Source organism: Somniosus microcephalus, chromosome 1 (genome assembly GCF_052327205.1).
Source record: "Somniosus microcephalus isolate GS21.2 chromosome 1, FLI_Smic_1.0, whole genome shotgun sequence".
In the NCBI taxonomy this organism is placed as follows: Eukaryota; Metazoa; Chordata; class Chondrichthyes; order Squaliformes; family Somniosidae; genus Somniosus; species Somniosus microcephalus.
Window position 1 is genome coordinate 339,519,718 of NC_140987.1, and position 139,074 is coordinate 339,658,791.

The 139,074-nt window shown below is 47.4% G+C and overlaps 1 protein-coding gene and 1 long non-coding RNA gene across 5 annotated transcripts; one reads left to right on the plus strand and one right to left on the minus strand.

Moving 5' to 3' along the window:
* Positions 1-35,277: 35,277 nt before the first annotated feature.
* On the plus strand, positions 35,278-102,644 carry LOC147124932 (sodium- and chloride-dependent neutral and basic amino acid transporter B(0+)-like). 4 transcript variants are annotated; one of them, XM_085994829.1, is made up of 14 exons: positions 35,278-35,501; positions 35,738-35,891; positions 38,985-39,116; positions 48,079-48,246; positions 57,645-57,783; positions 67,520-67,652; positions 68,833-68,973; positions 69,730-69,958; positions 71,084-71,209; positions 80,626-80,744; positions 82,442-82,541; positions 83,468-83,577; positions 83,685-83,855; positions 99,249-102,644. In XM_085994829.1, exons 1-14 carry the CDS (start codon positions 35,430-35,432, stop codon positions 99,372-99,374), a joined length of 1,920 nt encoding a protein of 639 aa, XP_085850955.1. In that variant the 5' UTR covers positions 35,278-35,429; the 3' UTR covers positions 99,375-102,644. The 4 variants fall into 4 exon arrangements, with proteins under 4 accessions (XP_085850955.1, XP_085850973.1, XP_085850969.1 ...); XM_085994847.1 differs by lacking the exon at positions 83,468-83,577 and having other exon boundaries at positions 99,249-99,377; XM_085994843.1 differs by lacking the exons at positions 35,278-35,501; positions 35,738-35,891 and adding an exon at positions 35,906-36,004.
* Positions 102,645-114,929: 12,285 nt separating this feature from the next.
* LOC147124933 (uncharacterized) lies at positions 114,930-117,844 on the minus strand. Its single transcript, XR_015080692.1, has 3 exons — positions 117,676-117,844; positions 115,785-115,936; positions 114,930-115,630 (listed from the first exon to the last, which is right to left on the minus strand). It is a non-coding gene; the product is annotated as an uncharacterized LOC147124933 (long non-coding RNA).
* Positions 117,845-139,074: the final 21,230 nt, after the last annotated feature.

Below are 139,074 nucleotides of genomic sequence, written 5' to 3' on the forward strand. Positions count from 1 at the left end.
ACCCTCACAGACCTGGAGGAGCGAGTCCATCGGATTGTGGCAAGCCGGATGATTGGCCCCGTCGTCTCTGGAGATGCCGACCCCATTGTTGACAGCAATGGTAAGGTCATCACCTTTTTGACCTCTCTCCTTCCACTTGTTCCCCACACCAGCATGCTTTTTCACTCTCGAGCCTACTCAGAGCATTGCAGCACTCATGCATCCTTTGCTGCCACCCTGTCCTATCGCTAGAGCCAGTCTTGAACCTCCCTGTTTTCAGATGCTGCATCACCAGCTCAGGAGGTGGGCCCTCAAGCTGCCAGCGCAAGTGACTCTGGAGGCGACGAGGAGGAGGAAGCCGGACCATCCGTGCCACCCTCAGGCGGGCCAGCCCATGTCCAGACTGGGGAGACGCCTTCCCTGGAGGGGAGCGGGGGGGAATGGTCTGAGGACGATGCAGCTCCAGGACCCAGCGGCCTGCAGCAACGCGAGGGGAGTAGGGAAGCTCGGGCGTCTCCCCAGAGGGCGAGTCGGGCCGCGAGTGCTGCTGCACAGAGCGCAGAAGAGGTGCATGCCCTCGCAGAAATGAGCGCCCAGGCTGGGCTGAGGCACACTGAGCTCATAGCTGCAGTGGCAAGGATGCCCGATTCCATTGAGTCACTGGCAGGGAGTGTCCGGGACTTCAGTGCAGCACAGGCAAGGAGTGTGCAGGACTTCGGCGCAGCACTGGCAAGGATTGTCCAGGACTTCGGCGAAGCACTGGCACCTGCCACGCAAGTGCTGAGTGCTGCCACACAGTCAGTGGCTGGTCTCATGCAGACGCAGACTGAGGCCACGCGAGCACTGACTGCTGCCACCCTCGCTGGATCGGGCAGGATTCCCTGGGGCCCTCGCCGCGCCACAGCAGGCCAGCAATCTGTGCACCAGCCGATTGCTGCACATGCTGCGGTGCTGCCCAGTCAGAGTGCCAGTGTGTCAGCCGACCAGAGAGCTGCTGTCCGCTCTCAGGATGACAGCATTCCTGATGCCACCACTGGCACTTCTCCACTGCAGCTGCCACCACCTGTAGGACAGACTGCTGCCGCCCATGCAGAGTTGGAGCAGTCAGCAGCCGGGCCCTCCAGGCCCAGAGCTGGTCCAGGCCGTACCTCAAGGGCATCTGCGGTCTCAGTTTCGGACAGTTAGCAGGCCTCCCCCAGCCTTGCTGCAGCCACTGGGGTCCCATTACGGAGGAGCTGCAGGGCGGGAAGGGGGCAATTCCGCAAGGGCAGCAGATCACCATCGAGGGGCAAAAAGTAGGAGGTGTTGCTAAATTATGTTATTTCTTTCATTCAAGGCCAAGGATGCTGGTCTGAATGTTGGTTATGTTTTGGACATTGTCTCCAGGGTGTGAGAGCCAGTTATGTTTTGGACATTGTCTCCAGGGTGTGAGAGCCAGTTATGTTTTGGACATTGTCTCCAGGGTGTGAGAGCCAGTTATGTGGCAGTCTATTTGTTTTGGTGTTTGTTTCCATTGCTTTGTCATGCGGGAAGGATACACAGTTTGTTAAATAAAGAAGTTTATTTATTCGCAATGTCCATGTCTGTTCTTTGCACAAATTGTTGCCTTGACCGGCTTAGGGGTAGCAGAACGGTTCCAATCATGTTCTTGGAATGGCAGAAAGCATTCCCTCAGAGGGGCCTAGAAGCAACTTGCTATAAGCCTCTGACAGACGGCCCTTGCAGTTTGTGCCTCCCTCCTGTCTTGGTGCTGCTCCTCCTGCTCCTCCTCCTCTCTGGTGCTTCAATATCTGGTGGCATTGGCTGGGTCCTGAGGGTTGCCAGGTTATGCAGCATGCAACACACAACCACAAAGTGGGAGACTCGCTCAGGTGAGTACTGAAGGGCTCCTCCGAAATGGTCCAGACAGCGGAACCGTTGCTTCAGCATGCCGATTGTGTGCTCAATGATGTTCCTGGTCGCTTGATGGCTCTCATTGTATCATTCTTCAGCAGGGGTGTTGGGCGAACGGAGCGGGGTCAGCAGCCAGGGGCACAGAGGATAGCCCTTGTCCCCGAGAAGCCAGCCTCCTGGGTGAGCCGGGGCTTCAAAAAGGTCTGCCACAGAAGTCTGGCGCAGGATGAAGGCGTCATGGCTGCTGCCTGGAAAGTGGGCATTGACAGCGAATATCAGCTGTCGGTGGTCACAGGCCAGCTGCACATTCAAAGAATGGAACCCCTTTCGGTTGCAGAAATCCTCCGCATTCTCTAGAAGCACCCGCAAAGCCACATGCGTGCAGTCAATGGCGCCCTCTATCCTTGCGAAGCCCTGTGTGTGCTCTCGCTGCTTGTCCGGGGTCATTGGGAAGGAGATGTACTGCCGCCTCCTTTTAAAGAGGGCATTAGTCACTTGACAGATGCAGCAATGCACCGCGAACTGTGAGATGTTGGCAATGTCTCCAGCAGCGGCCTGAAAGGAGCCGCTGGCATAGAAGTTTAGAGCCACAGTGATCTTCACAGCTACCGACAGAGATGTCCTGCGCCTTAGTTGAGGCTGCAGATCAGGCTGAAGCAGGTAGCAGAGCTCAGTGACCAACTCCTTACTGAAGCGCAGCCTTCGGAAACACTGCTCCTCAGACATGTTGATATACGAAAACTGTTGGCGGAAAACCCTGGCAGCGTAAGGTCTCGTGTGCCGACGTCTGTTGGCCCTCCTCCGTCTGGCCCTGCCTGCCACTCTATCCCTGCGTCTCTGTGCCCTGTCAATATGATTGAGAAGGACGACGTTCCCATCCAATGCAGCCCCCATAGTAAGTGCGCACTGAAAGTTATGCCGGTTGAGAAGCTTACCAACTGCAAAGTTATGTTCAGAAGGCTAAAGTTCCTCAGCCAGTGCTGGCTCACTGCAGAAATGGCTCTCCGTTTGTCTCTGGGCAACTCTCTCTCTCTCTCACAGAAGATGTGGTCCAAAAATGGCTACCACTAATAATCCAGGAAGAGTCCCCTTTAAATAGTGCCCCCCCAGCCCAACAGCAACTGGGAAATGTTCAAGGTAACCTGTCCTTGGTAGCGACAGGCAGAACGGAGGGGGGCGTCACTGAAATTCCGGTCTGGGGCGCCCCAAGGGCGTTGCACACTGAAATGACGTCATGATCTGCGTGTGCCGGTGAGCAGGCGCTACGGTTTAGCACCGGCGCTAAATGTCCGCTCAATTTGGGAAGAGGCGCAGGGTTCGCTGCGCCCGGGCGCTAGTTGGTTAGCACCCCACTGTGGAGTTTGCACATTCTCCCCGTGTTTGCGTGGGTTTCCTCCGGGTGCTCCGGTTTCCTCCCACAGTCCAAAGATGTGCGGGTTAGGATGATTGGCTATGATAAATTGACCCTTAGTGTTAGGGGGATTAAATACGTGGGGTTACGGGGATAGGGTGGGATATGTGTTGGTGTAGGGGTTACGGGGATCGGGTGGGATATGTGTCGGTGCAGGCTCGATGGGCCGAAATGGCCTCTATCTGCACTGTGGGGTTTCTGTGGTTTTTCTGTGGTTCTCGACCTCTTTAGGCGCTAATGGGTGGCGCAACCAACCGAATTTTTCCCTCAGAGACTATTCAGCGACTCCCATTACCAGTTTCAAAGACTACATTGCGATCCTTTTTAGGTTTGGTCGGATATCAGCGAAATGTTATTCCGAACTTTGCAGACTTGGCTAAACCTTTGTATGATCTTTTAAAGGGAGATACGGAAGAGATACAACCCGTATGGGGAGACCACCATACTGTTGCGGTTAGTGCTTTGAAACAAGCCACGATACAGGCAACTGCTCTCATCACCCCGGATCACAGTCAGCCCTTTCACCTTGAAGTAGGCTCCACCCCTACCAGCCTAACTGCCGTTTTGAGTCAGAAACAGGCAATCAGCGAGACACTACGCCCTATCGCGTATGCCTCACGTGTACTATGAGGGGTGGAAAGTACATTCTCAGCGTGTGAACGTCATCTGTTGGCCACATTTTGGGCAGGCAATCATTTCACCTACATTACCGGACTGCAGAAGGTAATTTTGCATTCACTACACACGCCCCTTAAGCTGCTGTTAAAACCAAGTGAGACCAAGGTATCCTCTCAGTGAATAAGTGGACACTCGAATTGTTACAGCGTGACCTGGACATTACTCCTAAACGAACCACGCGGTTACCCCTTATCCTTGCCTATGAGGGAAGTCCACACCGGTGTCCATTACCGGTGCTAGATATGGAACCAAATCCAGTAAAGGCTAACGCCATACCCGGGGCTCGAAATGTGTACGTTGACGGGTCATCATACTCTTTTTTATCCAGCACCGACGGGACCAGCGTGGTGCCAGTTGATCAAAAAGTCTGGATGACAGAGAGGTATACTTACCAAGGTACGAGAGCCCCGTACTCGGCCACAGGTGCAGGAGCCCTGGTTACACGGCACTTGTGCAGGAACCCCGGTTACACAGCCACAGATCCAGGAACCCCGGTTACACGGCCACTAATATATAGTAAAACTTACCTGAAGCTATGCCTGAATTTTGCCGGTTAAAAGAGAGTTTCCTGTTATGTAGACGGCCATCCTAGAATTGGATGTGCCCTTATTGATATCGACGCTCACGATTGGTCAGAGGGATTTCAAGTTCCCATCCACTACTCACAACAGGCAGAACTGATTGCTGTTATTCTAGCAGTACATTACACGACTATGGATGAAACCAATATCTGGTCCGACGGCAGTTACGTTTGTAACATAGTTATGGCTCTTTCCCTCTATAATACAAATGAGTTTTGTTCATCAGATGGTAAATCTTTATTACATTCTGGTCTGCTCCGTAAGCTATGAAAAGTGCTCCAGGAATGAGTCGCCCCTTGTCACGTGGGTAAGGTAGCAGCCCATCAGAAAGATCAAATGGCCGATCGCTTTGCTAAGGAGGCGGCCGAGAACGGAAAGTTACTACCTTGATGGGATATAAATGATTCTCAGACACCCGTAGTGGGGACGGTGACTAAGACTAAAACCATTGATCTTTTGGTCCTACAGGATTCATATGCTCCTTATGCACAGGTCGTCGTCGTACGTGTCTTCACACTGTTACCTTTGGGGAACTGTATGAAGTGGTGGAAGGATTTCTGGCCGCGTTAACGCTCCTTCCGTGACCGTAACCATCTTCATACCAGCCATTAGGGTGGTTAGTCCTATGGCGGGAGGGCTTTACGGGCTCCCACAACCCATACGAGGGGAGGGGCCACCAACACCCACGGACGCAAGTATCCCGCTGGATGTCAACCCAGAATTTAGAGCCGGAGCTCTGACTCCACTTGCCGGGACTGTCTGGAGCGGGGTTCGAAACCCTACACCTTCTGGCCCAGCGGCGGGGATGCTACCGCTACACCAAAGGCCCACTCCTTATGCACAGGTAATAGCCTGGCATCAACAGGGATGCCCGCTACCAGCACCCACCCTGTGGGCAGACTCCACTGTCTTCTTCTTCTTCTTAGGCTGTCCCTCGAAACCGAGGATGACTTGCTTCCACATTAAAAATGAGTTCGCAGGTGACTGATGAGATCAATGCGGGACCTACAGTCTCTGTCACAGGTGGGGCAGATGGTGGTTGAAGGGGCGGGTGGGTGGGGTGCTTAGGTTGACATGCGCTCCTTCCGTTGTTTGCGCTTGGCTTCCGTTAGCTCCCGACGAAGGAACTCGAGGTGTTTGGCACCTTCCCGGATGCTTCTCCTCCACTTTGTGCGGTCTTGGGCCAGGGATTCCCAGGTGACGATGGGGATGTTACACTTTTTCAAGGAGGCTTTGAGGGTGCCCTTGAAGCATTTCCTCTGCCCACCTGGGGCTCTCTTGCCATGCCGGAGCTCCGAGTAGAGCGCTTGTTTTGGGAGTCTCGTATCAGACATGCGGACAATGTGACCCATCCATCGGAGCTGATTGAGCGTGGTCAAAGCTTCAATGCTGGGAATGTTGGCCTGAGCAAGAACACTGATGTTAGTGCACCTATCCTGCCAATGGATTTGCAGGATCTTGTGGAGGCAGCGTTGGTGGTACCTCTCCAGTGCTTTGAGGTGCCTGATGTACATGGTCCATGTCTCTGAGGCATACAGCAGGGCGGGTATCACTGCTGCTCTGTAGACCATGAGCTTAGTGCCGGGTTTGAGGTCCTGGTCTTCAAACACTCTCTTCCTCAGGTGACCGAAGGCTGCACTGGCACACTGAAGGCGGTGTTGGACTTCGTCATCGACGTCTGCCCTTGTTGACAGTAAGCTCCAAAGGTATGGAAAGTGGTCCACGTTGTCCAAGGCCTTGTCGTGGATTTTGATAATCGGGGAGCAGTACTGTGTGGCGGGGGCAGGTTGGTAGAGGACCTTTGTCTTACGGATGTTTAGTGTAAGGCCCATGCTCTCGTATGCTTCGGTGAAGGTGTTGATGATGGTTTGGAGTTCGACCTCCGAGTGAGCACAGACGCAAGCGTCGTCTGCATACTGTAATTCGACGACAGAGGATGAGACGACCTTGGATCTGGACTGGAGGTGACGGAGGTTGAACAGTTTCCCGTTTGTTCTGTAAATTAGCTTCACTCCAGTGGGGAGCTTACTGAGGCTGAGATGGACCATTGCAGCAAGGAAGATTGAGAAGAGCGTTGGTGCGATGACACAGCCTTGTTTGACCCCGTTTCGTATGTGAATTGGGTCTGTAGTGGAACCGTTGGTCAGGATCACGGCTTGCATGTCGTCGTGAAGCAGGCGGAGGATGGTGACAAACTTTTGAGGACAGCCGAATTTGAGGAGGACACTCCATAATCCCTCATGGCTGACAGTGTCGAAGGCCTTTGTGAGATCAAAGAAGGCCATGTACAGTGGTTGGTGCTGTTCCCTGCATTTCTCTTGAAATTGACGTGCGGTGAAGAGTATGTCCATTGTGCCCCTTAGTGGGCAGAATCCGCATTGCGACTTTGGGAGGAGCTCTTCGGCCACTGGGAGGAGGCGATTGAGGAGGATTCTTGCGATGACTTTCCCTGTGGCAGACAGCAGGGAAACTCCTCTGTAATTACCGCAATCGGACTTGTCACCTTTCTTGAAGATGGTCACAATTACGGCATCTCTGAGATCCCCTGGCATTATCTCCTCCTTCCAGATAAGAGAAATTAGTTCATGAATTTGCGCCAGTAGTGCTTCTCTGCCATGTTTTAGTGCCTTGGCGGGGATTCCATCTGCTCCTGAGGCCTTGTTGTTCTTCAGTTGTCGGATGGCCTTTTCAACCTCATGCCGGGCTGGGGTTGTGCTGAGATGGTGGCGGGTATCATGCTGTGGGATGGAGTTGAGGACACTCGCGTCGAAGACAGAATCGTGGTTAAGGAGTTCTTCGAAGTGCTCCTTCCAGCGGGCACTGACTGCCTCTCTGTTCTTGATGAGTACCTCTTCGTTCTTGGCCCGCAGTGGGGTAGGGCCTTGGTTGCTTGGGCCGTAGATGGTCTTGACTGCGCTAAAGAATCCACGCATGTCGTGGTTGTCGGCTAGCTGCTGGATCTCCTGCGCTTTCTCCACCCACCATCTGTTCTTTAGGTCGCGAGTTTTTTTTTGGACCTCGGCCTTCAGGCTTCTGTAGAGCTGCTTTCTTGCTCTCGAGTTGTGTTGCTGTTTCCAGATCAGGAATGCCTTGCACTTGCGGCTTATTAGCTCCTGGATCTCCTGGTCGTTCTCGTCGATCCAGTCTTGGTGTTTCCTGGTCGAGTGACTGAGCGTCTCTTCACAGGTGCTGATTATGGAGGCCTTGAGTGCAGACCAGGCGCTGTGGGCACTCTATGTCTCTGCATCACTGGGCGTCGTCAGGTTGTTTGTGAGGCGCAGGCTGAATAGGGCTTTCTTAGCGGGGTCTTTGAGTGCTCCAGCATTAATTTTCCTGCGGCGTTGTTTCTGTTGCCGCCACTGTTTTGGGGCTACATTGATGGAGATGACAGAGCGGATTAGGCAGTCATCAGCTTCTGTCATGGCGCGGGTGATGCGGACGTCCTTGCGGTTCCTCGCTCAGACGATGATGTAGTCCAGCAGGTGCCAGGGCTTGGAGCGAGGGTGCTGCCATGAAGCCTTGTAATTGTCTCTCTGATGGAACAAGGTGTTGGTTATGACAAGGCCATGTTCTAAGCATTTTGACAGGAGGAGAGTATCGTTGGAGTTGGCTTTCCCTACCCCCTCTCTGCCGATCACACCCCCCCAGAGGTCTGTGTCCTTTCCAACTCTGGTGTTAAAGTCGCCAAGGAGGATTAGCTTGTCGCCCATTGGAACTCGCGACAGGGATTGTTCGAGGCTGGAGTAGAATTCCTCTTTGGTCTCGTCTGTGGCTTCCAGTGTTGGGGTGTTCGCACTGATGACCGTAGCGCACTGGTTCCGGGCTAGGGTGAGCCGAAAAGTCATGAGGCGCTCGTTAATACCGCTAGGAGAGTCTCTGAGATGCCCAACCAGTTCATTTTTTATCGCTTTGCTAAGGAGGCGGCCGAGAATAGAAAGTTATTACCTTGATGGGTGATAAATGATACTCAGACACCTGTAGTGGGGATGGTGACTAAGACTAAAACCATTGATCTTTTGGCCCTACAGGATTCATATGCTCCTTATGCACAGGTAACAACCTGGCATCAACTAATGATCAGGAATAAAGAGAGAGACCTAGTAGTTTCTATCCCTCCTCAGTTAAAGGAAGAAATTCTAGCTCTCTTTCATTCTCACCCGACGACGGGACATTATTCAGCGGCCTCTACACTACAAAAGTTATTACCGGTTTGCTGGTGGCCTGGAATGGAACAGTATGTGGAACAATATGTTAATCGTTGCCTGCCATGCCTACAGACCCCCTTCATGTTCAAATCGCACTTTACTTAGGTCACAGCCCCCTCCTGAGGGACCATGGACACACTTACAGATTGACTTTATTGGTTCACTAACAAAATCGAAGGGAAACTATGAGTACGTACTTGTGATAATCGATCAGTTCACTAAATGGATAGAGGCTTTTCCCACGAGAAATAACAGCATGCACCGCAGCTCGAAATCTCCTGAGTGAGGTGTTCTATAGGTGGGGATTGCCATTACAAGTGGATAGCGATCAGGGTTCACACTTTACGGGGCAGTTTTCACAACTCTACAAGAAATGTTACAGATAAAACATAAATTGCACATTGTGCACCATCCACGATCATCAGGGATTGTGGAGAGGGGAAATCAAACTTTAAAGACAATGGGCCCAGAAATACGGGTCGGGGGCTTCCCGCGGGTGTAAGCCCCCGACCTGCACTTACCTTGCATGCTGGCAGTTCAGCTGTAGGGCCCCGTGGAATTCCGCTCCGGGGCCTGGCCCAGCTGCCGGCGCGCTGTGCTTGCGTGTCCCAGGGACGTAGTTAGTGCGATGAGTCCCCTGGGATCACGTGAGCCATGGGCAGCCAATCGGAGGAGGGAAAAGCCCATTCATAAGATTGACAGGAAGACCTGTCCAAACTTATGAATACTACGGGCTTCAAAATAGCATTAAACCTTCAAATACATTTTTTTTTAAATCACACTTTTTCAATAAACTACAAATTACATTAAATAACTATTTTAAACAATAATTAAAATTTTTGAAAAAAATAATTTTATAAAAAAACGGGGCTAAAAATAAACTTACCTTGCTTTAAAGTATTTAAAAATAATAAACCTGTGGAAAAAATGTTTTAATTTTAATTAATTGACCACTTACCTTGTAAAAAGCAGGCCTTACGCTTTATGCCTGCTTTTTAGATGTGTAAATCCTACAGGCTTAACCTCACGTGAAAACCTGCAAAAAAAACCTAAGTTCAAAGCGCACGTGCAGCCTTCCCTGCGCGCATGTTCGACCTCTGAACCCCTTCATTCAGAGGATCGGAAGAGCCGGTTTCCCGCGCATGCGCAGTGCATGCAGGAAACCCGCACTTCCATTCGGCCTACGGGTGAGTACCCCGTGCGTACTCACTCGTGGAGAGCCGAATTTCTGGGCCAATGTTGCAGAAGTTGTGTACAGAACACCCCATTCAGTGGACTGACATGTTGCCTTTATGTCTAATGGCAATACGCTCTACCCCACACGGGACTACGAGGGTAAGTCCATATGAGGCTATGACTGGGAGACAAATGCGGATACCAGGACATGTATAATTGGGAAATAACACACCATTAAAACTACAACCATGTAGCCAAAAATGGTTACAAACCTTGATGGATCATATGGACGAGGTGAACAAGCTGGTAGCCATTAACATAGGCAAATCGCATGAACAAATCAAGTGATATTATGATAAGAGGGTTAAACCATTTGAGTATGATGTTGGAGACCGAGTAATGTTACAAAATTTCTCTCCAAATAACACTAATTCGAGATAAAATGGACGGGCCCTCATACCAGAGAAATTAAATCCAGCTGTGTATCTACTGAATGTCCCATATGGTCCGAAGAGAGAACCTAAACTGAAATGGTTCCATATCAATCAGATGAAAACTGTTAAGAATTAAGCTGTTACATTTTGGTTTACCCACAGGTTAAAAATATGGCTCTGTATGCTGATAATTAGATGTGCGGTGAGCTCTCCGGAGGTAACAAAAACTTTTGACATTACCATTAACATCTGTACACTGGACGAAGGAGGAGAATGCGCCCTACTCCCCATCTATGGAACGGAACATAACCACGAATTGTTGGCAGACATAAACAATCAAAGAACTATAACGGATCATCCGAGACGTATGAGGTGGATTTTCCAGTTTGGATCACAAATAGTACAAAAGATAATGGCCCAGAAATTCGGGTCTCCACGGGTGAGTACGCATGGGGTACTCACCCGTAGGCCCAACGGAAGTGCCGGTTTCGTGCATGCACTGCGCATGCGCGGGAAACCGGAACTTCCGTTCCCTTAAAGGAAGGGGTTCAGCGGTCGAACGCGTACACCGGAGAGGCAGCACGTGCACATGGAACTTACGTTTTTTTTGCCGGTTTCTCCGGGAGGGTAAGTCTCCAGGAGTTACACATGTAAAAAGCAGTCGCAAGGCCTGCTTTTGAAAAGGTAAGTGGTGAATTAATTAAAATTAAAACATTTTTTCCACAGGTTTATTATTTTTAAATACTTTAAAGAAAGGTAAGTTTATTTTAGCCCCATTAGAAAATGTAATTAATTTTTTCAAAAATTTAAATTATTGTTTAACATAGTTATTTTCTGTAATTTATAGTTATTTTTAAAATGTGATTTAAAAAAAAAAATTATTTGAGGTTTTAGTGATGTTTTGGGACTGATAGTATTTATAGTTTTGACAGCTCTTCCTGTCAATTTTATGAATGAAGCATTCCCTGCTGCCATTGGCTCTCCATGGCCCACGTGATCCCAGGGGACGCATCAAACTAACTGCACCCCTGGGATACGCAAGCACTGCGCGCCAGCAGTTGGAGCAGGCCCAGGATCGGAATCCCACGCGGGCCCACAGTACAACGGCCGACGCGCTGGGTAAGTGCAGGTCGGAGGCTTGCACCCGCGGGAAGCCCCCGACCCGAATTTCTGGGCCAATATAACAACACCATACGTAACGGGTTGTGGTACATTACAAGAAAAGGTGTATAATTGGGAAATAAAAGGATATGGTGTGTGCATCAGGTGTGGGATAAGAAACAGGAAAGGCCCAAATCTGTGGAAATTCCTGAAGAAAAAGAATGGAATCTGGGAACAGGTACAAGAACCAAATCAGGGACCAGTAGCTTCGGAAAGTAAGGGATATATACAATTATGCTGGCCTCGGTGGTGGAAGAAACATACCGGCCAGTATTCTTGTATTGGGTCGAATATTATCATGGGCTTTAAAAATCAGGATGATGATTGGCCTTCTATTCCCGAATATGATGTAAAGATTACCTCAGCAGGATATGAGATTCCGAGAGACGATATAGAGATCACCGCGACAGAACATAAACCCTTTATGATTGTAGGGATTTTGAGAATAAATATAACAGCATAATAGAATTCGAAAATGAAATAACTGGATGTGTAAGGGACGATGGGTATGTCTATAGTGTTAAGCTTACACCCTATGAGAAAGCAAGTCATTTAGAACCACGAGAGGGTGTACCCGAGGAACAATGTCCCCAACTAACACCAGGACCTGGGAACGGTCTTGTAATTATACCCACCTATAAAGCAGTGTATCATCAAGTAATACCGGAAGTGGTCCCTGGTATCCTAAATTTAACAGAACTAATACTACCAAAGTGGTGCCCTGACAAAACAGCACAACTAACTCAGAGAATGCTGCAACCAGTTTTTAATCAGTACTGGGAAAAGGCGACCTTATCTATAAGTATAGAGAAAACAGAAGGGACCTTCCGTCACAAGTTTAGTACCACTAAAGAGAGCAGCCAGGGAAAGAGTAGACAGAAAAGAGGATTGATAAATGATGGGCTCACAGGTTTCAACACAGTAACATCGGTAATTAACTCAATGGACTCCGCAGATTTACAAAAACAATTACAAACGGTAAGGGAAAAGTTGAAGAAGATACTTAGTAGGGAAAGCAAGATACTTAGTAGGGAAAGCAACATAGTAAGCGAGGAGCTAAGGGAGGATCAGGTAATGACCATACACCTGTGGGACATCATACATGAAATAGAGGATCATGCCAAAAGAATGATCTGATTAGAGAAAACAGAAATGCCTCTGATCAAGCAGCCCATAATGACGTATGCGTTATGTATGGGAATTGGCTGATTGAACAAACTAGGGAAAACCTTCAGACCATCAATCAGGGACGTCTCTCCACTTGGGTCACTAATAAACACTTATCAGGGCTATCCAGTTATTACGATGATGCAGAACTATGTAAGATCAGGAGTTTGATTAGGATCCACCCTGTCAAACACGAATGCCACGAGGTAGGGAGTCAAAGGTTGATGGGACTGATACTACAAATTCCTAGTCTAATGAATCGAACTAGGCCCAACCCCTTATTTAGGATAGAAAATATAGGAGTAGTACAAGGGAATACTATTACCCGATTTCTCACGGCACCACAGTGGTTAGTACAATTAGGAAAACTAATATGGATTGAACCAAACCTCCAAGGATGCAATACAAATGAAGATGCATTTGTCTGTCCATACAGTTTATATGAATATTCAAAGGATACCTGCGGATATGGTTGGAATGAAGAAAGGTTAAACTGTACCATAGAAGTGACAGGCCCCTCAGATGTAAGAACTAGAACAGCCTACGTATGAGAAGGGAGGTATGTTTCTATATTTCTATTGTTTTACCACTTTAGAAAACTCCTAGTCATGGAACACTTGAATGTTCAGTAACCCCAGGGACCTACTGTATTACCCATATACAAAGACTATGGTAATAGGAGGAAGAATTCTCCTTGTAATAGCCTCACATGGCCAAAAAGTACTACAAGTAGAAGATGATTTAAAAATAAATCTAGAAGATTATGTCATAAGATTCGGATATGACATCCCTGAGTTACCTGAAGCATTAACCAAGCTAATAAGTCAAGTGAGCACCTCTCAACGCCATTATTATACGTTGGTGCAAGGAAATAAAGACATAGCCAAGGAAATTCCAGACATCGAGATTCAGACCCACTGGTGGGATATAGGAACAAATGTGGAAATTTCTCCATGGATTAGGATAATTTCCCATGTACTGGTCATAGCCCAACTCATAGTACTAACATGCTTACTACTATACACCTGCTACCTGAAACACCTGGGGCAGGATTTTCATTGGGCCGTGGAGGCGGGATTGGAGGCGTGCGGGTGGTTAAAATTGCAAAAACTGGTGGGCGGGCCCGACCCTGCCTCCATGCAATTTTCAAAAATTTGTGTCTGATGGTCCCATCTCCGTCCCGCCTCCACGAGGCGGGATTGTCCGTTAAGGCCCTTAACAAACACTAAATTGCCTCTATAATGCCATTTTGAATGGCCATTGTGATTTTAACCCTTTTCCCATGTGAAACACGCCTGTTCTGAAACACGACGGCGAAATCTGTCAGGAGCACAATTGGATTGCTGACTATCAGCTGCAGCTCAACCATTAAAGAGGAGATTTGATCAGCCATCATTTGCAGGTGGCAGGACTTTGTAGTCTCAGGTCTGGGGGAACTTTTAGAAAGCATAACCACAGCTGTGGAAGTTTGGAGCCTGACACCCATCTCCAGTGTGACCTCCTGGGAAAGCCCTGTCGCCACCTTCACTGAGCGCTTCCTCAACTGAGGCATCTACCAGAAGCATGGGAGCCATTTATTTCCTTCCCTTCTGGATATTAGATGAGGCCAAACAGCAGCAGCAACAACAACAGCAACCCCAACAGCAGCAGCTCGCCCACCTGAAGATGCACAGGCCAGAAGGGGCCAGCGCATGGAAGCCCGTCGGCGCAGGAGATACCCTCCAAACAGGGTCTACAGACACAGGGTCAGCTATCTCAACATGTCTAAGCAGCAGTGCCAAAGGCGGCTCCGACTTTTGCGAGAGGTAGTGGGTGACATCTGCGCAATGCTGCAACAAGACCTGCAGGCCAAAGGACCAGGTGGACAACCCTTACCAGTGGCCGTCAAAGTCACCACCGCACTCAATTTTTTTGCCTCAGGCTCATTCCAGGGATCAGCAGCAGACATCAGCGGCATCTCCCAGGTGGCCGCACACACTTGCATCACGCAGGTAACCGATGCCCTCTTTGCCCTCGCATACAATCACATCCATTTCACCAAGGATCGAGCAAGTGTCACGGCGCGTGCGGTTGCATTAGCTCATCTGGCAGGCTTTCCAAGGGTGCAGGGCATCGTTGATTGCACACATGTGGCCCTTAAGGCACCCCATCGCAATCCAGGTATTTTTGTCAATCGCAAGGGCTTCCAATCCCTTAACGTTCAGCTGGTGTGTGACCACAAGAAGGAAATTTTGCAAGTTTGTGCCAAGTACCCTGGCAGTTGCCATGACTCCTTCATACTGCACCAGTCTAGTGTGCCTCCGCTATTCAGTCAACCAGGCCAACTTAAAGGATGGCTACTTGGAGACAAGGGCTATCCCCTGAGGACGTGGCTAATGACGCAGTTGAGGAGACCATCCAACGAAGCTGAGGAGAGCTACAACTCCAGCCACATGTCCATCAGAGCCATAATCGGCTGAAGATGCGCTTCAGATGCCTGGATAGGTCAGGTGGAGCCCTGCAGTACTCAGCAGCCAGGGTCTCCAGAAGCATCGTGGTTTGCTGTGCACTTCACAACATGGCACAGCATCGTGGCTTGCAGATTCCTGAGGACCAAGTGGCTCCTCACATATCCTCCTCAGATGAGGAGGAGGAGGAGGAGGAGGAGGAGGAGGAGGAGAGTGAAAACGAACATCCAGCAGTGGCCCATCAACCAGCGGCAGCAGTACGCGAGAACATAGCTGCCCGGGATGCAAAGAACGCACGCATCTTGGCCAGATGTGCTTAGCCTAGCCACTCAAGCACTTTTGTCTCGCATCTTCTTACCTGAGCATTGACAATGGCCATGAACCAGCTGATTCCTAGCAATTTGACCACCATACTGACAATTGCAAGTAATCCTAAGCCCTCAATGTGGAAGTCCCATTCGCGAAATGACATACGCCACAACTACAGCAGTAGCCATCAGATTTTTTATGTACATGATTCATATGGTGGCTTTTACACATAAAACATCAAATTTCACCCAAGTGACTACCCTTGTGACTATTTGTGCAGTATCTTTCTCTTACGTGTGTTCCTACGTGGTGCTTCCCCTGTGGCTTCAGCAAATGTGGAGGCCCCTTGCTCAGTTTCTTGCTGTTCCTGTCTCGACACCTTTGGCAGGCGTCCTCTGGGGTGGCGAACCTGTGAGGGCTCGTCAACAGTCTGCTGCTCCTGCGGCTGTGCAGGGGTTGAGACGCCGATCTCAGTTGGGTGTGGGCTCTGGTGGGGCTCTGACCAAGGGCTCTGCAGTGGCATGGAAGTGTGAGCGCTTGGAGAGGAGCCCCCACTTCCTTGATGTCTGCCACCAATTTCCCTCTCATGGGTCAGGTCCCCCTCAGCACTTGCAAGTGGCTTGAGAGCACCTTGCTGCACATCAGGGGGGCCATGGAGACCCGTATCTGCACTGGCAGTCCTACTCAGAGGGACCGCCATGAAGGTCTGGTTTCTCTGTTCAATAGCTGCCCATCGCTCCTCCAGAGATGTCAGTGTATTCTGAACACTCACCATGTTTTCAACACTCTGGCAACTTAGCTCCTCCATGGCCGTAGCCATCCTCTCATCTATTGTAGCCATCCTTTCCACGGAGGTTGCCATCCTTTCCATGGTGATGCGTTCATGCGCCAATGACTCCACAAAGGCTCTGGTCATGTTAGCGAGGGACTCCTCCATGCGCTCCACACTCGCAGCGACCCTGGAGACAAAACCTGCCAGAGACTCCTGCATCTTTTCCTGGAGTGTCATCACCGCTGATACTGTGGATGGACCCAGAGGCAGAGGGTTGACATGCAGCTGAGCTGAGCTGGCAGAGTCCTGCACCCTCCGACTAGGACTCTCCACTGCTGTCCCTGTCTCCACAATCTGCTGATGCTCACTTGTGAGCTGTGATACACCAGGTGACAACATTACTCTATGTCCCGAAGGTCCCACCAAGGTGTGAGTGTCTGCGCTGGTGCTGGGTGCACTTAATTCTGCTGACGCTGCGCCCTCAGAGGTTGCAGCTTCCTCTGAGGAGTCTGGAGGCTCAGCCTGTTCCTCCTGGCTAGTGGGGACGGCTGCTTGCGATGGTCCTGTGGGGGAGTAAAGGAAAGAGTCAGAGATGTGATGCCAAGGTTACATGCACATTGCATATTGCAGATGATCATTAGTCCATCTGTTAGAGCTTCCGAAACATTATCAGCGACTTATGCAATGTCAATGAGAGAGATGGAAAACTATTCTGTCACCAGCTTGGTGTGATGCACCCGTCTGTCCGTCCCCCACATGCGCGTCGTCCTCCACTCCTACGATCTCCAGGACCGCCTCCTCCCAGGGGGTGAGGTGGGCTACTGATGGTGGCCCTCCTCCTGTCCTTGCTCGTTCTCTTTTATTGTGAGCTCTCTTTTCCTGCAATGAGGGAGACAAGTGGAGCTTGAGTGAGAATGAAGGAGTGAGTGTAGAGAATCCATAGCATAGATGCTTAGAAGGAGACAAAGATGGAGTGAGGTGGCAAGACCAAGGGCCCTCCCAGTGTGTTGTCAGTTGTTTTCATAGCATCAGAGTGATAGGGAGTGTGAGGGCTGCATAGTCGAATAGTTAGGTGAATGTGACCATAGAGAGAGAGGGAATGGGTAAGGATGCATGGATGTCAGTGTCAAGTGGGATGTGGAGGAAGAGATTGCTAAAGCTGAGTACTGGTGAGGAAAGGCAATGGGGATAAGATTGAGGGTGATGGGAAAGTCATACTCACTTTTCCAGTGCGCTGAAGGTCATGAAATCTCTTCCTGCACTGTATCCAGGTTCTGCGGGTAGCCGATAAGGAGTTGACCTCCTCTGCCACTTGCAGCCACGTAGCCTTTGTCTGCTGGGGAGGCTTCTTCCTCCCTGATGAAGGGAAGAGCACCTCCTTGTGAGCTCTTGTTCCCTCCACTAAAGCCTGCAGGGCAACGTCGTCGAAACGGGGTGCAGGCCTCGGTTTTTCTCTGGCTATTCTGCTTCCCGCTCAGTGTATCAGCAAATGCCAAAAGGTTGGCAGTCTGCAGAAGAAGCAAGGCTTCTTGCAGACCTTAAACGCAGCAGCAATGATGACGTCATCGGAGGCGACTTTCAGATTGTAGAAACTCATTTGCCATGGGTTCCCACATGCTGGAACTCAATTGGGCAATTTAGTTAAAATAGCATCAATCTCCCACATAGAATTAGATTTGTGTGGATAACACGAAATGCGGATTACACGACACCAACCCACACCTGAATGAAAATCCAGCCCCTGACGTCTAATACCCAATCACGTTTAAATATGATCACAGCTCAAAATACCTTAGAGTTACACAAACGAAAGGGAACTAATCCATATGTAAGAGTTTAGTTTTGAGGGGTCGGCAAATGCCTCGCTCTCAAGATAGGGATTTGTAGGATAGGGTGTATTTGTATGATTTAGTAAAACATTTTTGTATAACTGTAATATGTGAAATTGAATGTTAAAAGCCTAAAAGCCTGTATAAAATGGCGAATAGCTGATAGAAAAGCAGGACGGGAAATTGTGCCAACCTGACTGAAACTCGTTCTGTTTGCAATTACTGAAGTAATGGAATGTAATGCTAAGTTTATGGAAACTATCAGGGAGGTGATATTCAGTAATGTGATAGAAAAGAGATAAGAGTTGGAGAAGAGAGAGAGAAAAGAGAAGCACCCCTCAGTGATAACACGACAAAATGGACAGATTATTTAGACAAACATCTTGGGAAATGGTCTTTGGAAAGAGAATATCTAAAGTTAAAAGGGCCATTTGATATGCTCAAAGTGAGTCCGAGTGGGATCAACAAGGTCATAAAACATGTATTGTTGTCGGATAGCTGTTTGTAGTCACGTAGGAAGAGGGAAGAAAGGTGTATAAAGATACAGATTTTGAACACTGAAGGCAGCGCGAACCAGAGTTGAAGAAGCTTCAGTCGACAGAACACAGCAAGAAACCAGAGAAGCGAGCTTCAGTCGAGAGAAAACAGCAAGAGAAGAAAGAGACCACGCCAGTCGCTCGGAAGGAACGTTTAATAAACCTGCTTTACTTATACACAATGGGGGAAAAATTCAGTTGGTTTGCGCCTTCCTTTAGCACCTTAAGAGGGCGCTAATGGGGCACAAAGCAACTAGCGCCCGGGCACGGCGATGTCTGCGCCGCTCGCAAAATTGACCAGACATTTTGCGGCGGCGCTAAACAATACCGCCCCGATCTCCTGCACCCGCAGATCGTGACGTCATTCGAGCGTGCAATGCCCTTGTGGTGCCCCTGACAGGATATTGTGTGGCGCCCCCCTCCTTTCCGCCTGGCGCAAGCAACGACAGGTAGACTGGAACGTTTCCCAGTCGGTGTGGAGCTGGGGGGGGCGCTATTTAAAGGCGGCCTCTTCCTGGCTTTTTCTGTGGTAGACATTTTTGCACAACTCATTCTGACAGAGAGAGAGATTCTGAGAGAGAGAAGGAGAGACTTCTGCATAGAGTCAACGCAGTGTGAAGTAGTTTTGGCTACTGAGCATCACTTTGCAGGTACTTTTGGATTTGACCTTCATCACTTTGATTGCCAAGAGACTATGGGGGCTGCACTGATTCGGGGCGTCGTCCTCCGCCTGCAGAATCGGAGGCAACAGAGACACAGAGAGAGAGTGGCAATCATGGCCAGATGGAGGAGGGCCAACAGGCCTCTGGACAGGAGACCTTACCCTCCCAGGGTATTTCGCCAACAATTCTCCTACATTAATTTGTCTGAGGAGCAGTGTTTGCGCAGGCTGCGCTTCAGAAAGGAGGTGGCCACTGAGCTCTGCCACCTGCTGCAGCCAGATCTGCAGCTTCTACTGAGGACCAGGACGTCTCTGTCGGTGGCAGTGAAGATCACAGTGGCTCTGAACTTTTATGCCACCGGCTCCTTTCAAGCAGCTACTGGGGACATCGCCAATATCTCCAGTTCGCGGTGCATTGCTGCATCCGTCAGGTCACAAATGCCCTCTATAAAAGGAGACACCAGTACATCTCTTCCCCAATGACCCGGGCCAAACAGCATGAACGCGCATTGGGCTTTGCGAGGGTAGCGGGCTTCCCCATGGTGCAGGGCGCCATTGACTGCATGCATGTGGCATTGCATGCACTGCATGAGAATGTAGAGGATTTCCGCAACCGCAAGGGATTCCATTCCTTAAATGTCTAGTTGGTCTGTGACCACAGACAGCTGATACTCACTGTCTATGCCCGCTATCATGGCAGCAGCCACGATGCATTCATCCTGCGCCAGACTGCTGTGTCAGAACTTTTCCAGGCACCGCATCAGCCAAGTGGTTGGCTCCTCGGGGACAAGGGTTATCCACTGTACACCTGGCTGATGACACCACTCCGTAACCCCAACGCCCCTGCTGAGCTGCAGTACAACGAGAGCCATCTCGCCACCAGGAACAACGTTGAGCACACAATCGGCGTGCTCAAGCAACGGTTCCGCTGTCTGGACCACTCATGAGGAGCCCTGCAGTACTCGCCTGAGCGAGTCTCCCTCTTCAAAGTTGTGTGCTGCATGCTGCATAACCTGGCAATCCTCAGGACCCAGCCACTGCCACCAGGCCTTGGAGCATCACCGGAGGAGGAGGATGAAGAGGATGAGGAAGAGGAGGAGGATGATCATCAGCAGAACCAAGGTGGGAGGGAGGCCCACAATGTTGAAACTGGAAGGGCCTTCCGTCAACGGCTGATAACAAGCCGCTTCTAGGCCCCTGCTGAGGAAATGACTTCTGCCATGGAGAACAACATGAATGAAACCAACCCGCAACCCCTAAGCCGGCCAAGGCAACAATGATTCCAATAACCAAACATGTACATTTAGAATACAAAAACTTATTTATTTTACAAACTCTGTGTGTGTCATTTCCGCATGACAAACTAATAGAAAGAAACACAAAAAAACAGTAATTAACATAACTGGTTCTCACAACCTGGAGATAATGTCCAAAACACCAAACAAAAGTTTGAACACCAACCTCGGCCTTTAATAAAAAATTGACAAACATTTTGTCACACCTCCTACTTTTTGCCCTTCGAGGGTGATCTCCTTCCCTTACGCACTTCCCCCCTTCCCACCCTACTGCTCCTCCGTAATGGGGCCCCAGTGGTTGCAGCAAGGCTGCTGGAAGGCTGCTGATTATCAGAACCTGAGACTGTAGATGCCCTTGAAGGACGGCCTCGACCAGCTCTGGGCCTGGAGGACCCAGCTGCAGATTGCACCAACTCTGCATGGGCGGCAGCAGTCTGGCTACAGGCGGTGGCAAGTGCAATGGGGAAGTGACAGTGGTGGCAGCAGGAATGCTGTCATCTTCAGAGAGGACAGCAACTCCCTGCTCAACCGACACATTGGCACTCCCCCAGGGCAGCACATCTGCTGGAGCATAGATTGCTGGCCTGCTGCAGCACGGTGAGAGCCCTGGGGAAATGTGCCCAAACCAGCGACGATGGCAGCAGTCAGTGCTTGCGTGGCCTCAATCTGAGTCTGCATGAGAGCAGTCTGAGATGGGTTCATGTCAGCAAGTGACTGAATTGCAGCACTGAGCTTTAGCGTGGCATCCAACTGTGCTACAGTGAAGTGCTCGACACTCCTTGCCAATGATTCAATGCATTTGGGCACCCTTCCCACTGCACCCATGAGCTCAGTTTGCATGTCCACCGTCTGGGTGTTCATTTCAGTGATGAACCGCTCCTCCTCTGCGTCCAGTGCAGCAGAACTCGCTGGCCTACTCTCCCTCCGGGCAGAAGGCCCCCGAGCTTCCCTACCCCCATCGTGTTACTGCAGCCCGCTGGGTCCTGGAGCTTCACCCTCATCAGACCCTTCCCCCCTGTTCCCCCCCAGGAAAGGTGTGTTCCCAGTGTGGGCATGGGCTTCCTCGGGGGAGGGTGGCGCTGATGCTCCAGCTTCCTCTTCCTCCTCGCCTGCAGCTTCACTCCCACTGGCAGCTTGAGGGCCTGTCTCCTCAGCTGGTGAATCACCATCTGAAAGCAGGGAGGTACAAGAGTGGCTTTAGCGTCAGGACAGGGGGGCAGTAAGGGATGAAGGAGTGCAGCGATTTAGTAAGTTGAATTGAAAGTGCCAAAGGCTGCTGTTGAGTGGGACAAGTGGAAGGAGAGAGGACAAAAAGTTCATGCCCTTACCATTGCTGTCCAGAACAGGGTCGGCCTCTCCAGAGGCGACAGGACCGATCACCTGGCTTACCACAATCCTGTGGACGCGCGCCTCAAGATCGCTGAGGGGTTGGAGCTGAGGCCGCCCTCCACCCGTCCGTTGCTGCTGTCTCCTATTATGAGATAGCTTGGCCTGCAAGAAAAAGGACGGCGTCTGAGTAAGTATACAGCCATGGTCTTGCCTGATGTGCCTCCCATAATTGAATAGCCCTTACCGTATGCAGCCATTGTCTTGCCTGATGTGCATCCCATAGGTGACTATCCCTTACTGTATGCAAAATGTGGAATGTGCATGTGTGTTTCATGGGAGGGCCATAGGTGTTGGATGAGTGTTGGGCATTGGGGTTTTAAGACCCTCTGGCCATTGAGTGAGGTTGAGATGGCGGGATGGAGAGGTATTGAAAAAAAGCCACTCACCCTGACGACCCGAGTGAGGTCATTGAACTTTTTTCGACATTGAGTATGGGTCCTGAGCACCATGCTCCTGGAGGAGACATTCTGAGCCACCTCCCTCCACACTCTTCTGTACTCGCGCGGCAAAGGCCTCCTGCCACTCTCAGGGGCCGCGCCAACCAGAGCCTCCAAGGCCCGCTCGCTGAGGCCTACCACCTGTTTCAGGTGCGGACCCTGGACACTTATACACGAGCCTTTCCCAATATGGCGGGTAACGTCTCCGACTCAGAATGTGCTGCGCGCTGCCAGCCATATTGATTCCTTTTGCGTCTATTTTATACCTGTAATACGGGTGTAAGGTTTCTAGGCTTAAGTGTTCACATGTTCCTCCAATTATCTGTCAAGCCTGTAGATGGCGCTGTGATGTCAAACTTTCTGCGACAGAACCATTTTACAGTGAGAGCATCGTGACAGCATGGTTATGAAAAAATAGGGGGTGAATTTCCACGTGGGTTTCTACCGATCGTCCGATGTAACTTCAGTGGAAGAGCCTTGTACATCATTTATGCAGGGATTTTGTGGCTCTTCTGCCTAACTTACGGTTGGGAGAAATCCCACAAAGATTCACCTGCACGGTGTTCTGAGTCTACATGCAGTTGCAGGTTCTGGCCACATGGATGCACAGTAATTTTCATTAGACTTTCCAGCTCCTGTTGACTTTCAGTTTTCAGGGAGCTCAGTTATCACAGGGAGTTATAGAATCAAAGAGCAGTACCGCACAGATGGAGGCCACTCGGCCCATCGAGTCTGCACTGGCTTTTTCCAAGAGCAATCCAGTTAGTCCCACTCCCCCGCTCTTTCCCCATATCCCTGCAAATTTTTCTCTTCAAGTATTTATCCAATTCCCTTTTGAAGGCTACTATTGAATCAGAATCCACCACCCTATCAGGCAGTGCTTTCCAAATCCTAACCACGCTTTGCATAATAAAGTTTGCCTCATACCACCTCGGGTTCTTTTGCCGATCACCTTAAATCTGTGCCCTTTGGTTATCGATCTTCAGCCACTGGACACAGTTTTTCTTTATTTACTCTATCTAAACCAGTCATGATTTTAAACACTTCTATCAAATTTCCTCTTGGCCTTCACTGCTCTAAGGAGAACAACCCCAGCTTCTTCAGTCTATCCACGTAACTGTAATTCCTCAACCCTGGAACAATTCTAGTAAATCTCTTCTATACCCTCTCCAAAGCCTTCACAATTTTCCTAAGGTGTGGTGCCCAGAATTGGAACATAGGAACATAAGAAATAGGAGTAGGAGTAGGCCATACAGTCCTTCAAGCCTGCTCTGCCATTCAATAAGATCTTGGCTGATCTTCTACCTCAACTCCACTTTCAAGCACTATCCCCATAGGCCTTGCTTCCCTTCGTATTCAAAAACCTATCGATCTATGTCTTCAATATACTCAACGACTGAGCATCCACAGCTCTCTGGGGTAGAGAATTCCAAAGATTCACAATCCTTTGAGTGAAGAAATTTCTCCTCATCTCAGTCCTAAATGGACGCCCCCTTATTCTGAGACTGTGACCCCTGGTTCTAGACTCCCCAGCGAGGGGAAACATCCTTCCAGCATCTACCCTGCCAAGTCCTGTAAGAATTTAGTATGTTTCAATGGGATCACCTCTCATTCTTCTAAACTCTAGAGAATATAGGCTTAGTCTACTCAATCTCTCCTCACTGAACAATCCCCCCATCCCAGGAACCAGTCTGGTGAACCTTTGTTGCACTCCCTCTATGGCAAGTATAACTTTCCTTAGGTAAGGAGACCAAAACTGTACACAATACTCCAGGTGTGGTCTCACCAGGGCCCTATATAATTGCAGTAAGACGTCTTTACTCTTATACTCAAATCCTCTTGTAATAAAGGCCAACATACCATTTGCTTTCCTAATTGCTTGCTGTACCTACATGTTAACTTTCAGTGATTTATGTACAGGGACACCCAGGTCCCTCTGAATTCCAACATTTCCCAATCTCTCATCATTTAAAAAAATACTCTGCTTTTCTATTTTTCCTATTTTGCCCACTCACTTAGCCTGTCTTTATCCCCTTGAAGCCTCCTTGCATCTTCCTCACAACTTACATTTCCACCCAGCTTTGTATCATCAAACTTGGGTATATGGACCCTCATCCAAATCATTGATGTAGATTGTGAATAGCTGAAGCCCAACCACTGATCCTTGCAGTACCCCACTAGTTACTGCCTGCCAACCCGAAAATGACCCGTTTATTCCTACTCTCTGTTTTCTGTCCGTTAGCCAATCCTCAATCCATGCTAGTATATTACCCCCAATCACATGAGTACTAATTTTGTTTAATAACCTCTTGTGTGGCACCTTATCGAATGCCTTCTGAAAATCCAAATACACATCCATTTGTTCCCCCATATCTATTCTGCTAGTTACAACCTCAAAAAACTCTAATAGATTTGTCATAGAAACATAGAAACATAGAAGATAGGAGCAGGAGAAGGCCATTCGGCCCTTCGAGCCTGCTCCGCCATTCAATGAGATCATGGCTGATCATCCAAACTCAGTACGCTGTCCCTGCCTTCTCCCCATATCCCTTGATCCCTTTAGCCTTAAGAAATATATCTAACTCTTTCTTGAATATATTTAATGAATTGACCTCAACTGCCTTCTGTGGTAGAGAATTCCATAGGTTCACCACTCTCTGGGTGAAGAAATTCCTCCTCATCAGTCCTAAATGGCTTACCCCTTATCCTTAGACTGTGACCCCTGGTTCTGGACTCCCCTGCCATCGGGAACATCCTTCCTGCATCTAGTCTGTCTAGTCCTGTTAGAATTTTATAAGTTTCAACGAGATCCCCTCTCATTCTTCTAAACTCCAGCGAGTATAAGCCCAATTGACCCAATCTCTCCTCATACGTCATTCCTGCCATCCCAGGTATCAGTCTGGTGAATCTTCGCTGCACTCCCTCCATGGCAAGAACATCCTTCCTCAGATAAGGTGACCAAAACTGCACACAATACTCAAGGTGTGATCTCACCAAGGCCCTGTAAAACTGCAGCAAGACATCCTTGTTCCTGTACTCGAACCCTCTCGCTACGAAGGCCAACATACCATTTGCTTTCTTAACTGCCTGGAAGGTACAGATAAGGCCTTAGGAGACTGGGAAACCATTGTAAATACCAGGTGCAGTTTGATAGCATCACTCTGTGTAACCATAGGAAAGAGAGAATGGAAAATTACTGAAAGAGGTTATGGTTGTCAGCAAGAATAGTATAAGAGAACCACCAGTGCTCAGTGCACATATCAGACCAGAAGAACTCGACGCAGGAAGTCGGTGAATTATTAACCGCTTATCACGCAGGATGTCGGAAGAGAATGAACCATTCAGTATTCACGAAGCAGGAGAATTGGCCATTCTAAGGTTTGAATTGTACTACTGAATTAAAGGTTGTATGCCTCTCTATCTGTAAACCGATGGGCCTAGAAATTTGTTAGCCCCCGAAAACAGGCGCGGGGATCGCGATTAACGATCAACCCACGCCTGTTAAGAGGAATGCAGGCAGCACGTGAACTTTATGCTACCTGTTCATTTCCATGATTGCAGTATTCAGCCCAGCGGTGAACGCACTGCTAAATGGCTGAACACTCAGCAAGGGGCCCAAGTTCATGCAAGGCTAGCACCAATAAAGCTAGCCTGCACCACTTAAAAGCAATCTGCACCTCTTAAAGGGGAGGGGCATTCTGCCTGCAGCAGCTCATTGAACTGGCTGTGTGCGCAAGAATAACTAATGATGGCACAACAGGGGAGCAAGAGTGCACAAAAGTTCTTGGATGCAGCACTGGAGACCTTGGTGCAGAAGGTGAATAGGAGGAGAGAGGTCCTGTTTTCATATGGAGGCCCTCCAGGCAAAATCGCAAACGGCAATGGGAGCAGATAGCCATAGCTGTCAATGCCAGCAGTGTAGCCCCAAGGACTTGGCTACAGTGCAGGAAGACATTTAATGACCTGACATGAGTGGCCAAGGTCAGTGAATTCATTTTCAAATGCCATATCCTATTATCTGCACCACTAGCCTCACACACTGCTCAGCGCACCACACCCCCATCACTCACCTACCAACAATCTCTACCAAACACTACTCATACCTCACATTCATAGCTTCACTTCACCCTCACACACTTACCACTGCTGCAAGCCTCACACCCACATCTCATAGTTTGCATACACTGTCAGCAATTCAACCATGACAGGCATATCACCCAAACACATTGCACCACACTCACTGACACACTTCCCTTTCTCTTGTAGAACAAGGTGGCTCACAATCGGAGCCAGCAGGGGCTACTTGAAGGGGCACAGGTGTGCCTGCATAATCTTACCACATGGAGAAGACTATGCTGGCCATTCTTATAAGGGCAATCGCTGAGCCCGTGGCCTGCAGCGGGGCTGAAGCAATCCAAGATGGCGGTATCCTCATACCGAATCCTCCTTCTCACATCCCACATTCCCCTCATCCCAGTCTCTTCTGATTTACAAGCTGCACATGGTGTAAGCATGCAACTCTTGCTTTCCGCCATCCCCTCCACAACACTACCCTTGTGCCATTCTCATTTCAGAGACCCAAGAAAGCCAACCTGCTGAGCCAGTGATGCAAGAAAAAGAGGGAAAGAAGAGTGATAATGAAGAAGAAACATCGTCACTCGATCTGACAGCTCAGATAATGGCACTGCACAGACTTTAGAGGGTAGCTTAGAGGCAGGATCTACATGTGGTGAGTCACCAGGCATGAGTGGGCTGCAGCCAGGGCAGGAGAAAAGGAGCATTGAGGAGTCTGGCACCAACCTTGCACAGGGCTTTGCGCGGAGCTTGGAGTCCATGATTTCCAGCATGGAAGTGATAGCCAACGCCATTAACACACTTGTGGACCAATATCGGGCAAAGTCTAATTGCAAGTCATGTTTAGCCTAGGCTTTCTCCACTACTTAAAGGGGAGGTTATTTGATGCCACATTGATGTCATTCTACTTGGAGCTCTGCTTGGAAGCAGACCTGAACTTGCAAGAGATGGCTGGAGCAGTAGCAGAGGGAAAGAGCTCAGATGCGGCTCTGGAGGCACTGGTGGTGGCCATGGAGAGGAAGCAGGCTGTCTTCTTCCTGCAGACCAGTAGGAAACAATTTGCCCATACATCTAGAAGGCTCTGGCAGGAGATATCTGCATACGTGACGACCAACAGCGTGGTCCCCAGATCCTGGATACAAGGGGCTGAAAATTCAGTAGGGTTAGCGCCCCATTTGAGGCGCTAGAGGGCCTAGCGCCGGAGTTATGGCCGGTTTGTAAATTCAGTGGGGCCCTGCCATCGGCGTTAGACCGGTTGCGCTGCGCCGGCACCGATGACGTCATCGGTGTGCGCAGCGTCCCGGTTGCCGTGGTGACGGGCCCCAACGCCGAAATTGAGTTGCGGCCGCCTCGCCCGTGGCAGCCGCAACTAACGATGTTTCAGCAGAGTCCTACGCGAGTTAGCGCCGGCGCATTAAGGTCGCGCGGCGGCCGGCCGCTTTCCCGCACCTCCCTCCCCGGACTCCTCCACCCACCCCCGCGGAACAGATGCGTCTGGCCTGCGAGCCCGGCACTTCTCCGAGGTGCCGGGCTCATTTTTTTCAAGATTTCAACGGCCAGCGGGCGGGTGCAGGCAGCTCCTCCTTAACTGAAGGAGGAGGCCTGCACTTCCCCAGCCTGCCGCACCGCATCGGGTGCCGCAGCGCCGGAATTGCGCCGCAATGTGGCAGTCAGCGCCCATTTCGAGGCGCTGACACCCTCCTGTAGCGCCGGCAGCCGTTTGGGCGCGGCGCTACTGAATTTTTGGCGCGCGCAGGGGGACTTAGCGCCGGCGCTAAATTTCCGGCGCTAAAGCCCTGGCGCGGCGCCAACTGAATTTCTAGGCCAAGAAGTTTAATGACCTCACATGGCAGGTCAAGGTGCATGAATGCTACAGCAAATGCCATATCTCACCATCTGCACCACAAGTCTCATACACTGCTCAATGCACCACACCCCCATCACTCACCTACCAACAATCTCGACCTTTCACCACTCAGAACTCACAATCATAGCTTCACTTCACTCTCACAACCTTACCACTGCTGCAACACTCACATCCACATCTCAGATCTTGCACACACTGACAGCTATTCAACTATGGCAGGCACATCACCCAAACACATTGCACCACACTCACTCACACACTTCCCTTTCTCTTGCAGGATAAGGTTGCTGACAATGGCCAAGAGCAATGGCAGACAGGTGGGAGGGCAAGCAGCCATACAGGCCTTGAGCCAACTGGAGGAGCCGGTGCTCGACATCATTGGAGGGGAAGTCACCGAGGCCTTGCCATGAGCGAAGTTGAAGCCCTTGGGAACAAATAACGGTATGGTCATTCCTAATTGTTCTCACATCCCACTTCCCCCTCATCCCACAAACTCTTCGCACTTACAAGCTGTTAATGCTGTCGGCATGAATATCTTGCTTCCCCCCCGCCTCGACCCACCCCACCACAACCCGACCCTTGTGCCTTTCTGCTTTCAAATATCCAAGAACTGTCACCCGCTGTCCCCAAGGCGATGCAAGAAAACAAAGGAGTAGAAGGCACACTGTCACTGCATCTGACAATCACAGACACCAGCTCAGAAACTGGCACTATATGTATTTAGAAGCTAGTGTAGAAGTGGGAGCTGCACAGGGTGAGGCACTGGGCACAAGTGGGCTGCAGCAAGTCCAGGGGGAAAGGGTGGCTCAGGGACCAGCTCCTCGGAGGGCGAGTTCGCGCGCGAGTTGTACTGCACACGACTCAGGTGAGGACCTCGATGGGGCGGCCTTCAGAAGAAGGGTGATGGGCATGCACACCAAATTGCTAGGCGCAATGGCAAGTTTGCCAGTGAGCCTCTCAACAATGAGCATGGAGGAGTCTGGCTCCAACATTAGCCAGGGCTTTGCACAGAGCTTGGAGCCCCTGATTTCCAGGCTGAAAATGATGGACAAATCCAGGAGAGACCATGTCGACACAGACATGGTGCTGCGTGTGATGAGCGATGTCGTGGCTGCCATTGCAGCACAGGCCAAAGCGACCCAACATCTTAGTGCTGTAGTGGAAGCGCAGACCGCTCACCTGCAGTCTCAGCTTGCTGCCTTGTAAGATCAGACTACTCTCATGAAGTCTCAGCTTGGTGCCATCCAAGCTCAGACTGCTGCCACCATGGCTGGGTTTACCAGTGTCGAAAGGGGTTTGCAGGGTGTTGCAGCTGGCCAGCAATCTGTCCTCCACCAAATTGCTAGGAATGCTGAGGCGCCGTTCTGGAGGAGTGGCAGGGGGTCTGTGGAGCTGGAACCTGCTGTCCTCTCTCAGGATGACAGCACTTCTATTCCCACCACTGCAACTCTGCGATTGCCCTTGCTGCTGCCTGTCAGCCAGCCAGCCAGCCCAGACTGCTGTCACCCATGCCGAGGTGGTGCAGTCTACAACCGGGCCTTCTAGATCCAGAGCTGGTCCAGGTCGTCCTGCAACTCCACCTGAACTCTCCCCCAAGGAAACTCAGCAGCCTTCCACCAGCCATATTGCAACCACTGGGGGAGCACTGTGTAGGAGCACCAGAGCAGGAAAGGGCACCCGAACGATAGGCACTAAGGAATTGCACTAGGGTGATTAATTGATATTGTATTTATGAATTGATTAGTGATAAATTTATTAATTTCTTTTCAAATCTTTCTTTTGTGGTGTCTCACCTTTCAGCTTCGTGCCCAGGAGGACGCTGTGATATTCTGTGACAGAGGGATGGTATGATGGGAATGTGGTTGATGAAGGGGTGGTGAGCAACAGGGATCTGGGGTTTCATTCACTGGAGTGGGAGTCTGAAGAGGCATTCATGGACAGCCCGTGCCGAAGAGGGATTTGCTGGCCACCTCTTCCCTTCCTCCTCGTCCTCCTCCTCTTCCTCCTTGTCCTCCTCCTCTTCCTCTTCCTTCTCCTCCTCCTCTCCCTCGTCCTCTTCCTGGGGTGGTCCTGCAATCCCTGCTGGCAAGGGTTGCACCCTCATGATGCCCAAGTTGTGAAGCATGCAACAGGCACCACAAAATGGGACATCCACTCTGGCAAGTACTCAAAGGCTCCTCCCGAGTGGTCAAGGCAGCGGAACCGTTGCTTCAGCAGCCCAATGGTATGCTCAATGATGTTCCTGGCGGCAGCATGGCTCTCATTATATGAGTGTTGGGCACGAGTGTTGGTGTTGCGGAGGGGATTCATCAGCCAGGTTCAGAGCGGATAGCCCTTGTCTCTGAGCAGGCACCCTCAGGTTTGACGTGGTGCCTGGAAGGTTGCTGGCATACTGGACTGACCAGGATGAAGGCATCATGACTGCTGCCAGCATACCTGACCATCAGGATGCGCTGTGCGTGGTTGCACAACAACTACACATTAAGTGAGTGGTAGCCTTTGCAGTTATGGAACATCTCAGGCTTGTTATGCAGCACCCACAAAGCCACGTGGCTGCAGCCGATGGCGCCCTGCACCATGGAGAAGCCCGCTATCCTGGCAAAGCCACATGCATGATCCTCCTGCTTCTCTCTGCTCAGATAGAAGAAAACGTAGTCTCTCCTGGTGTAGAGAGCTTCTGTGACCTCCCGGATGCAGTGATGGATGACAAATTGTAAGATGTTAGCTATGTCTCCTGCTGCAGACTGGAAGGATCCGCTGGTGAAGAAATTGAGGGCCACGGGTCCTTGAAAGTCACTGGGAGAGCCGTATTTGCTCTGCTCTGAGGCTGCAGGTCTGTTTGCAGAAGATGGCAGAGTTCTGTGACCACCTCCTTGCTGAAGTGGAAGCTTCTAATACACTGCTGCTCACTTAAGTGTTAAGAGAAGTGCTCTTGGAAGACCCTAGGTGTGTAAGGCCTGCTGTTGAGACCCCTCCTGGCCCTCCTCTTCCCTCTGCGAGCATCTTCTCCTCTTCAACGCTGCCTCCGCTCCCACTCCAGAAGATATTCGTGCATGAGAGGACCTGCCTGTAGAGCCCCCTTGACTGTGAGCAAGTGTTGTGAGCAGAAGCCTTTAAATAAGGATTCTCCACTTGTTCCAACACTCCCTGTCACCTTAGGACCTTGCAAGAAGTTTAGAAAGCTGCTAGTATTGCAGAAAGTGCCACAGAGCCAGTCAAAGTAAAGAAACATGTCAGCTGCAAGTTGTTGCTGATGATCCCTTTAAATAACGCTGCTGGAGTCTCATTCCTGCTTGAAATGCTTGGTCAGCTGGTCGCAATTAACACAAGCCGGTAAGTTGAGTGACACACTCCAAAATGGCAGATCAAGCATCAGGAGAGCGTTATACACTCACTGACATCAAATCTGCATAATCTCCATAATGCTAGCGAGCGCGGACTTTGAATTTCTAGGTCATAGAGATTAAAATGAGACAGAAAAAGGAGGCTTATGATGATTGTAAGGTTCATAATAAGGTAGAGGACCAAGCTGAATATAGAAAGTACAGAGGAGATCTAAAAAAGAGAATAAGAGGGGCAAGGAGAGCTTATGAGAATAGGTTAGTGGCTAAAATAAAAGTGAAATGAAAACACATAAATAGTAAAAGGGTAGTCAAAGTAAGAGTGGGGCCGATTAGGGACCAGAAAAGAGACTTTCTTGTGGAGACAGTGGGCCTGGCTGAGGTACTAAATGAGTACTTTGCTGGAGAAGAGGATGCTGCCAATGCAGCAGTAGAGGAGGAGGCAGTAGCAATATTGGATAGGGTAAAAATCGATAAAGAGGATGAACTTCAAATGTTGGCAGTCCTCAAAGTAGAAAAGTCATCTGATTTGGATGGCATGTGTCCTATGTTACTGGGGGAAGACTGGAAAAGCTGGGGTTGTTCTCCTTAGAGCAGAGAAGGTTTAGAAGAGATTTAATAGAGGTCTTCAAAATCATTAATTGTTTTGATAGAGTAAATAAAGAGAAACTGTTTCCAGTGGCAGAAGGGATGGTAATGAAAGGACACAAATTTAAGATGATTGGTAAAAGAACCAGAGGTGAGATGAGGAAACATTTTTTAAACCAGTGAGTTGTTGTTATTTGGAATGCACTGCCTGAAAGGGTGGTGGAAGCAGATTCAGTAGTAACATTCAAATAGAAATTGAATAAATACTTGAAGAGAAAGAAATTTGCAGGGCTATGGGGAAAGAGCAGGGAAGTGGGATTAATTGGATAGCTCTACTAAAGAGCCGGTACAGACAAGATGGACCGAGTGGCCTCCTTCTGTGCTGTATCATTCTATCGTTCTATGATTTTAAGCCTAAAACAACCAGTCAAGGATGGTGGCGGACAATCAGGCAACGAAAGAGAGGAGAAGCATCTATGAGCTTTGCCATCCTCAATCATAATGGAATCCAGTGCGCGTGAAAGAAACAAGGATGGTGCTCCAACCTCAATTCCTTCTGTGTCCATCCCTGGAAACGACTCTGCCCCAAGTCACTCACAACTGAACCTTCAAACTGCCAACTGCCTAGCCTTTCTCCTTCCATTCACCACAATACTTATGCAGCTGTCGATCTGCTTTACCTCTCCTTCACCTCCATCTTTTATGCTTTTGTTCCCAGTAAAACCTTTGCTCTTTCTCATCCTGGTCATTCTCCCAGTATGGCCCCCATCTTTGCTCCCCAAGTCTAAGGGCCACAGATTTGCCCATTTCTGACGCACAACTGGTTTCACCATCAATCACCAGGTCTGGCTGGATCACATCTAGCACTATTGGGCCTCACTCTCTTTTGCCAAAACTGATTAATACTCCAGGATTATCCTGGAGAGCAAAGATAACCTCTATCTTCTTTTGTCCACTACCATCTCGTTAAACCCATCTCTCCTGCCCCCTTCCACACTTACCTCCAACAAGAAGTGTGAGGAGCTCATGGACTTGTCACTATGATTGGAACCATTCGTTAAGCTGCCTCTGCTGCTTTCCCCTCCCCATGGACACAAAGCCAAATCTCCCCCGCCCTAGTGCTCTAGCCTTTATCCTGTGTCCTTCTCTAGTTTTTCTCCTACCTTCCACCATGCCTTTTCCAAGCTCAGCTTGTCCATGAGATCCAGCTTCTGATGTTGAAGTATTTCCAGAAATACAAGGAGTGTTCAACTCTGCATACATTGGGGTTTACGAATCATTTATTTTTATATAAGTGTATAAATACATTGTAGAGCAAGATAACCTTTAGTATTGATGGTTCTTTGATGATGAGAGGGTTGAATGTTAATATTTAGTGATCCCAGCTCCAAGCTTCACACGACTGGAGTCGATATCGAGTGTGAAGGTCAGTGTTCCTGATCTGTGACCTGCATGATTTTCCATCCAACAATTTTAATAAACAGAATATGATTCAGGCATTAGCCTCTGCACCCGAATGTGCTCCAGTCTCGGCAATTTCTGCATCGGAAGTCCTGAATCATAAAACTTACCCAGTGGGTGAAACTATGACTGGAAAATAATCTGTGGCAAGTAATGAGCTGTGAGTAAAACTGACATATTCCAGGATCATATTAGATTCAAGTGCCTTTCCCCTGTGAAGGGTAAAGCTAACTGTGAATACTCCATTTCTCTCTTTTGAAATTCTGCTTATTATGGTCTGTATTTTTTATTAGTTAATAGTGGTTTAAGCATATTAAGGAACAATTCATGGAATTTGGGACGTTCTTCATACCAGCAGCACTACAACGATCTCCTTTTACTAAACACTTCACAAGCATACATATCAAACTCTGCGGCCTCTTATGAAGAGAGGGAAAACATAACCCCTTATTGATCGTCCCATTAAAAACCTGTCACATGGTAAGAAATGTTATTCTGGCACAGATTGTGGGGAATTCCTGCTTCCATGGACATACTGGTTGCAAGTTTACAGCTCAGACACTGTAACAATGACAAAAAAAAATGTTTTTTTTTATTCGTTCATGGGATGTGGGCGTTGCTGGCAAGGCCAGCATTTATTGCCCATCCCTAATTGCCCTTGAGAGTCTGGTGGTGAGCTACTCAAAGCAGGGGATTATCTATTAATATATTGATCCAATATGTAAAAAATATTTTTTTAAGATTAAAATAATGTAGCTTGTTTCTTCATTCATTTTAATCCTGCTGAATGTTTTGGAGGTGGGAGCGACTTTGAAAATATTGTCATTTAAACAGTTAAAAACCAGCTCCAAAGACCAGGTTTTATCTGTTATATCCAATTAAATCTCTTCATTAAACACATGATCCATTGCACAATCAGGTAGTAATACTGTTGATGATATTAGTGACTAAACATTTAAAGTCCTCTGTCCTCTATTTTGTCTGATCATAAATGGGTTAACACCTTCGCTAACTGGGCAGACTAAGGAACCTCATGTAAACTGGTTAATCGTCTGTCTGCTGATATTACCAGCAGTAATTTCTCTCTGATAGTCTTAAGAACAGTTGTTTCCAAGACCCCTTTAGCGCTAATAGTGCAGCGACACTGCACATCCTGTGTGTCTGTGACATAACATAAACCCCACAGGTGCAGCTGAACTGGGATCAGTCTGTGTTGGTTGTGAGACCACTTGGAGGTGGAGCAGATAGTCTCAGAATAACTGGAGCAAAATCAAATATTCAAACTGTAATTTAAAAGTGTAAAATGAACTCAGGCACCAGTGGATTACCTTTAAGTTTCTGACATTAGAAAAGATTGACCCATTTTTAAGCAAACACATTCAGAGTACTGTTTTGCCTGAACACTTGATTGTTGCAGGTGCACTTGGTGCTGGCCCCTTTAAAAATGTTGTGAAACCTGTAGATTTTGGTCTGGCAGATCAACCTATTAACAGTTGAAATACTCTGGGAGCTTGGATGTCATCATGACCTCAGTAAACAGAACTACACCCCTTTTAAATTGCATATAAGGAACTGGGTTCTGACTGCATAAGAGTCATTGCCTGGTGTGGAGCTGATTAATCCTTAACCAGAGTCCCGGAGCAGCACAAAGCGAGAAGATCTTTGGACAAAGGTGTCCTCCTCATGTTTTACATTCCACCCCTCAGTAAACAGAAGAATCATTCATCATTGTCCAAAAATGGACAAGAGAGAATTAGCTTTACCTGGGTTCTCACAGATTGACCACCAAACGCACCCTCCAAAGGACACAGTGAGTAATTTATCAAAACATGACAAACCTCAGAGGTGCTGATGATCTGGTGATTTTGGTTGTTGTGAATTGCAGAGGCTTTCTCTGGGGTTCAGGGTGTTTCCAAACTACCAACCGTATGCTGTTAAATGGAGAAAAACAGTGTTTCTGTAGTAGGTGAAAACTGTAGTTTTTGCTTGAGTTCTAGCCTGCCAAAGTCTAACTTCTGAGTCGGCCATTTCCTGTCTTTCCCCCAGGCTGCCACCAATGAACATGTGGGTGAAAGTGACGAGAATGTGGAGCGAGGCAACTGGTCCTCGAAGACTGACTACTTGCTCTCAATGATCGGCTATGCTGTGGGTCTGGGCAATGTCTGGCGATTCCCTTACCTGGCTTACAAAAATGGAGGAGGTACTGTAGTCAAATCCAAAATACAGGAGAGAACGGAAGAAATTAAAGGGGACATCCATTGACTTGTAAAAAATTATAAATTCAATGAACCAGGGAACCCTTTATTGTACTAGGTAAATAACACAGTGTTGAGCATTGCTGATATAAGGAGCGATTAATTGAAATACAGCTTTAAACTGTTGGCTATTTAGAAAATGTAGTGGGGGGTTAAGAAGCACCCCATGATTAGATAGGAAACAGGAAATTCATGTGGAGGTTACTCCACCAGTTCCTTCCAGAGTAAAACCAACAAGCTCAGTGAATATTTAGGTGTGAGATTTATATTTCTAGAAGGATTGACACTGATTACAAACCCATTAAAAGAAATCTGTTTTAGTTACGAGTGAGATACATCAAATAGATGGTATTTAAAACCAAAATGAATGAGTCTTGGCAGGTGCATAGAACTGATGATTTATTACATTTGAATACTTTTTAAAGTGTTATTGTTTAAAATGCATGAACTGAACACATCAGACACGTTTAGTGCACCTATCTGAAATCCTCGGTTATTAGTCTCCCGGTCAGGCTCTGGGCTCAGGTTTGTAAGTTGGGGTCATACCTGCTCGTATCAGGTGCTCTTCACAACCCCACAAAACTGGATTGATGGAAACCGAGAACAAGAGTGTAAAATTGTCATAACACGGATGCTCAATGTCTTTGTTAAAGAGATGGAAAGCGTTCTGATTCAGTTAAAGAGAGAATTTTAAAGGTGGGAATTTCCCTGGTAATTAAATTTTTCATTGAACTTTCAGAATGGGAGCTGAGAGATGAACATCTCCCATATATTAATGTACATTCACATCATAAAATCTTATAGGAATCACGATATGAACAATGAAATAGGAGAGAATGAAGATAAATTGATTATTCTGTGTAGTGACAGAAGAAAACTATTAATAGATAGATAGATAAACCGAGGGATATATTTCCACAGAGAACAATACCTGTTCCATGCTTTTACAGAGATTAGAGTGCCAACTCTTTGTGGGACTCAAAATAATCCAAAGTGAACTCTTCTTCCCTGAAAACAGTACTTCTATTGAGAATATCTGTTCTCCAGTATTCAACATTCAGCCCTTGAACATCAGGAAGTACTAACTTCTCCTTTTTACCGTCGGTGGGTTTGGTAGAAGGTGGTGAGTCAGTGCACTGTCCTTTCCCGGGACAGTTTAACAAGTATGGAGGTGGCACACAGAAATTTCAGCCGTATATTATCCACTGGATCTTTATAATTGGTTTTAAATGTTCACATTTCCATACTATGTGTAACAAGAAGTAGTTACTGAGCAGCTCCTCCAACATCAGAACCAGGTCCAAGCTCCACCCTTTGGAGTCAGATTACTGGATGTCTGTAAATTACAGGCTGCCTAACCTACATTCCTTCAGATCAGGTTTCTGCATCCAAGTCATTTCTTCTGTTAGCTTCGCTGAAGACCTGAGATGATGGGAAGGTTCCTGTAAGTTAGTTTGAAAATCATTTTCGCAAGCTCTCCTTCCCACACAATACACATACTTCAGGTTACAAGGAAACCTCCCAGAAACGTAAATCACAGCATTTAGTGCCTGACTAATGTTCGACTTCAGATTGGGTTGTACTACATGAAAGCATGCAGGGGTATATATTCTTCTGTTTGCTGATTTAAGTGAAAAATCAGATGTGTGCAAAGTGCATTTTACTCATATCTACTTTGCCACTCAAATTAACAGAGTAAAAAAATCCCGAATGTATTATATTGTAGGAACGTGGGTTCCTAACTAAAAGACTGAGTTCTACTCAGGCGATCAAACAAAATGAACTTTAATGAAACAAACAGGCTTTAACAAGAAACTGCAGGATAACATCGAATGTAGGTCTGCTCTCTCTGGAGGCTCCACGAGGACTGCCCCTGCAGTCCTGTGGCTGACGTCATGACGTCATCACGTTTTCCTGCCAGTGGGGATCACATGATGAACGGCGTGACGTCATCACATTTTAGCCGCGCTGTTAAAGCAACCACACTCTGTACAGTTAAACAGCATAAATAAAGGTACAGACTCAGACTGTAGCTAACATGTTGTTAAAAGAGTTATGTACAAATGATCTGAGTCCTTTGGTGGCTCCGCCACAATATCCCCTACTTTACAATGCTAGAATTTCACTTCCACATTTCACGTGGTAGTTTTATTAAAACTGTAGAGAAACAGCAAAATGTATAAATTGATTTCATAGATAGTATGATTAGCTGCCTTGTTAACTCACTTTGGGAGAAGCTGAAAGTTGTTTATTGTGGTTACTGGCACACATGCCAACTGAAGTGTATCCAAGAATAATAAAGGAAGCCACATCAAGGTAATGCATCTTAAAGGTCAGTTACAACACCAGGGAGGTTAGTGCCTGTAACATTCCAGTCTTTCTTAATAACATCCAAAGGGAAAAAAGAACCTGATCTAGTAAAGTTTTTAATTTTCCACTAAGTATTGCCAAATTGTAGTCATATTTTTTCTTTTTACCATGCTGTTATTCAAACTACCTGGAGATTTGAACTTGCTTGACTGGTTACCTGAAGTAGTGGTGCATTTTGATGTAATAATAATAATCTCTTTACGTACTTTCATATTCTGTAGTTTCAGTAGTAATTATAGATTCTCCATTTCTTGGTGAAGAATCAATGCAAGAAGTTTCTGCTGGGAGCACAGATTGTATTTTCACCTCCTCCAGCACTGACCCCATAATGAATTCCCTGTAAACTACTTGACTGTGCTGAAATAGTGCATTGGCTTTGTGCCCGTTGCCATTTGAGACACTCAATTGCAAGGAAGTGGGGTGTTGGGAGCAATGCAATAGGATAAGAGTCTGAATGTTCATTGTGGCTGTTTTTGTTTGGTATTCAGACGCTGAGTAAACTTGCAATCTGCAGTCAAACTGTTCTGTCAATGACAACATTTAGTTCCTGTGTTAATATGAAATGGACTGTTTAGTTGTTTAACAGTCACTCCAAAACTGCATAAATAAACCTGGTGACTCTAACATCCATACAATCCTTTTCAACTTTCCTTTACTATGTTTTCCAGGTGCATTTCTTATTCCCTACGTAGTCATGTTGGCACTTGCTGGGATGCCCCTGTTTTTCTTGGAATGCTCTTTAGGGCAGTTTGCCAGCCTCGGACCTGTTGCAGTGTGGAAAGCCGTACCAATCTTACAAGGTTAATGTTTATTTAGCAACACAAGCTTAGCAACATTTTAAATGAGGAATAGTATTTAATTCATATTAATATACTGGTTATGTATTCCTTATCAGGTGGTGGTTTAAACGAGGCTTGCTGAAGTACTGTTTACAATCTGATCTGTTGTACACTTTTACAAAGACAGATACAGACAGTGAAGAGACAGACACAACGAGTGAACCGTTTGCTTTCCTCGTTCCAAATTTAGTCAGATATTAGAGCCAATACCTGGAAAACTTTCTATCTGTCATTCAGTTATTAACGCTGATGTTAGTTTCATGTTTCATTTTTCTAAAAGTTGTTGATTAGTTGAGATTATGTTAGTTTCAATCATTCCATTTAGATGCAGCAACTGGGGTTCTACAGGTCATTGACTGGGATTGAATGATTTGGATAAATATTTTCCAGTGATATAAAGTGGAGGAAATTCAGTCTCTGCAAGTGCAGTCGTGTGTCTCTGGAATGAGAAGCACGATGAAAAATGAAAACAAATTAAGAGAGTTTTGAGAGAAAGAATGGGAGATGGTGTGCTGCTTAGAATTAAATAAAAAGTGAATCACGAGTAGCTCAACAGTGCAACTAGTCCCGGGCAACAATGAGGGCTCTAGAGCTAGTCCCTGTATCCGTCTTTCGGATGAGACATTAAACCGAGGTCCCATCTGCTCTCTCAGGTGGACGTAAAAGATCCCCTGGCCCTATTTCGAAGAAGAGCAGGGGAATTTTCCCTGTGTGCTGGACAATATTTATCCCTCAATCAACATCACTAAAACAGATTACTTGGTCATTATCACATTGCTGTTTGTGGGAGCTTGCTGTGCGCAAATTGGCTGCCGCGTTTCCCACATTACAACAGTGACGATCAATGTTTTCTTGTGTGAGCCCTTTAAATTTGCGGCCTGGTATCTCTTCCAGTGGCCGCATCTGGTTGTAATGATATCAGCAAATAGAGATGGTATTTGCCTGTTCAATTATGATGCCTTAATAGCATGTTTGCAGGTATTGATTACTTATGCCTGACCAGCAGAGGTCATGTGACCGAGGCAAGCAAGGCAGTTAGTTTTAGTTTCAGTTTCATTCTAGATGCATCACTAGCAGGGTGTCTCCTGAAAAGCTGTATAAAGAGTTGAACAGACTTTAGATTAAAACTCATTCTCTTTCATAAATGTCTCGTCATTGAACCCACAAAGAAATCAATACATGGTGTCAGAAGTGGTTGAAAGAGATGAAGAGAAAAAATCAGAAGTTAAATCAGCTCTCCACAGATTAGCAAGCCAAAAGAGAACATCGTTGCTTACCATTAGAGAATAGCTAACGAAGTGAAAAATGGAAGGTTTACTCCCACCGGCGACGCTTCAGTTGACAGGTAATGTGGCTGAAAATTGGAGGAGATTCAAACAACGTGTAGAGTTGTATTTAGCGGCAATCGGAGCTGACGAGAAAAGTAATAAAAGGAAATCGTCACTGTTCTTACATGTCGTGGGTGATGAAGCGCTGGAGGTGTATAATAACTTCACATTCGTTGCTAATGGAGACAAAATGAAGCTAGATAAAATAATGGAACAGTTTGAGGCCTACTGCATACCTAAACGTAACGTGACGTTTGAGAGGCACAGATTTTTCACATGTGTACAGAAAACGGGTGAGACTATTGGTCAGTATGTGACTGAACTGAGAAACCGAAGCAAAACATGTGAATTTGGGGGACTGACAGACTCGCTGATAAAAGACAGACTGGTGTGTGGTATTCCAGATAATGGTTTAAGGGAAAGACTGCTAAGAGAGCAAGATCTAGACCTGGGAAAAGCCATAGCACTGTGTAGGGCTACAGAGACTGTGAAGTTGCAGGCAAAGGAGCTGTTCAGTGACAATAGCTGCAACGTGGATGCAGTGAGAATGAACGGATACAAACCGTTTAACAAAAAGAGCGCCAATGTGAAAAAAGAGGCGTGGCCAGCGAACAAAAATGAAAGGGACAATCGAAAGTCATGTAGTCGATGCGGTACACAGCATACACCAAAAAAGTATCCAGCATATGGTAAAAAATGCAATAGTTGCAACAAAAACAACCATTATGCCCGTTGCTGCAAGAACCAAGTGCAACAAAGCAAGGTCCATGCAGGAGATGAAAGCGACATAGAGGAGTTCAATGTAGATGTTGTGTCTGAAAACAAAAAAGAAGAAAGAGACTGGATGTTGACACTAAAAGTGAATGACATACACATTCCATTTAAATTGGATACTGGAGCACAAGTTAATGTGATATCAGAGACTGATTTTAAGAAAATTAGACCCAGACCAAAGATACATGGAATAAAAGTGAAAGTGACAGGATACTCAGGTACTGATATACCAGTGAAAGGAAGATGCATTGTCAAAGTAACACACAAGGACAGAGAGCACATGCTAGCATTAATCGTGGTGCCAAAGGATGTGCAAGCCATGCTAGGTTTAAAAGCCTGTGAGAGACTGAACCTGGTAAAGAGAGTCCTTGTTGATGAACTGAATGTTGCGTACACACCGGGTAAGCTGATGTATACAGCAGACACGTTGTCCAGAGCTGTTGACCCAGGAGAGCCCGCAAACACAGTGAAAAGAGTAATGTACAAGGCAAAAGACAGTGGAACTGACTTCTACCAGAGCATGCTTGTATACCGCACAACGCCGCTCGAGTGTGGTATGTCACCAGCCCAACTCCTGATGGGACGTCGGCTAAGGTCAAACCTACCCATCCCGGAGAACCTCCTGAAAACAAAAGAGGGGGAGAAAGTGAGGAAGTTCAAAGAGCAACAGAAAGAAAAGCAAAAGTACTACTATGACAGAGGAACAGAAAACCTACCTGAACTCCACACTGGTGACCAAGTAAGGTTCAAAGACAAAACAAACACATGGACTCAGAAGGGAACTGTCCTGAGTGAAGTTCAACCAAGATCATACACCATTCAGACAGATGAGGGTGCTGTTCTGAGAAGAAATCGTAGGGATCTTCTCATGGGACCAGCCACAGCAGGTCAAGAGACTGATACTGTTGAACAACCTGATCACACAGCTGAGAACCAATCATCTGAGGCAACAACTCAGATTCAAGGACAATCAATCAGAAAATCCTCAAGACACGTGAAGCCTCCTGAGAGACTCATTGAGCAAATTTAAGGACTATTGTTATAGAAGGAAGTAATGTTATCTTATTCTTTCTTCAAGTTCTGGTGTATTGACACACAAAGCAAGGTTAAAAAACCTTGATCATGATAATGATAATGTAAGTTCATTAAGTGTTACAGTTAAAATGCAGATTAATACAAAGAAAACATGTTTAGTTAAAAGTAAAATACTTTTGTTTTAAGAAAAGGAGATGTAATGATATCAGCAAATAGAGATGGTATTTGCCTGTTCGATTATCATGCCTTAACAGCATGTTTGTATGTATTGATTGCTTGTGCCTGACCAGCAGAGGGCATGTGACCGAGAGAAGCAAGGCAGTTAGTTTTCGTTTCAGTTTCATTCTAGATGCATCACCAGCAGGGTGTCTCCTGAAAAGCTGTATAAAGAGTTGAACAGACTTTAGATTAAAACTCATTCTCTTTCATAAATGTCTCGTCATTGAACCCACAAAGAAATCAATACACTGGTGAGCGGCCTGCACGGGACCTCGCGATGCTGCGCAGCCATGTGGCCGTGCACCTTAGGGGGAACATTGGTGACAATACGTTAAAAGTACTTCATTGGCTGTAAAGCATTTTGGGACATCCTGAGGTCGTAAAAGGCGCTATATAAATGTAGGTCTTTCTTTCTTTCCTTCTTAGACTGAGGAGGAAGACAACAGCCAAGGAGCCTGTCACTGATTGCCAGCTCCTGCTAAAATGTACACGTGTGGGTTATGAACATTGGGTGAGGACAGGACTGGGCCCAGCTGGGATGCCCCTCCCAGTTAATAGTTAATGACGTTCACTGCTTAGGTTCTTGGGAGTGTAGCATATCCACTTGGACAGGAGCAGAGGGTGAGCAGCACCTGCGGGACCAAACCCCAGAATGAGTTGGACCTTCAGGTGATGGGGGAGGAGTTAACACCAAACTTGTATAATTTCGCTAATTCAGGGTTTTAAAAAAAATGTAATTCCAGAATTACAAATGATATAGAAAACAGTTTTACATTTTAAGTATTTAATTATTTTCATTTGAAATTACTAGCCGATCTCTTGTCATTGCTCGCAGTGTCAAATGATCAACTGTCAATGGGCTTATTGTGAATGTTTGCAACATCATGGGCGACGTAAGAAAACTACTAGGCACTTGGTCTAAGCGTTAAACAAAGCTTTAATCAACTGTTTTACAACATGGAGGTCTAGTTGTGTCCTTCACTAGTTCCTGTTAAGAATGTCCTGTGCAAGCTGGGCCCGTGCCCGAGTATTTATACTCTCCCTGGACAGCGCCACCCGCAGACCGCTCAGTGTTATTTCATAAGTCTTTCTTTCATGAATGACTGATTCATGTCAATGGGCATGTCAGAAACTTAGCTGGTGGGTATCATCCAACAGGGTCAGGTTGGCGGTTTTGCAGCCGCGGCGGCGCTACTTAAAGGGCAGTTGTCGGGCGGCTATTTCTCTTTGGCTGACTGCCAGCACCTGCCCCTTTCCCCTTTGTTCTTCGGGGTGCTGGCTGCGATCGCTCAGCCAGGCACTCAATTTCTTGCGTGCCGGGCTGTGTTCCCGGCACCCTGTTCCCTGGTGGTCCAGCAGGGCCCCGGTGCACGCAACGCTAGGCCCCTCCCCTTTATTCAGGGGAGGGAGGTCTGCAATGACATGGCGCTACGTACCGGCACGCGTGGTGCTGTTGCACATGGTGCTGTGAAATTCACTGGTAGCGCCCCAAGGAGGGGGAGCGCTTCCAATAACGCCCCGCCTCCTGCTTGGGGCGCTACTCCTGAATTTACGGCACAAGGGCGCTAATTTTCTCAGGCAACGTTAGTGCCCCAAAGGGGCACCACCGAATTTTTCCTCCCAACTTTCTCACCAACATATTTTCACTGCTTTCCTCCTTTAGCCTCTGTACCGAGCAACTTCTCATCCATAGTGATTTCAATTTCCATCTCAACTCATCATGCCCTCTCGCCTCTGAGTTCACTGCCCTCCTATCCTCCCTTAATCTCTCCTTCCATCTAAAACACTATTCACAGCCACCCGCCTACCCTGATCCCTGGCCGACCCTCCCCCCCTCTGCGATCCCCGGCTCACAGCTAACCCCCGCAATCCCCGGCCCCTGCCGATGCTCTCTCCCCCCCTCCCGATCCCCAACCCCTGCCAATGTTTTTTCCCCCTTCCTGATCCACGACCTCTGCCAATTGCTGATCCTCCTCCCGATCCCCGACCTCTGCCGATTATTGATCCTGCTCCTGATCCCGATCCACAACCCCTGCCGATTGCTGATTGTCCTCCCATGATCCCACCCCTGGACTGGTCCCTTGCTTCTGAAGCCTAGATGCCTGCAGCCAGCCAGCCTCTCAATCTGGCTGGCTATGGGCGGGAATCCAAGGCCTCACATTCAAATCAGGCCCTGCCGTTAAAGTCAGCAGGGCCTGCGGGAAACCCAGCCTCCCGGGTTCCCCGCCAGCCTCGCAGGCGCCCCCGCTCCCAATTCAGCTAGCTGGGGTAAAATCCAGCCAGCTCTCTTGGCTGGCCTCCCACCTTGCACCCTCGTTAAACTTGAGGTCATCCAAAACTCTGCTGCCTGTATCCTAACTTGCACCAAGCCCGTTCACTCATTATTCCTGTGCTTGCTGACCTACTTTGGCTGCTGGTCCCACAACAACTCAATTTTAAAATTCTCATCCTTGTGTTTAAATCTCTCCATGGTCTCACCCCTCCCTTTTACTGTAACCTCGTCCAGCCATATAACCCTCTGAGATCTCTGCTCTCCTCCAATTCTGGCCAATTGAGCATCCCCAATTTTCTTCGTTCCACCATTGGCGGCTGTGCTTTCAGCTGCCGAGGCCCTAAGCTCTGGAAGTGCCTCCATAAACCTCTCTGCCATTCTACCTCTCTTTTCTCCTTTAAGACGCTCCTTAAAACCTACCTCTTTGACCAACCTGTCCTAATCTTTCTTTATGTGTCTCGGTGCCAAATTTTATTAGATAATTGCTCCTGTGTAACGCCTTGGGATGTTTTACTATGTTAAAGGCGCTATATAAATTCAAGTGGCTGTTGTTTTATAAGGACAGAGACATTACACTATGCAACACACAATGTATTATTCTGCTGCTACAATCAAGGTCTAAGTGCAGTAAATAGGCACATCCTGGGGTCAATTACAGGATCACTGTTTCTATTTATATTGACTGCTCCTTGTAAATCTTTGGCTCCTCTCCAAGGTCAGAAAATCGGCAGGAGTGACTGTCCCTCTTCCGCTTATTTTTTATACATAATATTTGTTTGAATTGCTTTGAATTTGTAACAAAATGCAACATCTAAAATGTGATGGATTTTATTTATAGAAAAAGAAAGATTTATATAGCATCTTTCACAACCTCAGGACATCCCAAAGAGCTTTACAACCAATTAAGTACTTTTGAAGTGTAGTCACTGTTGTAATGTCGGAAACGCAGCAGCCAATTTGTGCATAGCAAGCTCCCACACAAACAGTAATGTGATAATGACCAGATAATCTGTTTTTTATAGTGAAGTTGATTGAGCAATAAATATTGGCCAGGACGCCGGGGATAACTCCCCTGCTCTTCTTCAAAACAGTAGCGTGGGATCTTTTACGTCCACCTGAGAGAGCAGACGGGGCCTCAGTTTATCATCTCATCCGAAAGACGGCACCTCCAATAATGCAGCACTGGTGTGTCATCCTAGGTTTTTGTGTTCAAGTCTCTGGAGGGGAACTTGAACCAACAACCTTCTGACTCAGAGGCGAGAGTGCTGCCAACTGGGCCACAGCTAAAATTAAAAGCATTTGCATTAACCTGCTTTGCAATTAAGTCCAGCTATGAGATAATTCTAGAGGATGATGTAAACACAAAAACATAGCAAAAGGACTGTACACCATCCAACTCCCTGCCCCCAATTCACAGAGACTCCATACACCATCCAACTCCCTCCCCCCAATGCACAGAGACTCCATACACCATCCAACTCCCCACTCTTTCACAGAGACTCCATACACCATCCAACTCCCCACTCTTTCACAGAGACTCCATACATCATCCAACTCCCCACTCTTTCACAGAGACTCCATACACCATTCAACTCCCCACTCTTTCACAGAGGCTCCATACATCATCCAACTCCCCACTCTTTCACAGAGACTCCATACACCATTCAACTCCCCACTCTTTCACAGAGGCTCCATACATCATCCAACTCCCCACTCTTTCACAGAGACTCCATACACCATTCAACTCCCCACTCTTTCACAGAGGCTCCATACATCATCCAACTCCCCACTCTTTCACAGAGGCTCCATACACCATTCAACTCCCCACTCTTTCAGAGGCTCCACACACCATCCAACTCCCCACTCTTTCACAGAGGCTCCATACATCATCCAACTCCCCACTCTTTCACAGAGACTCCATACACCATTCAACTCCCCACTCTTTCACAGAGGCTCCATACATCATCCAACTCCCCACTCTTTCACAGAGACTCCATACACCATTCAACTCCCCACTCTTTCACAGAGGCTCCATACATCATCCAACTCCCCACTCTTTCACAGAGGCTCCATACACCATCCAACTCCCCACTCTTTCACAGAGACTCCATACATCATCCAACTCCCCACTCTTTCAGAGGCTCCACACACCATCCAACTCCCCACTCTTTCACAGAGGCTCCATACATCATCCAACTCCCCACTCTTTCACAGAGACTCCATACATCATCCAACTCCCCACTCTTTCACAGAGACTCCATACATCATCCAACTCCCCACTCTTTCACAGAGGCTCCATACATCATCCAACTCCCCACTCTTTCACAGAGGCTCCATACATCATCCAACTCCCCACTCTTTCACAGAGACTCCACACACCATTCAACTCCCCACTCTTTCACAGAGACTCCATACATCATCCAACTCCCCACTCTTTCACAGAGGCTCCATACATCATCCAACTCCCCACTCTTTCACAGAGACTCCATACATCATCCAACTCCCCACTCTTTCACAGAGGCTCCATACATCATCCAACTCCCCACTCTTTCAGAGGCTCCACACACCATCCAACTCCCCACTCTTTCACAGAGACTCCATACACCATTCAACTCCCCACTCTTTCACAGAGGCTCCATACATCATCCAACTCCCCACTCTTTCACAGAGACTCCATACATCATCCAACTCCCCACTCTTTCACAGAGGCTCCATACATCATCCAACTCCCCACTCTTTCACAGAGACTCCATACATCATCCAACTCCCCACTCTTTCACAGAGACACCATACATCATCCAACTCCCCACTCTTTCACAGAGACTCCATACATCATCCAACTCCCCACTCTTTCACAGAGACTCCACACACCATCCAACTCCCCACTCTTTCACAGAGACTCCATACATCATCCAACTCCCCACTCTTTCACAGAGACTCCACACATCATCCAACTCCCCACTCTTTCACAGAGACTCCATACATCATCCAACTCCCCACTCTTTCACAGAGGCTCCAGACACCATCCAACTCCCCACTCTTTCACAGAGGCACTCTCCTCCAGCTCTCTCAGTTCATCCTGGCACTCTTCCCCATCCTCTATTCAATGTGTTACTCTCCTTCTCCTCCCTCAGTTCTAGAGAATTATGGACACACAAATGACAGAAGAACTGACCAAGCAGAACGACTGCAAGAAAACAAAATTGGTTTATCCGACCAGCTGAATACGTGAAAAAACAATTATTTCAAATGAATAGGTTCTAATTTAAATGTCTCTTTCTCGATCTGTTTAAAGGTGTGGGTATCACCATGGTCCTTGTGTCAACATTTGTGACCATTTACTACAACTGTATCATCGGCTACAGCCTGTTCTACTTGTTTGCTTCCTTCCAATCCCCCCTGCCGTGGGCAGACTGCTTCAGTTGGTGGGGAGCAGATGAAACATGCAGCAGGACTCTCAAAGGTACTGTGTTAACTTCTACTGGGTAAAGTACAGACACCGACTGTTCATTTTTCATTCTATCAGTCTGAGTGAATAAGAAAAGTTGACAATAATTTAAGTAGTCATCTTCATTTTGATCGTGTGGAAAGCATCTCAAGGTGTAGAAGATAAGATTTTAAGCAAGTGCAGGAGGCAGGGGAAGGGGGAGGGGAGGAAAGAACAAAAGGGAAGGTCTGTGATAGAGTGGAAGGCAGGAGTGATTCAATGACAAAGGGTATGATAGTACAAATCAAAAGGAGATGGTAATGGGACAAGTAAAGAAACAAAAGATGGGCTAGAAGAGGTGCAAATGGGAATGGCAGAATCATCAACAGCTGCCATGTTAGAAAATGGGGGCAGAGGTTATGGTCTGAAATTGTTGAACTCGATGTTGAGTCCAGAAGGCTGTAAAGTGCCAATCGAAAGAAGAGGTGCTGTTCCTCGAGCTTACGTTGAACTTCATTGGAATAGTGTAGGAGGCCGAGGACAGAGAGGCCAGAGTGGGAGTGGAGCAGTGAATTAAAGTGACAGGCGACCGGAAGCTCGGGGTCACGCTTACGGATTGTACAGAGGTGTTCCGCAAAGTGGTCACCCAATCTCCATTTGGTCTCCCCGATGTTGAGGAGACCGCATCGTGAGCAGTAATCTTTTAAATTTGAGTGCTGAGCTATTTAAAATCTGGAAGTCCTAATAAATATTTTTTGAGCTATCAAAGTGAGCGAATCAATTTGAAAATCTCAGGGAAGTCACTGGTCACTTTGAATTTCTAAGAAACAGCTTATTAATCGACTCAATGCACGGAAAATATGTAAGCATATAATATGGCTATTACTTATTTGTTTGTTATTTCATAAAATACGAACATACGAACATACAAATTAGGAGCAGGAGTAGGCCACTCAGCCCTTCGAGCCTGCGCCGCCATTCAATAAGATCATGGCTGATCTGATTACTCCACATTCCCGCCTACCCCCGATAACTTTTCACCCCCTTGCTTACCAAGAATCTATCTACCTCTGCCTTAAAAATATTCAAAGACTCTGCTTTCACTGCCCTCTGAGGAAGAGAGTTCCAAAGACTCACGACCCTCTGTGAGAAACAATTTCTCCTCTCTGTCTTAAATGGGCGACCCCTTATTTTTAAACAGTGACCCCTAGTTCCAGATTCTCCCACAAGAGGAAACATCTTCTCCACATCCACCCTGTCAGGACCCTCAGGATCTTATATGTTTCAATCAAGTCACCTCTTATTCTTCTAAACTCCAGCGGATACAAGCCTAGCCTGTCCAACCTTTCCTCATAAGACAACCCGCCCATTCCAGGTATTAGTCTAGTAAACCTTCTCTGAACTGCTTCCAATGCATTTAGGTCCTTCCTTAAATAAGGAGACTAATACTGTACACAGTACTGCAGATGTGGTCTCACCAATGCCCTGTATAACTGAAGCATAACCTCCCTACTTTTGCATTCAATTCCCCTCGCAATAAACGATAACCTTCTATTAGCTTTCCTAATTACCTGCTGTACCTGCATAGTAACCTTTTGTGATTCATGCACTAGGACACCCAGATTCCTCTGCATCTCAGAGCTCTGCAATCTCTCACCATTTAGATAATATGCTTCTTTTTTATTCTTCCTGCCAAAATGGACTTCACATTTTCCCACATTATACTCCATTTTTGCCCACTCACTTAACTTACCTATATCCCTTTATAGCCTCCTTATGTCCTCTTCACAATTTACTTTCCTACCTATCTTTGTGTCATCAGCAAATTTAGCAACCATACCTTCAGTCCCTTCATCCAAGTCATTTATATAAATTGTTAAAAAGTTGAGGCCCCAGCACTGATCCCTGTGGCACACCACTCGTTACATCTTGCGAATCAGAAAATGACCCATTTATGTCTACTCTCTGTTTCCTGTTAGCTAGTCAATCTTCTATCCATGCCAATATGTTACCCCCTACACCATGAGCTTTGATTTTCCGCAATAACCTTTAATATGGCACCTTATCAAATGCCTTCTGGAAATCTAAGTACAGTACATCCATTTATATGAGGTCTGATACAATACTTTACTGCTTGCAAAGGCTGGAATGAGATAGCAGGAACGCATAGGATTTGTGCAGGAGCTAAAAGCTATGACCAGATAGGGTTTGCTTCTCATTTCCCACGCACATTACTGAAAGCTTACCTAGATCTCAAGGAAAGGGTAGACACTTGCAAAAATATGGACAGTTGAGAATTGGTCCATAAGATATGAGGGCCAATATAATCTGAAGTCAGAAGGTTAGAATAGACCCAAAATTGTAACAGTCTTAATATCTGTGTGTGAGGGATTGGGTGCAGGGGCCTGGTTTGGAATGGAACAGGGAGCCTGCGGCATCGGCTCATGATTGGAGGGAGCAGGGAGGCAGGGGTTTGGCCCCAGGGCAATAGTTGGGCTGGGAGCTCAATGATTGGTCCCTGCTTACAGTGTGAGCAATAATATATTAGCAATCACATGGTTAGCACAGACCAATCAGATCTGTGGCGCACAATGGACAGTTGTGGGGAAAGCTCTTTTTATATAAATACCAAGTAGATGAATTATTGCAGTATTATAAATTACCTAATTACCCAGTAGACAACCCTTCAACAAGGTTTTCTTCCCTCATCAGCTTTTCTCTTCATACCCAACAACTGGGTTTCTCTGTCTCTCATTTCACCCACACGATCATCTCCAACATCTTTCCCACCCAGAGCATCTCTCTCTATCTCTTTCCCCTCTCCAATCATTATCTGTCTCTCTTCTTTCCCGTCCCACATTGATGCTGAAATAAATAGAAATTCATTCACCCTGATACATATATGAATCGGGTTACATTTATATTCCCCTTACCACTCCCTATGACTCACATCCCGTCCTTAATCTACTATAATTACTGTCAGCAAATTACATGGAACTTTTAACTTATGGTTTTCCCTATTCATTGTTGGAGTATGGCAATAACTTTATCCAGTCAGGCAGACAGGTGAGGGGTGATATCTGACCCTTATTATACAGACTGGGGCTGTGGGGAATGTCTGATCTTATTATACAGACTGGGGCTGTAGGTGATGTCTCACCTTATAATACAAACTGGGACTGTGGGTGATGTCTGACCTTATTATACAGACTGGGGCTATGAAGTTTAACCCTGGCTAGACTAGGAGACTGGCCATTGTCTGACTTTGGTTTTGAAGTTTGTGATTGGAAATCCATTACAATATGGCCATTCAAATAAATGCTGCCATACTGAAATGGTTTACCAATGATGAATCATAGAATCATAGAAGTTTACAGCACAGAAGGAGGCCATTCAGCCCATCATGTCTGTGCTGGCTGAAAAATAGCTATCCAGCCTAATCCCACTTTCTAGCTCTTGGTCTGTAGCCCTGTAGGCCACGGCATTTCAAATGCATATCCAAGTACTTTTTAAATGCAGTGAGGATTTCTGCCTCTACCACCCTTTCAGGCAGTAAGTTCCAGACCTCCACCACCCTCTGGGTGAAAAATTTCTCCTCAACTGATGGAAATTCTGTCATTAACGCTGGGTGTGGGGGATGCCCGTTTGTCCCTGGCATGCAGCATTACAATGTGCGGCAGAACAGCCATTTACATTTCTAAAGAACCAAAAAGTTAAGTAATTGATTGCACGGTGACCAATTTCATTCACTTCTGTGCCCTTTGTTAAAATTTTCATTTCCCCCCCTCCTCCCCCCCGCCGCCAAGAGTTTAATAAATAGCACAGAGACCACCTGCCATACTACGAGGGCTGCTGCAGCCAATCTCCAACTTCTCCAGGTCAATTCCCTGCTGGACACTGCGGAGCCCCTTCCTAAAAAATGCGATTTAGCTCAAAACGCAGAAAATCAGCTTGACCTAATGGGCACAGAGTAGCAGCTCTGCCAAAGATCCATGTTTGTAAATAAACCAAGCTGATGTGTCTACCGGACCTTGCAAGGTGGCTTTGGATATATCAATGTCTACCTCTGCAACCTCCTCCAACCTTATATCCCCCCTGACACCCTTCAGTTCTCCAGCTCTAGCCTTCTCTGTTTTACTCCACCCTTTGCCCCATCATAGCTGATAGAGCTTTACTCTCTGGAACTCTCCCTAAATTCTTCTACCTCCCTACTCATCTCTCTACCATTAAAATGGCCAACTCATATCGATTAATATTATCTGATAACTGATGATTTTATTTTTTAGGCTAGTAAGACGATTCTTCTATAGATAAAGGATATTCTCTATATAACAGAAAATGCTGGAAAAACTCAGCAGGTCAGGCAACATCCGTGGAGAGAAATTTGAGTTGACGTTTCGGGTCGAACCCTTCTTCAAAACTGGAAAGAAAAGAAATTAGATCGAAGGCAGGGCTGCGATCGGACAAAATAAGTGAAAGAAACAAAAGAGCTAGACGTGATGGTAATAGGCTGAGATTAGGTGTAAAGTGTACTGGCAGGGCAAGAGATAGCTGCCAGGTGTGAGAGAGAAACAAAAGGAAAGGGGGGAGGGGGGGAAAGGAGTGGAAAAATTACAAGAAAAAATGTGTAATAGGGGCCGAGGTTATGATCTGAAGTTGTTGAACTCGATATTGAGTCCGGAAGGCTGCAGAGTGCCTAATCGGAAGATGAGGTGCTGTTCCTCGAGTTTACGTTGAGCTTCCGTGGAACAATACAAGAGGCCAAGGATGGTGAGGTCCGAGTGGGAATGGAGCGGTGAATTAAAATGACAGGCGACCGGAAGCTCGGGGTCACCCTTACGGACTGAACGGAGGTGTTCCGCAAAGCGGTCACCCAATCTGCGTTTGGTCTCCCCAATGTAGAGGAGACCGCATTGTGAGCAGCGAATACAGTATACTAGATTGCGAGAAGTACAAGTAAATCGCTGTTTCACCTGGAAGGGGTGTTTGGGGCCCTGGACACCTCCGTTCAGTCCGTAAGGGTGACCCCGAGCTTCCGGTCGCCTGTCATTTTAATTCACCGCTCCATTCCCACTCGGACCTCACCATCCTTGGCCTCTTGTATTGTTCCAAGGAAGCTCAACGTAAACTCGAGGAACAGCACCTCATCTTCCGATTAGGCACTCTGCAGCCTTCCGGACTCAATATCGAGTTCAACAATTTCAGATCATAACCTCGGCCCCTATTACACATTTCTTCTTGTAATTTTTCCACTCCTTTCCCCCCTCCCCCCTTTCCTTTTGTTTCTCTCTCACACCTGGCAGCTATCTCTTGCCCTGCCAGTACACTTTAAACCTAATCTCAGCCTATTACCATCTCATCTAGCTCTTTTGTTTCTTTCACTTCTCTTGTCCGATCGCAGCCCTGCCTTCGATCTAATTTCTTTTCTTTCCAGTTTTGAAGAAGGGTTCGACCTGAAACGTCAACTCAAATTTCTCTCCACGGATGTTGCCTGACCTGCTGAGTTTTTCCAGCATTTTCTGTTGTTATTTCGGATTTCCAACATCTGCAGTATTTTGCTAAGGATATTCTCTAACTTGTTAGTGCTCCACAGTGCTGACCTTTTGTAAGCTCCACACTTGGCCTGTGAGGTACTTTTCCTTAACATGCAAATTCCTGCTGCTATCAAAGTGGCACCTGGGAAAGTTAATGCAGGAAAGAGAGGGTTTCCGTACTGAGAACCTAGGATGTGCAGAGGCCTGGTGGAATGCGTTGTGCTGTTTATGGAGGGGGAAGCTGTGGTAGTCAAGTTTATGGATAAATTGGTGATTCCTTTGTGACGTTTTCTGATATGCCACGGGAGTTATTTTTAGGGTGATATAGTAGGATCGGCGAGGAACTGTTATGGTGATTGTATACTGGATTTTTGTTTTTTGCTGGTATGTGCTTGGGAAGAAATTAATTCTGGTAGAATGGGATTAGAGAGAAAATTTACATTGGGAAACATTTTGTCTAACATGATTGACAATAATGAAAGTGGGAAATAACCAAAATAACTAAATAGAAAGTAGAAAAACACAGGGTTAACGAGTGAGAGAAGAAAAGGCATTTAACCAACAACAGGAAACTTTCGTTTACCGACACCTAAATAACCAGAAATCTTGGTTAACTGGCAAAATTCAGGAGTAGGTTCAGGTAAGTTTTATTACTTGCCTTCCTCGATCTGTTGCTGTGCAAGGGTGTGGCTGCAGCTGTTGCTAAGCTACAGAGACGCTTGGAACTTGTGGCCATTGTTCTGAACCTGTTGCTAAGCAACAGGGTTTGTTGCTTTATACGGAGCTCTCAGCTCCATATCTTTTACTATAGCTTTCGGTTATCCAGAATTTTTGATGAACCGGCACCACGTCGGTCCCGTCGGTGCCGGATAAAAAAAAGTTTCCTGAACAAAGAAAAAAACTGACAAGTAGGGGGTAAAATTGGTCTTTGCCCAGAACACAAAACAAATGATAGTGAATTGGCAGCTCATTTTACACTATGAAGTCAGTGGAAAAGACACCCATTTTGCACTATTGCTGAAAACCAATTTGAACTCCATAGTCTTAACAGTCATGAGCTAGCTGTTGGTCATGGTATGGACCATAACCATGGCAGACCCAAGAAATTTTACTCTAAAGGTAGACATGGGAAGCCGTTAACCTTTACCCATGATCCACAAGGATGTGAGAAAAAGGTTGCCATAAAAATCATCTGTTATCATAGGAAAAGGGTTGCCATGTGTTCCCATGGGATTACCGTGGGGTCAGGTGCTATCTCTCTGTAGGAGTGAGTGAAGGTAAGCATGCAGGTGCAACAGGCGGTTAAGAAGGCAAATGGTATGCTGGCCTTCATAGCGAGAGGATTCGAGTACAGGAGCAAGGATGTCTTGCTGCAGTTGTACAGGGCCTTGGTGAGACCACACCTTGAGTATTGTGTGCAGTTTTGGTCGCCTTATCTGAGGAAGGATGTTCTTGCCATGGAGGGAGTGCAGCGAAGATTCACCAGACTGATACCTGGGATGGCAGGAGTGACGTATGAAGAGAGATTGGGTCGATTGGGCTTATATTCGCTAGAGTTTAGAAGAATGAGAGGGGATCTCATTGAAACTTATAAAATTCTAACAGGACTAGACAGACTAGATGCAGGAAGGCTGTTCCCGATGGCGGGGGAGTCCAGAACCAGTCTAAGGATAAGGGGTAAGCCAGTTAGGACTGAGATGAGGAGGAATTTCTTCACCCAGAGAGTGGTGAACCTGTGGAATTCTCTACAACAGAAGACAGTTGAAGCCAATTCATTAAATATATTCAAGAAGAAGTTAGATATATTTCTTAAGGCTAAGGGGATCAAGGGATATGGGGAGAAAGCAGGGACAGGGTACGGAATTTGGATGATCAGCCATGATCGCACTGAATGGCGGAACAGGCTCAAGGAGCCGAATGGCCTACTCCTGCTTCTATCTTCTATGTTTCTATGTTTCTATGAAAGTGCACTAAACCTGAGCTTTCAGTAGAAACACATTAAAGCCCTAAAGTTGTTTAATATCCTGATGGCCTACTCTGATAATCATGGCTCATTAAAGGAACTTTTTATGCTTTAATGCCTTAATCTAATATTGTGGTTAGTAGCTTTACATAAACTATCAAATAAAATCTACCATTACATGCAGAGTGACCACCATAATACATATGACACACTGTAATAGATATGATGCTCCGTAATACAACAGGGATACTATAATATACGAGGTGCATCATAATATATGGGCTGCACAGTAATACATGGGGTGCACTGTAATACATGGGGTTCACTGTAATACATGGGGTGCACTGTAATACATGGGGTTCACTGTAATACATGGGGTTCACTGTAATACATGGGGTGCACTGTAATACATGGGGTTCACTGTAATACATGGGGTGCACTGTAATACATGGGGTTCACTGTAATACATGGGGTTCACTGTAATACATGGGGTGCACTGTAATACATGGGGTTCACTGTAATACATGGGGTGCACAGTAATACATGGGGCGCACTGTAATAGATGGGGTTCACTGTAATACATGGGGTGCACTGTAATACATGGGGTTCACTGTAATACATGGGGTGCACTGTAATACATGGGGTTCACTGTAATACATGGGGTGCACTGTAATACATGGGGTTCACTGTAATACATGGGGTTCACTGTAATACATGGGGTGCACTGTAATACATGGGGTTCACTGTAATACATGGGGTGCACTGTAAGACATGGGGTGCACTGTAATACATGGGGTTCACTGTAATACATGGGGTGCACTGTAATACATGGGGTGCACTGTAAGACATGGGGTGCACTGTAAGACATGGGGTGCACTGTAAGACATGGGGTTCACTGTAATACATGGGGTGTACTGTAAGACATGGGGTGCACTGTAAGACATGGGGTTCACTGTAATACATGGGCTGCACTGTAAGACATGGGCTGCACTGTAAGACATGGGGTGTACTGTAAGACATGGGGTGCACTGTAATACATGGGGTTCACTGTAAGACATGGGGTGTACTGTAAGACATGGGGTGCACTGTAATACATGGGGTTCACTGTAATACATGGGGTTCACTGTAATACATACTTCTGAATATTTTAAATCCACATATTGTTTATTATAACAAAGCCACTAATTTATGTTTTCACAAAAAACTCACTGGAACTAAAATACTGATTAAAAAATTCATAGGATCCGTTGTGGCAAAAATGAAAGTTGACTTATTCAATCACTGTAAACCGATGGCCGAAATGCAATCAGAATCTGGGAACACCAGCAAAAATCCCATGTAATAAAACAGATCAGACTTCTTCATTCAAAATAAAACAGTGGTCCTGATTATATGACAATAAATGGCAGCATCATTACCAATAAAATGTTCTTTGAAACACATAGGTGTCAGCTGGGGCTCAGCGGTAGCACTCTCACCTCTCAGTCAGAAGGTTGTGGGTTCAAGTCCCGCTCCACAAGATTTGAGCACAAAATCTAGGCTGATACTCCAGTGCAGTGCTGAGGGAGTGCTACACTGTTAGAAGTGCTGTCTTTTGATGAAACATTAAACCGAGGCCCCATCTGCCCCCTCAGGTTTTCATTAAAGGTCTCATGACACTACTTCAAAGACAAGCAGGGGAGTTCTCCCTGGTCCCTTGACCAATATTTTCCCTACAACAACATCACTCATAAAGCTGATTATCTGATCATTTATCACATTGCTGTTTGTGGGACCTTGTTGTGCGCAAATTGGCTGCTGTGTTTCCTACACTACAACAATGACTACACCTCAAAAGTACTTCATTGGCTTTAACGAATTTTGGGAACCTCAGGTTGTGAATGGAGCTATATAAATACAAGTCTTTCTTTCTTTGTTTCACATTCCACATTTTCTAGATCCACTCTGCAATCTCACTCTGGATGATGGATATTTTGAAATAGTTAATACAACATGGCTGCAGGCAAACAATGAAACTTGCACAAATGGATCAGAAATCTACATTCCTCACCAGGGTCCAAGTGAGCAATACTGGGAGTAAGTAAATTGCTACAGATAGTTGCACCTAGAACCTGCACAGTTGTACCAGTAGCTTCCTCTTGGGAAGGTCAGTTGGGTGAATGTCCTGTTTAATGAGTGAAAAGCTGTTTGATTTAGATAGAGGTACTATTTACATTGGGAGATACAGTGACTTACCCAGGGAGTTTTAACAGTGCTTTGTAAGGCAGTCGATGAAGCACTGTCAGGAACTACTTCAAATCAGCTCTCCAGGAAATCTCATCAGCACTCACTGTTTAAATAAAACTTTGCACTGCTATGTTTTCAATTATATGACTTAATTATTTAATTTAATTATTCTGACACAAATAATATTTTGGGATAAAGTATATGAGTAATTTGAGACATGCAACTGGAATTTTCCCAGTCCCGAGCATGCAGGGTTGGGGGTAGGTCAGAAGTAAAATTTGCAGAAATTGCCAGCGTGTCAGGAACCTGCCATCATCCCGCCGACTTCCACATTTAACTAGGGCAGACCCACTTAAGAGAGGTGGGCGACCTCATTGAAATACTTAACTGCTTGTTGAGAGATCCTTAAGAGGCTTTTTAACATCAGGTTTTGATTTAACTTCTTGAGCACGGAATTCACGCACCTCGAGAACCTCGCCTGTGAAGGGGAGGCGGAAGCTCAGTGGTCATTATGCGAGTCCATTAATTGACAGCAAGAAAAACACATAAATGCTCCCACATTACAGCTGCTTCCTTGTCTAATGGAAAGGCTCTTGCTGACTCCATTTTGTGCAGAGATTTAGCTGTCAGGAGTTTGCTTGTCATTTCTGCAACCTCGGAAGTCACTCTCACCACATGGCTAGTCACTATCACAACATTGAGAGATTGGGCCTCTGATCTCCACTTTACACCTGCCATCTATTAGGTCAGCATGGGTGCTGCTTGTGCTGTCTCACCTTGGACCTCAGAATCAGCACCAACAACACCAGCCACACCAGCAACAGCATCCACAACACCAGCAGCAGCAACCGCAACAGCAGCCTTCTCCTCAATGACCTGATGCTCCACAAGAGGGGGTCAGCGCAGGGCTGCACCGTGCTGGAGGCAATACCCCCAACGCAGGGTATACAGGCAGATGGTGAGATTCCTCAACATGACTGAACAGCAGTGCTTCAGGAGGCTCAGGCTTTCGCGCCAGGTCATTGCAGACATTTGCATATTGCTAGAACAAGACCTGCTGCCCAGAGGACCTGGTGGACACTCCTTACCAGTGGCTGTCAAAGTCTTCACCTCAGGCTCCTTCCAGGGATTTGCAGTAGACATTTACAGGATCTCGTAGTCGGCCGCTCACAGATGCATCACACAGGTCACCGATGTCATGTTTGACAGGTCAGCCAATTATGTAAACTTTGCCACTGATGAAGCCAGTGTTACTGAGCGGGCGCTCAGCTTTGCGGCTCTGGCTGGCTTCCCACAGGTGCAGGGCATCATTTACTGCACACGTGTGGCCATCAAGGCACCCCCACATCACCCAGGAGTGTTTGTTAACTGGAAGGGCTTCCACTCCCTCAATGTGCAGCTTGTCTGCAACCATAAAAAGATTATCATGCATGTGTGCACCAGATTCCCTGGCAGCTGTCATGACTTTTTTGAGCTGCGCCAGTCCACCCTTTCTCAGGTCTTCGCACCTCCAAACAGACTTACCGGCTGGCTGCTTGGAAACAAGGACTATCCACTGGCACCCTTGAGCAGGCCAAGTACTGAGGCCGAGGAGCATTATAATGACAGCCACATTGTCCACCAGATGTGTCATAGAGCAAGCAATCGCCATGCTGAAGATGCGCTTCAGATGCCTTGACAGATCTGGAGGAGCCCTTCATTACGCACCAGCCAAGGTCTCCAGAATCATCGTAATCTGCTGCATGCTACATGTGCAGCAGCGAGGATTGGAGCAGCAGGAGGAGCAATGCGCAGAGCACACAGCCTCTTCGGAGGAGGATAAGAAGGAACAGGTGGAAGGAGGAGGATGAACCTGAGGTGGAGATGGCACCAGCAGCAGTGCACATTGCTGCCGGGGAGGCCCGGGATGGCCTCATAATGGCCTGATTTACTTAACTTGCTCCAGTGCTTATGGCTGCCACATGCTGTACTAAGTTCCCCCACCAACAACACCACAAAGCAGCCCTACAATGACCAAGCCATTCCTCTCACCCAAACCCCCATAGCTCAAGGTTAAGTAATGTCTCACCATTCACTCCAAGTGACAAGGCCACTTCCCAGGTAGCAGGCAAAAATGGACAAGACCGGAAAGTGGTGCAGAGAAATAAATTTATGTGCGCCATAAATAGAATTGAAACTTATCACTAATATTTTTTCATACACCCATGTGCATCTAGGATTGTGTCTTTTTTCTTTTCCACGTGCTTCTATGTACAACCCCTATGGCTTCAACAGAGGTCAAGGCAGGCTGCTCACTTCCCTTCTGCGACTGTTTTGGCACTTCTGGCAGACGTCCTTTGGGTTTTGGAGCCTGTGAGGGCCCCGCCAAAGACTGCTCCTCCTGCAGGGATAGACTCAGCCACGGGATCCAAGGAAGCACGTGAGCCTCTGACTGAGGGGGAGGCAACGGGGGAGAAGTATGGGCACTTTGAGAAGAGCCCCCACTTCCATGTCCCCTCTCAACATCATCCCTCTCATGGGCCACCCGCACTTCTCTGCTAGCAAGGAGCCGGAGAGCACCTTGCTGCACATCAGTAGGGCGTTGAAGGCACACGTCTACGTTTACATCCCTCCTCAAGATGAGGTCAATGAGCATCTGCCATCTGTTGTTCACAGCAAGCATGTTCTCATTGGACTGGCACATTTGCTGCTCCATGCAGGTGGACATCCTTTCCATGGAACAGCACATCATCGCCATCGCCTGCAAGATGGTGGTGCTCATGTTGGAGATGGACTCCTCCATTCTCTGCACATTTCCAGACATTGTGGCTGCAAAAGATGCCAGAGTCTTGTGATGAAATATTCCATTCACCACTGCCTGTGACTGAGATCGGTTTCAGTGTCATTTCCCTTCCCCCAGGCCTCATTGTATTGTGTACTGGAATGTGCTGTATTGTATACTGGAATGTGCTGGAATGTGCTGTGTGTAGGGCTCCACCCATACCTGGCCCCGTTTGTAAGCTAGCTTCAGTCTAGCCCCAGTCTCCAGAAGGAAGACATCTCTCTCTTTTACGTGTTACTTTCTAATAATAAAAGCCTTGTTTTTGTTCTGCTAACTTCGAGTCTCGGAATTATTGAGGCACATCAATTTTATTAGCTTATTTTTCAACACTATGGATCAACTCCTGAAACCCGAACGTTTGGATTTGGATCAACATGCTCCGGACGCATCAGCACGCTTCGGACACTGGTTTGAGTGTATGGAATTCTTCCTGGACAATTCCGCAGCCATCAAAGACGCTACGGACGCTGCGAGGATGAGACTCGGAATTCTGCGGAATTGGGTAAGCCACCGGGTTTACCCCCTCATCCAAGACGCCGAGACGTACCTAGCCGCCTGCGACATCTTAAAGGCGCATTACCAGCAGCCTACGAATGAGGTGTATGCTAGGCACCTGCTCGCTACCCGCGCACAGCGACCTGGGGAATCGGTGGAGGAGTTCCTAAGCACCCTGAAAATGCTTGGCAAAGACTGTAAGTGCCGAGATGTAAAAGCCGCAGTGTACACTGACGAGCTTGTTCGCGATGCCTTCATCACAGGTCTCAGCTCCACTTACATCCGGCAAAGACTGCTGGAAAAAACGGGGTTGGACCTGAAACAGGCTGCGGACACCGCGCGATCCCTGGATGTGGCCCAGAGAAACTCGGACGCCTACTCTTCAGCCCGCGCCGTCCACGCCGCCACGTGTGCACCGAGGGCGCCGCCATCTTGGAAGGCATCTTCCCCGCCCGACAGCCCGACACCGGCTGGGCCCCGCTCTCCCCCCAGAAGCCCTACGACAGCCGCGACGCGTCAGGGACCCAACTGCTACTTCTGCGGGCAGCCAAAGCACACCAGAAACCTGTGCCCGGCGAAAGGCACCACCTGCTTTAAGTGCGGTAAGAAGGGGCACTTCGGGAAGGTGTGCAGAGGGAACCCCGCCGGAAAACCCGCCACCGCCGCGTGTGCGCCGTGGGAGCGGCCATTTTGGACGCCATCTTGCCCGACCTCGTGGGGTCCGCCATCTTGTGAGCAGACAGCGTGGACACCATCTTGTATCGATCAGGGCCCTACAGTGGCATCGGTCACAGTGGACCAGACCAGGCCGCACCCGCTATCCAGATCAATGGTGGACATCGAGGTAAACGGGTGCCGGGTTAAATGCTTAATTGACAGTGGAAGCACGGAGAGCTTTATCCACCCAGAACTGGCACAACAACTCTCCCTAAAGGTGGTCCCTACTCAGGGTACCATCTCTATGGCTGATAAAACCCAGACATCGACCATTCTGGGTTACTGCACGGTACAATTGTGCGTTAACGGAACTGTATATGATAATTTTAAAGTATTAATCATGAAGAACCTATGTGCGAGCGTGATCTTGGGCCTGGATTTCCAGTGCAACCACCAAAGCATCACGCTCAAGTACGGTGGGTCCCAGCCGCCCCTCACAGTGTGCGGTCTGGCTACCCTGAAGGTAAAGCCGCCTTCGCTATTCGCGAACCTTACCCCTAACTGCCGGCCAATAGCGACCAAAAGCAGGAGGTACAGCTGGGAGGACAGGCGGTTTATCGCGACCGAGGTAGACAGGCTCCTGAAAGAGCGCATTATTGAACGCAGCAACAGCCCCTGGCGCGCCCAAGTGGTAGTGGTAAGGGGTAGCGAGAAGAAACGGATGGTGATCGACTATAGTCAAACGATCAACAGGTACACCCTACTAGACGCCTACCCGCTACCCCGCATATCAGAAATGGTGAACCAAATCGCCCAATACCGGGTGTTCTCCACCATCGACCTCAAGTCAGCGTACCACCAGCTCCCTATCAGACCAGAGGACCGCCCGTACACCGCCTTCGAGGCGAACGGACGCCTCTACCAATTCCTCAGAGTCCCCTTTGGGGTGACGAATGGGGTCTCGGTCTTCCAGAGGGAGATGGACCGCATGGTCGATGACCACCACTTGCAGGCAACCTTCCCCTACCTCGACAACGTCACCATCTGCGGTCACGACCAGCAGGATCACGACTCGAACCTCGAGAGGTTCCTGGAAACCACACAAAAACTCAACCTCACCTACAACGAGGACAAGTGCGTTTACAACACCACGCGCCTCTGCATACTAGGCAGCGTGGTGGAGAATGGGGAAATCGGACCAGACCCCGACCGATTGCACCCCCTACGGGAGCTGCCCCTGCCCAACACTCCCAAAGCCCTGAAAAGGTGCCTGGGGTTATTTTCTTATTATTCCCAATGGGTCCCCAACTACTCCGACAAAGCCCGCCCCCTCTTGAAAGCATCCTCTTTCCCGCTCTCTGCTGAGGCCCATGCCGCCTTCAAAAGCATTAAGCAGGATATTGAGCGGGCCACGCTACAGGCAGTGGACGAGAACACTCCATTTCAAGTGGAAAGTGATGCGTCTGACTTTGCCTTGGCGGCCACCCTCAACCAGGCGGGGCGGCCCGTAGCTTTCTTCTCGAGGACCCTCCAAGGTCCCGAGATCAGACACTCCTCCGTGGAAAAGGAGGCCCAAGCCATCGTGGAGGCAGTGCGCCACTGGCGCCACTACCTAGCCGGCAAACGCTTCACCCTACTTACCGACCAGCGGTCGGTAGCGTTTATGTTCAATAATAAACAGAGGGGGAAGATTAAAAATGATAAGATTCTTAGGTGGCGGATCGAGCTCTCCACCTTCGAGTACGACATCATTTACCGGCCAGGGGCCCTTAACGAATCCCCTGACGCCCTCTCACGAGGGATGTGTGCCAGCGCCACCGGGGATCGGCTACAGACCCTCCACAACGACCTCTGCCACCCAGGGGTCACGCGGCTGTTCCACTTCATAAAGTCCCGTAACTTACCCTACTCGATTGAGGAAGTTCGGTCCCTGACCAGGAACTGCCGCACTTGCGCTGAGTGCAAGCCTCGGTTCTACCGCCCAGATAGAGCCCACTTAATCAAAGCTACACGGCCCTTTGAGCGGCTCAGCTTAGATTTCAAGGGCCCCCTCCCGTCCGTCGACCGCAATGTTTACTTCCTGAACATTGTGGACGAATACTCCCGGTTCCCATTCGCCTTCCCCTGCCCAGACATGACCAGCGCCACGGTCATTAAATGCCTCAACAGCCTGTTCTGCCTGCCGAGCTACATCCATACGGATAGGGGGGCGTCCTTCATGAGTGAAGAGCTACGCCAGTACATGCTGTCCAAGGGGATCGCCACGAGCCGTACCACCAGCTACAACCCCCGGGGTAACGGCCAAGTGGAGCGAGAGAACGGGACAGTATGGAAAGCAGTCACTCTAGCTCTAAGGACCAAGGGCCTCCCTATCTCCCGCTGGCAGGAAGTCCTCTCGGATGTGCTCCATTCGATACGGTCGCTATTGTGTACGGCCACTAATACCACGCCTCATGAACGAATGTTTGTCTTTGCCCGGAAATCCACCTCAGGCGTATCCATGCCGTCATGGCTCTCCACCCCAGGTCCGGTACTCGTGCGAAGGCATGTGAGGGGCCACAAGACGGACCCTCTCGTGGAGCCAGTACACCTACTCCACGCCAACCCCCAATACGCATATGTCCGGCACGCCGACGGAAGGGAGGACACCGTGTCCATAAAAGACGTCGCCCCAGCCGGCATCGACAATAACCACGGCAATAGCGGCAACTACGATCACAGCAACTCTTACCCACCCACTACTCTTTCATCACCCCCGGAAGAACACCGACCAACGGCACCCCCACCAACTACCCCTCCAACAACCCTGGCGGCACCCCTGGCAGAGACCCAGGGGGCTACCGGGGACACCCAGCCGACACCCGCGGCACCGCAACAGCCACGTCGGTCGCAGAGGACTATCAAACCCCCGAACAGACTAAATCTATAGAAGGGGTGAATGTGATGAAATATTCCATTCACCACTGCCTGTGACTGAGATCGGTTTTAGTGTCATTTCCCTTCCCCCAGACCTCATTGTATTGTGTACTGGAATGTGCTGTATTGTATACTGGAATGTGCTGGAATGTGCTGTGTGTAGAGCTCCACCCATACCTGGCCCCGTTTGTAAGCTAGCTTCAGTCTAGCCCCAGTCTCCAGAAGGAAGACATCTCTCTCTTTTACGTGTTACTTTCTAAGCTAATAAAAGCCTTGTTTTTGTTCTGCTAACTTCGAGTCTCGGAATTATTGAGGCACATCAAGTCTCTCACAATTGTTACTGCTCCTCCAAGATCACCCTCTTTCTCGATGGCCCCTGAAGCTCAGCGTCTGCATGCAGCTCAGCAGAGCTTGGAGCATCCTGCACCCTCCGGCAAGGAGTCTCCACTGCTGTTCCTGTCAACATCACCTACTCTTGCTCACTTGTGATGTGAGAGAAACCAGGTGACAACACTACTCTATCTTGCACAGGACCCACCGAGTATCTGCGCTGATGCTGGCTGCACTTGGGTCTGCTAACAGTGCCCTCTCAGAGGCTGGAGGTTCTTCTGAGGAGTTGTCTTCCTCCTGCAGCTGCACAGTGGGGGTGGCGGGGGCCAATTGATGGACCCCTGGAAAAGTAAAGAACTGAATTACAAGTGTTATAATAAGAATGGGGAACATTACCATTATGCACATGATGACATTTCACTGGCTGCTGACATCAGTCACTATATGAGTGACTGTTGTATACCATGTGGCTGTATGAGATTTAATTCTGTCACCAGCTGGCTGGGAGGTCCCCCTCTCTATGTCTTCCACCGTCAGCAGCTCTGCAACTCCAGAGATCTCTAGGGTCTGCTCCTCTGCTTGAGTCAAATGACTGAAGACTAGAGGACCACCTCCGGTTCTCTGCCTCTCCCTATTGTTGTGCGTTCTCTTTTCCTGCAAGGAGGGAAAGAGAACTTTGAGTGAGAATGATGGAATGAGTGTAAGGAATAGATGTGCTACATCTGTAAAGGGTGACTATAAGGGAGTGGCATGGCATTGCCAAATGGCCTCCTTCTGTGGCGGTACTTGCTATGATTGCATTAGGATGAGGGTAATTGTCAGTGGTAGTTAGTAAGATGAGGATGTGAGTAGGTGCATAGACAGAGAGGGATGGGTGGACCTGCAAAGTAAATTGGTGAGAGGAATGATTTGCAGGAGTAGGCTTTGGAAGGCAGAGTGATAGGGTTGGGGTGACAGGCACATCAGGATGTAGGTGAGTGTGGCATTGCACTCACCTTTCTGACCTCATGAGATCAATTAATCTTTTCCGGCACTGGATCCACATCCTCCTGACAACATCCCTGCTACTGACCTCCTCTGCGATCTCCAGCAATGCCCTTTTTGTGTCTTTGGGTGGTCATTTGCGTCAATCGCCAGGGAAGAGGACCTCCCTGCGTGCTCTTACTATCTGCACCAGAATGTCCAGGGAGGCACTGGTGAATCTTGGTGCTGCACTCTGTCCCACAGTTTTATTACGTTATTGAGACCTCTGGAAACCACCTTATGCACTCCTACATCAACCTTCAACTGAGATGTGTGCAAGGCTGCTTTAAATATCCGCGCTGGAAACGAGTCATCGGTGACGTCCTCAGACCCATTCCATTTAATTGGGCCAGGAAACGCGCATGACTGTCTGGGGCCATTGCGTTAAATGTGCAGAACACACTGTTCAAATCTTCAAGTTCCCGACCCACTACACGGCCCACACGCATGCAACCTGACTCCAAGGTAAAGATTCCAGCTGACATATAGTAAGTGTAGCATGCTTGGGAGGGACAGGTGACTTTGGACCTATGGTTTGCAAAGCTTTCCACCATTGGGGTTTTCCTCGTGTTATGTCTGAGACTGTTGTAAACTAATTGATAGAGATTGATTGCCATTATTAGTCAAACAACTCCATTATCATTGTATCATAAAAGAAAAGAAAGACTTTCATTTATATAGCACCTTTCATGACTACCAGACGTCTCAAAGCGCTTTACAGCCAATGAAGTACTTTTGGAGTGTAGTCACTGGTGTAATGTGGGAAACGCAGCAGCCAATTTGGCACACCAAGCTCCCACAAACAGCAATGTGATAATGACCAGATGATCTGTTTTTGTTATGTTGATGGAGGGATAAATATTGGCCAGGACACCAGGGATAACGCCCCTGCTCTTCTTCAAAATAGTGCCTTGGGATCTTTTATGTCCATGTGAGAGAGCAGACGGGGCCTTAGGTTAATATCTCATCCAAAAGACGGCACATCCAACAGTGCAGCACTCCCTCAGCACTGCACTGGAGTGCCAGCCTAGATTTATGTGCTCAAGTCTTGTGACTACTAGGAAGGTTGAAGGCAAACTAGATGAACATAGGTCTTTTTTCATCTGGCAATTCCTATGGGCTCCCTTTTCCTCTAATGGCAGTAGTAAATAAAAGCTGAACACCACAAATACAAAGAAAAAATAAAATTATATCAAATTTAATCTCAATTCCTTGCAACAATTCACTTCTAAAAGTAGTACTGATTCTCATTATCTGTCAAATCCATGTTTAGTTGACTAAATACCCTAACTGTGTCTAATGAACTGTATCCTTACATGAGGTGTTTTGTGTTATTTTATTTAGTAAAGTGGCTTTACGGCGTACAAGTTCAATGGATGAGACTGGGGAGATAGTCTGGTATTTAGCCCTCTGTCTGCTTCTGGCCTGGCTGATAGTTGGGATAGCACTATCTAAAGGAATCAAATCTGCAGGAAAGGTAAAATGATTAGTGATGAATAGAGTTAAAACTCTGGTGACAAGATACAGATTTCTGCAACAATTAAACTAGAATTTATAAATCATTTGTGAAGTGGGCTGGTTTATCTCACAAGTGATGTTAACAGTGACTCTTTGGGGAGTGTGAGATCCATAATTTATGAGCACTGCAGGCCTGAGTGAGATCTGAAGATCTTTCTTCTGAGTGAAAGAACAGCAGCAATTCCCCCAAACCCCTGAAATGTGCCACTCATAACTGTGCCCTGCTATTTAGACCTTTTTCTGTGTCTTTCTGCGCAAACTTTTTTTGCGCCATTTGCTGGAAGTGCAAGCTGATAATAGCATGGCGAGGGCAAAGGCCATCTGGCAGCTTAGTGAACGGTGGGACCAACACTGTATCTCCTTAACCAATAAGATTTAAGGATTGAGAAAGAAACAGAGGAACGACTGAGATGGAGGGTGAATTAGAGTCAAACCAGGTACAGATAAAGAGAGGGGAAGAAAGGTTGGATTAAGAGAGAGAGGAACAAGGGAGAGAAAGGAAAAGCAAGAAAACAATTTAAAAATTAAAAATTTGACATTTTTGAAATCTCTAAGAACAACTTACCACCTAAAGGAATGAGACTCCACAGTTTAAATTGTTCAATTTCTGGGACAGAGAGGTTGATTGGCATTGTATTGACAATTATCACATCATTAAAAAGGTACTTACCTTTTTAATTACAAGACTTAAATTTCTGTGCTGATTTTAATGGGCTATTAATGTGCAAATCCAGTAAGTTCTTAAAAGTAACGGGGAGGCTAAGGGCACGATGCCATTTGTGCAAAACAAAAGGGGGAGTTGCATAAATCAACCAGCAAGATCTGGAGATACATAACCCATAACCGTATCTCTTAAACCCTGAACTTGCTGGCCGATTTGGACATGAATAAGGGAGCACATCATTAACATATCGTTATTTTTACAGCAAGATCCGGCCCAATATTGTGCTATTTAAATTCAGCTACAATATGCAGCTCAGTGTCAAATATACTCTTCATGTAGTTATTACTCCTCCAATTGTCTTCTGCTTCATTCCCTGCTTTAATTACAATCCTATTAGTTTGTCATTAAATTGGATTTAATACTGTAAATGTACCAGCAATACAGGAAAATCTAACGAGCTACTCTCCATGGTCAGGTGGTGTATTTCACTGCGACATTCCCTTATCTGGTTCTCATCATACTTCTGATCCGAGGAGTTACCCTGGAGGGAGCCTATAAAGGAATTGAATACTACATTGGAAGACAGTCAAACTTCACTAAACTGCGTGATGCTGAGGTAAACACACCAGGATAATCCACAGATCTTCAACTGTATTCTTCAGTCAAACAGTTTCACGTTTCACTTTTATTTATTTTCCTGGTTTATGACAAGTTCGATGTAAAAGCTGTGTTTTTTGATTATTCACTGATGGGAAAACTAATTTTAGTCATTGCATTTTATTTGATAGAATGAGAAGTTAGTTGCAACTGAAACATAGGATGGAATGGGATACGATAGAATTGGATGGGACGGGGCAGGATAGGATGCAATGCAATGACAGCCATATTCCTTCTTGATACATACTTTTTAGTATCTTGTAAACAATTCACTAATAAAATTGTCAGGTAAATATCTTATCAAGCTATGTGTAGGTCACACAGTAACATTTAAGTGGACAATCAATATTATGACATGGTATTTATCGACATTAAGATCTGATTGTTAATTTTAGTGGAATTCTGATGGCTTTTGTTTTGTGCTGCTTTCAACAAGGGTGACAGTAATTAAATTAAACCATCAAGTCATGCACTTGAAAACATAGCAGTACAAAGCATATAAGCTCCTGGAGGAAATTAGACAAGAAGGCAGAATGATGGCCCTACTATTTAAGGGAGACTCTATTAACCAAAGGGATTTTCGTTCAGTCAGCTCACCATCGAGCTGTGGTACTAACCTCCCATGTTCCTCATGGTATGTAGTTTTATCTGCCACATTTCAAAGAGGTCAAGTAAAATCTCCCACTGTTGACTAATTCTTCCTTCTATTTACCAGGTCTGGAAAGATGCTGCAACACAAATTTTCTATTCGTTGTCAGTCGCTTGGGGAGGTTTAACAGCACTGTCATCCTACAACAAATTCCACAACAACTGCTACACAGATACCATCATTGTCTGTGTTATTAATTGTGGTACGAGTGTGTTTGCTGGATTTGCCATCTTCTCCATCCTTGGACACATGGCTCATATACAAAACAAGCTTGTTTCAGAGGTTGCAAAATCAGGTACCTGCAGACTCAAACTTATTATTTTCTGCTAAAATGTTTCGAACTGTAAGATAAAATTGGCCTGGCTCAACAATCTCCGTTGGCAAAACCTGGAGCCAGTAGTTTTGAACTGTAAGTAATTTAACATAAAAGTTTCTGAAGTGTAAACAAAGCAACCACGGCAACAACAACAACTACTTGTATTTATATAGCACCTTTAACAAAGTAAAACGTCCCAAGGAACTTCACGGGAGCGTTATCAAACAAAATTTCACACTGAGCCACATAAAGAGATATTAGGATAGGGAAGAGGTAGGTTTTAAGGAACGTCTTAAAGGAGGAAAGAGAGGTAGAGAGGCGGAGAAGTTTAGGGAGGGAATTCCAGAGCTTAGGGCCTTGGCAGCTGAAGGCACAGCCACCAATGGTGGAGTGATTAAAATCGGGGATGCTCAAGAGGCCAGAATTGGAGCACTAACTGACCAGCTGCTTGTAATTCATAAACAGGAATAACCAGATCTGGTAAAAATATCAACCAGGGTCACACAGCTTTAACCATCTTTTGAAATCTCAGATTCTCTTTGAGGATTGGGTGGTGCAATAGGTTGGACATTGGTCTTACTTCTCGGATCTGGCACCAAATCCGGCCCAGACTGATGGGATTAATGTCTCCAATGACTGCTGAGTGTAAGGGTCCTACATGGAAAGAGTTTGGGCAGTCTCCATCCTGGTGCTAGTGGGCATGGGCCCCAGCACAAAACTGTCACTGAATTAGCCACATCACTCGGAGAGGCCCCAGGGTGGCTGGTGTGTGCAATGGGAAACCTGGTGTAACATCTTCTGAGGGTGGGTCTGAGGCACATTGTTGAGGCAGAGTAGAGGGATCTTTACTCTGAAGATAACTGTGATAAAAATTGGAGGCCTTAAATGGAAACTGCCCCATTCCCCAGCACTGACGTCACTCACCCTAATGGAAAGAAATCACAAAATCTCAGCCCGAATACAGAAGTACTGAGCAAAATGTGATACATTTTGACAGTCTGGATTCTAAACGCATTAATAGGTTTTAAATAAATTGTATCAGTTTACAGTATTTCTCTTTTAAGCGCCATTAATTGCACCATTTCAATTATATCCACTGTTTAGGTTTTGGTTTGGCTTTCATTGCCTACCCAGAGGCTCTTGCACAGTTGCCAGTGGCACCTTTATGGTCCATTTTATTTTTCTTCATGTTGGTCACTCTGGGACTCGACAGTCAATTTGCAAGTATAGGTAAGAATGACATTACTTCATTTAGCATATCTCTTTCTACTTATATAAAAGAAATTATATAACGTATTAAGTTTATATCAGTGGACAAATGTTTAACATGTTTGTGTGTCAATTTTCTGCTTGCTATGTTAATGGAGCATGGACCTGTTTGATTTAAGTGGGTTAACACCTGCATTAAAGTAACGGCCAGAGGAATGCCACTGCAACATTTGGAAGAGTTCATTCACGAATATCAGTAGCAGTAATTCTAGCCCAGAACTTTCACATGATGAATCACTTTCTCTAATTCTAATGTCTGTTTATGATCATACATCTACCAGTGTAAAGGTTCGTGAAGTGAATCCATCTATCTCCACGGATGTTGCCTGACTTGCTGAGTTTTTCCAGCATTTTCTGTTGTTATTTCGGATTTCCAACATCTGCAGTATTTTGCTATCGTACCCATCTATTTCATTGTTGTATTTAGCATGTTATTGAAGTCATTTTAGGCCAGTGTACTGTCAAGGAGTTATTGTGAGATTCTGGAGACACAATGGTATCAGCCATTGGTCACGACCAGATTTCATGAATAAAGATCGAGGCCTAGAAATTTGTCTTGGGCGGTGGCGCAAAATGGGCGGTATCGGATCAGCCGCCCGTTATACACAGTGCCTGACATTCAGTTCCACTGCAGTCAATGCATTGATGCAACCCTAGTTTGTGTAATCTCTCCTCGCAATTTCACTCTTGGAGTCCAGGTATTATTCTGGTTAATCTACGCTGCGCCCCCTCTATGGCCAATATATCCTTCATCCTTCCTAATGTGTGATGCCCAAAACTGAACACAGTACTCCAGATCTGGTCTAACTAGGGCTTTGTATAGCTGTAGCATATCCTCTAACCCTTTGTATTCTAGTCCTCTAGATATAAAGCCCAGCATTCCATTAGCATTAATGATTATTTTCTGTACCTTTCCATGACATTGTATTGATCTATGTACATGAACCCCTAAGTCTGTTTGGACCACCACTGTTTCTAGCTTTTCACCATTTAGAAAGTACATGGTCTATCCTTTTTAGGTCCAAAGTGGATGACATCACACTTGCCTACACTGAAATCAATTTGCCACATTTTTGCCCATTCACTTAATTTATTAATATCGCTTTGTAATTTATGCTTCCATCTACACTGCTTACAATGCCGCATATCTTTGTGTCATCAGCAAACTTGGATATGTGGCTCTCTATCATCTAAGTCGTTAATTAATACGGTGAATAGTTGAGGCCCCAACAAAATCCTTGTGGTACACCACCAGTCACATCCTGCCAATTAGAGTACCTCCTCATTATCCCGACTCTCTGTTTCCTGCCGCTCAACCAATTTCCAAACCAGGTCAATAATTTACCTTCAATTCCATGAGCTTCAACTTTAGCTAACAGTCTCTTATGAGGAACTTCATCAAATGCTTTCTGGAAGTCCATATAAATAACATCCATAGATATTCTCCCCTCCACTACTTTAGTCACCTCTTCAAAAAAATCTCTCAAGTTCGTCAGGCATGACCTAACCTTTACAAATCCATCCTGGCTCTCTTTGATCAGCTGAAAATTTTTGAGGTGTTCAGTCGCTCTAACCTTAATTATAGACTCTAGGAATTTCCAGACAACAGATATTAGGCTAACTGGTCTATAATTCCCTGGTTTCCCTCTCTCACCTTCCTTAAATAGTGGAGCGACATGTGCAATTTTCCAATCTAAAGGAACGGTTTCTGAATCGAGAGAACTTTGGAAGATTATAGTTAGGACATCTGCAATGTTCTCACCTACTTCCTTTAAAACCCTGGGATGAAAACCACCTTGTCCTGGGGATCTGTCACTCTTTAGTGCCATTATTTTCTTCATTATTGTTATTTTGGTTACATTCATTTTGGTGAGTCCCTGTCCCTGATTCAATATTAGTTTCCTTGGGATGGTAGGCAAGTTATCCTCTTCCTTTAATGTAAATACTAACCAAAGTAATTATTCAACGTGTCCTGATTTTCATTTACATATCACCGTAATCAGTTTTCAAGGGGCCCACATTGCTCCCGACCACCCTCGTATACTAATATAATTGTAAAGAAATTTATGTTGATTTTGATATCCCTTGCAAGTTTTTTTCATACTCCCTTTTTGTAGCTCTTACTATCTGTTTTGTCACTGTTTGTTGTTCTTTGTATCTCTCCCAATCAACAGGATCTGTGCTTTCTTTGCATTTTTTGTATGCTTTTTCTTCTAGTTTTATGCTGTCCTCTTTTGTCATCCATGGCTGTTTATTTTGGCAAGTAGAGCTCTTGCCCCTTAGGGGTATAAACTGGTTCTGTATCACGTTAAATTCTTTTTTCAACACCTCCCACTGATCTTCTATCGATTTAACCATTAACAGATCTTCCCACTTTGCTATGGACAGTCTCTGTCTCATCCCATTGAAGTCAGCCTTACCTAAATCTAGAATCTTAGGGCTGGATTTTCTGCCCAGAGGCGGGATGATGGCGGGTCCGCTGTTTGGCGGGTTCCGGTCCCGCTCCCGGTTGCAGCCGCCCTGCAATAATGATTTTCCCCAGATTGGACTCATTAAGGCCACCGTGCACGTTACCCAGCCCAATCGGTGGGTGCGGGTCGGCTGATCGCACTTGATGATTCACTGGGAGCTTCTGTATTTAAGGGGGCCATGTCCACTTTGATTATGACTTTCTTTTTTCTGCACCCGAATGCTGGTTGCTGCAGGCATGGCAGTGCAACGGACCAAGGCTGCTCCCCAGTTTGATCATGACTCCCTCCATGCTCTTGTGGAGGGAGTAAGAGAATGCAAGGAGGTCCTCTTCCCTTCAGATGGAAGGAGGAAGCTTCCTCAGCACGCCAAGGCAGCCTGGCTGCAAATTACTGAAGAGGTCAGTGCAAAGTCGGTCTGTACACGCGCCTGGGTGCAGTGTAGGAAGAGGTTTAATGATCTGGTGCACGCAGCAAAAGTGAGTATAACATTACACTTACCTTCAACCTGCTTCCCATCTCTTCTCATCTCCATCACTCTGTATTGGCAACCTACTCCTGCACATCCCAACTCACCCTAACATCCCTTGCACCCTCACCCATCCCACTCTCTATGTACAGAATCACGTCACCATCTTACTATGCATCCCTCACATGCACTCTCACAACAACTAACAACGCACAGGGAGGGACCTTGGTATTGGCACCTCACTCCATCATAGTCTCCCTCTAAACATGTGTATTATCCATTATTTACACTCACTCCATCAATCTCTCTGAAATTCCACTTGTGTTCCTCATTGCAGGAAAAGAGAGCCCACAATAAGAGGGAGAGGGGGAGGACAGGAAGAAGCCCAACCATCTGTGGCGCATCTAACGCACGCTGAGGAGGCAGCTCTGGAGGTCGTGGGAGGTGCAGAGGAGCTGGAAGTAGGGGACGGAGAGATGGGCACAGTACAGCGAGCTGGTGACAGAATTGATTTCCAACCCTCTGATTTTGCATTCATAACTAACTCATATGAGATCTGATGTCCATAGAAATTGAGTGCTGATTATCTGCACAATGGGATGTGTCTGCAACCTACATATCACAGAATCACAGAATCCCCACAGTGCAGATAGAGGCCATTTCGGCCCATCGAGCCTGCACCGACACATATCCCACCCTATCCCCGTAACCCCACGTATTTAATCCCCTAACACTAAGGGTCAATTTATCATAGCCAAATCAACCTAACCTGCACATCTTTGGACTGTGGGAGGAAACCGGAGCACCCGGAGGAAACCCACGCGGACACGGGGAGAATGTGCAAACTCCACACAGACAGTCGCCCGAGGCCAGATTTGAACCCGGGTCCCTGGCACTATGAGGCAACAGTGCTAACCACTATGCCACCGTGCCTCCCATTATCACGTGTCTAACTCATGCCTTTACTCCCCCACAGGACCATCGAGAGGCCCCTCCCCACTGTCCTGAAGGAAGAGCAGGAGCATTCCTCAGAGGAACCTCCAGCCTCTGAAGGAGCAGTGTCAGCAGAAATGAGCACAGCCAGCACCAGCGCAGAGACGCACACCTTGTTGGGTCGTTTGCGAGATAGAGCAGTGTTGTCCTCTGGTGTATCACAGCTCACAAGTGAGCACGAGCAGATGGTGGAGACAGGGCCAGCAGTGGAGAGTCCTCGTCAGAGGCTGCAGGGTACTCCTAGCTCTGCTCAGCTGCATGTAGATGCTGAACCTCTGGGGCCATCCAGAAAGAGAGCTGTGCTGGAGCTTCAGGAACATGTGCAAGAGGCTCTGGCTGGGTTTGCAACCACGGTAACTGCGAGTGTGCAGAGAATGGAGGAGTCCATCTCAAACATGAGCAATGCCGTGGTGCACACAATGGTGAATGTAGGTGCCGCCATGGAAAGGATGGCAAACTCCATGGAGGGCATAAATCACCAGACACAAACCAACATAGTGACTCTTCTAGGTAGATGGTCAGCTATGGAGGATAGATGGGCATCTATTGTGGAGAAGAACCAGAGGTACATAGACGTCCCCATTATGAGGACAGTCAGTACAGAGACGGGTCCACATGGCCCCACTGATGTGCAGCAAGGTGCTCTCCAGCTACTTGCTAGCAGTGAAGTGCGGGTGACCCATGAGAGGGGGATGGTGGTGGTCGAGAACAAGGAAGTGGGGTCTCCTCTCCAAGCGCTCATAGTCCCATGCCACTGCCGAGCCCTCGGACAGAGCCCCAGATGCCTTACTCAACAGAGATGGCCAACTCTGCCCCTGCACAGCCGCAGGAGGAGCAGACTTTGGTGTGGCCCTCCAAAGCTCCCAAATCCAGAGGACAACCGCCAAAGGTGTCTAAGCAGGTGCAGCAGGGAAGTGAGCAGGATGCCTCTACATCTGCTGAAGCCACAGGGGAAGCACCACATAGAAACACACGCAAGAGAAAGCTAACACACAAATAGGCACAAGGGTAGTCACTTGGGTGTTTTCATATAAACCAAAGTTACGTTTGTGCTGTTTATTTTTATATTATTAATAAAGTAATGCGATGTGAATGTTTCAATTCATTGCCCTGAGTGTGCTCAGAATGGAAGTGGCACAGTGAGGGGTGAGGGTGCCTTTCATCTGCAGTAATGGTGGGGAGAATGAAAGGAATGCACAGTTCATTGTACAGATGCTGTATGTTGTGGATGGGAGGTCCTGCCAACCTTCATGTGCATGTGCCAGCCACATGTCTGTGCTGCGTAAAGTTACGTGAATCTGGCATGGATTAGTCCATCCTTTGCCTCACAGCCAGCAATGTACTCGCATGCTGGTCGGGCTGGGACAGCCACCTCCGCCAGGTCTTCCTCATCTGCAGCCTCATTCAGCTCTTCCTCAAACTCCTCCTCCTCTGCGGAGGAGGCTGTGCGCACTGCCACTTGTTCCTCAGGCAGTGGTAAGCCACACTGCAGTGCGATGTTGTGCAGGGCACAGCAGACCATGATAATTCTGGAGACCCTGGCTGGTGTGTACTGTAGGGCTCCACCAGATCTGTCCAGGTATCTGAAGCGCATTTTGAGCAACCCTATGGTTTGCTCTATGATGCTTATGGTGAAATGTGGCTCACATTGTAGCACTCCTCAGCTTCGTTTGTTGGCCACCTCATTGGAGTCATTAGCCATGTCTTCAGGAGATAGCTCTTGTCTCCAAGGAGCCATCCAGAAAGTTGGGTTGGCGGATTGAGGAGCTGAGGCACAATGGACTGGTGCAGGATGTAGGTGTCATGGCAGCTGCCAGGGAACTTTGCACACATATGCATAATGTCCTTCTTGTGGTTACACACCAGCTGGATGTTAAGTGAGTGGAATCCCTTGCGGTTCACAAATACAGCTGGGCTGTGATGGGGTGCCCTAATGGCCATATGCATGCAGTTGATGCCCTACACCCTTGGGAAGCCTGCCAGATTGGCAAACCCAACCACCCACGTGGTAACACTTGCTTCAGCCGTTGAGAAGTGTATCTCATTGGCCAACTTGGCAAACAGGGCATCGGTAACCTGCGTGATGCATCTGTGTGTGGCCGACTGGGAGATGCCGCTGATTTCTGCTGTGATCCCTGGAAGGACCCTGATGCAAAGAAGTTGAGAGCGGTGGTGACTTTGACAGCCACTGGTAAGGAGTGTCCACCCGCTTCTCTGGGCTGCAGGTCTTGGTGCAGCATTGTGCAGATGTCTGTGACCTCCTCTCGCATTAGTCTCAGCATCCTTTGGCACTGCTGCTCAGTCATGTTGAGGAAGCTCATCCTCTGCCTATAAAACCTGTGTTGGGGGTATCTCCTGCGGCAAGGTGCAGCCCTGCACTGATGGCCTCTGCCCTGTGCAGCATCAGTTGACTGAGGAGAAGGTTGGTGCTCTTGTTGTTGGTGCTGCTGGTGTGCCTGGTTCTGCAGCTGCGGCTGCTCATCCTCCCAATCTGAGGACCAGGATGAGAGAGTATACATGGTTCCCATTCTGCTGGTATATATGTCAGTTGAGGATGAGACATTATTATCGCTCAATGTGGAGAGCCAAAGTGGTTATTCCAAGGAGGTCATAGTGCATGTAGAGCTCACAACACACACTTACAACCTCAATACACCTGAAATATGTCTTCCAAATCCTGAAATCAGAAAGTTCTGGCATTTGAAATTGAACTGATGTGGCAGGTTAGCTTTTATGCTGCAGTTGCAGCTGTGAACTATTCAGCTTGTTGCAATACCTGACACAATCAGCTGGCATGTTTGCCGAACGACATGGAACACGGTGAAAATGTGGCGAAATTTTAAAACCCTGTCAAAATAGCAGTTAACAAGTAGCTAACAAGCTGTTATCTACCTTAAAAGCCTTTCCCACCGCTTGGTGTTGGGGTCTGATCTGAAGTCACAGACCTGACACTTTGGAAAGTCACGTGGAGGCGGGTTCACCCGGTGTCAATCATTTTGGATTTAACTCCTGACCCGCCTCCAAACCCGCCCTCTGAGCATTGGCAAAATCTTGGCTTTAGAAGCTGTTTCGCGATTCTCCCTTTCAAACACAAGGTTGAACTTGATCATACTGGGCCAAAAATTGCGGGTCGGTGGCTTAGCTCCAGGGAACACTGCCGACCTACGAGAAGAATATGTACTTACCTTGAGCGAGGCTTCAAATGGAGACTTCCTCTTCAGTGCTGCAGAGTTTCTGCACAGTGTATGACATCAGGAAGGCCAGGAGTGCAGCGCACAACCTATGTGTAAAGGAAGACACGCTCAAAACTAAGCCATGCCCACAGAAACTTCTTTCAGGCTCTTCCATTGAAATTACATTTTAAAACCTTCTTTAAAAACATTGTAAAATTTAATTACACTGGTACTTGAACTTATTTCATATATCAGCATTCGGTTTACTTTTTTCATCCAAACTCACAATGTATTAGTCCTTATGTATACAACTTCCTGTGTAGATAGTCAGTAAAGGTCCAACTCTCCTATAAGTAATGTTGTTGAACTTCAGAAAGAGATTTCCAGCCATATATTCAATGTTAATTTTCAGGATTAAAATATATTATTCAAACCTTGTTTAGACTGGTACTAGATAAATCTATTTTCCTTGTTATTGATGCAATATATAGTTTGTTATGTTGTTTATTTTTGAGATGAAAGGACAGAATTGGTCACTGAAACCTTATAGATGTTAGTGATTAAGGATGAAATTAATGATAAGATAGGAAATAATGAGAGGTAAGTAGGCAGTGGAAACTTTATGGGTAGAATTAAGAAATTGTGAAGAATCTAACTGTAGTGGGAATTGTGTATAGGACCCATGATAGCCGCTGTGAAGTGACAAAATATATAGACAAGTATGTAGCAAAGGCAGATAATGGGGAATTTTAGTTTTTATATAGAAAGAAGACTTGCATTTATATAGCACCTTTCACGACCACCAGACGTCTCAAAGCGCTTTAGTCAATGAAGTACTTTTGAAGTGGAGTCACTGATGTAATGTGGGAAAATATAGATTGGGATAAGCAGACTAGCAAAGTAGCAAATTTCTTGAGTGTGTTCAGGATAGCTTTTCTATAACAATATATGTCCTAGAACCAACAATGGGAATAAACCATATTAGATTTAATAATGAGTAATGAGCCAGATTTAGTTAACAGCCTAACACTGCGTAAACATTTATCTAATAATGATCATAATGGCCTGGATTTTGAATTTATGCCTGCAATTCAATGAATTTATTCCTTATACTCCATTTGTATAAAGAATGCTTATTTGGGTCACACACCCGGACTTGTCCTTATGCGGTTATTTTTCTTTCACATTTCTTATTTCTCTCTCCTGGTTTAATTACTTTACATGTTTTAGTTTTCCCTTTACTTGTAGTGCCCACAGCACAATTTCTATTACTCTGCTCTCTTCCCTTTCATTTGTTTTAGAATTATTATTTATACTATCTTATCCATCTGAGCACTCTCCCACCCCCCATTTACTAGTTTAAAGTCCTTGTGACCGCCCTATTCATCCATTTCGCTAGGCCCCTGGTCCCAGCAGTACAGTTCGTTCCTGTCCCAGTAATGGTGCCAGTGTCCCATGAAATGGAACCCCTGCACAAGCACAATAAAGATGAGAGTACTGCTCCATTTCCCCTGGATCGATGTTGTCAATTCCATCCCAGCCCCCCATTTCAGGGCTGAGAACATCTTCAGCTTCTTCTGTACAGAGGCCACCCATGGATGGATTTGCAATGGCTTTAACTCTCCAAGAGCAAAGGCAGGTTTAATGTCCCAGTCAGTACTGTGGGTCAGTACCCCTCTATGGGATCATTGCCTCTCCCTGAAACCTCTTGCTGGGCATGGAGGCAAGATTTTCCCTCCCATTCCCAGCCTCATCATCCTTATTACGCTCCCCCCCCCCACCCCCCCGCAAAAAAACCATCAGAATACTGAAAACATCCACTAGTCTCATTGACACTGGTGTCCTGGAGGGAAGGCTGCAATGCCCTGCACTGAGGGTGCTCTTGAGCTTTTGCCCTTCTCTCCACTATGGTACAGTAGCACCAACCTCTCAGGAGCTCATTGCAAATGGCTTCAAGGCACAGCATGTGAAAGGAAGCACTGAGATTCCCAACCTGCTCCACCAGCATTAGGTCATCAGAATCCTGTGTTCCTGGTGCAAACATGGCTTAAGCACAAGCAAGCCTAGTGGTGATATTCTGCTTATAATCTTGTAAACAGCTGACAGCCTGACCACGTCGCTTCAGTGTTTCAGAAAGCGGACTCATGGATAGAGGAAGCTGTCCTCATCTGCTCCTCTGGGCTGCAGGACTTTGGACTCTCCAGTGGTGGGTTTCTCCAGGACTGTGTAAATTATTAATTAATTACCAATCTCATTTAACTTTTTTTTCATCAGAAACAATTATAACAACCCTGCTGGACCAGTTCCCTAAGTTTCTGCGATCAAAGCGCCTTTATCTGACAGCTGGTGTTTGTTTGATATTTTATTTGCTTGGCCTTGTATGTGTAACACAGGTACGTAGTACTTTAATAGTTTGCTACATTTCCACATGTAGTGCTAGTTATAACTCTATGAAGTCTAAAATTTCACAGGATTAAATAATAAAGAAGGACCTTGTGTGTTGGTCCTGTTGCTTTTCTATTTATTTAATATTGTGCAGTGATGGTGTGGGACTGACTGACCCTTCCCCATCTGCTGTTACTAAATGCAGAGTCTGGTTAAAGAGATGAAACTCATCTCTTTTAACACCCTCTGAATCAGGTTTACATTGTACACATTTTAAAACAGCAGGGTATTGTTTAAAATACTTTCTTTTTGTTTAGGGATGCCCACCTTGATAAGTTTCTCTTAAGTTTCAGCTTGCTTCAGTTGGAAACACTTTCACTGCTGAGTTAGAAGGTGGTAGTTTCAAACCGCAACCGAGAATTGAAGCACATATTCAAGGCTGACACTTCCATGCAGTAGCTGAGGGAGTGCTGTATTGTCAGAGGTGCTGTCCTTTGCAGGAGATATTAAACCAAGGTCCCGTCTACCGTTCAGGTGGATGTTGAAGATTCCATTACATCTTTTGGTTAACTTTCCTGCATCACCCAACTCTACCAGAAACAGATTAACAGGTCATTTTATTGTTGGTTGTGGGATCTTGCTGTATGTAAAGTAGCTGCTACATTTTCTCACATAACCATGGTAACCGCACAAAGTAATTCATTAATGTCCAATTTCAAGACACTGGATAGGCTCCTTGAGATGTATCAGAGTCACTGCATTTGTGGCCATCACAAATATTAACAAGTGCCTGGCTCTTGCATTGTTCCACGGAAACCCAGCGTAAGCTTGAGGAACAGCACCTCATCTTCCGATTAGGCACTTTACAGCCTTCCGGACTCAATATCGAGTTCAACAATTTCAGATCATAACCTCAGCCCCTATTACATTTTTATATATATTTTTATCCACACCTTTTTGTGCCCTTCCCCCTTTTTTTCTCTCCCACATGGCAGCTGTCTCTCATTCTGCCAGTGCATTTCACACCTAATCTAGAGCTGTCTTTTGTCTCGTTACTAGTCCTATCACCATCTCATCTCGTTTTGAATACCTCTTAATGTCTCTTCACTTCTCTTTTGTTCCTTCATCCCCATTTCCCAGCCCCCAAACTGGCCTTTTAATCTGTTTCATTTCCTGTGTTTTTTCAGTCCTGACAAAGGGTTTCAACCTGAAACATTGACTCTATTTCTCACTCCATGGATGTTGCCTGGCCTGCTAAGTTTTTCCAGCATTTTCTGTTATTTTGGATTTCCAGCATCCGCAGTATTTTGCTATCGTGCCTGGGTGTTTCTGATGGTTTCTGAGATTTTTATACTAGCTGTTGCTCTGGTGGAGTGAAGGGACAGGAGCTTAGCTGGAGGTTGTTGCAAATGAGCTCACTGGGTGATAGACATGGGTGTAGATAATGAGGCAGACAGACCAAATGGTTATTTTTGCATTATATATCAGCAGAGATCGGCAACAAAATATTGAGTCCATTTGAACTGTAAGAAAATATGGGACAGTAGTGGATCTGAGAGAATGTATCAGAGAATATAACAATGCAGTCAATTTTGGATTAGCTGGTTTGTAGTTGAGAAAAGTTAATTTTTCATGCTCTTATTTTGAATATCAATATTATAGTTTTCTCATGCAGGACATTTTCTAATATTTCATTTCTATTTAGGCTGGGATTTACTGGATCAATTTAATTGATCATTTCTGTGCTGGATGGGGAATTCTTGTAGCTGCTACCACTGAACTTGTTGGTCTAAGCTGGATCTATGGTAAGTGCAACAGAGAAAGTACTGAAACAAAATTAAATAATTCAATTTTAAAAAAGTACTTGTGTGGGTCTTCATATCTCTTCAGAACAGGACAAATGAGTACGGTGATGTGATGTAGATAGTCCTTCATCTTCAATGATGACTGGGTATTTAAGTGCTTCCCTTAGTTGTCAATGATCTTCCCCCAAGTGGTTCCAAAGGCCAGTATGAGACAGGCAGTGCCTTCTGCATCACTCACCTGTGCTGCCCTGAATTCCTGCACACTCCTTGCCAGTGACTCTATGGAGTCAGGCATCCTTGCCACTGCAGCCATGAGCTCAGTGTGCCTGCGCTCAGCCTGGGCGCCCATTTCCGCTAGGAGCCGCACCTCCACTGCGCTCACCATAGCAGGACTGGAGGCCGCACTCGCCCTCCGGGGAGAAGTTGGAGGTTGTTGTTGGAGTAAATTTTGCTGCAGCCATTTTCCTGCTAATTGTTGATGGGAATGTTGTTCAAACATCTTCACTTCGACTTAACCAGTTGTTTACCACTTGACGCAGTCAGTTGCCAGTTTCTCCCAACTATCAAGGCAAATGGAACAGGACAGGTTCTGCTTCAGTGTCTTCGTGATGTTTCTGGAATCTATTTGCTATTCTTCAGCTCAGGACAGAGCCCTCACTTTGATAGTCCATCCTCCCCCATTCTGATAACAGGGGGCCTGTCCATCTCAGCACAGATCCGATACATGAGTCTTTCCTAGACTGAGTTCTTAACGATTTTACACAAACAATTTTCTCATCCTGTTTGAAATCCTGAGTGATCCCTTCACTGATTTAACCTGTTCATTATTGACACCCAGTACAAGAAGAACTTCTACGGCAAACAAGCTGCCATAAAGACAGGACAAACCAAGTGATTGTGTATCCCTGCTTTCTTGTTGTTCACAGGGATAAACCGATTCATCAAGGACATTGAGATGATGATTGGTGAAAGGAATTGGGTCTTCTGGCTGTGGTGGAGAGTGTGTTGGTTTTTTATCTCTCCGTGCTTGCTGGCAGTAAGGAGATGTTACATCTTTTAGTGATTCAAACTGAAAATAATCAAGCTGCAGATTGTCCATCTCATTCTGTTTCTGATCTTGTTTTGTGCAATCATTTCATACAGGCAATCTTAATCTGGTCCTTAGCAACATTTGCTCCACCAACATACGGACCTGTTGCGTACCCTGTCTGGGCAACAGCACTTGGCTGGTGTATGATCATCTTCTTGATTATGTGGATCCCCATTATAGCCATTGTGAAAATTGCCCAAGCTAAGGGCTCCAACTTATGGCAGGTAAGAATACGCTTTGATATCGTTTAAAGGTGAAGTGAATTTTACACTTAGAGGTGCAGATGTCAGTGCAGTATAATGGAAAATCAAATACATTTACCTCTGTCTATTCAGCTCTAACATTGTGCCTTAGTTACAATCTCTGAAGAGCATCTTCCAACACTCTCTCACTCACACACACACACTACCAGCCATCCTGTGGTTCCAGTTAGAAAAATTTACAATTTAGTGCCAATTATGGGCAATTTTATTGTTGTGAATGGAGTATACTGGTCATTGACATCTAGACTTGCTGTATGGACCCAAATGGAATAAAACCCATGCAGGGAAAAATTGTCTCACGCCCTCTTTGAGGCGCTAACTTCACCGGGGCACTACTTTTAGCGCCCCGAAAAAGTTAGCATCCCTGCAACCGAAATTGTTTTGGTAGCGCCCCAAGCAGGAAGTGAGGTGTTACCGGAAGTGCTCCCCCTCCCTCTTGGGGTGCTCCAGCCCAATATCGCGGCGCTACATGCTGCAGCACCACGCTCTGAGGCACGTAGCGCCACGGTAATGCAGGCCTTCCTCCCTTTATTAAAGGGGAGGGGCCTTTCGCAGTGCGAACCGGGACCCAGCTGGGCCACCAGGGATCTGGGTGTTGGCAAAAGAGCCCGGCACTTAAGAGGAGTGCCGGGCTGCCCGATCGCGGCTGGCACCCTGCAGGGGGAAGGCAGAGGGGGCAGGTGCTGGCAGGCAGCCAGCAAAAAAGAAATGGCCGCCCGGCACCTCCCCTTTAAATATCACTGCCCCGGCCACACATACGCCCCCCTAACCCTGTCGGACATAGCGTCCGGCGGTAGATCAGGGGGAGTGATCCAAGTTTGCAGCTGGGGCACAAGCGGGGCACTAAGCACGGCTACTGCTGCCGCTAACCTCCCGCTGAACTTCGTGGGAGGCGTTAGCGGTGCCACGCCCGGGCACTAGTTGCTTTGCGCCCCCTGTTAGCGCTCCCTTGGGGCACTAACAAGAGGTGCAAAGCAACCGAATTTTGCCCCCATGATGTTCACAGTAGCAAAAGAAAAACACATCAGTGAGAATGGTGATTAAAAACCTCTACCTACCCATAGTGCAAATTTAAAAGTGCAAAGAACATCTTAAAACTATGTACAGCAGCTCGAATGTTATTTCAGTTGTTTCCAATCCATAATTCCACATGCAATAGTAACTGGGTTAAAAATCTACCAGATTTCACCCACTGGTGGTGCTTTAGTGGCGCAATTTTGCATCTCCCAGCTCTTCATTGTGTGTTGCGGAGAAACTCCTATGCTCCACCCCTCTTTTCTTCCCAAGTTACTGTAAATTTTGCTATTTAACTATAAATAATAATACTAATTCAAAGTATTATATAAAATTAGGGACAGAATGTATGGCTTTAAATTGGGGACTGAATCATATCTGTGCACTCCGGTCTAAATATCCCCTGCCCTCTAACCTCGCATCAGCTGAAGACAGCTCTTGGTTTTGACTCCCCATGTGCAATGCCATGGGAGATCAACTAATAGGATTTAAATACTCTCTAAATTTACTGAATATGAAGCGTGTTTAATGCTTTGAAGGACTTTGTGACAAAGTACTGCATTCATGCGACTACCAGGATGGTAGATGGCAAATTAGATAGACCTTGGTATTTTTTCATCTAGCAATTCCTATCTTCTTAAAGTAGTTTTGAAGGGATAATTACAGTCCTAGCCCGTTTGGGCTATTCCAGGTCAAGCGTATTCCCCAGACGTTCACATTCAACTTAAGTTAGAGATAGCCGAATTCCATAAGACGCTTAAATGGGTCTAAAGGTTCAGGCTATCTCTCCCTAAAGGAAAGGAACGACTAAAGATGTTACCGTCCTCCTGATAGTACTTTTACTAAGTTGAACTAGACTGTAACCTTCTAGATATTATGAGGGTCCGGAATAACCCCAGATTTCTGCAACTCCTTACAAAAGAGTGTACAGAATTTGTGGGTTCGCGAGTCTATACAGATTCACTCTTTGAGACAATTCTAGAAATATAGGCCTAGAAATTCAGTATAGCCACGTTTGGGGCGCTACAGCATGGCGTCCGCTAACTTTTGCGCCCGGCGCAACTTAGCGCCACCTTCGCCAATATTCAGTTGCATCGCCCCAAGAGGTTGCTGCTGCGCTAAAGCAGGCGATGCACGACGATCATTAGGCGCTAAGCCGGCGATCCGGGGCGCAAACACCGAAGGCGGGCGCAGCGCAGGTGCGGCGAGTTGCTCATTGAGGGCAGTCAGGCGCCGGTCAGCACTTAAAGGAGGAGGGTGGAAGTGCTTGGCTGCCACACCCTGCACACTGCAGCCCTAAGGCAAGGCCTGAACACTGCTTCTGGAACAGCTCCACGCCCAGAATGGAGAAGGCCAGGGAGAGAGCGCAGCGCTTTGGCGAGGGTGACCTGAGGCTGCTGGTTGGCGCAGTGGACCGCAGGTGCCATATCCTCTTCCCTGAGGGTGGCAGGAGGTCGCTGCCCACCAAATATCGGAAAGCATGGAGGGATGTGGCAAACAGGGTCACGTCCAACAGCATGGTTGGCAGGACACCAACCCAGTGCCAGAAAAAATTCAACAACCTCACTCAGGTTGTCAGGGTGAGTACCCTTTCCAGTATCCTCCTCATCCCTGCATGTGCACCTCACTTTATGGCCAAACAAGTCTGAAAGCCCTAATGGCCAGCCCTCATCCAACAGCTATGGGACTGTCATGAAAAGCACTTGCGCAATCAGGACTTTAGACACGGTCAGGGCTATTCGACCATGGGAGGCAGTGCGGGCAAGATCAGGGCTTGACACTGTACTTAGAGGCGGTCCTTTCTCTTGCAGGCCAAGCTGGCGCATAACAGAAGACAGCAGCGACAGACCGAGGGAGGCCGTCCTGACCTGAAACAGCTGAGCGACCTCGAGCAGCGAGTGGAGCGGATCATGGCAGGCCGGCTGAGTGGCCCCGTCGCCACTGGAGATGCTGACCCTGTTCTGGGCACCAATGGTAAGGTCATCACCTTTTTGACCTCTCCCTTTCCACTTGCGCCTCACACCAGCATCCTTTGCCACTATCGAACCAATGCAGTGCACAGCAGCACTCATGCCTCCCTCGCTGCCACCCTGTCCTCACTCTAAAGCAACTCTTGTGCCTCCCTGCTTTCAGATGGTGACTCGCCAGGTGAGGAGGCAGCCCCTCAAGCTGGCACTGTGTCCGAGTCAGACATAGAGGAGGAGGAAGAGGAAGCCAGCCCATCAGGGACACCCTCAGCCAAGGCAGCCCATGGCCATGATAGTGACACCTCTTCCCTGGAGGGCAGCAGGGGGGAAGGGTCGGAGGATAGAGAACCTCCGGGGACCAGCGGGCTGCAGCAACGCGGGAGGGGTGGGGAAGCTCGGCGGCCTTCTCCCCGGAGGGCGAGTGCGGCCTCCAGTCCTGCTATGGTGAGCGCAGTGGAGGTGCGGCTCCTAGCGGAAATGGGCGCCCAGGCTGAGCGCAGGCACACTGAGCTCATGGCTGCAGTGGCAAGGATGCCTGACTCCATAGAGTCACTGGCAAGGAGTGTGCAGGAATTCAGGGCAGCACAGGCCAGGAGTCTGCAACAATTCAGTGCAGCACAGGCCAGGAGTCTGCAACAATTCAGTGCAGCACAGGCTAGGAGTCAGCAGGACTTCGCTGCTTCACAGGCGGCTTCTAACCAAGTGCTCAGTCGTGCCGTGCATTCACTGGCTGCTGTCATGCAGACACAGACCAGGGCCACACAGGCATTAACTGCTGCCACACTCGCTGGATCGGCCAGGCATCGCCGGGGCACTCGCTGTGCCGCAACAGCCCAGCAGTCTGTGCCTCAGCAGATTGCTGCGCATGCTGCAGTGCTGGCCCGTGCGCGTGCCAATGTATCAGCCGACCAGGGAGTGCCTGTGATCTGTCAGGTTGGCAGCATTCCTGCAGCCAACACTGTCACTCCTCCATTGCAGCTGCCACCAGCTGTTGGACAGACTGCTGCCGCCCAAGCAGAGTTGGAGCAGTCAGCAGCCGGCCCCTCCAGGCCCAGAGCTGGTCCAGGCCGACCCCCAAGGGCATCTGCCGTCTCACCATCTGACCCTCAGCAGCCTTCCCCCAGCCTTGCTGCAGCCACTGGGGTCCCATTGAGGAGGAGCTGCAGGACGGGTAGGGGCCAGTCACGGAAGCGAAATGGATCACCCTCGCAGGGGAAAGGTGTGGCCAAATGTTCTGTTTTACTTATAAAAGCAGAGACTGGTGTATTTGTTTCATATTTAAAGGCCGAGACTGGTGTATTTGTTTCATATTTAAAGGCCGAGACTGGTGTATTTGTTTCATATTTAAAGGCCGAGACTGGTATATTTGTTTTACTTGTAAAGGCCGAGACTGGTGTATTTGTGTTTTTGGGGGGGGTTCTCTCCATTAGTTTGTCATGTGGGAAGGGCACAGAGGTACCATAGTAAAAAAAATTCTTAAATCGCACTGTCCATGCTTTCTTTTGGAAGTCCTGGTTGCCCTGCTCGGCTGAGGGCTTGTGGAGTGGCTACATTCATCTTCTGCCATTGGCACAAGCCATTCCCTGAGAGGGGGCCTAGAACCGACTTGCAATAAGCCGCCGACGGGCGGTCCTTGCACTTTCTGCCTCCCTCCTGTGCTGGTCCTCCTCCTCCTCCTCCTCCTCCTCTGGTGGTCCTCCAATGTCTGCTGGCAGTGGCTGAGTCCTGTGGATAGCTAGGTTGTGCGGCATACGACAACAAAATGGGAGACTCGCTCAGGCGAGTGCTGTAGGGCTCCCCTGGAACGATCCAGACAGCGGAACCGTTGCTTCAGCACGCCGATTGTTTGCTCAATGATGTTCCTGGTTGCTTGATGGCTGTCATTGTATCCCTCTTCAGCAGGGGTGCTGGGCGCACGGAGCGGGGTCATCAGCCAGGTGCACAAAGGATAGCCTTTGTCCCCGAGAAGCCATCCTCGTGGGTGAGGCTAGGCCTCGAACATGTCTGCCACAGAAGTCTGGTGCAGGATGAAGGCATCGTGGCTACTGCCTGGAAAGCGGGCATTGACAGCTAGGATGAGCTGCCTGTGGTCACACGCCAACTGCACGTTGAGCGAATGGTAGCCCTTCCGGTTGCGGTAATCCTCGGCATTCTCTAGAGGTGCCCGCAAAGCCACATGCGTGCAGTCAATGGCGCCCTGCACCATGGGGAAGCCCGCTAATGCTGCAAAGCCCATTGCACGCTGTTGCTGCTTGTCAACGGTCATGGGGAAGGAGATGAACTGACGTCTCCTTCTGAAAAGGGCATTGGTCACCTGGCGGATGCAGCAATGTACCGCAAACTGGGAGATGTTGGAAATGTCCCCAGTAGCGGATTAGAAGGAGCTGGTGGCACAGAAGTTGAGAGCCACCGTCACCTTCACTGCCACCGACAGAGACGTCCTGCTCCTCAGCTGTGGCTGCAGATCTCCGCAAAGCAGGTGGCAGATCTCAGTGACCACCGCCCTTCTGAATCGCAGCCTCCGAACACACTGCTCCTCAGACATGTTCAGATATGAGAACTGCTGGCGGTATACCCTGGGTGGGTAAGGCCTCCTTTGCCGACGCCTGTTGCCCCTTCTCCATCCGGCCATGACTGGCACTCTCTCATGGCGTCTCTGAGCCCTTTGAATGCAATGGAGAAGCCCAACGTTTCCACCCATTGCAGCCCCCATTATATGTTTCCAATCAATGCTATGACTCTGAAGTTAAAGACAAGTGCAAAGCTGTGGCCTGAAGCCACAAGTACCTGTGCGAGTGTTGAGCCAAACCAGAAAGCTCTCTACCTTTGTCTCTCTCCAAAGATCCGTCTCTCACAAAGGAGTGGTGCAAAATGGCTGCCATTTATACTGCAGGAGGAGTCCCCTTTAATTAGCGCCCCCCGCGCCCCGCAGCGACTAGGAACCGTTCCCCTCTACCAGTCGCTAGGGGTGCCAGGCGCACAATAGGCCGGCGCCACTGAATTTCCGGTTTGGGGCGCACAAAGGGCGTTGCACCATGAAATGACGTCAGGATCTGCGCGCGCAGCTGAGCGCGCGAAGGTTTTGCGCCGCCGCTAAATTTTAACTGAAGTTCGCGAGAGGCGCAGATCGCGCTGCGCCCGGGCGCTAGCCGCTTAGCACCCCACTTCTCCTCCTCCTAAGGCGCTAGCGGCTGGCGCAAACAACTGAATTTCTAGGCCATATAGTTTTATTTAAGAGCCGGCATTCAGTTAACATCTGTTGAGTCTGTCGCAATATTAACAATTCAAAGTACAATTAGCTTACATTTCTTATTTCTCAGAGATCCTTATTCTCAAATCTTTACTTCGTTATATTTCTTATTTCTAAATCCAGAACATTTCTTATTTCTAAATCCAGAACATCCACCAAAAATCAATAATTAACTTCCCGAGACTCATAGTTAAAAACTTAGAGATGCCTCTGGAAGGTTGAGAAATGCCCTGCCCGTTCAGCGTGTTCTGACCTTCTGTTAAAAAAGGTCTTGGCCCAGAAATTCGGGTCGGGGGCTTCCCGCGGGAAAAAGCCCCCGACCTGCACTTACCTTGCGCGCCGGCAGTTGAGCAGTAGGGCCCCGTGGTATTCCGATCCGGGGCCTGGCCCAGCTGCCGGCGCGCAGTGCTTGCATACCCCAGGGGTGCAGTTAGTTTGATGCGTCCCCTGGGATCACGTGGGCTATGGGCGGCCAATCGGAGCAGGGAATGCTCCATTCATAAGTATTGACAGGAAGACCTGTCAAGACTTATAAATACTACGGCCCCAAAATAGCAGTAAACCTTCAAATAAAATTTTTTTAAACATCACACGTTTTAAATAAACTATAAATTACATTAAATAACTATTTTAAACAATAATTTAAATTTTTTGAAAAATTTTTTATATTCTAACGGGGCTAAAAATAAACTTACCTTGCTTTAAAGTATTTGAAAATAATAAACCTGTGGAAAAAATGTTTTAATTTTAATTAATTGACCACTTACCTTGTAAAAAGCAGGCCTTACGCCTGCTTTTTATATTTCTAAATCCTACAGGCTTACGATCCCGGGAAAACCTGTAAAAAAAACGTAAGTTTGATGCGCATGCGCAGCCTCTACTGCGCACGCATTCGACTTCTGAACCTCTTCGTTCAGAGGATCGGAAGTGCCGGTTTCCCGCGCATGCGCAGTGCATGCAGAAAACCAGCACATCCATTCGGCCTACGGGTGAGTACCCCGTGCGTACTCACCTGTGGAGACCCGAATTTCTGGGCCAATATTTTTATACCCTTTTGGCTTTGGTTTCTTCTTCTTCGATGTTCTCTGCTGATGTCAGCTAATTGTCTTTATTGATCCCTCTGTTTGAATGCTTTCTATGTTACTATCAATTCAACTATTGCATGCATAATTATTTCTCTACTTTTAGGTGTTCCAAAAACCATCATAAAAACATTGACAGCTATGGTTTCTGTTTGATGTCATTCTTACCAAAGATTCTTCATTCAATTCTTAATTTTGGCTTAACTGCTTTTTTGCAGACATTGTGGCCTAGAAATTCACTATGGCCCCGCCAGCTGGCTAACGGCCAAAAGTTAGCGCTGGGCGCGGAGCCATGTGCGACCGTCAGATATTCACTTTTTGCGCCCCAAGTCGGAACCGGGCGCTATTCCAGGGTGTGCCCGCCCCCGCTTGGGGCGCTGAAACTGAATTTCAGCGCTCTAAGTGCCGCTGCGCCACCCGATGCGGTGCGGCAGGCTGCGGTACTGCAGGCCTCCTCCTTCTCTTAAGGTGGAGGTGCCTGCAACGGGGAGATCGCCGCTGGATTGTGCCGGCAAATGAGCCCGGCACCACGGAGAAGTGCCGGGCTCGCGGAAAGCAGCCGGCAATGCCGCGGGGGGGGGGGGTGGTGGAGGAGGCCGGGGAAGGAGGTGCGGGCAGGCGGCCGCCGAAAAAGCGACCGGCCGCACCTCCACCTTTATGCGCCCCACTAAGGCTGCAGTAAGGCCCTGGTCTCCGGATGTTAGTAGCGGCCGCCACGGAGGAGGCGGCGGCAACTGAATATGGGTGTCGGGCCGGCATCGGGGCGGAAACGGGGCACTGCGCACTCCGATGACGTCATCGGTGCCGGCGCAGCGCTACCGGCGCCATTACCGCCGAGCTCAATATCAGCGCAACCTCCTCTACTGGCGCAGAAGCCCTCTTTAGGCGGTAACTGGGCGCAAAGCTTGCAGCGCCTTACTGAATTTCTAGGCCTGTATCTTTCCTTATTCTCCATGTTCAATACAAACACAATGCAATTGCTTGGTGTCTCTATTGAAGTTATATCTTCAAAGTCTTGTTGGTATGGTTTTTACTATATGTAAATCAAAACCACTTTAACTGTGTGTTTACTTGTTTTCTAGCTATCTCAATTGGTTGCATGTTTAATCTTATGGTTCGTTTTATCGTGTCAGCTCTTCACACTTCATTTGGGTCTTCCATTGTGTTACACCCAAACTCTAAACTCTTCGGAAGCACCAATGGTTTGCTTCAATCTTTCATTGTTTTAGAATATTTAACTAATTCCCATTTCAAAGCTTGTTTACAGCTTTGTTATCAACTGATCTTTTCTCAGAATCCTGTATTTCTGTTTACAGCCTGTCTGCTGAGACTTGTCTTTTAAACCCAGTATGTCTTTTATTATTAGAAATCTGTTCATTGTATCGTGTATTTCTCTGAATCATGGCTATTCCTTCACAGTTTTGTTGATAAATAAAAGGTGGAAATATTAAAATATTGCTGTATACAACAGTGATTAGTGCCATCATCCTGCTTTATGGCAGAATACATGGGTCAAGATGGAGTAATCATTGACACATCAATTATGACCTGAAGTCAAGAGTTTCCAAGTCATGAGAGCTGCTGTAGAGGGACCAAATATTGGGATAGGTGTAAAAGCTGCTGTTAATTACATCAAAATATGTAGTTCTGTTGATGTAATTCTTCAGAGGAGTTCATAGACACTGAGAATAATAGGCACAAAGACATTACCATATGGCACAGCATGTTAGTAGTGTAATGGGATTTGTGCTCTCACGCAGGATTCCTCACAGTGAGTTCCCAATTTCGGCCATACAGACGGAATGGGTGTGAGTCACTTGTCAAGCGGGAAGGAAAGATAAACAAAACAAGTGTTAACCCTCATCCCTGCAATCGACCTCTCAAGGCCAGTTCAGAGCATCATTAACAAGAGAGGCCACCTGGTCACTTCTGTCTCAGTGAATGGGTCCTAGAGCAGGGAGGGCCTAAAACGGGAAATAAATTAATGTAAAAAAATGGAGAGCAAAGGGAGGAAAACATAACATGTTAGAATGTGATCATTTAAGCACACAGACCAAAAAAAAACTGCAGATAATTCTGTTCGTTGATATTTCAACCATTTTGGGTTTTGACTGTAAACTGAAAAAATTGATAAAATGCAAATTAAAACTATAGCTGAGCTATAATCACATGTAGGATGTACACATACTGTCATTGTGAATAGATTTAAATGCTCATTGACACAAGTGTCAGTATAACTTAGGAGTCAGGTCCTGATCTCACTGCCTAGTGTATTAGATTTCCTGGGTACATTCTAATCTACTTTTCATTGTTTTTCACGTTCGGAGAAAGCAGACCTTTAATTAGTAGAGCTCTGCACATGAGCCGAACACGCAATCACACTGCTCCTTAATGGTTGTCTGACATGTGACCTACACTGAAGCACATTCAACAGTATAACTCTGATCTGCTGACGAAGCATTTCCCTTCACAAACACCAGTCTGAGATGGATAGCTGCGGTTTAACTGCAGCCTCACTGTTAGGATATCCATCACAAAGACGGCTTACTTCCACACCCACGTTACTTCCAACATGCTTATCAAAGCCCTTCCACTGCCCAAACCCTTATACTTGCTTTCACCAGCTCCAGAATCAATTACTCCAGTGCTGTCCTTGCTGACCTCCTTTCTTCCGCCATCCATAAACTCCAGCTCATCAAAAACTCTGATGCCCATATCCTATCCCTCACCAATTCCGGTTCATCTATCACTCTTGTCCTCACTGAACTACATTGCCTTCCGGGTCTCCCAATGTCCCAAATTTAAAATTCACATGTATATGTTTAAATCCCTCCATGGTCTCTCCACTCCATGGACTCAATTTTGCCGGCGCTCAGAGGGCGGGTTTGGAGGCGGGTCAGGTGGTAAAATCGGAAATATTGACTGCAGGTTCCGATCTCGCCTCTGTGCAACTTTACCAAAAGCAGCCTCCCATCTCCCGATCGGTCCCGCCACCAAGCGGCGGGATAGGCCCTTAAGGCATTTAACTGCTTGTTAACTACTTGCATAATGCTATTTTGACAGCGATTTTAAAATTTACCACTTTTTCTGTTCCACGCCGTTCCCAAAACACGCCAGCTGATTGTGGCAGGTTCACAAGTGGCTGCCTTCTTCACAGCTGCAGCTCCAGCGTAAAAATGGAGCTCTCAACAAGGCTCAGTTGCAGGTGGCAGAATTTTTTGCATGTCTACTGATCTTGGAAGTGGTGAAGCTGAGATCCATCTCCACTGTGACCTCCTGGGAAAACCCTCTCCCCAAATGACTGAGCGCTTCCTCAACTGAGATATCTACCAGCAGCATGGGAACCATTTATTTCCTTTCATCCTGGTCCTCAGATTCGGAGGAAGAGCAGCCACGATAGCAGCAGAACCAGGCACAACAGCAGCACCAACAGCAGGAGCGCCAACCTCCTCCTCACCCACCTAATGCTGCACAGGGCAGAGGGCGTCAGCGCAGGGCTGCATGTCGCCACAGGAGATACCCCCAACACAGGGTTTACAGGCCGAGGATGGCCTTCCTCAACATGACTGAGCAGCAGTGCCAAAGGAGGCTGAGATTTTCACGAGAGGTAGTCGCTGACATCTGCGCAATGCTGCACCAACACCTGGAGCCCAGAGGAGCAGGTGGACACCCCTTACCAATGGCTGTCAAAGTCACCACCACCTCAATTTTTTTGCATCAGGGTCCTTCCAGGGCTCATCAGCAGACATCAGCGGCATCTCCCAGTCGGCCGCACACACTTGCATCACGCAGGTAACCGATGCCCTCTTTGCAAAGACGCACAATTACATACACTTCTCCGCGGATGAAGCAAGTGTCACCGTGCATGCAGTTGGCTTTGCAAATATGGCAGGCTTGCCAAGGGTGCAGGGCATCGTAGACTGCACACATGCGGCCCTTAGGGCACCCCATCACAACCCAGCTGTTTCTTGTCAACCACAACGGCTTCTACTCCCTTAATGTGCAGCTGGTGTGTAACCACAGGAAGGACATTATACATGTTTGCACGAAGTACCCTGGCAGTTGTCATGAATCATTCATCCTGCGGCAGTCTAGTGTGCCTCCGCTCTTCAATCCGCCAACACAACTTTCCGGATGGCTACTTGGAGACAAGGGCTATCCCCTGAAGACATGGCTGATGATGCTGTTGAGGACACCATCGAACGAAGCTGAGGTGCGCTACAATGCCAGCCACATTTCGACCAGATCCATCATCGCGCAAACCATCGGCTTGCTGAAGATGCAATTCAGATGCCTTGACAGATCAGGTGCAGCCCTACAGTACTCAGCAGCCAGGGTCTCCAGAATCATCGTGGTCTGCTGTGCACTGCACAACAGCGCACAGCATCGTGGCTTGCAGCTGCCTGAGGAACAACTTGCTTAGCGTATAGCCTCCTCAAATGAGGAAGAGGAGGAGTGGAAGACAACCTTGCGGAGGCAGATGAGCCAGCTGCAGCAGCACGCGAGCACATTGCTGCCCGGGATGCAAGGGATGCACTAATCTTTGCCAGATTCGTTTAGGTAGATGAATCAAACACATGTGGCTGGCACCTTCTTATCAAACCATAGACAATGGACAAGAACCTGTGGGTTCCTATCACACTGACCACCATTATTACAAATGCAAATCGCCCTGAGCCCTCAATGTGCAACTTCCATTTCCCAGATCACATAGGCCAGCTCGTCAACGGTTTGCCATCACTTCTGTTTATTCAATGCACAAAAGGATGGCAATGGCAAAATTTAAATACAACAGAACAGAACACCCAAGTGACTAATTGTGTTTTATCTTCCTCTTACGTGTGCTTCGACATGGTACTTCCCCTGTGGCTTCAGCAGATGTGGAGGCACCTTGCACAATTTCATGCTGATCTTGCTTCGACACCTTTGGCAGCCATCCTCTGGGTTTGCGAGCCTGAGGGCTCAGCAACAGTCTGCTCCTCCTGCGTCCATGCAGGGGCCGAGACGCCCATCTCAGTTGGGTGAGGACTCTAATGTGGCTCTGACCGAGGGCTACTCAGTAGCATGGGAGTGTGGGCGCTTGGAGAGTTGCTCCCACTTCCTTGTTGCCTGCCACCAACATCCCTCTCATGGGTCAGCCCCACTTCAGTGCTAGCAAGTGGTTTGACAGCACCTTGCTACACATCAGGGGGGCCAGGAGGACCCATATCTGCACTGGCAGTCCTACTCAAAAGGATATCCATGAAGCTCTGGTTTCTTTGATCAATAGCTGCCCATGGCTCCTCCAGAGATGTCAGTCTATTCTAAACATTCACCATGTTTTCCAGACTCTGGCGGCTTCTTTCCTCCATGGCCGTAGCCATCCTCTCCTCTACCATAGCCACCCTTTCCAGAGAGGTAGCCATCCTTTCCACGGAAGTTGCCATCCTTTCCGTGGTGGTGCGTTCATGCACCATTGCCTCCACAAAGGCACTGCTCATGTTAGAGTGGACTCCTCCATCCTCTCCACACTCGCAGTAACCCTGGAGACAAAACCTGCCAGAGACTCCTGCACTTGTTCCTGTAGTTCCAGCACCGCTCTCTTTCTGGATGGACCTGGAGGCACAGGGTCCACATGCAGCTGAGCAGAGCTGGGAGCGCACTGCGACCTCTGACAAGGACTCGCCACTGCTCTCCCTGTCTCCACCATCTGCTGATGCTCACTTGTGAGCTGTGATGCACCAGGTGACAACACTACTCTATGTCGCGAAGGTTCCACCAAGGTGTGCGTATCTGCGCTGGTGCTGGGTGCATTTAATTCTGCTAACGCTGCGCCCTCAGAAGTTGCAGCTTCCTCTGAGGTGTCTTCCGGCTCAGGCTCTTCCTCCTGGACAGTGGAGGGGCTGTCGATGGTCCTGTGGGGGAGTAAAGGCATGAGTTAGACATGTGATATTAATGTAGCATGCACATGGAATTGTGCAGATGATGTCAATCTCTGAGGATCAGATGCCATATCAGTCACTCATGCAATGTAAATGAGATGCAAATCTATTCTGTCACCAGCTTGCTCTGCTGACCATCTCCCACTTCCACATCCTCATTGCCTCCAATGATCTCCAGAGCCACCGCCTCAGTGTTGGTGATATGGGCTATGAAAGGTGGCCCGCCTCCTGTCTTAGCCCTCTCCCTCTTATTGTGGGCTCTCTTTTCCTGCAATGAGGGACACAAGTGGAGTTTGAGTGAGAATGATGGAGTGAGTGTAGAGAACCCATAGCATAGATGCTTAGAAGGAGACAAAGATGGAGTGAGGTGCCAATACCAAGGGCCCTCCCTGTGCATTGTTAGTTGTTGTCATAGCATCACAGTGATAGCGAGTGTGAGGACAGCATAGTCGAATAGTGAAGTGATTGTGTACATAGAGAGGGATGGTTAAGGGTGGAAGGGATGTGAGGGTACAGTGGGATGTGCAGGATTAGGTTGACAATGTAGAGTGCTGGTAATGAGAGGAGATGGGGAGCAGATTGAGGCCAAGTGTGATGTTATACTCACTTTTCCTAAGCAGACCAGATCATTGAGCCTTTTTCTGCACTGCCCCCAGATTCGCGGGCACATTGATCTGGAGCTGACCTCCTCAGCAATTTGTAGCCAGACTGCTTTTGTTTGCTGTGGTGGCTTCTTCCGGCCAAAGGATGGGAAGAGTACCTCTCTGTGCCCTCTGACTCCCTCCACAAGAGCATGGAGTCATCATCAAATCTGGGAGAGCCCTTGGCCCTTGAGGTAGTCATAGCAGCAGTTGTAACAGGCAAATCCAGCAGCAGCAGCAGTTGTAACAGGCAAATCCAGCAGCAACAGCAGTTGTAACAGGCAAATCCATCAGTAAATAATGAGAAAATGAACCAAGGCTGCATGGGCCCCTTAAATGCAGCTGGCTCACAGACGTCAGCAGAGGCGAGTTCCAGATCCAAAACACTAATTGGCCAGGGGAGCGCACACACAGGGACTCAATTGCCCAATTAATTAGGGCAAAATTGCAAATTTTTACCGGCTGAAAGCAGCGGCAGGATCAGAACCTGCCGACCACCTGATCCGCGCCTAACCCACCACCAATGGGAAAATCGCGGCCCATATCTCTAATCTCCTGCAACCCTAAAACCTCCCCAACTTTCCATTCCTCTGACTCCACTCTCTTGAGCATTCTTCCCATTGTCTGCTCCAATATTGTCAGCAGAGCCTTCCGCCACTTGAACACTGCTTTCTGGCATTCCTTCCCTAAACATTTTTTTAAAACTCCTCAAAGTTCTTTGATCAAGCTTTCAGACAGTTCTTCAAATCTCTCCCTTCCTGCCTCAGCGCCCATCTTCTATAGGCCTTCTACGGATCGTTGTGAAACTTTTTTTTTCTACATTAATGGTACAATATAAATGGAAGTTGTTTAATGGATGAAGGGAGCTGTATGGAGATAAGCAACAGCATGTTAACAGTAAAGACTTTGGGATAATGTGCTGGAATAAATTGCAGTCTAATCTGGGAACATAGAAAGAGGAGTAGGCCATTCAGCCCCTCGATCCTGTTCTGCCATTCAATTGGCTGATCTGTATTTCAACTCCATTTACCTGCTTTGGTTTCATATACCTTACTACCCTTACCTAACAAAAATCTATCAAGCTCAGTTTTGCCATTTTCAATTGACCTAGCCTCAACAGCTTTTTGGTGGAGAGAGTTACAGATTCCCACTACCCTTTGTGAAGAAGTGCTTCCTGACATCGCCCCTGAATGGCCTAGCTCTAATTTTAAGGTTATGTCCCTTTGTCTGGACTCCTCCACCAGAGGAAATATTTCTCCTTTTCAAATCCTTTAATCATCTTAAACACCCGATTCGATCACCCCTTAATCTTCTAAACTCGAGGGAATACAAGGCAAGTCTATTCAACCTGTCGTCATAATTTAACCCCTTTAAACCTGTTATCAGTCTGATTAGGCTCACGGTATTTTTCTAGTAGGGTGTTAATGATGGATAAAATTAAAGCAGAAATTATTAATCATGTAATTTTTCTTTTCACAGAAAATTGTTGCAGCTTGCAAGCCAACTCCAGACTGGGGTCCATACTTGAAACAACACAAAGGGCAAAGATACAACAATAAGCATGATTCTACAGAAGCTGCTATTCATGAGATGGGAAAACATTAGGGAACATTTTCATTTCAATTTGTAACCATTAATTTGAAAGTCGAAGAATTTAAAAAAAGTGTTGTTTCTAAACGAATTATTAGAAATGTTTCTCCTAACACATCTTTCAAAGTACAGGGATAATTTTAAAAATGCATGCTCCACCAGTGGAGGTTTCCTGGCCTGGAGCATTAGTCAAGACTTCAGGCATGTGTTCCCATGGCAGGTCATATAGAGCATATGGCTGAATTCCCAATGGGCAAGGCTCTATGCTGGGAGCATAAAATCACATTGTTCAGTTTCTATTCAAAAAACATCACCTTTCCCGAATGTCCTGCAGTCTTTAACTGCAGCTCATTTTTAAATTTATTTCTGTAGATTTTCTGCCCACAGCTGGTTGCCTATCAGCCGGGAAAACCTGCAGTACAAGGCTGCAGCCAAGCTGAGAGCAAATAGGTCTAGTGGGGGGGCGTGGAAGAGATCGTGGGGATGGTGGTGGTCAGGGGGTCCAATCACGGGGGATGGCGGGGCAGATGATGCTTGGAGGGTCCGATCATGAGGGGGAAGAGATGGTGGTCAGGGAGAGCAGATGGTGGTCGAGGGGATCCTATCGCGGTGATGAGAAGCAGACAGATCATGGTGGGGAAGTTGGGGGAGATGGAGGTTGGACAGATCACCGGGTGGTTTACTGGTAAGCTTGTTGAGCCTGGAGGAAATGCTCCTGCTCCTCTTGGCCCACAACCAGTGCTGTAAAGGCACTTACCTCATGAATTCATCCCTTCTCACCTCCTTTCACCTGCCGGGTTTCCCGGGGCCTGGGAAACCCATGCAACTGTGGTTAAGAATAGAATCACTGGTAAAATGAAGGCATGTAACCTAATTTAAATATTTAAATGACCAACCTGCCTCCAGAGAGCAGATTGATCATTCGCCCCGCCTCCGTTAAAACCGGAAGTGCACAGGTTTGAGTCAGATAGGGTTCCTGTTTCAGATTTTTAGCTCCCACCCAAACCAAACCCACCCGTTTTTGGCGGTTAAAATTACACCCCATTAGTCAGCAATTCTCAGAGTGCTGTTTAAGGGTTTCAAATTGTGTGATCTTCACTACTGTTTGTGACTCAAATAATCACATTTCAAGTTACAGATAAATCACCTCAAAAACTCTTACATAACACACTGGCAATTCTTTGGGGGTGAAAGTGCAAAATCCCCAGATTTATTACACTGTAAATGTAAAAGGATTCACACAATGGAGATACAACAATCCCTAAAGCTGCTAGTATCCCTTCTAATGGAGCTGATTAAGTGACTGCCTGTTAGGCTGAGCAATAACTGTGATTCCCTTCAACATCAATTTTGCTTGAAATTCAGTGAGGACATTGCTCCAGTATCACAATACACCCTCTAATCCTTTGGGGGTGCAACACAGTCAACAAGTTAGGTGCATTCTCCTAGTCCTGGGAGTGACAGTGTCTCAGTGAAGGAGCAACATCCTCCCAATCCTGGGGAGTGACAGATGCCTGTCAGTGCATAAATGCTATTTGTGCAAGCAAGTTCATCAGGTTAGTGGAGAGGGACCAGAAGCACAGTGACAAGTACCCTCACCAACGTTTTATGTGTTTTCCCTCCTTTCTTGTAAATTGACGATTGTATATTTGGGCTGAATTTAACAAAACCAATGAGGTTGATTTTTAAAATGAACAGTTCCTAAGACAGAGATTCATGGGATGCAAATGCATGCTGGGAATTCAAATGCAGAGGTCAGCGTAATTTTCTACCCATTAATATGGGCACTGATTTCTGAGCCCAAATTCTTGGTTATGAGAAGCACTGCACCAAGAGGTCAAGGTAAAATCTTCCCCAGTGTCTCATTTTGTTATTTATCTGTGTTTTGGCTCACTCTAGTGGGGATTGTTGCTGAGCTGAGGTCTCACCCTGGTTGCCTGCTTGTTGTTCCCACAATTTTCCTTTATATCATAAATTATACAAATGCCCGTTTGTGTACCCAATGTTGCTCTCTTCCAAGTTAATTCCCCAAGTATTGGACAGTGTGCTAACTAACAAGTGTTGGGGCAGCAAATGTGGGAGTTACTGCCAGTACAGCTTTGAACTGTTCAACCAATGGACTAATAAATTTAGATTGTGTCTCCACGATTATGCGGGTTATCTTAACCTGCCCTTCCCAGCGGGAAACTGACATGATTGGATGGGCCACACATTTTACACTCCGCCCACTTTTACTTCCCAGTGACGGGCAGCCAATCAGTTCCTGTTGGTTTCCTGCCAGGCTGGATAGGTGAACATTATCCCCATATGAATCAGAAAATGTTCTAAAGGCTTTTTTTATATCTAAAAAATAAATGCATTTTATTCATGTTTGCTCATAAAGTGTTCTCTCTCCTTCCAAGACTGGATCCTTGTAGGAAGCAGCTATTATTATATATTTTTGAACTCCAAATGACGCCATTTGTATGTGTGTATTCATCTCACATCACGGAATAGAATTCTTCATTAGTTGCCTATAGATGTCAAAGGCCGCTGATTCGCAGTTTTCAGGTAAAATTGGACAGAAGCAGACACGGCCCCAAAAATGCTTTAAAAAAGTCCCAATAATTCCCAAGTAATGAAGACAGAATGCAACTGTTTTCAGTCACCATGAACCAGTGAGCCTAAATATAAATGGACGGATTCACAGAATTCAAAGAACCAGGAAATGTCTCAGAATCCCTTGCAGTAGAGGGATTGGTGGAATGCTATCCCAACACGCCAATTAAATCTGTTGTAACTTCTTCAGTCACCGTAAAACAATGCCACTAAGGAATGTAGTGGTGCTTGCTGTGTGGCAATATATCCAAACCACAGTTACAATTCAACTGTGTAAATCATGCAAAGATCGAATTCAGCAAATACACAAAGACGAAATGCAGTACTGTCCTATGTAATTCTAAGTAACAACAATAACCCTGCAAATTTATTTGATAGCACAGGACAAAACAGACCACATAGATATAGGGCTATGGAGAGAGACTGGGGCTGTGGATAAGTTTGGATTTCTCCAGCACAAAGCCAGTACTGAAATGATGGACCAAATGGCTGCCTTTTGTGCTGTAAACTTCTAGAGAGATAAGAGCTGGTAACACAACATTGCTAATGTTGATATCCCAAGATATGTTGATAGAGTGAGACTCAAGCGGAGCATAAACACCAGCTAGACCTGTTGGGCCAAGTGGCCCATTTCTGTGCAGCATTCTACGTAATCAAATATTAAAACATTAAAACAAATTCAAATCAGTTACTGTAGAGTTTTGTTTTTCTGTGCACTTTTTTTCTTGAATTAAATTTTCTGCTTCCTAAAATCCCTGTCCTACCTTTTTATTTTGAAACCAGAAATGAGGCAGTTAAAATCACCCAGGTTACTTACCACTAGGATCCCACTGTCCACAATTTTAACCTGCTCTCCTGAGCAAGTGGCAAGAACATCTGCTCAAAGGCACAGGGAACTTTCCTTACATGTCCAGTCCCGATGACATTATTGGGACCGGACTGCAATTTTAACTCACAACCTGAGCAGGGAGGCCTCCAGGTGAAGGCCAGTCAGGACCTGTCAGGGAGAAGAAGAGGCCACAAACGGTAAGTTGTTTACTCTCCTTTGTGGGGCCTAGAGTGCTCCTCTGGTCCCCACAGGGAAAGCGCAGGCCTCCCTACCACCCCCCTTCCTTCCAAGGGTGCGATCACTTCGAAATGCCCCTTGAACCCAATCCCACCACCTATCTTGCATCAGCAGGCAGCCTTCAGGCCACTCGATTTTCTGTCGCTTGCCACCGACTTCCACCCAGAATGGTGGGGCCGGGGGGGGGGGGGGGAAGTTGGCTGGTGAGTTGCGAATGAATCAAACTCTCATATAACATCGCAACAATAGATGAGGCCTGATCAGGGGGCAATTTTAATCTAACCCACCTGGCGGTAAACTGACGGGATCGGATCGGCCGCCCGTTTTACACCCTGCACAGTTTTATAATAAAATATTGTGGGGTGTAAAACGGTCAGATGATCCAATCCCTTCAGTTTCCTGCCAGGTGGGTTAGGTTAAAATTAACCCCACCCCTCACCCGCCCTGGGACATAAAATAGCCTCATTTCTAGAGCAGCGGAAACTCACCTCGCTATCCAACGGCCCAAAACCCGGCCGAAGTTAAAATAGGGGCCATTCTGTTTACCATTTTTGCTGAAACATTGGCCCATATTTTCCGATGCCTACGGGTGTGTACGAGGTGTGTACACACCCATAGGGACATCGGAAATGCCGGTTTCAGGCATGCGAAGCGCATGCGCTGAAAACCAGCATTTCCGATCTGTCAAGAATCCTCTTGACAGATCGGACGCCTGCCCTGGAGAAGGGCTTCTGCGGGTGGAGAGTTCTGCTTTCTGCAGAACCTCCGCCCGCTGAAATCACTTAAAAATCTTAGACCTAGTAAAAGCAGGCGTAAGGCCTGCTCTTACCAGCATAAGAGTTTAAAAAAGTAAAAGAAAAATGTTTTCACCCATTTATAATTTTAAAATACTTTTAAAAAAGGTAAGTTTATTTTTAGCCCCGTAAAAAACGTTAACTATTTTTTTCAAAAAATTTAATTTTTGTTTAAAATATTTAATTTAATGTCATTTTAACTCATTTTAAAAGCATGATTTAAAAAAAAATTTATTTAATGTTTTAGTGTCTTTTTTCAGTGATCCCCATTCATACTATTGACAGGTTTATCTGTCAAAAGTGTGAAGGGGGATTCCCTTTCCCATTGGCTTGCCTGGCCCACGTGATCCCAGGGACGCTTGCGAACCGCATGTGCCCCTGGGATACCTGGGCCCTGCGCATTTCGACTGTGGAGAGGCCCAGGATTGGAAATGGTCGCACCTCGGGAGCCCTCAGGTAAGGGCGTAGATTTTTTCCCCGATAGGAGGCCTCCGCATGCAGGAAGCCTCCTATCGGAAATTACGGGCCATTAATTTCCTATTGAACTAGAGCAAATCAGTTATTCAACCCAGTGAATCTGCCCAACATTGCATCAGGTACTGCTGCCATTTTGAATATTCCTCTATCAATGTATTTGCAATTTAAGAGCAAGGAGCCTGCGAGTTTGCCAAGTATTGACGATGTTTGAGTGTGCACGGTACCTGACACTTCTCAACCCTTAGCCTACTAGTTTTGCCAACTCAATCGGGAGGGAAAGCTGAGAATGTAAACAAGAGCCACCCTTGGATCACCAGGCAGCTGTAACTTTCTCTTACCTGCTCTTGCAAAGACTGCAAACACATTAACAGCCAGGCTAACGTGCATAAAACTGCTCACTCATTCTTGCACAGCATTTCAAATGATTAAGGACCAGCAACATAAGGAGCAAGCAATTCCACCTGGGGCGGGGCAGGGCGGGAAAGAGGGTCAAGGAGACACGTTAAATACCTCAGAGAAGCATTAAGCAATGGCTTCACCTAGTCATGACCTCCCTATCCCCCTAATTTTGTTAGGTCAGGGATTAAACTTTATCTTCACAAATTCAAATATTATTTCAAGCTAAAATAACTTCCAAATACTTCATCCCTCTCACTGAACATCTAAAAGGAGCTCAGTCAAATTTGAGAGGAGGCCGTCTTTAGATAATGGCAAAGTCGGCTGATTTTACGGCCAGTGTGAATCAAACTCTCATACAACATCGCAATAGAGGGATTGGCGTTCTCAGAACAGAAATGAACTTCATACAGCAGAATCTTCTGTCAGTTGCACATCATAAATGGACTTAACAGGTTGCAATTGAACAAAGGTAAGGGTGGATATTCATCCACCTACAAGGTCCACTTCCAGTTAGGCAGATGTAGGGAACAAGGAGATCCCCCAAAAAACAGGTGGGGCCTTCATTGTAATTTGTTAATCGGCTGCCTATGCCATCATTTGGATGTCAACGCAGCTTTGTTTTTCAGGCATAGGAAATGCCCTCTTTGTAAATTTCGTCCATATCAAACAGGTATCCATGGTTACTAGGTTGTCACGTCATTTGAAGGGCTAGGTGGTAAGTAGAATTAATGGGCCAGAATTTGCTAAAAAAATAACGGCAAGTGAATGACACACTCGTCGTTATTAATGTGCAAATTGGCCACCAACTTCTGGCAAGGAAGAGATACACCGTGAATAGTGAATCACCACAAGTTGCTGGATAATTTGGACCGCTCCAGTTAGCTTTGCGAAAACGGCATCTCGCCTTTAACCTCCCCGTGTGTTTAATGAAGTTGCTGTATTTGCACATTGATTGCCCATTAAACTCACCACAGAAAGCTAAGTCTAGTAATTAATAGCGCAAGTACCCTTCTAACAATTGTTAATGACTGCCAATCAACCACACTGGCCCAGGAAAGTGAACAATTAAAATTGTGGGCCGGAATTTTGTGGGGAGTCAGCGGGCTTGATCAGTGGCAGGTCAGCTGGGAAAGTTTCTTTTCCACAACAGGTCAGGACCCTTCTGTGAACCCACCGCCATGCGCCTTTCCTAATGTCTGGTCAGTCAGCGCTGAGCAGACCCAACGTGCAGTGGCAGGGGACCCAATTAACCTCATTATGACCTTGTTTAGACATCATTAAGAATACATTTAACCTTACCTTTTGACTTTACATGCTGACCGAAAAGGTCCTCGTTGCTCGGGGATCACGTCTGTTAAGCTGAGGTGGGAGATAAATGGCCATTAAATCAGCTGATTACTTGACAGCTTGAAATGTGCTATAAAAGCTCCCACGTCACAGCTCTTCACTTTTCAAGCTCAGAATCTGTTGCTTACTGCATTTGGAACACAGATTGAGCTTTATGCAGGTTGCAAGTGTTTGGAGCAAACTCTCTATTACTTTGTTGGAACAATCTCTCTCACCATTGAAAGAATGCTTCTGTCATCTCAACTTCACCTGCCATTTATTCCATCAACATGGGTGCCCATTATAAGCTCTCAACTTGGTCCTTAGAATCCCACCATGATCAGCCCCAACACCAGCAGCACCAGGCACACCAGCAGTACCAACAACACCACCAAATTCTCCACAATCAACTGATGCTGCACAGGACACAGGGCATCAGTACTCGACCACATTGCTGCCCGGGAGGCCAAGGATGGTCTCACCATGGCCAGATTTATTTCACTTAACGCTATACACCCCGGCTGCCACATGATGCACAAAGTTGGCACCACGCCACACCAACACCATAAAGCATCCCTACAATGACCGAGCCATTCCTTTCACACTCATGATCATTGTGGGGGGGAGGGGTACCGCTTTGTCTCACCATTCATTGTAACTGTAATTACAGAGGAGTTTCCCTGCTGTCTACCACAGGGAAAGTCATCGCAAGAATCCTCCTCAATCGCCGTCTCCCAGTGGCTGAAGAGCTCCTCCCAGAGTCGCAATGCGGATTCCACCCACTAAAGGGCACAATGGACATGATCTTCACCGCATGTCAATTACAAGAGAAATGCAGGGAACAGTGCCAACCACTGTACATGGCCTTCTTTGATCTCACAAAGGCCATCGACACTGTCAACCGTGAGGGATTATGGAGTGTCCTCCTCAAATTCGGCTGCCCTCAAAAGTTTGTCACCATCTTCCACCTGCTTCACGACGACATGCAAGCCATGATCCGAACCAACTGTTCCACTACAGACCCAATTCACGTACGAACCGGGGTCAAACAAGGCTGTGTCATCGCACCAACGCTCTTCTGGATCTTCCTTGCTGCAATGCTCCATCTCACCCTCAGTAAGCTCCCCACTGGAGTGGAGCTAATTTACAGAACAAACGGGAAACTGGTCAACCTCCATCGTCTCCAGTCCAGATCCAAGGTCGTCCCATCCTCTGTCGTCGAATTACAGTATGCAGACGACGCTTGCATCTGCGCTCACTCGGAGATCGAACTCCAAACCATCGTCAACATCTTCACCGAAGCGTACGAGAGCATGGGCCTTACACTAAACATCCGTAAGACAAAGGTCCTCTACCAAACTGCCCCCGCCACACAGTACTGCCCCCCAATTATCAAAATCCACGACAAGGCCTGGGACAACGTGGACCACTTTCCATACCTCGGGAGCCTCCTGTCAACGACGAAGTCCAACACCGCCTTCAGTGTGCCAGTGCAGCCTTCGGTCGCCTGAGGAAGAGAATGTTTGAAGACTAGGACCTCAAACCCGGCACTAAGCTCATGGTCTACAGAGCAGCAGTGATACCCGCCCTGCTGTATGCCTCAGAGACATGGACCATGTACAACAGGCACCTCAAAGCACTGGAGAGGTACCACCAATGCTGCCTCCGCAAGATCCTGCAAATCCATTAGCAGGATAGGCGCACCAACGTCAGTGTTCTTGCTCAGGCCAACATCCCCAGCATCGAAGCTTTGACCACGCTCAATCAGCTCCGATGGATGGGTCACATTGTCCGCATGCCCGATATGAGGCTCCCAAAACAAGCGCTCTACTCGGAGCTCCAGCATGGCAAGAGAGCCCCAGGTGGGCAGAGGAAACGCTTCAAGGACACCCTCAAAGCCTCCTTGAAAAAGTGTAACATCCCCATCGACACCTGGGAATCCCTGGCCCAAGACCGCACAAAGTGGAGGAGAAGAATCCGGGAAGGCGCCGAACACCTCGAGTCTCTTCGCCGGGAGCAAGCGGAAGCCAAGCGCAGGCAGCACAAGGAGCGCACGTCAACCCAAGCACCCCACCCACCCGCCCCTTCAACTACCGTCTGCCCCACCTATGACAGAGTCTGTATTGGAATCATCAGTCACCTGCAAACTCATTTTTAATGTGGAGGCAAGTCATCCTCGGTTCCGAGGGACTGCCTAAGAAGGAGAAGACGACTGTAACTCACTAAGCCACAACCAAAGGTGCACACAAATCTGCCCAAGAACAAAGTGTTGAAAATAAAGGTTTCAATGTTTGACACCACATTAACAGAAACTTTACATGAACATTGCATAAAACACCCAAGTGGCTAACCTTGTGTGTTGTTAGTTGGTATGATTGCACTAGGTTGAGGGTGAGTGTGAGGGGTGGCTAGTGAGATGGTTATGTGATAATAATAGATAGATTGGGATGGGTGGACGTCCAAGGTAAGTTGGTGTAAGAATGTGCAGGGTAGGGAAGGCAGAGTGATGGGGATGTGATGAAAGGCACAGCAGGATGGGGTTGAGTGTGGCTTTGTACTAATGTTTCATGATCTACTGAGATCATTGAAACGTATGCGCACTGCACCCAGGTCCTCTTGACCACATCCCTGCTTGTGCCCTCCTCTGCATTGTGCAGCCAGGCTGTGATGATCTCCTGGGGAGGTCACTTCCGCCCATGGGAAGGGAAGAGGACCTCCCTGCGTGCTGTGACTCCCTCCATAAGCATATGAAGAGAGTCATGGGAGAGCCTGAGTGCAGCCCTATGCCTTTGTGAAGTTATTGTCAGTGCTTGCAGCACCTCAATGCTGTAGAACACTGACAGCACAAATGTCAAAATAAATTTGGACATGGTCCCTTTAAGGAAACTGGCTGATGACGCATCATCAAATGATGTCACCAGACCCGCTTCCTGGAATTGGCCGGGAAACACGCTGGGTGGGTTTACCAAGCCCAATCAAGGGAAATTGATTACAGACAGCGGGATGGAGCCAGCGTGGGGTCAGGACCCGTCACCAACATCGCTCGCCTCGGACCCGCCGAGGTTAGTAAGATCCTGGCCGTGGAGTTTCATTCCTTCAGGTGGTGAATTGTTTGTGGAGTTTTAAAAGGTCCTTTCTGTTTCTTTTTTTTTTAAACTTAGTCCAATCTTTCTTTCCCTCTCTTTATTTCTCTTTCTGTACCTGATTGACGTTGAATTCACCCACTCTAATTCACCTTCCTTCTCAGTCTTTCCTCTATTTCTCAATCCTTCAATCTCATTAAGGAGATATACTGTTGGTCCCGTCGTTCACCAAGGTCCCAGATGCCCTGGTTCCCGCACCATGCTGTTATCAGCTCGCACTTCCAAGAACTTACAGGGCAAAAATATATTGAGCTGAAAGGTGCATGAAGTAGTCTAACTAACCGGGCACGCCCCAAAATGCCCTGCTCCAACAAATTCCTGCCCAGTAATTTGTTGGCAGCTTTTTGAAGTGGTTTTTCCTACTAGTTTTCTTACTACTGAGTTGTTAAACATGTTTTGAATTATGGATTTTGGAAATGCTATTTTTTGCATTGCCACTCCCCCCCATGCAGTCCTATGTCTGAATATAAAGGCTGCATGTCGGCTGGGCCAACACAGAATATACTTACCATTTATATTGAAAGCAGTTGACAGAGAAAAGGATCTAGCTGTTATTCTGCACAGATCACTGAAGGTTCACAACCAAAGCTGAGAAGCCGTAGCCAAAGCAAACATTGCCAAAGAATTACTTTGGCGGCCTCCGTGGAGATGCCAACACGCAGGTAAGTGACTTTCGATTCAAGCATTGCGTATTTTGCAGATAATAAAGTGATGCACGTACAGAGCTCAGGCTGGACAAGTGCCAATGTAAGAATATGTGAGAGCACAGTTTGTTCAATGTGACTAAACACCACTAAACTCTTGTGTAACATGGGTATTTTTCAGGAGGTAAAGAGATTTACTGGCAATCACATTTTTAGAAGAAAAAAAGGTGTTAATACTGAGCCATGTCAGAAGAATAATTGAAAAGCAGCATAAAGAGGGGACTATTAACATGATGGAGCACGTGGATTTGAGTGCGGGTTAAATCCGGGGAAAATGACAGTGTGTCGGGAAGCCTGCTCCATCCCACCGACTTACACATTTCACTCAAGTGCGTTAGGCTGTGTGCGCGCAACCACCTCGGGAGAGGCGAGTTGCCCATTAAATTGGCTTTTAGAAACAATAATCCAGGACAAAATTAACAGTCACTTGGACAAGTGTGGATTAATTAAAGAAAGCCAGCACGGATTTGTTAAAGGCAAATCGTGTTTAACTAACTTGATTTGAGTTTTTTGATGAGGTAACAGAGAGGTTTGATGAGGGCAATACAGTTGATGTGGTGTACATGGACTTCCAAAAGGCGTTTAATAAAGTGCCACATAATAGGCTTGCCAGCAAAGTTGAAGCCCAAGCAATAAAAGGGACAGTGGCAGCATGGATACCAAATTGGCTAAGTGACAGGAGACAGAGAGTAGTGGTGAATGGGTGTTTTTTGGACTGGAGGAAGGTATACAGTGGTGTTCCCCAGGGGTAGGTACTAGAACCACTGTTTCTCTTGATATATATTAATGACTTGGACTTGGGTATAGAGCACAATTTCATAATTTGCAGATGACACAAAACTTGGAAGTATAGTGAACAGTGAGGAAGACAGTGATAGATTTCAAGTGGACATAGACAGGCTGATGGAACGGGTGGACACGTGGCAGATAAAATTTAACGCAGAAAAGTGCAAAGTGTTATATTTTGGTAGGAAGAATGAGGATAGGCAATATAAAATAAAGGGTACAATTCTAAAGAGGGTGCATGAACAGAGAGACCTGGGGGTATACGTGCACAAGTCATTGAAGGTGGCAGGGCAGGTTGAGAAAGCGGTTAAAAAAGCTTACGGGATCCTGGGCTTCATGAATAGAGGCATAGAGTACAAAGGCAAGGAAGTTATGACGAACCTGCATAAAACACTGGTTCGGCCTCAACTGGAGTATAGTGTCCAATTCTGGGCACCACACTTTAGGGAAGATGTGAAGGCCTTAGAGAGGGTGCAGAAAAGATTTACAAGAATGGTTCCAGGGATCAGGGACTTCAGTTACGTGGATAGACTGGAGAAGCTGGGGTTGTTCTCCATAGAGCAGAGAAGGTTGAGAGAAGATTCGATAGAGGTGTTCAAAATCAAGATGGGTTTAAACAAGAGTAGAGAGAAACTGTTCCCATTAGCGGAAGGGCCGAGAACCAGAGGACACAGATTTAAGGTAATTGGCAGTACCAAAGGCGACGAGGAAAAACTTTTTACACAGTGAGTAATTATGATCTGGGATGCACTGCCTGAAAATGTGGTGGAGGCAGACTCAATTGTGGCTTTCAAAAGGGAATTGGATAAGTACCTGAATAAAAATAATTTGCAGGGCTACGGGGAAAGGGCATGAGGATGGGACTAGCTGAAGAGCTCCTGCAGAGAGCTGGCACGCACTCGACAGGCCAAATGGCTCCTTCTGTGCTGTAATCATTCTATGATTCTAACGTATGTTAATCACTCAATTAGAGCGATATTTATACACACTTTTGAGTTTAACATAGGGTCCACAGGCTTCCCGAGTTTCCTGAAACTCGACAGTGAAAGCAAGGTGAGAACACAGCGGCAACTGAAGGGTTCAATCTCCTGGAAATATGGCAATAAATACTCAGTACTCACAGCGGCTTTCTTACCTGCTAGTGGGAAAAGGTGTTTATAGTACTTTTGCTGAGAGTTTACTTTCTACACTTAGTTGGTTTGTTCTATCACAGCAGGATGGGTGGTGCTTTGGCTGTCTTAGATTGGACCTCAGATGAGGAGCAACATGATCATCACCAGTGGCAGCATCAGCAGCAGCAACCTGCCGATCACAGACATGTAGCTGCACAGGAGAGAGGGGAGCAGCAGAGTGGTACAGCTCACAGGAGGCACTACATGCGAAACAGAGTCTACAGGCAGAGGCTGAGTTTCCTTGACATGTCTAAACAGCAGTGTCTCAGGAGGCTCAGGTTGTTGCATCAGGTGGTGGCAGACAATCGCAGCCTCCTAGAAGACCTGCTCCCTGCTGGACCAGGTGGCTGCACATTTCCAGTGGCTGTCAAAGTCACCACCACCACCCTAAACCTTTTTGCCTTCAGATCCTTCCAGGTCTCTGCCAGAGACATGTCCAGGATCTCCCAGTCGGCGGCCCACAAATACATAAGTGACTGATGGCTTGCTTGCCAGGGCCGGCAAGTATGTCAACTTCACCTACGTTGACACCAGTCAGAATGAGCAGGCGCTTGGGTTTGTGGCTCTGGCTTGTTTCCCATAGGCACAGGGCATCATCGACTGTACACACGTGGCAAACCAGGCACCCCCCAGATCATTCGTCAACTACAAGGGCTTCCACTCCATCAATGTGCAGCTGGTGTGCAACCGCAAAGATTTTTCTTCAGGTGTACGCCAGATTCCTAGGGAGCTGCCATGATGCTTTTTACCTGCGGCAGTCCAAGCTTCCTGGTGTCGTCAGAACTGCAAGCAGTTTTAAGGGGTGACTGCTAGGAGACAAGGGATACCCACTTCAAACTTGGCTGATGACATCCGTCAGAAACCCGAGCAATGAAGTGCAACAGCGCTACAATGAATGCCATATGGCCCCCAGATGTGTGATCGAACAAGCCATTGGTCGTGGTATGCTGCACTCTGCACAACATTGCGTAGCAGTGAGGTCTGGACTTGCAGGAGGAACAAGGCGAAGAGCTCAGCTCCTCCTCGGACGATTTGGAGGGGGAGGAGGTGGAAGACGAGGAGGAAGATGATGATGAGGGCAATGCACCCCCAGCTGGTCACATTGCTGCCCGGGATGCTGTTATTAATGCAAGGTTCACTTAGGTTGCACCAGTGGAGCCATGTTACATGCACATGCAACAGCCACTCTTCCCATCCCCTCCCCCCATGCCACTGATACAAAGAAGTCCTGCAAACAAACATCACCCATTGGTCCCCATCAATCCATGTCTTCCCATTAATCATCAAACAAGTTAAAATGTGACTTGCCTCCCAGCAACCAAGAATGGACAAGATGGGAAATTGGTGCAAAATAATATTTATCTGATCTAACTAAACAGAAGCTTAAAAACACATTTTTTCATACACCCATGTGCATACCCTTGAACAATAACAAAGCCTTACTGCTCCTTTTCCTACTACTCCTACAGGGTGCAACCCCTGTGACTTGAGCAGAGGTAGAGGCAGGCTGCCCAGATCCCTGCTCTGGCTGCTGAGATGCTCTTGGCCAACATCCTCTGGATTTTCGAGCCCATGAGAGCCACACCAAAGACTGCTCTACCTGCACTGGTGCAGGTGCAGACTCGGCCATTGAGAGACAAGGTAGCGTGTGGGCTACTGGCTGGGGGTCGGAGCAATGGGTGAGAAGTGAAAGCACTTTCAGTGGAGTCCCCACTTCCATGTTCCCTTTCGCCATCAATCCTGTCGTGGCCAGCTACATTTCACTGCTACTACAGTGCTGGTGAGCACTTTGGTGCAGATCAGTGGGACGCTGTAAGGTCAAGGTTAAGGTATCTGTCATCCTTTTGATGTTGGCAGACATGTTAACATCCAGAGTCTGCATGACCGTGGTCAAGGCCTGAATGGACTCATTTGATTCCCGCAATTGATGTTCCACGGAGTTGGGCACTCTATCCATGCAAGAAGACATCATTGCAATGCCCTGTGACATCAACCCACTCATGCTTGAGGCGGACTCTGCCATTCTCTATGGAATCGTGGTCACTGTACTTGGAAGCCCTGTCAGTGCATCACACATTGTCTGTTGCTGCACAATGATTTTCCTTTTCATCGACAGTCCCTGAGATACAGCATCTGTGTCCAGCTGAGCATAGCTTGGAGAGAGCTGCGTCATCCACTGCTGTCCTTGTCACCTACATCGGCTCTTGTTCACTTATGAAGTGTGAGTCACCAGGTGAAAACCCAACTATCTGCCTACATGGTCCCACTGAAGTGCAAGTATCTGAGTTGGTGCATGATATGCATGAGTCCTCTGACGATTCAGGAACAGTTCCTTTAGATTGGAAAATTGTACATATCACTCTGCTATTTAAGAATGGCGAGAGGGAAACCACAGAATTATAGACCAGTTAGCCTAACATCTGTTGTCAAGAACTTACTAGAGTCTATAACTAAAGATAGGGTGACTGAACACCTTGAAAATTTTCAGCTGATCAGAGACAGCCAGCGTGATTAAATTTTTAGAAGAGGTGACTGAAGTGGTGGACCTGGGAATATCTATGGATGTTATTTATATGGACTTCCAGAATGCATTCGATAAAGTCCCTCATAAGAGACTGTTAGCTGAAGTTGAAGCTCATGGAATTGAAGGCAAATTATTGACCTGATTAGGAAATTGGCTGAGTGGCAAGAGACAGAGGGCAGGGATAATGGGGAGGTACTCTAATTGGCAAGATGTGACTAGTGGATCTGCATTGGGGTCTCAACTATTCACCGTAATTATTAACAACTTAAATGATGGGATAGAGAGCCACGTATCCAAGTTTGCCAATGACACAAAGATAGGCATACACTGTTAGCAGTGTAGATAGAAGCATAAAATTACAAAGAGATATTAATAGATTAAGTGAATGGGCAAAACTGTGGCAAATGGTTTTCAATAATATGCAAGTGTGACGTCATCCACTTTGGACCTAAAAGGGATAGACCAGAGTACTTTTTAAATGGTGAAAAGCTAGAAACAGTGGAGGTCTAAAGAGACTTAGGGGTCCATGTACATAGATCATTAAAATGTCATGGACAGGTACAGAAAATAATCAAAAAGGCTAATGAAATGCTGGGCTTTATATCTAGAGGACTAGAATACAAGGGGGTAAAAGTTATGCTAAAGTTATACAAAGCCCTCATTAGACCACACCTGGGAGCACTGTATTTAATCTGGGCACCACACCTTAGGAAGGATATATTTGGCTTTGGAGGGAGTATAGAGTAGATTTACCAGAATGATACCTGGACTCCAAGAGTTAAATTACAAGGAGCAATTACACAAACTACGGTTGTATTACCTGGAATTTAAAAGGTTAAGGGGTGAACTGATTGAAGTTGTCAACATATTAAGGGGAAGAGATAGAGAGAAATTATTTCTGCTGGTTAGGGAGTCTAGGACTCAGGGACATAGTCTAAACATTAGAGCCATGCCTTGCAGGAGTGAAGTTAGGAAACACTTCTACACGCAAAGGGTGGAAGAAGTTTGAAACTCTCTTCTGCAAATGGAAGTTGATGCTAGATCAATTGTTAATTTTAAATCTGAGATTGATATTTTGTTAACCAAAGGTATTAAGGGATATGGGGCAAAGGCAGGTATATGGAGTTAGGTCACAGATCAACCATGATCTTATTGAATGGCAGAACAAGCTCAAGGGGCTAAGTTGCCTACTCCTGTTCCTATGATCCCTCAGAAGGACTCGGCTCCTTGGAGGAATTGTCGGCGGCGGCATCCACCGATTTCTGCTGCACGTCTGAGGGCCCTGTTGGAGATAAAAGACATGAATTGGTCCTGGCAAGGTAAGAATATGTTGCAAGTTATCGTTATAAAGATGATGATATCTCACTCGCTATTGAAATCAAGTCAACATGACTGAATGCCATATGACATGTGGGTCGTTAATATTTAATTCTCACCAGGTAGCTGGGAGCTCCCCATCTCCGACTGCCAGTGACGCTGAAACTCCACTGATTTCCAGTACCTCCTTTTCTGCGCTTGTCAGTTGCAAGATGTTTGGATGACCACCTCCAATTCTTGCCCTCTCCTTCATGTTCTGTGCTCTCTTCTCCTGCAACGAGGGAAAGAACAGGTCTATGAGTGAGTGTAATGGCATGTGTTAACACAATGGATGGAGTGCATTTGGTGAGAGTATCAGGGAGCGGCATGAAATTGCATAAGGGTGAAGGTGAGTGGCAGTGGTGGATAGATGGGATTTGAGGAAGTGCATAGACAGAGAAGGATGGGTGCACGTGCAAGGTAAGTGGGTTTGAGGAGTTATATGATGCACTATGCTTGAGAAGGCAGTGTGAGGGTATTGCAGTAACGCGCACAGCAGGATGTAGCTGAATGTGCAACTGTATTCACCTTTTCTGACCTGGCTAGGTCATTAAATCGCTTCCTGCACTGCATCCAGGAGTGTACCTCTATGCTCCTGCTGCTCAGCTCCTGGGCAACCTCCAACCACACCTTCTTCATTTATGCCACAGGTTTTGTCCTGCCACTGCTGGGGAATAGTATATCCCTCTGGCTCCTCACAACCCCCAGCAACACATCAAGGGAGACATCAGTGAACCAGGATGCAGCTTTTGAACATCTCAAATCCATTGTTGATGTTGCTTCTCTCTTCTCAACTCCAACTCCTCCAAATCACATCTTTGGATTGGCCCTTTAAATACTGGAGTTGAGATCGCGTCATGTGGGTCCTCATCACACCCACTGCCGCGGATTGGACGGCAAACTCGAAAGTAAAATTATAATGAGGTGGCTGAGTTAAAAGTCACTAACAGATGAGCTGAACATATTTCTGAGTTTCCCAAGTGATGTCGGACCCCCAACCCCGCTCGCAGCACATCTCGCCATTCGCAGCTCCTCAGATAATGAAGCAGTCCATGCCCACATGTAGCAAGACCTGGATGACATTCAGGCTTAGGCTGATAAATGGAAGGTAACATTCATGCCACATAAGTGCCAGGGAAAGATTATCTCCAACAAGCGAGCATCTAACCACCGATCCATGACATTCAATGGCATTACCATCGCTGAATCCTCTACCATCAATATCTTGGGGGTCACCATTTACCAGAAACTTAATTGGACCAACCACATAAATACTGTAGCAACAAGAGCAGGTCAGAGGCTAGGTATTCTGCGGCGAGTGTCTAACCTCCTGACTCCCCAAAGCCTTTCCACCATCTACAAGGCACAAGTCAGGAGTGTGATGGACTACTCTCCACTAGCCTGGATGAGTGCAGCTCCAACAACACTAAAGAAGCTCGACACCATCCAGGACAAAGCAGCCGCTTGATCGGCACCCCATCCACCACCTTAAACATTCACTCCCTCCACCACTGGCATACCGTGGCTGCAGTGTGTACCATCCACTCCCTCCCTAACAGCACTGTGGGAGTACCTTCACCACACGGACTGCAGCGGTTCAAGAAGGTGGCTCACCACCATCTTCTGAAGGGCAACTAGGGATGGGCAATAAATGCCGGTCTTGCCAGCAAAGCCCACATCCCCAGAATGAATGGAAAAAAATAACCTAAACTAATTTTAAAGGTTTTAGGATATTTAAATGCTTTTTAAAAATTATTTTTTTATTTAAACCCTTATGCTGGTAAACGACCTGCTTTTACCAGGCGTAAGAGTTTCGTGGGCATTCGCTGGGCAGTAGTTGAGCAAATAGCCCAACTCTCCACCAGCAGTGCTTCATTTCCCAGGGATACGGAGGATCGATAAAGCAGAATCTTGACAGATCGAAAGTTCTGGGTTTTCACGCATGCACACTGGAACTTGTGGGGCACTTACGGCTGGGTATGCGTACGCCGTCATAGGTCCTGGAAAATCCGGGCCTAAAAACGGTGTCTAGCCGAGGGGTGTCAAACATACGGTCCGCCATCCGGCCGCAGACTTCCGTCAGAGGCGCGCTCATCTGGGCATCTTTCCCTGTGTCCAAGAGCCTCGACAGAGCCAAAGCCGAGCTCTGGAACCTTCCAAAGCGGCCCCCGCCCCCGCTCGCTGATCCTCCAATCGCAGCTCCCCCCGCTCGCTAATGCTCCAATCAGAGCTCCCCACCCCGCTCGCTGATCCTCCAATCAAAGCTCCTCCCGCTCGCTGATTCTCCAATCACAGCTCCCCCCGCGCGCTGATCCTCCATTCGCAACTCCCCCGCTGGCTAATGCTCCAATCAGAGCTCCCCCCCCCCGCTCGCTGATCCTCCAATCAGAGCTCCTCCCGCTCGCTGATTCTCCAATCACAGCTCCCCCCCCCCCCCCCCCCCCCCGCTGCTCCATCAATCACAGCTCCGCCGCACTACAGCCGTTTCCATCCGAGCATCAGAGGCGGAGCGGGCGATGAAATGTCGGTGAGGCTGAGTTTCCTTTCGGAGACCCAGTGCCGTGAGCCTGTGACCCGGGAATCGGAGCCTCGGCCCTGACACCAGCTCGAGTGAAGGCGACACGCAGCCGGAGGGTGGGTATCGGGGCGGCCTGAGGTCGGCGAGTTGTCAGAAACCCTTTGCCGGCAGCCCGGTGACTGAATGTAACCCGGGCCGCCGGTCCTGGGGCCCAAAGTCTACCGGCCCGGGCCGCAGTTTCTGTGAGGAATGCGGATTAATGGGGAGCTCGGGCCAGAAGAAGGTTCCTGGAATGAACAATTCATGAGCCTGTTTGTGTCTCTTCTGCAGGAGGTGGAAACAGGAAATGAACGGGACGCGTTTGGTGATAATGGCGTTTCTAACCTTAATCCTAACCCCTAAGAACACATTTCCCCAGCCCCTAACCCTAACACCCGAACCACCAGCCTCAATCACTAACCTCGATCCTAACCACTAACCCAAAATCGTCCAATGTCAATAGTGCTTAATGTTGCAACGTTACCGTTAATGCAGGTTGTCCGCGTTGTCAATAGTCACTCTGAACGGGGAGAAAAGTCCATCCAAAGAAACCTTGAAAGATGCCCAAAGGGAGATACTTTATTAGAACAGTAAAGGTTACAGGGTGAAGCACACAGGTTTCCATGAGAACGGCAGGCTCCTCTTTTCCCCTCTCCTTGCAGTTTTAGTCCCCAGTGTAGAGGACCCAAAGATAATGCTTACAAGGTGTCATAGAATCATAGAAATTTACAGCACAGAAGGAGGTCATTTGGTCCATCTTGTCTGTGCGAGCCAACAAAGAGCTATCCACCCTAATCACCCTTTACAGCTCTTGGTCTGTAGCCTTGTAGGTTATGGCACTTCAAGTGTATATCAGAGTACTTTTTAAATATGATGAGGGTCTCTGCCTCTACCACCCTTTCAGGCAGTGTGTGCAGCAGAGTGTGTTTGTGGTTTACAGCAATATTCACTGAGGCAGCCAGTTGTGGTTGTATAACAGATCAGGAGTACACGAAGTGAAACAAGACAAGTGCATTCCTGACCAGAAAGGTAGGTGGCTCAGTCTCAGGCCCATTCGGACTTTATGCTCTTTCTGTTCGGATTCATCCTTCTCGTATTCAACATAATCCAGGGTGCTATTATGAAAGGTGGGTTGGGATAGATAGAAGCAGGCTGTTTCCAGTGGTTGAAGGGTCAAGACAAGGAGCCATAGATACAAGATTAAATGTAAGAGATTTATAACCGTGATCAAGAGAAACTTCTTTACACAGAGTTGCGAGGCTGTGAAATTCACTTCCAGTGTTAGTGGTTTGGGCACAAAGTTCTATAGCGACAAGTGGTCCTCATGTTTTTATCCAAGGCAGGCCTCAGCCCAGTCTTTTGCTCAAAATGTTACATAAGAACATAAGAAGTAGGAGCAGGAGTAGGCCATACGGCCCCTCGGGCCTGCTCCGCCATTCAATAGGATCATGGCTGATCCGAACCTAGACTCACGTCCACTTCCCTGCCCGCTCCCCGTAACCCCTAATTCCCTTTATCAGCTAGGAAACTGTCTCCGTTTTAAATTTATTTAATGTCGCAGCTTCCACAGCTCTCTGGGGTAGCAAATTCCATAGATTTACTACCCTCTGAGTGAAGAAGTTTCTCCTCATCTCAGTTTTGAAAGGGCAGCCCCTTATTCTGAGATTATGCCCCCTAGTTCTAGTCTCACCCATCAGTGGAAACATCCTCACCGCATCCACCCGATCAAGGCCCCTCACAATCTTATATGTTTCGATAAGATCGCCTCTCATTCTTCTGAATTCCAATGAGTAGAGGCCCAACCTACTCAACCTTTCCTCATAAATCAACCCCCTCATCTCTGGAATCAACCGAGTGAACCTTCTCTGACCTGCCTCGAGAGCAAGTATATCTTTTCTTAAATATGGAAACCAAAACTGTATGCAGTATTCCAGGTGTGGCCTCACCAATACCCTGTATAACTGAAGCAAGACTTCCCTGTTTTTATACTCCATCCCCCTTGCAATAAAAGCCAAGATTCCATTGGCCTTCCTGATCACCTGCTGTACCTGCATACTAACCTTCTGTGTTTCATGCACCAGGACCCCCAGGTCCCTTTGTACTGTAGCACTTTGCAGTTTCTCTCCATTTAGATAATAACTTGCTCTTTGATTTTTTTCTGCCAAAGTGCATAACCTCACACTTTCCAACATTATATTCCATCTGCCAAATTTCTGCCTACTCACTTAGCCTGTCTATGTCCTTTAGCAGGTTTTTTATGTCCTCCTCACTCACTGCTTTCCCTCCCATCTTTGTATCATCGGCAAACTTGGATACATTGCACTCGGTCCCTTCCTCCAAATCATTAATCTAGATTGTAAAGAGTTGGGGTCCCAGCACTGACCCCTGCGGAACACCACTAGTCACTGATTGCCAACCCGAGAATGAACCATTTATCCCAACTCTCTGTTTTCTGTTAGATAGCCAATATTCCACCCATGCCAGTATATTACCCCCAATCCTGTGATTTTTTTATCTCGTGCAGTAATCTTTTGTGTGACACCTTGTCAAATGCCTTTTGGAAGTCCAAATACACTACATCCACTGGTTCCCCTTTATCCACCCTGTTTGTTACGTCCTCAAAGAATTCGAGCAAATTTGTCAAACATGACTTCCCCTTCATAAAACCATGCTGACTCTGTCCGATTAAATTATGCTTATCCAAATGTCCTGTTACTGCTTCATTAATAATGGACTCCCAACATTTTACCAACCACAGATGTTAGTCTAACTGATGCAATGCTTCAAACTAAGAGGTGCCAGTATCAGAGAGCAGCATTAATGGTGAATAAAATCTAAATATAAGTAAGTACTGATACAGTTTTTCTTTATCTATTTCTATTTTAATAACTTTTGCTGACTTTTTTCAGGGGGTACTGCAGTTGGGTGATCAAGTCTGCTTGAACCTTAGTTCTAGGTCTAGAAAAATAACAGCAAGGTGGAATTATCAGAGAATTGTAATAATTAAAGGAACAGAACCCTTAATGTTGCTGAGAAGGAACGTTTCAGAAGGTAGACTGATCAGTGTTTACAAGTTGTCCAAAATCCAACAACCAGGTGGACTGGCCAAATAAACACAACGGTAGAGGCAAATTTATTCAGTTTTAGTTGGAATATGTGAGCCCTTGTTAAATGAACAAGCTAATGAATTTGACTAGGAGCAAATCAGTTTTAAAGGGGTTGCTGGGAATATAGATTCTCATCTTTTAGTCAGTGCAAAACCTCATGGATATTCAGTTGAACAGTAAACCAGATTGTAACTGACAGTAAATTTCTTTATTTAATGAATGCCATAGTGTTAATCAGTACAATAGCACTATTGTAGCCAGTAACTGGAGGATAACTTGGCTTTCATCAGCGAATGAATGAGCTCATTGTTTGCCTTTGATTTTCAACATTCTTTCAGTTCTAGAAACAATGATTAAATAATCAATCAAAATCTAGTAGCCAACAAAAAAATAATTTTTCCGACAGTCCTGTTTTCTTATACATAATACATCTAACCTAATTATTTTTGAGTCTTTGTCCAGCCTCCCAATATCTGAGGGACGTAATGTTACCTCCATTTAAATGGAAGAGAATGATCTCGCACAATGGAGCTGCTTGTGTTCGCATTAGCTTTATCAGGTAAATTGAAATGTGACAGTCACAGGTCTTGGAGATGGACATATTTGCATTCAGATTCTTTAATCATTGTCTGTACTTCAACGGAAAGAGACAAAGTGCTGTGTATTCGTGGAACATAGGACCTGCTAGACAAAAAAGGCCAAGGTCCATCTAGTTTGCCTTCTACCATCCTGATAGTTGCATGCTACAATGATAATTGAGTTGTTGATTAATCATGGCACTTATTATCAATTAGTCTACAACAGATCCAGACATGAGGTGAGGAAAACCCCAGTGGTGGGAACCATCGGTACAAAGCCACCTTGTTTTTCAAATGACATCAGGATCTTTGGCCCCAATATTTTTTTAATTCATTCATGGGATGTGGGTGTCACTGACAAGGCCAGCATTGCCTTGGAGGTCGGGGCCCAGGAGCGAGATCAAGGCCCAGGAGTGGCGCAGCGGGGTCTGGGCCCAGGGAAGGTGCAGCATGGGCCAACAGCGAGGTCGGGAGGACCACACTGCATCTTATGAAACCCAGGCAGAGAGGACCTGTGGGAATGAAGGAGGAGGACAGTAGGAGTATGTTTGTGTGTGTGTGCTAGGCCGATGTAGCAGAGCCTGGTCTCCAATCATCTTGGATCCCCTTGCCATTGGACCAAAACCTTGCACTGTCAAGCCCGTGTGGTAGCTGGTGTGCAACGGCCACCCCACGATAAAAGAATTCACCCTTTAAAATGAAATTCAGGACCTGGAACATCAGGACCCTCATGGACAACCCCAACAGCGACAGACCGGAATGCCGTACTGCTATCGTTGCCCGGGAGCTCAGACATTTCAACATAGACATCGCTGCCCTAAGTGAGACCTGGCGGGCAGGGGAAGGCCAGCTCAGGGAGCAAGGCAGTGGTTATACCTTCTTCTGGAAAGGCAAACCTGAGGAAGAATGCTGCCTCCATGGGGAAGGCTTCGCCATAAAAAATGAGCTAGTTGGACATCTCAGAGTCGTCCCTTGCAGAATAAACGAATGCCTCATGACACTTCGACTCACCCTAGCCCGGAACCGGTGCGCTACGGTCATCAGTGCATACTCCCCAACAATGGAAACCACAGACGAGACCAAAGGGGAATTCTATTCTAGTCTCAAACAATCCCTGTCCTGAGCCCCAACAGGTGACAAGCTGATCCTCCTTGGTGACTTTAACGCCAGAGTTGGAAAGGACACAGACCTCTGGGGAGGTGTGATCAGCAGAGAGGGGGTAGGGAAAGCCAACTCCCAACAGTACCCTCCTCCTGACAAAATGCTTAGAACATGACCTTGTCATAACCAACACCTTGTTCCATCAGAGAGACAAATACAAGGCTTCATGGCAACACCCTCACTCCAAGCAATGGCATCTGCTGGTCTACATCATCGTCCGAGCGAGGGTGCGCAAGGACGTACGCATCACCCGCGCCATGACAGGAGCTGACGACTGCTGGACAGACCACCGCCTAATCCATTCTGTCATCTCCATCAATGTAGCCCCAAAACGGCGGCAGCAACAGAAACAATGCCGCAGGAAAATCAATGCCCTGCTAAGAATGCCCTATTCAGCCTGCACCTCACAACCAACCTGATGACTCCTAGTGATTCTGAGACACAGAGTGTCCATAGCCCCTGGTCTGCACTCAAGGCCTCCATAATCAGCACTTGTGAGACACTCGGTCACTGGATCAGGAAACACCAAGACTGGTTAGACAAGAACGACCAGGAGATCCAGGAGCTAATAAGCCGCAAGCGCAAGGCATTCCTGATCTGGAAACAGCAACACAACTCGAGAGCAAGAAAGCAGCTCTACAGACGCCTGAAGGCCGAGGTCCAACAAAAAACTTGTGACCTAAAGAACAGATGGTGGGTGGAGAAAGCGCAGTAGATCCAGCAGCTAGCCAACATCCATGACGTGCGTGGATTCTTTAACGCAGTCAAGACCACCTACAGCCCAAGGTCCTACCCCACTGCAGGCCAAGAATGGAGAGGTACTGAAGGACAGGGAGGCAGTCAGTGCCTGCTGGAAGGAGCACTTTGAAGATCTCCTTAAGCGAGACTCTCTTCGATGCGAGTGTCCTCAACTCATCCCGCAGCATGCTACCCGCTACCACCTCAGCACAGTGCCAGCCGGCATGAGGTCAAAAAGGCCATCCAATAACTGAAGAACAACAAGGCCTCAGCAGCAGATGGAATCCCCACCGAGGCACTAAAGCATAGCAGAGAAGCACTATTGGCACGAATACATGAACTCATTTCTCTTATTTGGCAGGAGGAGAGCATGCCAGGGGATCTCGGACGTCGTAATCGTGACCATCTTCAAGAATAGTGACAAGTCCGATTGTGGTAATTACAGAGGAGTTTCCCTGCTGCCTGCCACAAGGAAAGTCATCAGAAGAATCCTGCTCGGTTGCCTTCTCCCAGTGGCTGAAGAGCTCTTCCCAGAGTCGCAATGCGGATTCCGTCCACTAAGGGGCACAATGGGCATGATCTTCACCGCGCGTCAATTACAAGAGAAATGCAGGGAACAGCACCAACAGCTGTATGTGGCCGCCTTTGACCTCTCCAAGGCCATCGACACTGTCAACCATGAGGGATTATGAAGCGTCCTCCTCAAATTAGGCTGCCCTCAAAAGTTTGTCACCATCCTCCACCTGCTTCACGACGACATGCAAGCCGTGATCCTGACCAATGGATCCACCACAGACCCAATTCACGTACGGACGGGGGTCAAGCAAGGCTGTGTCATCACACCAACACTCTTCTCGATCTTCTTTGCCGCAATGCTCCATCTCGCCCTCAGTAAGCTCCCCGCTGGAGTGGAGCTAATCTACAGAACAAACGGGAAACTGTTCAACCTCCAGTCCAGATCCAAGGTCGTCCCATCCTCTGTCATCAACTTACATTATGTAGATGACACTTGCGTCTGCACAAGCTTGGAGGTCGAACTCCAAACCATCGTCAACACCTTCACCGAAGCGTATGGCCTTACACTAAACATCCGTAAGACAAAGGTCCTCTACCAACCTGCCCCCGCCACACGGTACCGCCTCCCGATTATCAAAATCCATGACGATGCCTTGGACAACGTGGACCATTTTCCATACCTCGGGAGCCAACACCGCCTTCAGTGTGCCAGTACAGCCTTCGGTCGCCTGAGGAAGGGAGCGTTTGAAGACCAGGACCTCAAACCTGGCACCAAGCTCATGGTCTACAGAGCAGTAGTGATTCCCGCCCTCCTGTATGCTTCAGGGACATGGACCAAGTACAGCAGGCACCCCAAAGTACTGGAGAGGTACCACCAACGCTGCCTCCGCAAGATCCTGCAAATCCATTGGCAGGATAGGTGCACCAACGTCCGTGTTCTCGCTCAGGCCAACATCCACAGCATCGAAGCTTTGACCACGCTTGATCAGCTCCGATAGACAGGTCACATTGTCTGCATACCCGATACAAGACTCGCAAAACAAGCGCTCTACTCGGAGCTCTGACACAGCAAAAGAGCCCCAGGTGGGCAGAGGAAACACTTCAAGGACACCCTCAAAGCCTCCTTGGAAAAAGTGCAACAGCCCCTCCGACACCTGGGAATCCCTGGTCCAAGACTGCTCAAAGTGGAGGAGAAGCATCCGGGAAGGCGAGAACACCTCGAGTCGCTTCGTCGGGAGCAAGCAGAAGCCAAGCGCAAACAGGGGAAGGAGCGCACACCCGCCCCTTCAACCACCGTCTGCCCCACCTGTGACAGAGACTAGGTCCCGCGTTGGACTCATCAGTCACCTGAGAACTCACTTTTAGTGTGGAAGCAAGTCATCCTCCGTTCTGAGGGACTGCCTAAGAAGGGAAGAATTTATTGCCCATCCCTACCGATATACTTCCAAGTCAGGATGGTATGTGACTTGGAGGGGAACTTGGAGATGGTGGTGTTCCCATGCGCCTGCTGCCCTTGCCCTTCTAGGTGGAAGAGTTTGTGGAAACAATCCCTTTAAAAATGTTTAAATTTAGTTTTCAAAAAATTAAATTTTTGTATCAAATGTTTAATTAAATTGTATTTTAATTAATTTCAAATGTGATTTATTTTTATTTAACTGGTGTGTAATTGTGTTTTTTGTGGGGATTCTGTGTGTAAATGGAACCCCCATAAGCATAATGGGAACCCCCCTTTCTCATTGGTTGGGCCTGGCCCACGTGATGCCAGGGACCCTTGTGAACCGCGTGCGCCCCTGGGATACGTGGGCCTCTACACAGGTGTACGCCTGCAGGCCCAGGAGCGCAAGAGTCCGAAGGTAGGGAGACACCAGGTAGGTCCGTACTTTTCTTGTGGATCGGAGGTATTCACCCGCGGGAAGCCTCCGACCACAATTTCAGGGCCAGTGTATAAGTTGTTGGTGAATTATAATTTGTACTATTTTACTAAAAGCTGTGTATTTTAAAACTATAACCATGAAGGAAACATGGAAAAAACAGTAAGTAAACAAAGTAATGTTTCAAGCTGTATTTTGAAAAATGCTAAATTAAAATGTGAAACACACACTTTAGTTGGTGTCACACTTGTTACTTGCTGGCTTCCCAATCCTCCATAAATGCCAACTTGCCCAGAACTCAGCCACCCACACCCTGTCTCAGCCCAAGTCCTGCTCATCCATTACCCCCATCCTCACTGACCTCCCTACCTCCATTCAGGAGGGAAATCAGCAAGTATTTTTTCACACGACAGGTAGTGGAAATCGGGAACTCGCGCTCTCTTTTCCCCGCCCCCCCCCCCCCCCAAACCACCCCAGTCAAAAACCTCAAGCTTAATAGAGGTGTTCAAAATATTGAAGGGTTTTATTCTAGTGAGGAGAAACTGCTTCCATTTACATCTGGGTCGGTAACCAGAGGACACAGATTGAAGGTAATTGGCAAAGAGCCAGAGCAGAAATAAGGAGAATCTTTTTACGCACCGAGTTGTTATGATCTGGAATACACTGCCTGAAAGGACGGTGGAAGCAGATTCAGTAGTAACTTTCTAAAGGGAATTGCATAAATACTTGAAAATTAAATATTTGTAGGGCTATGGGGAAAGAGCATAAGAACATAAGAAATAGGAGCAGGAGTAGGCCAATCGGCCCCTCGAGCCTGCTCCGCCATTCAATAAGATCATGGCTGATCTGATCCTAACCGCCAATCTACTATCACTGAACCATCTCCTGAATCTAACAGAATTAGACACACGAAATAGGAGCAGGATCAAGCTACAGGGCCCCTGGGCCCGCTCCGCTACCCACAGGGCCATGACCAATCCGAACCTAGACTCATGTCCAAATTCCTGCCAGTTCCCCGTAACCCTTTATTCCCTTTACTTCTAGGAAACTGTCTATTTCTGTTTTAAATTTATGTAATGATGTAGCTTCTACAGCTTTTTGGGGCAGCATATTCCATGGACCTACCACCCTCTGAGTGAAGTAGTTCCTCCTCATCTCAGTTTTGAAAGAGCAGCCCCTTATTCTAAGACTATGCCCCCTAGTTCTAGTTTCACCCATCATCGGGAAAATCTTCCCCGCATCCACCCGATCCAACCCCTTCACAATCTTATATGTTTCAATAAGATCGCCTCTCATTCTTCTGAACTCCAATGAGTAGAGTCCCAATCTACTCAACCTCTCCCCATATGTCCATCCCCTCATCCCCAGGATTAACCGCGTCAACCTTCTTTGTACTGACTCGAGAGCAAGTATGTCTTTTAAGTATGGACACCAAAACTGTGTGCAGTATTCCAGGTGCGGTCTCACCAATAACTTGTACAACTGAAGCAATACCTCCCTATTTTTATATTCCATCCCCCTAGCAATGAAAGCCAACATTCCATTGGCCTTCTTAATCACTTGCTGCACCTGCATACTAACCTTTTGAGTTTCGTGCACCAGGACCCCCAGATCCCTTTGTACTTCAGTACTTTACAGTTTCTTGACATTGAGATAATAACTTGCTCTACGATTTTTCCTGCCAAAGTGCATAACCTCACACTTTACAGTATTGTATTCCATCTGCCAAATCTCTGCCCACTTACTTAGCCTGTCTATGTCCCCTTGCAGGTTTTTTATGTCCTCCTCACTCACTACTTTCCCTCCCATCTTAGTATCATCTGCAAACTTTTGATATGTTACACTCGGTCCCCTCCTCCAAATCGTTAATATAGATTGTAAAGAGTTGGGGACCCAGCACTGACCCCTGTGGAACACCACTAGTTACTGATTGCCAGTCCGAGAATGAACCATTTATCCCAACTCTCTGCTTTCTGTTAGATAGCCAATCCTCTATCCATGCCAGAATATTACCCCCAATCCCGTGATTTTTTATCTTAAGCAATAATCTTTTGTGTGGCACCTTGTCAAATGCCTTTTGGAAGTCTAAATACACTACGTCCACTGGTTCCCCTTTATCCACCCTATATGTTACTTCCTGAAAGAATTCCAGCAAATTTGTCAAACATGACTTCCCCCTCATAAAACCATGCTGACTTTGTCCTATTAAATTATGATTATCCAAATGTCCTGTTACTGTCTCCTTAATAATGGACTCCAATATTTTACCTACCACAGATGTTAGGCTAACCGGTCTACAGTTTCCAGCCTTCTGTCTACTGCCCTTTTTAAATAAGGGCGTTACATTAGCAGTTTTCCAGTCTGCCGGGACCTTTGCTGATTCCAGGGAGTTCTGGAAAATTATTACCAATGCATCCACAATCCCTACCGCCACTTCCCTCAAGACCCTAGGATGTAAGCCATCAGGTCCAGGTGATTTATCCGCCTTGAGTCCCATTTTACTGAGTACCACTTCTTTAGTGATTTTGATCGTGTTTAACTCCTCCCCCCCTATAGCCCCCTGTTTGTCCAGTGTTGGGATATTCTAAGTGTCCTCTACTGTAAAGACTGATACAAAATATTCATTCAGTGTTTTTGCCATCTCCATATTTCCCACCATTAATTTCCCGGTCTCATCCTCTAAGGGACCAACATTTACTTTAGCCACCCTTTTTCTTTTTATATAACTATAAAAACTTACTATCTGTTTTTATATTTTTTGCTAATTTACTTTCATAATCTATCTTCCCTTAATCTTTTTGTTACTTTTTGCTGTCTTTTAAAGTTTTCCCAATCCTCTATCCTCCCACTAGATTTGGCTACCTTATATGCCCTTGTTTTTAGTCGAATACTATCCTTAATTTCTTTACTTAGCCACGGATGGCTGTCTTTTCTTTTACACCCTTTTCTTCTCAGTGGAATATATTTTTTTTGGAAGTTGTAAAATAACTCCTTAAATGCACACCACTGATCATGTATCGTCTTACCCTTTAATATATTTTCCCAATCCACTCGACTCAATTCCGCTCTCATACCTTCATACTCTCCTTTATTCAACCTTAGCACGCTTGTTTGAGATCCAACCTTCTCACCCTCTAATTGAATATGGAATTCAACCATGTTATGGTCACTCATTCCAAGGGGATCCTTTACTAGGACATTTTTAATTAATCCTGTCTCGTTACACAGGACCAGATCTAAGGTTGCTTGCCCCCTGGTCGGTTCAGTTACATACTGCTCAAGAAACCCATCCCTAATACACTCAATGAACTCATCCTCAAGGCAGCCCTGCCCAATTTGATTTGTCCAATTAATATGATAGTTAAAATCCCCCATAATTATAGATGTTCCCTTATTACAAGCCTCAACTATTTCCTGATTGATACTCCATCCAACAGAGTTGCAACTGTTCGGAGGCCTATAGACTACGCCCACTAGTGTTTTTTTCCCCTTATTATTCCTTACCTCCACCCAAACTGTTTCATTATCCTGATCTTTTGACCCAATATCATTTCTCTGTATTACAGTGATTCCTTCCTTTATTAACATAGCCACCCCACCTCCCCTTCCTTCCTGCCTGTCCTTCCTGATCGTTAAATAACCTGGTATGTTTAATTCCCAGGCATTGTCACCCTGCAGCCATGTTTCTGTAATGGCCACAAGATCATACCCATATGTAGTTATTTGTGCCATTAACTCGTCTATTTTGTTACGAATGCTACGTGCATTCAGATAGAGAACTTTCAAATATGTTTTGTGACACTTAGTTCCTGCTTTTGCCCTTTTTATTACTTTTACTCCATACCTTCTGCCCCTTCCTGACACACTCTGGTTTTTAATTTCCCCACTGCTACCTAAGTCTATGACCTTCTCTGTTGTCATTTTTATTATTTGCTCTCTAGGAACCTCCCCCCCCCCCCCCCCCACTAGTTAGTTTAAAGCCCTCTCTACAGCCCTAGTTATATGATCCGCCAGGACTCTAGTCCCAGCACTGGCCAAGTGAAGCCCGTCCCAACGGAACAGCTCCCTCCTGCCCCAGTACTGGTACCAGTGTCCCAGGAAGCAAAACCCATTTCTCCCACACCAGTCTTTGAGCCACGCATTTAACTCTCTAATTTTATTTGTCCTAGCCAAATTTGCTCGTGGCTCAGGTAATAATCCAGAGATTATTACCCTTGAGGTTCTGTCTTTTAATTTGACCCCTAGCTGCTCATACTCCTTTAACAGAACCGGCTTCCTAGTCCTATCTACGTCGTTTGTACCAACATGGACCACGACAACTGGATCCACCCCCTCCCACTGCAAGTTTCTTTCCAGCCCAGAGGAGATGTCCTTAACCCTGGCACCGGGTAGGCAACACAGCCTTCGGGACTCTCGCTCTCGGCTGCAGAGAACTCTATCTATCCCCCTAATAATACTATCCCCTACCACTGCAACATTTCTATTTACTCCCCCCCCCTCTTGAATGGCCCCCCGTTCCACAGTGCTGTGGCCAGGTTGCTCATCCTCCCTGCAGTCCCTGCTCCTGTCCCCACAGGGAGTAAGAACCTCGAACCTGTTGGTCAAGAGCAAGGGCTGTGGCTCCTCCAGCTCTACCTCCTGGATCCCCGTACCTGCCTCACTCGTAGTCACACCGTCCTGTCCCTGACCATGGGCTACATCTGAATTACTTAACTTCATAGGGGTGACCACCTCCTGATACAGAGTCCAGGTACTTCTCCCCCTCCCTGATGTGTCGCAGTGTCTGAAGCTCAGACTCCAGCTCATCAACACGGAGCTGGAGTTCCTGTAGCAGCAGACACTTGTCACAGACGTAATCACAGTGAGCCTCAATGGGGTTCACCGGCTCCCACATCTCGCAACAGTAACACATCACCTGCTCCATTCTATTTAATTAATTAAATTTTTTATTGTCAGTTATGGACACCCTCTGCCCGATTTTAGATGCTAGTATCCCCTTTAATTAATTGGATTTAAATTAAATCAATCCCTCTAGTTACACCAGTTAAATGGTTTACCAACAGTCACTCTGCACCAGAAAGGCCTTGGTACACCACAGCAACCTTAAAAACTATAAACCACAGACTTAAAGTTTTAAAACGAGAGAAATACTCCAACCAATCACCTACCTGTTTTGTGGTGACGTCACACCTTGAATACTTTTTACCTCTCTCCTTGCCTGAGATTGGTGAGGCCTACCTGAGCCTCTGGGGCCTCTTGCAGTCGCTCTGCCGCGCTGCTCTGCCTCCACCCGCTGCCGATGCCGCACTGAGGCCTACCTGAGCCTCTGGGGCCTCTTGTAGTCCCTCTGCCGTGCTGCTCCGCCTCCACCCGCTGCCGATGCCGCACTGAGGCCTACCTGAGCCTCTGGGGCCCCTTGTAGCCGCTCTGCTCCGCCTCCACCCGCTGCCGATGCCGCACTGAGGCCTACCTGAGCCTCTGGGGCCTATTATAGTCGCTCTGCCGCTCTGCTCCGCCTCCACCCGCTGCCGATACCGCAGGGGAGTGGGGCTAATTGGATCACTCTTTCAGAGAGCGGGCACAGATATGATGGGCTGAACTGCCTCCTGTGCTCTGTGATTCTAACCACTCCCTGTGACAAACCATTTTACACTGCCAACAACCCATTGCACAAGGAAATTTCTCCAAACCTCTCTCCCCACTCTCAATTTTAAATTGATGACCTCCTGGTCACTGACTCTCCAATCAGTGGAAATAGCCCTTCCCTATTCACTCCAGCCAGGAGATTTCTCCGAGTTAACCCTGGCCCGCCAGTGGAGTTTCCACCACACTTGCGGTGAAGTTACAGTGATGCAGCAGGAATAGCTCTGAGGAATTTCCTGGCTCCTGTCGAAACCGTCCATATAAAACTCCCATTAAATACGCGCTCTATGGCTTTAATGCCTTTTCTATAATGTGGCACTGAAAACTGCCCTCAGTACTTTAACTAATGGCCTAGCCAATGCCTTGCACCAATTTATCATCAGCTCTTTACTCTTGTGCTCCATACCCTTATTTATGAAACCCCAAATGTTCCTCTTTAATGGCTTTATCTACCTTCATTTGCTTTTTCAGGGGATTATGCATTTGAGACCTGAGGTCTCTCTTCATCTACACCCTCCAGCTTCTTTCGTTGAATGTGTACTCTCATTCCCTATTTCCCCCCCAAATATATTCCCTCCATTTCACAACATTACTTGTGTAATGTATATACCTTTTAAGGGGGGAACTATGTTTTACAGCTCATGTATACTGCAGTACTGGCAGTGACCACACCTGTATATAGCACTGAGTAGTAATCTGTACAGATCAGTTGCCGTGTGAGCCACGTTGAGTAAACACCTGTTGTACCGTTCTCCGCAGTCTGTGTCTTATTATACATGGACGCAACATTGGCGACGAGGCAGGTTCGAACCTACCTGCAACTCTGCATCACCTCCTGGGGATTTGTTCCTGGAGATCAGTGGATTGGAGGTCAAGGCCAGAGACTCGGGCATCGACCAAGGGCAATCGCACAGTCATCCAGCAGAGACTCGAGAATTGCGGGGGAGGCTGTCGAGAGCCAGGCTTGGCTTTCCAGTCGAGGTGCTCCAGCGAAACGGGCTGGCAACAGGTAGTGCGCAGACCCTTCCCGGACAGCAGCGGGCTAGAGCCCGACCGAGCGGCACAGCAAAAGGCCGAGCAGCGTCGATGGGGGAGAGAGAGAGTGGGCAGAGCGCACAGGGCACAGCCGGTGTTCAGGGGCCGAGCAGCGTCAGAGAGGGGGAGAGAGAGAGATGCGCAGAAACCCGCGAGGTGCTGCCATTGCCACGAGGACCGCCGAGAGCGGCGTTGGCAGTAGCCAGGAGAAGCGCGCGAAACCTACAGGGCGCCGCCATTGCCACAAGAACCGCCGGGAGCGGCGTTGGCAGCAGCGGGGGAGGAAGGAAAGCGCGGGATACGCCATTTTAAACCACACCCAAAATGGCGAAGAGTGGCAGTATCACCGCATTTGACAATGAAGTGGAAGATTGGACTACATCTGTCAAACGAATAGAGGTGTACTGCAAGGCAAATGAGATGTCAGATGACAAGAAAGCGTCGGTATTGTTAAATTTAATGGGTGCAAAGACGTATGGCTTATTACGAAACTAGTAACCCCAACGAAGCCAATGGAAAAGAGTTTTGAAGACATAGTAACGATACTAAAGGAACATTTAAACCCCACACCGCTGCTGATAGCAGAAAGATTCAAGTTTCACAAACGGAACCAGCATAAGGATGAAAGCAATGCTGATTATTTAACAGAACTGCGCAAACTATCGAAACGCTGCCAGTTTGGAGCGGGACTGGCAGATACCTTAAGGGACAAGTTTGTGTGTGGGCTTCAAAGTGAAGGAACCCAGAAACGGCTTTTATCTGAAAAGGACCTTAGGCTGGAAAAGGCTTTCAGCATTGCGGTATCATATGAAGCAGCAGCACGGGGCGCTGCAGAGATACAACAAAGACCGCAAGAGTATGGCACAAACGAAATGTCATATGGAACAGAGAAGTGCTATCGCTGCGGCAGAACAACACATGACCAGAATGATTGCTGGTTCAAAGACAAAGTGTGCAGACAGTGTGGAAAAGTAGGACACATAGCACGAGTCTGCAGGTCGGGAAAGAAAACCAGCAATAAGAAACCTACCAAAGGAAAGTACAAGAAGGTACAGAAGATGACGGAGAATAGTTCAGATGAACAAAAGAGTGATAACGACTCCGAAAGCAGGGAACTGAGTTGTCTGAAACTACATAATGTGATCACAACGGAGGATCACCGAACCATTTGGGTCACACTCAAGTTAGCAGGAGTCCAGGTAAAGATGGAATTGGACACAGGATCAGCCCTAACAGTCATAAACCGACGGGACTACGAGCGGCTATTCTCACACATACCCTTGAGAGACACAAAAATTATTTTGAAGACGTACACGGGGCAAAAAGTCTACCCCAAAGGAAAAATAAGGGTGACCGTTATATTATATACTAGCTGAAGTGCCCGGCGGTGCCGAGGCTTTTTCGAGGGCATGTTGTTGTTGGAAGAGAGAGAGAGAGCGACTGGGGGGGGAAGAGAGAGAGCGACTGGGGGGGAAGAGAGAGAGCGACGGGGGGAAGAGAGAGAGCGACTGGGGGGAAGAGAGAGAGCGACTGGGGGGAAGAGAGAGAGCGACTGGGGGGGAAGAGAGGGAGGGGAGGGGGGAAGAGGGGGGGAGGGGGGGAAGGGAAGGAGGGGGGGAAGGGCGGGAGGGAGGGGGAGGGGGGAAGGGAAGGAGGGGGGGAAGGGAGGGGAAGGGCGGGAGGGAGGGGGAGGGGGCGGGGGGGAGGAAGGGAGGGCAGGTGGGGGAGGGGGGAGGGAGGGCGGCGGGGAGGGAGGGCGGCGGGCGCGCCCCCCCCCCCACGGAGGTGAAGACCGCCGATTGCGCGCGCAGCAGGAGCTGAGACGCGGCGTCTCTCTCGGCCGGCGGGCCCGGTTGCCAGGGCAACCGTGACACTGACCAAGCCAGAGAGAGAGACGCCGCGTCTCAGCTGCTCCTGCTGCGCGCGCGGCCCGCCCCCGAGGGTCGCGGCCGCTCCCCCCGAGGTGAAGACCGCCGATTGCGCCCGTTGCCAGGGTAACGCTGGACGCTCAGCAAGCCCCGGCAGAGAGAGACGTCTCAGCTCCTGCTGCGCGCGCACCCTAGCGGCGCTGGGCTGAGGCTGGCCCTCCAGCCTTCGAGTGGGGCCGGGAGGTGCCTAGCTCGGGCGTGGGTGCGGAGGAGACGCCGAGGCTTCTAGGCCTACCTGGAAAAACGGGGAAAGGTAGGAAAATTAATGAGATTAGATAAGTTAATTACTTTCTAAATCATTTTTTTAAAAAACAATATGTGTTTTAAAAGCAACGTTTTTTTTTAAGACGCAGAAAGCGGGAAAAAGAAAGGAAAAGTTTGGAATCAAGATGGCGGCGACTTACCTCGGTTCAGAACGATAAAGCTCGGCCACACGCGCACCGATTGGCCCGGCGGCACACGCCAGCAACCCGGCGTACGATTGGTCGAGCTCGAGGTCACTCTGTCGCTAATGAGCGGATAATGAGATGCTAATGAGCGGAATGTTGAAGGTTTTTGGGATACCGCGGGTGCAATTTTAGCCCGGCCGAAACGTAAATACGCTTAAAACCGTCTCGGAAGCGTAAGCTTTCTTTGGAGGTAACGCGCGCGTAGGTACGCCCTGTAACTTTCGAGTGCATACCCGCAACGCACACGCGATGACAGACAGAATGACAGAAGTACCGATTTATATATATAGATAACTGTAAGGAAACACCAAAACTAGACCTGTATGTATTGCAAGATGGAGGACCACCATTACTGGGACGTGAATGGATCCGGAAAATACAACTGGATTGGCATTCCATACAGGCACTGACTGTGGCTGACAAAAAGGATGACGACGTCACACCTGGGCGACTGTCAAAGATCCTAACTGACGCGAAAGAAGTGTTCCAGCAAGGACTCGGAACACTAAAAGGCATGACAGCGATGATTAAAATTGAAGAAAACGCAAGCCCAAAATTTTTTAAGGCCAGACCGGTACCTTATGCGATCCGCCCAGCCGTCGAAGCAGAGCTGGAGAGTCTGGAACGTTCAGGTGTCCTGTCCAAGGTAGACTGGAGTGAGTGGGCTATACCCATCGTCCCGGTGATGAAAAAGTCGTTGAGCAGCACGCCTGGGGAACCAAGGAAGGTTCGCATCTGTGGGGACTTCAAGGTAACAGTGAACCCGGTCCTTCACACCGTACAATATCCACTTCCGCGGATCGAAGATATTTTCGCCTCGCTATCTGGAGGGAAATGTTTCACTAAGATTGATCTGGCCCAGGCGTATCTGCAAATGGAGGTGGAAGAAGCATCAAAAAAATACCTCACAATCAACACCCATAAAGGTCTCTACCAATACAACCGGCTGGTATTTGGGGTAGCATCAGCTCCGGCTATTTGGCAGAGGGCAATGGAACAAGTCCTGCAAGGGATCCCAGGGACCCAGTGTTATTTGGACGACATCCTGGTCACGGGCGAAAATGACAGTGATCACCTTGCCAACCTGGAGCAGGTGCTCAATAGATTGCAGGAATATGGGCTCCGAGCTAACCACCCCAAATGCGAGTTTTTTAGAAAACAGATCTCGTATTGTGGCCACGTTACCGATAAAGAGGGGTTACATAAGTCCCCAGAGAAGATTGAGGCAGTAGTCAAGGCTCCAGCACCGGAAAATGTGTCGCAACTGAGGTCGTTCCTCGGGCTGGTAAACTACTACCATAAGTTCTTGCCAAATTTGTCTACAATACTACACCCACTGAACACCCTGCTGCAAACTGGGGTGCCATGAAGTGGAGTGACGAATGTAGACGAGCTTTCCAGAAGAGCAAAACACTAATCACATCGAAAGAGGTATTGGCCCATTACAACCTAGCATTACCAATTCGGTTGGCATGTGATGCGTCACCCTACGGCATTGGAGCGGTGCTGTCACACAAATTCTCGGACGGCTCAGAGAGGCCAATAGCCTTTGCGTCACGATCACTAACCTCAGCCGAGCGTAACTACGCCCAGATTGACAGGGAGGCCCTCAGCCTAGTGTGGGGAGTGAAAAAGTTCAATCACTATCTGCACGGGCAGAAATTCACCTTGCTGACTGATCACCAGCCTCTTGTCTCCATTTTTAATCCGAAGAAGGGTGTTCCGGTGATGACTGCGCAACGTCTACAAAGATGGTCACTTTTTCTAGGGGCGCACCACTATGAGATTGAATATAAGGGCACGAAACAGCATGGAAATGCTGATGGGCCATCACGCCTGCCACTGCCTGCTGCGGAGGAAGCACCAGCAGTGGATCCTGTTGAAATATTCCATTTGACTATAGTTGAATACCTACCGGTAAGTAACGCTTGTATCGAAAGGGAAACCCGAAATGACCCGACACTGTCTCGGGTATATGATTTGACGGTGAAGGGATGGCCAGCACATGGCGACTCACTGCCAGCATTCTCGACAAGGAGAGAACAGCTGTCAGTGTGCCGGGGGACCTTGGGTGGAATTACCACTCGGGATCCACACATCAAGTTAAGGGATAGAGTGCTCAATGAGCTTCATGAGGGTCATCTGGGAGGGGTAAAAATGAAAAGCCTAGCCAGGGCTTATGTGTGGTGGCCGGGAATCGATAAACAAATCGAGGACCTGACCAAGAGCTGCTCAGGATGCTAGAAAGTCCAAAATGCACCACCACAGGCCCCTCTACACCCATGGGAGTGGCCCTCATCTCCATGGCAACGGGTGCATATTGATTTTGCTGGTCCATTCATGGACTCAATGTTTTTAATAGCCGTGGATGCTGTGGTAAACAACTGTTAACCTGTACATGTCTGTGTGGTAAACCACTGTTAACCCTGTACAAGTCCAGGCATGTATCAGCCCCTGGCTCCACCCCTAAGCCTGGGTATAAAGGTGACTCACCACCCTTCCCCCCGGGAGCTCTTGGGATGGATTCACTAGCAGAGGCATGCTCTAGTTCTTAGTCAATAAAAGCCTACTTCATATAAGTCCATTTCGTAGTCTTTGGTATTGTTGATAGCGCATCAATTTTATTTACTAATTTTCAACATGGAGCAAATCTTGAAGCCGGAACGTTTAGACCTGGATCCTCAAGCAGCAGATGCAGCCAACAACTTTGAACACTGGTTGAGCTGTTTCGAAGCCTTCCTGGAGGCCTCCAGCACTACTGTCACTACAGATGACGTGAAACGGCTTGTCTTGAACTCACGGGTGAGCCACCAAGTCTACTCGATCATCCGAGACGCCACTACTTACGTGGCCGCCATCGCGACGCTAAAGGAACAATATGTGAGGCCTGTTAACGAGGTCTACGCCAGACACCTGGCTACCCGAAAACAGCGCCCCGGGTGTGGTAAACCAATGTTTGTATTCCACTGTGTACATGCCTGGACATGCCTCGGCTGACTCCTCCCACAAGTCCTAGTATAAAGGTGACTGCTCCCCAGCCCTTTGTATTTCTGGACTGGTCGACCACTCGAGGCAGACCTTCATTCTTTTGTTAATAAAAGCCTTTAGTTACTCTCTTAACTCTGTCTTTTATGAGTAATTGATAGTGCATCACCGGGGAATCGGGCGCTGAATATTTACTGGCACTGAGTCCTCAGCCGGGACTGTAATTGCAAAGCGGTGACGGCCAAGGAATGCACGGAAGACCTGATCTGAGACGCCTATGTAGCTGGCATCAGGTCCAACTATACTCGGCAGAGGCTGCTGGAACAGAGGGGGCTCGACCTGCAGAAGACGGTGGCCCTCGCTAACTCGTTAGACGTGGCCCTCCAGATCATGGACGCCTACCCCCCTGACCGGATGGCCACGTGGATGCCACGGGAGCAGCCATCTTGGGACCCGGTAAGGCCAGCAGCCCAACTACAGCTGCAATGACCAGAGGCCAGAAATGCTACTTCTGCGGCCAGGCCAAGCACCCCAGACAGCAATGCCCAGCAAAGGACGCGACCTGCTCCAAATGCGGCCAGAAAGGCCACTACGTGAGAGTGTGCAAGGCGAAATCGACCTCCAATTCCAGCAGCGCCGCGTGTGAACCGTACAGGCCGCCATTTTGGACCCCACCAACCAAGTGTGAGCCGTGCGGGCCGCCATTTTGGACACCACCAGCCGAGGGGGAGCCGCCATCTTGGACACCATCTCGGGACCAGGCCCTCGGCGCGGGCGAATAATACAGCGACCCACCGACCTC

Coding starts and splice junctions, on each gene's coding strand:
- LOC147124932 (XM_085994829.1), top strand. CDS start 35,430: ATGGACAAGAGAGAATTAGCTTTACCTGGGTTCTCACAGATTGACCAC. Junction 82,542..83,467: donor TGGTCTAAGCTGGATCTATG/GTAAGTGCAACA, acceptor TGTTGTTCACAG/GGATAAACCGATTCATCAAG. Junction 83,856..99,248: donor AGGGCTCCAACTTATGGCAG/GTAAGAATACGC, acceptor TTCTTTTCACAG/AAAATTGTTGCAGCTTGCAA.